Source organism: Cupressus sempervirens, chromosome 2 (genome assembly GCF_028749045.1).
Source record: "Cupressus sempervirens isolate cs-2001-9-10 chromosome 2, ASM2874904v1, whole genome shotgun sequence".
NCBI classification, from domain to species: Eukaryota; Viridiplantae; Streptophyta; class Pinopsida; order Cupressales; family Cupressaceae; genus Cupressus; species Cupressus sempervirens.
In genome coordinates, this window is record NC_143119.1 from 416,393,923 (window position 1) to 416,538,101 (window position 144,179).

At 34.4% G+C, this 144,179-nt stretch overlaps 1 protein-coding gene across 1 annotated transcript; it reads left to right on the plus strand.

The window, feature by feature from the left end:
- Positions 1-35,521: 35,521 nt before the first annotated feature.
- LOC149572871 (proteasome subunit beta type-3) lies at positions 35,522-73,010 on the plus strand. The gene is made up of 7 exons (XM_089813942.1): positions 35,522-35,643; positions 36,195-36,376; positions 36,657-36,764; positions 44,677-44,766; positions 50,303-50,387; positions 50,478-50,572; positions 72,702-73,010. The coding sequence occupies exons 1-7, from the start codon at positions 35,638-35,640 to the stop codon at positions 72,748-72,750; spliced, it is 615 nt and encodes a 204-aa protein (XP_089670068.1). The 5' UTR covers positions 35,522-35,637; the 3' UTR covers positions 72,751-73,010.
- Positions 73,011-144,179: the final 71,169 nt, after the last annotated feature.

Here is a 144,179-nt window from a genome sequence, read left to right on the forward strand (position 1 = left end):
TCTTGTTAAAAATTTAGTCAACTACACTAGCTTTAAGAATGAAGAAGAAGAAGAAAAGAAAAATAAATCAAAGGAAGAGGAGAAAAAGAGAAAAGAAGAGGAAGATAAGAAGAAGAAAGAAGTAGAAGATAAGAAGAAGAAAGAAGTAGAAGATAAGAAGAGAAAGAAGGGAGAAAAAGAAAGATGAGAAGATGAGAAGAGGAAGAAACTTGAAGAGGATGAGCAAAGAGAGAGAGAGAGAGAGAGAGAGAGAGAGAGAGAGAGAGAGAGAGAGAGAGAGAGAGAGAGAGAGAGAGAGAGAGAGGAAAATAGAAGGGAAGAAGAAAACAAAGGGAGGAATAGAAGAAGAAGGAGGAAGAGGAGAAAAGGAGAAAGAAGAAGAAGAAAAAAAAAAAGAGAAGAAAGGAAAGATGTCTTTAGTAACAACTCTAGAGAACTTATCTGATGATGATGATGATGATCAACAAAGTTTGATATCATCTTTAAGTAAGTTATTTGAAAGAAATAAAAAGGTGAAGATTTTAGAAAGAACCTCAAGCAAGATATTAGATAAATTACAAGAAGTTATATCTGTTAGAATAATAGATACCAATCTATAGTAGATAGAAGTCAAGCTGATAAATACATTTGATAATGAACTTAATCAGTTAGTAGAGGTAGTAGCCAATCAAGCACAGATGAAACATGATGCACAATTATTTGGCACTGTGTGTACTAACGTGAGAAATGACTTGCAATCACTTGATGCTTGCATCAAGGAGCTAAGAAGATGTCTAGAGGAAGGAAGGAAATTGTATGGAAAATGTACTTTGTCTTGCAATTACATTAAGGATAGAAATGATGAGTTTAATATTTGGACAACTAGACTGTAGCAATCAAACACAAACATTGAAGATCTTGAAGTAGAAATTGCATAAGTACATGATGATATCAAAATCATTGAACTGAAAAAAGAGAGAGTGATAAAGAGATTCTCTTTGCTAGAAGACCATATGACACTAAAGATTAGTAATGTACATAAACAACTTGAGGAATGTCTTGCAACCAAGACATCATATGAGAAATTTTTATATATAGACTTGAATGTAGTAGAGGTAGCATCCTATGGCCTATGTGCATTGCTCAACATATCAAAGGTAGTAAAGGACACTTGGCAGAAAGAATTTGAGAGCTTGAGGAAAATATTTGCAAATTGCATATCTAGAGTCTCAAATTTGGTATGAAGCAAAGGTAATACAATTTTGACTTGTACATAAGTTTTGGCACCTTTTTCATTGATGTCAAAGGGAGAGAGAAAGATAAGGAAAATTGTGTAAAAGTTGTATAGATATGTATGATTGTATGAAAGGGGGATTAGTCAAATGGGGAGTTATATAATGTAACACAGAGATATGAGCAAATATGGTTAAAATGTAATGATCCACAAGTTTTGAACTTTGAAAAAAAAATTAAGGCCAAATTTTGCAAATGTTTGATGTTGTAAGTTTTTGGGACTTAGCCAATTTTCCCACATGTTGTCATTAATAACAAAGGGGGAGACTATTGGAAATTTGGCTAAGGTAGACATTAAATGTTGTCATTAGTGGCAACATATCTTCAGTATGAAGAAGGATAATCTTGAAGATTAAGTTAGAAAATTGCCTAAGTAATGTACAAATTATTTGGTAGAACAGATGGAGTTTTGGTTGGCAAGCTTCACAGAAGTCATATTGGCATGTGCACACTGAAAGAAAAGTAGTATAAACTATGATGATGGCATATGCTAGAGTGCAGGTCAGTACAAATAGTACAAACAAAGTTATGAGCAGATTATTAGTTACAACAATATATAAGCAAAACAAAGCATAATAGAGAAATGGGTATTTTGGTTTAAAGGAAAGCTTGGGAATGCAAACTTTTTAGAATTAATAATTTTTTTGAATATATTGCATGTTTGGGAAGTGGGTTCATCTTGCATAATTTTTGTATTTTTATATAACAACTCCTAATAGGGTTGAAGCTTCTAATACGACCTAGTCATCTAATAAGGACCAAGACACTATACAAATGTAATAGACTCCTAACAGGGTCAATATCTGTAACCAGATACTTTTGATTACTGGATCATCTTTTTGGTACCATCTGCACTGAAGTTTTCCCTTGGCCAAGGTTTCCCTAGTTAACAAAATATATTGTTATGGGTTCTCTTATTGCATGGGTATGTTTATTGTTCAACATAATTAGTTTACTTTCATATGAAAGCTATAAGGTTAGTAATAATATTCCAATTTTGGGCTTAAGTTTATAAAATATTGATTCACCCCTCCCCAACACACCCCCACCCCCCTCTCACAATATTTCCTATTTCTAACAACCCCCATCATGGTTTTGATCCAAGTTGGGTTTCTACATAACCAAAATATCTTAGTTAAATGTGTGAATGATTTTATGCGGTGGATATCTTGTCTGATTCTTTAAGTTGATTACCAATTAGAGGTTTAAAAGGTGAAAATTTTGTTTATTTGGTTGATTATAGATTCACCCCCCACTTAGTAATCTAATCGATGACCAATACTATCTCATATTAGGTGCTCTTTAAGGGTTCTTAAGTCATAATAGATCATCCTAAGGAAGTTTATATCATAATAGGTCTTATTATGTCAAAAAAAGGAACCTAATATGTCATAATGTGCAATACTAAGTGGCCTAATGTCAAAATAGGTCTCATTATGCCATAATAGGGCCTATAAAGGGGTCCTAATGGTTTGCGCTCCATAATAAGGAATCTTGTATGATTTTTAATTGTAATAGGTCACTCTAAGAGGTTTTATGTACTCATAGGGAATCTTGTGTTAGATAACTGAGTGGAGAGGGAGGGGGGTGGAGGTGTGTTGAATTAGTTATGTTTGGTTATCCTACAGTCCATTCAAATAATTGAAGTACCAAACAAACTTCATAATCATCATCATAAATCACTCAATGAACACATTTAACTCATTCAATCACTTTAATCCAAAATATTTATTCATTGTTCTCATTATAACCAACTAAAAGTAATAAAACTTAGTTATTATCAACCATAAACCTAGTTATTACTATGTTGTATTAAAATGAAAATAACATGAAAATTAACTTGCAACATATCAATATCAACACATTTGACACCAAGATTTTTAATGTGGAAACCGTGTTAAGGGAAAAAAACACCTAAGACCAACAACCCAAAAAAATCACTCATTTAAAGTGAGCTCTGTTAGGATCCAACCTTGTTAAATGTTACAAAAACATTATAATGTGACCTTGTTAGACAATTTTAACCAAAATGTCATCTAGACCTTATCACTCCTTGATCCTATCTAAAGAGTGGCATTCTCTAAAGGGACATTACCATATAGGATCTTATAGACTTATTAGGTCCACTCAGCTTATGAGATTTTTTGCTACAATATCTATAAAGTAATAGTATAATTTGATCTATTTAGGTATAACAATACATTTCTTGTTTAGATCTTTTTTTTGCTTGATCTCTTTTCTAAACCCTATTGATGCAATACAAATCTGGATGTACCCCAAAATGAGGTGATCCAGAATCCAACAAACAAACACAATGGAAAATGAACAAGAGGAATGAGATTAAGGTCCAGAGAGACAATAATTCATATATTTGAATCAAGAAGTTTACATCCAACATGCCCGACTGTATGGCCTTCCAGGTTACGACCATTACAAAGAAGAATACATCTTTCAAAGAAGAAAAAATCTTTAGACTCAAATGTGAAATTATAACGCCAAGGTACTCCATGCTAAAACTCCTCGTCCAACAATTATAAGACTCTACCCAAGACCCCTTTAAATATTTGCACAACCAAAAGTCAACCTATTACAAATATCAACTAGATAAACCCTTACATTAAATACATAGCTAAGCCACAAGTCGACTCATAACAAATATTAAATACCTGTCACAAAATTAAATGCAAAGGTTGGCTCCAACTAGAAACTACAAATAGACAATCAGTCAATGAAGGACCAAAGAAAATACCAACACTCAAAAACCAAAAGAACTCAACAACACTTAGTAATCAAAGGAACTCAGAAACACTTGACAACCAAAGGAACTCAACAACACTTGGCAACCATTCTGACTTGGAAACTAAAGGATAACCCAGTAGTAAATGAAAAGTTGGCACTAACAAGGAACTCGACATCATCCAAGAACCCAACACCAACAAGGAACTTGACATCAACAAGGAACTCAGCACCAACTATAACTTGGTCAAAATTATCAATTTGGCAAACACATGAACTAGCTCAAGTGTTCCACTTAGCCATCATAGCCACTTGGTAGCTACTATAACTCAATAAGAAATGTTACGTAGCAACCACTAACTAAAAATAGAAGGAAAGTTAAGAAACCAAGGATGCCCCTACATCATTCTACCAAGATAAATATAAAAGAGTTTAGATGATTCTACATCAAACTCCCTTGGAAAATAGAAAAATGTTTCCCACATTTTGATCCTAAAAGAAAGCTCTGCACTCAGCTTCATCTTCACAAAAGGCTTCCAATCCATTAAAGAAAAGAGATCAAATCTAAAAATCAATCATCTATGCTTTATCCATCCAAAAATTAAAATCTTATCCAACCAATCAACATACTCACTCACCAATAATCTCTACAACTTATCATCACAAACATCTATAATAACATCCTTATATATGAAAACTAGATCAGCAACAATATCCAAATCACAAACTCGATCAGCAACAACATATGAACTCAAATCCATAACAACAACAACATATAAATCCATAACACATAAATCTTCCATGAAATCAATAGTAAATGAATCCATATCAGGAACATGTAACAATAACCCCACATCCTCCATACTCATAACAATATATATACTCATTCTTCCAACAACATGTAGATCAACAACATCACCAAAATCCACATCAATAGCAACATTCATATCCTTCAGCTTCTCAACAAGAGATAATTTTAGATCCATATTAGCAACAACAACATCATGTAAATCCACCTCAATAACATCTCAAAAACCCTTAACCACATCATGAACAGGTAAATCCATCTTTGTATCATGACCAACATTCAGATCAATAACATCCATAACGGAAGGAACATGTAACTCTAGATCAACATATAAATCCTCAAGCACATCTATATCAACATTAACATCATCCTGAATAATAGCAACATCTAATTCCTTACCAACAAAAGTGAAACCCTCCTCTTCAGCAATCTCATCATGCACAACAAGATGCCCTGCAATTTTCATGTTAGGTCTATCCATCTGCTCATGAAAACCAAAAGTTACTTCATCAACTTCAACAAAATCATAATGCATTTCCATTATCTGTCTTCTTCTCTTCATAACCTCTTTAGCCATCCAAACAACCTTCTTTCTAATCTTCAAATGCCAACTCAAATCAGACTCTTCTAGATCATCAATACTTTCATGTAATTCATCCCAAAAAGAATCATATACACTACTCTCAACATTAACAAGATGTCTTCCTTCATCTTGTGCTAACTCAATAGCTTCTATTTCAGCTGTAATTTTCCTCAACATGTTGAATAACTCTAGATCAACATCTCTCCTTCCATGAACCATCTTTCATATAACAAGGAACACAATCAAATGGCAAGCCCTCTCCAAGTCCAAGCCAAATCTGTGGATTTTCTACCCTACACCATATTTACCAACAAGCTAGGACTTCCAAAATTGAACTCTTCCCAGATAAAATTCACCAAACCAAGGTCCTAGTACAAATTGCCTCACACTTTGACGATCTACTTGCACACTCAGGAACATTGAGCTCTGATACCATATGATCTAGTACAAATCTAGATGTACACCAAAATGAGGTGATCCAAAATCTATCAAACAAACATAATAGAAAATGAATAAGAGGAACAAGATTCAAATCTAGAGAGATAATAATTCATATATTCTAATCAATAAGTTTACATCCAACATGCCCAGTTGTATGGTCTTCTCGGTTACAACCATTATAAAGGAGAATACATCTTTCAAAGAAGAAAAAATCTCCAAATTCAAATGCTAAATTATAACTCCAAGCTACTCCACACTAAGACTCCTCATCCAAAAATCATACCTAAGACTCTACCCAAGACCCCTTTAAATACTTGCACATCCACGAGTCAACCTATTACAAATACCAACTAAATAAAACCTTACATTAAATGCATAGCTAAGCTACAAGTTCTGAGAGGAATGATTGTGAACCATAAAAATCGCACTCTGACTATCTGAAAATAAAACATAATCATCTTGTTGCCAATGTAAATTGTTGAATAAGCATTGCAACCAAATCATCTCTCTAGCCCCTTCGGAAAGAGCCAAGTATTCGGCTTCAGCAGAAGAAAGTGCAACACAATGTTGCAGTCTTGAGGCCCAACTAATGGCAGCCCCGGAAAATGTGAAAGCATAACCAGTAGTAGACCTGCACTTTTCTCGATCTTCGGCAAGATCTGAGTCACTAAATCCTTGCAGCTGAGTATGATTTCTACCAAAACACAATGCATAATCAGAAGTACCCTTGAGATACCACAATATCCATTTCACTGCTTCCCAATGAGGTTTCTCGGGATTGCTCATGTATCTACTAACTACTCCCACCGCATGAGCAATGTCGAGATGTGTAGAAACCATAGTGTACATTAAGCTACCAACCGCTGATTTATAAGGAACATTAATCATAAAATCCTTCTCATCTTGTGTTTTGGGACACAATTCAGAACTAAGGCAGAAATGAGGAGCAAGAGGAATAGGAACGTGTTTAGCTTCAGCCATGCCAAACCGTTCTACAACTTTTTCAATGTATGATTTTTGTGACAAAGTCAACATCTTTTTCTGTCTATCTCTTGTAATAGTCATCCCAAGAATCTTTTTGGCTGCCCCTAAATCTTTCATGGCAAATCGAGAAGCTAACTCTTTCTTATCTTTATTTTTTAAGTTTTCACTTTTCTATCTCTTTTTTTATCTCTTTTCAAAGTTTTGCTTAAATTTTTATGGTATTCCTTTCATTGTCTATCTCTTATCATAATATAAGGCAATTTTTTCGCTACAAGGAGGAACTAAGCCGAAGTAAGAATCGTAAAAAAAAAACCTATTAAAACAATAACGAGAATACCAGCTAAAATACTTATCAACCAAAGAGGGATCCTTCCGCCCATTTTTATTATTTCCTTTCACATTTTAAAAAAGTATTCATGAGGCATAAATAATAATACATAGAAATACAACTCTAACTTAGAAACCAAAGAATAACTTGGCAACAACTGCAAAGTTGACACCAACAAGGAGCTCGACATCATCCAAGAACTTGACAGTAATAAGGAACTCGGCATCAACAAGGAACTTGACACCAATTGTAACTCGATTAGAACTATTGATTTAACAAATGCATGAACTTAGTCAAGTCTTCCACTTAGCTACCATAGCCACTCAGTAGCTACTATAACTCAGTAAGTAATGTTACTCGGCAACCACTGACTGAAAATAGTAGGAAAGTTAAGAAACCAAGGATGCCCCTGCATCACCAATCCTCTTATTTCCATTCTCTCAACTGGTTGAATCACTCATATTTCTTCTTTTCAACTCCACTTGGTTCACCTAGCTCAACCCTCTTCTTTTAGCTTCAACAACTTCTCACAATCACCACCTTAACAATAACAATCAACATCAACCAACAACCAAAAATTGTATTGGACATATCCTTAAATATTCATCTTTGTCCTTCCAGATTCTTCCAATTATTGACTTTTTATCGCAATCATCAATCTCAAATTCATTGTACTTAGCCACATAGAAAATAAAACTTTCATAGAACTTTGTGCCCATCCTTATCATTAGTTAATCTCCATCATCAGATCCTTATTGAATTTTTATAGTTGTTGATCTTGTAATAACTTTGACTTGTTCCTTTGAACATCTTGAACATTTTATATTTGTATCAAAATTCAACCTTAGATTCTATTTCTTGTCAACTTGTCCTTCTAGCTATTACTCATTGAATATAACTTTTCACTCAAGTAATATAGCACTTGGTTAATACTAGAATCACTTGCGTAATATTGAATTTCCAACTTAACTTTTCCAACTACTTGGTGAACACTATATTCACTCGATGAATATTGTCTTCCTTCTTTAACCTTGTAATTCAGTTAAGCTTAAGTAGCTCAATGTATTACAATATTAGATGATTGTAAAACAATCAAACCAACATGATATTATAATTCTCCAACTCATTCAAGTTCCCATCGTATACCATACTTATCAACTTTGTCTTCAACATACTTTTTTCAAATCCTCTTTATTATTCAACTTGATATATCACTTTACTAAATCAGCTATGTCTAGCCAACTAAGACTTGAGATCAATAACAACATAACAAATGATAAGACTCTTTTACATACATTTATAGCATTATCAATTACATTATTAGTTGGGCTAACAATCTCCCCCTTTGGCATTGATGGCGACACATAACATATGATTCTACATTACAAAAATATTACATAAGGTAATCAAATGTGTACATTGTAAACAATACAACTTTTTTAGTTCTTTATCTTCCCTAAAAAGATTCTCTATAACTCAGTATGTATCCTCAATAGGTACAATCTTCATTAATATTTTTCCCTATAGGATATGATCTCTATCTTAATTTAACTTCATCCTCCTTTACAATTTCTCTCCCATTTATAGATTACTAATACTCTCCTCCTTTGTGTGCTTGTAATATTCTCCCCCTTTGATATGCTTCTCCTTCTTTGGTATACTTCTCTTTTTTTGCTTATACTAACAAATTTCTCCCCCCTTTTAACAACAATGCTTAAGTTCACTATAAATTTCAATGTGAAACTTATAAAACCTTGTAATTGTCCTTGTGTTGTACATGTACAAATTTCACCAATTTCATTACAATCATCTTCACAACTTCAGGAAACTCCTAAAGAGTGAACTCTTGCATCAACTTCACAAATATTTTACAATTTATCTACAAATTGATGCAACATGCATCTTTGCCTAATCAATTGTAGATAGGGGCAGGACCCCCAGTTTACCTCTTAGATACTCAAAAGTATCCTTAGGAAATAAATTAGCAAATATTTATGCAATTTTATCTTTATACTTTAATTATTCAAGCCTAAATTATTTTTCTTGTACCTTCTTCCTCAAATAATGATACTTGAATAATGTGTTCTTTGTTTTTACATGCATCACCATATTTTTTGAAATATTTATTGCACTGCTATTACCATGATAAATAGTAATAGCCTTGGTTATCTCTTCTTGCATACCTTCCAATAGTTTCTTAATCCATATTATATTTGAAGAATTAATTATAGTAGTAGCATATTCAACTTCAGCAATAGATTGTGAAATACATCTTTATTTCTTGCTTGCTCCACCACTTGTGCTTTTTCTATCATCCACCTTACTAGCCCAATCAACATCTGTGTATACTTTAAACTCATTGTCTTGTTTATACCATAAGACATAATCTTTAGTTCATTTTAGATATATGAATATCCACTTTATAGTAGTCATGTGTGTCTCTTTGGATTAGATGAAAACTTTGCAACTATACTAATAACATGTGCAATATATGGCCTACAATCCACAACATATTATAACTTACCAATCATAGATTTGTATTGTGTCTCATTTACCTCTCCAACATCTTCTTTTGATAATTTCACTCTAGTCACCATAGGTGTACCGACTGGCTTAGACTCATCCGTCCCAAAAAAATCAAGATTTCTTTCGCATACTTAGACTAAGTCACTTATAATCATTTCCTTATTTGATGAACTTGTAATCCAATGAGAATTTTGATCTCACCTAACATTGATATTTCAAATTTTGTACTCATTTGATTCACAAATGTCTTACATAATATGCCCTTTCCTCCAAATAGAATGACATCTACAAATATTTCATAAATCAATACCATATCATTAGATTCACATTTTAAATATAGATTGTTGTTCTTAGTTGTTATAGAAAATCCAATCTTAATCAAATAAGAATATAAACTTTTATACCATTCTCTCGGTGCTCATTTCAATCCATATAATACCTTGTTCAGTTTACAAACCATGTTCCTTTGATCAGGTTCAATGAAATCTTAAGGTTGTTAAACATATACTTCATTTTCAAATATTCCACTTTCAAATGTAGATTTGGCATCCATTTGATAAAATTTGAACTTCATGTAGGTAGCATAAGCCAACAATGTTCTTACTCCTTCCAGTCATTCCATGGGTGCAAATGTCTCTCCATAATCTATTCCTTCTTCTTGTGCAAAACCTTTGCAAACCAATCTATCCCTGTTTCTAACCACTTCTCCATTTTCATTCATCTTGTTCCTAAAAATCCATTTTGCCCCTATCACATTCTTATCAAAAAATCTTGATACTAATTTCCAAGTATTTTTCTTCTCAATCTTCTCAATCTCTTCACTCGTAGCATTTATCCAATCCTCAATATATAAAGAAACCTTATCTATTATTGGTTCAAAATAAGTAATGAAACAAGCATTATCTATTAACTTGCTTTGTGTTTGTACTCCAACACTTTTGTCAGCAATACTTTAAAAGAGGAATGATTAATTCTTACATATTTTTCCTATACAGGTTTAGTTCTCTGATTTTTAGTGATTTCTCCACTCGGTAGGGTTTTAGCTTCTTACTTAGGGTATATTGTTTGATGTTCAAGTAAAATATTCTATAACTTGGGTGATATTGTCTTGTGGTGCTTGGTGGATCTCTATTGTAACTCAGGTAGTGTATTAGGTGCCTCTTTATACACATACATAAACTTGTTGTAATCTCCAGGTTCCTTCTTTCTTTCCACATCATTCTTCTTTGCAAAATCATCTAATCTTATATTTGCAATTTCAATCATCTTATTAGTAGCCTTTCTCAAACACTTATAAGCTTTTCTCTTAAATGAATAACCAAGGAATGTACCTTAATCTCCTTTAAAATAAAAAATTTCATTCATTAAATGGTGATCTGACTAGCTCGAGCCTATCAAATAATGGGGAGCTCAAGGGCTAAACAAAAGATGAGAAGAAATAATACGAGGGTAGGTTCAAGCAGGAGAACTCAAGACAAAATATGAGCAATAAAGAATATGAAGGTTGCATCATTGTGAATATAACACCTTCTTCCAAAGATTTTGAAATAACTTACATTTAGTGTATGATCATACCAAAGTTCATAGGGTGTCTCATTTGTTCCTATCTTCAATTGAACTTGGTTGAGATTATAAACAATAGTATTTTTTGCTTCTCTCCAGAATATCTGAGCAACCTCTTTTTCAATCATCAATTTTCTTGCACAATCTACAATTGTCTTGTTTATTTTCTCAACAATTCATTTTATTGTGGTGTCCTTAGTGTAGATAATTGTCTCATAATACCATCCTCAACACAAAAGTTAGTGAATTCAACAAACTTGAACTCACCACCTCTATCATATCTTAAGCATTTCAAAGATTTGACAGATTCTTTTTCAAATCTAGCTTTATACCATTTGAATATATCAAAAGCAAAAGCATGTGATTTCACCTTCATGAACATAACAATCATCAATCTAGAATAATCATCAATAAACAATATAAAATATTTGAAACAAAGTTGGGGAATTTGTTTTTAATTATTGAAAGATGTAAATAGAGTTTTGGGGAATTTGTTTTTAATTATTGGAGAGATTGGAAATGGGTGAATCTTGTGAATATTAATCAAGATCTTTGGCTTATTCAAAATTCTCTCAACTTTATCTATATTAATACAAATTCTAATGATTCTCTTGTTTGGGGACTTTGTCCTAGTGGTAAATACAAAGTTGATTCGATCTTCATGGCCAAAGATGTTGAAAGACCTCCTCTTTGGGTGAGAATATGCATGACAGATCTTGTTCCCAAAATTGAAATATTAATTTGGATTTCTATTTAGAAAAAATTCTTACTATTTGTAATTTGAATAAGAGGGGTTTTCACTTTGTCAATATGTGTACTCTTTGTAAGAGAGATAATGAAAAATCAATCATCTCTTTATCCATTGTATCTATAGCCAAGAGGTATGGAAAATTGTTCTAGATTATTAGTCACTCTCCTAGGTCCATGCAGAGAACCTGGATGATTTCTTTAAAAGTCAGAAATGTCCAATCAAAGGCCCGAAAGTGAAAAATCTTTGGAATTTCTATCTTCCCCATTTTTGTTGGGGCATCTGGAAAGAGAGAAATAGTTAGATATTCAGGTAAAAAGATACTCCTTCATGGATGGTTAGTATTAAGATTATTAGGGTAGTTAAGGAGAACTTTATTTTCCATACTGGTGGAAATGGGGACTTTAATTTCTTTGGACTAACAATAAAATAGCTTGCACAAGTGCTAATTATTATTAAATGTATCTAAACATCACTACTATTGAAGTCCCCCTTTCCACCAATATGGGAAATAAAGTTCTCCAGAGGTCAATGCTTTTTATAAGTTCACATTTAATTATTCGATGATGGGAGAGGCATACCAATGATTTAAGATTATCAACAAAATAGAAAAGGAACCCCTCTAGGAATTTTGTGCTATCACAAACAAACAACTAATTTTTTTTAAGAATCTCAATTTTTTTCTACTCCTTATGAAGACATATATTCTAGACACATCAAGAATCATCAAAGTAGTATGTGTACCATGTAGTTGTTGGTCAAAATTTGAGGTCTAGTAAACATTATTACTTTTAAAAAAAATATTTCCTCCAACTTTTAAAACTAGAGAAATGCTTCTAAAATGGGCACAAGCAAAAAAATATTGATGGATTAAAGAAGAATATTTCAATCAAACGAATGCAAAAAAATAATAGGGATTGAAGTTCAAATTATCCCTAACAAAATTCACCAAAAAGCCATGCCAAATAACATGGCTCACAAATGAAGGAGCTCCTCAAAAAAATTTAAAAAGTTGATATTCCACATAGTTATAGGGAAACAAATAGGGTGGCAGACTAGATTATCAAGGTGGGTGTCAGCTTAGGTAAGTAGATGACATGTGAGGATAACATAAGCATCCGATCAGAGCTCACATAGTTAATTAATTTTGATGTCACTAATGCATTTGTGGGAAGGATTTTTTTATTGTTTTATTTTAATTTGAAAGTTCTATGGTAATTTTGAGGGGAAATATCAAATTTTGAGGTGGTACCTTTACATGAATTCTATCTTAATTTTGAAACAAATTTTTGGTCTCGCTGAGGGATTTTTATGGTCTAAAAATATTATTTCTTTTTTTGAATGACATTTCCTATGGTTTTTTTAGTCATCTATTCAATAACAATTTGAACTAGTTATTTATGATGGGGGGTGATATGAAGAAATAGGAGTTGTCGAGCTGCAACTTTTGGAAGAAAAAGAAATCAAGGTACCTTGAGAAACTCCATGGATATAAGCCACATGTTATAGAGGAGTTATTTAGGAGCTAGGTTGGCAATAAAATTTGTTTGTATAGGGATACTATTACAATCAATGAGGATTTTTTAGCTGGTATAGTAGGGTTTCTTAATACTAGTATAAAATTTAACAAGGAAAGTAAGATTTCAAATATTTTGGTAAAGAAATTTCCTAAGACACCAGAGGAGGAGAAGAATTAGTTAAAGTGGGGGTTTTCTTGACCTAGAGTAGATTAAGGACTTATGGCAAGAAGTTTTATCCTATGTTTGGGAGTACATTATTTTGGATGGTTAATCTAAAAGGGTGCATAATTATCATTTTGTCTTTCTTAACCATTGTTTGATATAAGAAAGAGATATCTTTTTGCTACTATCGTAAGAATTCCCTTTTACAAGAGCTTTAGGCTCACCACAGAAGAGAAGGTTGGCATGTTCATCATGAAGGTGTAATTTTGTTAATTGCATAATATTGTAGGTATAGAGCTCTGGAGGTGTTGGTGTCTTCAATAAAGAATAAATTAAAATCCCTTAAAGATTCAATGGAGAAGAGCTATGCTAAGAATGGAAAGGTGGGCTCTGGAGATGGAAAAAAGGAATGGAAGCTCGAGGCCTGGAGATGGAGTCTGATAAGGAGTCCAAAACTAAGGATGAGTAGGTGAAGGCCTTTAAGAAAAGGATAAATTTGGTTACTGGCATGGGAAAGAAGAAGGTCAAGAAACGAGAAAAAGAAATTGATTCAAAGAATTACTCAAAAGCTAGGGAAGATAAAGAGAAGGATCATAATGGCATCCAGGGTCAAGAAACTAATAATGGGGGGTGTACCTCTAATAATGAGGGCTATTCTAGTAGCCAAGGTGATACTTTTGCTAAATTTATGAAAAAAAATTGGTGAGGCTTCAAAGGTGATATATGATAGAAAGGATGATATTGCTAAAACTCATAAAACTGAGAAAAAGAAAAGGAAAGGGAATGAGGGAAAAAAACCACAAGGAGCCTAAAAGCCATTGTAAAAATGTTAAGTGTCCAACTAAAAATATTAGCAAAATAGAGGAGGAAGAGACCACATAAAATAAAGGGGACCATATGAAGGAGATTGTTATGGGGAAGGATTCAAGGAAGAACAAAGCCCTGCATGATGACAAGGTAAAAGAGTCACAGGGGACTCTGGTTGGCCAATTTGAAAAACATATGAAAAACCCACCAAATGAGAACTAAATTGTTGGCGAGTTAGATGAAGGTGTGCATGTGGTTGAGGAAAAGGTTTGTTTTCATTACCAGATGGCACAACAATGGAAAAAATTAATATAGAGCATGACCTAGAGCAAGGAAAATATGTAATTAATGAACTTGGTGAAATGGTTGCGGAGGGACATGAGGGAAACCTCAAATTTCTTTATAAAACTAAAATGTGGGCTGATATTTCTCTCATGGTTGATACCTAGATGTATAATTAGGTGAACTCTTTTAAAAGAATTATCAAGGATCTGTAGGCAAGTCTAAACAAGGAGAAAAATAAAAGGATGGAGTTGGAGGCACACTAGGAAAAATACTAGATTATAAGGCTAGACTTTGACAACTTGTTAAAAATAGTGAGAAAAATATGATTATGGCAACCTCCAATCTTTGTCCTATTGATGCTAGTCTGGGAAATAGAAGTGTAGAGGAAATTGTGTCCCCTATTATTGTCTCTTTAAGTGGAGGACCAAGAAAGTGTACCAGGCTGAGTACAAAGAAGGCAATTGAGGTGGCTATGAGCTTGACTATGAAGGAATAAATTGAAGAAGTGACCAGCCTTGGGAAGTGTAATTGCTAAATATGGGCCTCTGATTCAACCACACACTTCAATATAGTCTCTATTTGTCACATTCACCTAAGAATGAACATGAGATTATTCATCTTGAATGGCTAAACAAGGTGATTTGTTGCCTTCTATCTAGATGGGGTTTTTAATGTGCTCTCAGAATTGAGAGTTCAGTAATCATAGACCAATTCTAGATTGAAGGATTTGAATACATACAATGTAAGATTAAGCTAGAATGATTGCAATTAAGCTATGAATACATATAGTGTAAAATTAAGCTAATCCTTGGAATGAGAGGCATAATTGTTGAAATTACAATAGGAAAGGTAAACTTCTGAGAGAGGGGGGTTGTATCAGTAGTTTAAACTTTAACTCGTAAAACATTCACCACACATCCATCTCATACATTCAATGAGTAAACTGAAATGCCATGTAAAGCATATACATCTAAATCATGTAAACAAGTAAGCATTCACACATATATGACACCAGATATGATTACCCAGAAACCCTCCAATGAGAAGGTAAAAATGGGGCAGGGATGATACCCACAAATCTTCATTGCTGCAGTAATAAAGTGTATCTAATGAAGGTTACAATGTTTTTCATGAAACATGATCTACCCTATGAAAGGTTTGCCCTGTTAAAGGCTTACAAAAACTATTAGATCTCACCCTACTAAAGGATTTCAACATCCTATTAGAAGTGTGCCTTGTTAAAGGACTTTAACTCACAATTAAGTAAGCACATTGCTAGAGGATTTCAATACAGCTTGTTAGGACTACTCTGTTAAGAGATTTAACTAATTCACCTATTAGAATGACTCAACATTGATCCTGCGATTAAAACTCTATTTCTTGATGAAAAATCACCTCTAAATTGATGTATTCTTGATCCTTCTTGATTAGATGTCTCTCTGTTGTATACTATTCCCTTCCTCTATTCTCCTTTAACTAATTATGCAATGCAATTTCACTTCACAATTCCTTAGCCACCATGAATTCTTTGTTTGTGCATGCAAAACTTCTATCTTCACTCCGTCCACACACATATAAAGTTTAGGGTTTGTCCTCCTTAAGAAGACTTAGGTGACTTAGGGTTAGGTATGAATCAACAGTTGTGATTCATCCATTTTGATGCTTAAACCTTCCCTTAACCTGATTGGATGCATGTAATTCATAGGGATTTCAACTTAAGATTCATCCTTATCACAAAATATCATAATTCAATCTTTAAATCAGCTCAAAAATGGTTCGACATATGAAGTCTATGATGCTCAAAATATACTAATTTTTATATTGTGACTCAACATTTAAATGACTCGACTTCTAAATCACTCGGCATACACTGTCTACTTGGCACTTGAGTGACTTAGCACATGAGTGACTCGATACTCACTGTGGACTTGACATACACTATCTTATACATGTTGTGCTCAGAATGTACTACTTATTCAGCATGAACTAAGTAAATGACTTAAGTGTATAGACACTCATTTGTCAAAACCAATCTAAGATCAACAATCTCCCCCTTTGACATGAGTGTCAAAAACTCTTTGTCATGCATTAATATCCTTAATATTACGAGCATAACATATCTCTTATTCGACTTCTATAAAAAAATTCAAAATATCAAAATTTTGCAACAACTTATACCTCAAAATTGATATCTCCCCATGAGTTGATAGGTATGGTTCTATACTAAAAAATTATGTAATCCTGTTGAGTAGATATGCTTCAATTGATACTCTTCATTACATGTTGTCTGTGTTGTTCTTTGCTTGCTTTGTTTCTCTCCTTTTTACTATCTCCCCCTTTTTCTTAAGCTCACTTTCTCTTTTTATCTCGCCCCTTTTGACACTTATGTCAATGGGTTATACATTGATTGTGTGTTTGTCCAAGAAATATTTATGGACCTCTAGTAGAATCTTGAGAGCTGCATCCCAATTTTCACATGCTACATCCAAAGACTTAATTTGGATGGCCAGCTCAATAGCAAGGTGGACTAGGTTGTCTAATGTAGAAAGATTGGGGTCTTTCTTCATAAGAGTTTCTGTGTAGCCTAACTCCTTGCGCAAAATCTCCATGTGAGGAATCAGAGTGTTTTGTGTGTTGATCAATTTGGCTCTTATGTTGGCTTCTTCTACAGATAATGTTGCTAACTGTCTCTGTGTATGCAATAAAGCTCTTAAATGTTTTTCACTTTGAGCTGGAGTCATGGGCAATTTAGCTTCTGATGACTGCATGTTACTCTCCAAGCTTAGGATGTGATTCATTATCTCTTGTGTGAAGAGTGTGGGGTTGCACAATTTTGTGTACAGTGAGAAAATTTCTCAAGTACCTTCTTCACACTTTCTATCTTAGTTGCCAATGCAACTTGTGTAAGTGTTATGCCACCTAATATTTTCTCATTAGCTTTGCTTTGAAATTTCTTTTTGGACTATTCTAATAATTTTGCATTTGTATCAAGGTCAAGATCACTTACCTTTTCCACTATATTTGTTAATTGTTCAATGAGTGGCTTTGTCTCATCTGGAGTAGGCAGACTGAATGCATCTAGAAAGAGGTCCATGATATCCAACAATGCTTGCTTCTTCCTATGCTCCCTTCTAAGTAGTTCTTGATGCTTCTTTCTAGCTAGGGCTTCTTGTAGTATACCCATCTGCTCAATTGTCATTGTGTCATAATCATACTTTGGTAACACAATCTGTTCATCTAGGCTTACACCTCCATATTATATTACCTCTTCTACCTTTGATGTACTTGGACTCAGTACTAAAATTTGCAATGGTGTTGCATCTATGCTCGGCTTCTGAAGAGTGTGATTGGAAGGAGTGCTAGATTCTGGTAAAGTTACCAGAATAGTTGCTTGCTCCTTCAGCTTGGGTGTGAGCTCGATCTCTTTAGGCTTGTCCTTAGCTTCCAAAATTCCTTGAATTGCACCTTGTACTTGTGTTGGAGGTGCAGATGAAACTATCTGACTTGTTTGACTTTGTGTATCAGTAGTGGCTTGAATTTCCACTTTATTTGCTTCAACTGTATCAACCTTTTTTGAGGTAATGTATGGTATTTTGTCTAAAGGTTGTACATTAGTGACTTGAGGGGTGATGGTAGGTGGTTCTTGTGTATTTACCTCTTCCCTTGTAGTGTCAGTCACTATTTTTTGTATTTCATTTACACTCACTAATACATGATTATCACACAATTTTTCCTGTAGTGTAGATTGATCAAGTATCTTTTTCAAATCTTCCTTTGTTAGGGGGTTGATGTTCTAAGTAGTGAGATCAAAAACACTCTTTACTATTACTGTTTTAGTATTTACACTTGTTGTTTGTTGAGAGCTGACATCTGGCAGTTGTGTATCTTGTACACTTTGTTCTTTTTGTTGCTCCATTTCATTTGTTGCCTTGTCATCTATATTCATTTATGTTTCTCCCTTAGTTGTCCCTTCATTATTGTCATCTTATTCACCATCTTTAACCTCAATAGACTCGTGTTCACCTGCTTTCACTATAGCTAATCCATATTGGACCTTGCACATTTGTGTGGACTTCTTCACAACATCTTCAATGTTTTTTTGCAATAGGCTGAAGGCTCTATATTTTGGAACAAATCTAACTACATATTTCTTCATAGCCTTAGCAATTTGTGCCTTACTGAATTTAGGCATAACTTATGCAAGTGATGTCTCCCTTATTTTCCTTTCTAAGTTCAAACAATAATGTCATTTTTGCTCAACTCTTTCATATAAACTTTTAGGCATTGAGATGGCAATTTCTAGTGGGGCTTTCTTAAAATTTTCCATCATGGCATATATTTCCTCCACTTGATTCTTCTCAAAATTTTCAAAGTTATCAAAATCAATATGAGAAAATCTTGACAATTCTGCATTATTACTAATATTCTCACATAGGCTGTCTAAATCTGAAGCTGGATTGTGACTCATCACTTGGAATTGGCTATTGTCATCTGATTTCATTCTTTCCTCATCAGATTCAGTTGAGAAATATATTTTCTCCTTGGTCTTTTCTTTTCTTCTTCTTCCTACTCTGTAGGTTGAATCTTTTATTTTACCTTTTGTGCAGTGACACATGCACTGGCCCTTGTGGTAGGGGTTGTAGGTTTGGGCTAGCTTGGTTTAGCAGTCTTCTTGGTTATTATCAATGGTTGAGCCTTAGCCTTTCTCTTCTTTTGATCAATAGGAGTAGGTGCTTCCTCGACTTCTTCTCCCTCGACACCTTCTATAATTTCTATCTCTTCCTCTTGTTGATCTTCTCCCATTCCCTATGTTAATGCAAGTGGTGCTTGGGTCTGGGTGTCTTCTTCCTCTTCATCCTCTTCCTGCTCGGCACCTTCACCAAATTTTGCTTTCAACTTCTTCACCAACTTTTCCTTCCTCTTTATGATAAGGGCAACCTTTAGTTCCATAGTGATCTTAGATTTGGCCATTTAATAATTACCAAATGCTTTGGCATCTTTTTCTATATCTTTAACAAGTAATGTAGTTATTGCTACAAAGGCCTCATCTACATGTATTTCATATCCTAATGGCCTTAGCCACCTTACCCTTGGAGTTTCTACTTGAACAAAAGTATAATCAACATCAACTAGGAAACAAACATCAACATAATGCTTTTCCAATAATGACACTATAATCCTCAATCTTTTCTTCATAGATTGCTTAAAGTCCTCAAAGTAACTGGTTATTACAGATTCAAAATTTTCACCCAATTGTTCAATGAACTCACCTATTTGTACCGCCACTGACTTGTTTTTTTTCCATGCCATAGTGCCAAATATGGGAAATGTGTTTTGAACATAAAAGAAAATACATATCAAGATAGAACCAAATTTGTACAGAGCACTCTTTATTTTTCTTACTGCTCCTAGGTTTTCAATCAATTGTTGTAGTAGTAGCTTAGCAAGATCATATGTATGATCCCTCTTGACATTCTTGTAACCCACATCTACTGCAATACAGGGCACACTATTCAATCTGCTTGATTGGTAAAACTTGTGTGCAATTACCCTTACTACAAACTCTATCAATGGATTTGCGATGCTGTCAATAGTCATTCCTCTCTTATTCCACATAGCTCCTATGTTCTTCTCAATAACCTCCTTTGAATTGCTCCTTGAAGTCTTAGATCAATCTAGGGTTGAATACCTTGTTACCCTAAGGATTATTCTTTTGGTGATTTTAATTGGCCCATTGTCTAACCAAAGTGGACTATCATGAATTTTGCTCAATACAATCCTAATCCATTTGGTTTTGGAAACTTTTAGGAAATCTAGGGCATGAGTTAACCCTTTCTTCTCTACAATTTTGAATTATTCCCTTAATACACCATTTTCACATAGCCTATCATATGCTTGTCTAATCTCCATGTCTCCAATACTCCCAATCTTACAGTTGTAACATTTTCTAACATCTTGAACCATTAAATCTTTCAATGGTATCATGGATAATGCACTAGAGGGGTCTTGTTTATATGCAATATCAAGTATGGCTTTAAAAATTGGTTGTTTGACCTCATTACTAACTAGGTGAACATTCAAAACCTCCTTACCCTCTACACCCTTTGAACTAGATGCCATTATGCGAAACTAGGGTTTATGAAAATAGAAACAATGTAACTCAACACATGATAAATACCTTTCAAGATCTGATGAAATGGTTTCAAATTATTGTTCAAATCTTCTGCAAATGCTTGTGATGAGGTTCCTGATCGCCTTTAGCTCTCCTTGCTCTTTCTCAATTTTGAAATGATATAAAATGATCTAAAAATCTATCAAATAACCTTTTGAAACACTACAATTAATGTTGAGTGCTTACACAGCTGTGAGCTCAACGTCAACCAATTTCAAGCTTACTCGGCATCCACTAGTCTTTTCAATCATTCGGCAATCATTACGAACTTGGCATCAACTAGCTAGTCTGTCAGCTCAACATCCTCTAGCATTTCACTTGACAATCATAGGGAACTTTTCATGCTTGGTAATAACATGAAAAACTTAAAAAAAATTCTTTGATTCCTAATAACATCTTGCATCTTTATTCATGCTTATGTAGACTTTTCAGTACTAAATTCTTTTGGAATTGATGTATGACATAACTTATGAATATCAATCCCACATACCTCTTGATTGCTTAGTTTGATGAGGTGTGATCACTTGACCCATTGGGTGAAGTGATCCCTTCTCCACTTGATGTGCATCAATCCTCCTTTTTCTTCCATGGCTTGTTCATTTTATTTTTGACATTTTCAATATTTGCCTTGCCTTTTCCTTTAATATTATTGAAATCACAACTTGGTTCCTTTGACTTTGTTGGATAATAACGACTGATGTGACCAACCTTCAAACACCTAAAACATGTGGTTTGACTCAACCACCTTTTGTAGTCACTTCTAAAGTGTGTCCTAATACAATTCTTAGGAACATGTCCATACTCTTGACGATAACAATAGTTATATCTTGTATTATAATCCTAGTTGTAAGAGTTGCCATTGTTCTTTACATTTTCTTATCTATCTGATGAACTCATGGGTTTGGGTTTGCACTTAAAAGCTCTATGCCCATACTTTTGATAATTATAACAATATCCTTCAAATCTTTGTGTGTGCATGGTCATAGTTATGCATTCATATGCCTAATGACCTTGTTTGTTGCACTTATGGTAGTGAGCCATGCTCTTATGCTTGACATTATGATTTACATCTTGCTCCTACACATATTAGCAGTAGCAATATGTCCTTTCTTACTACAATTATGACAAGAAAGTTTAGAGTTCTTACCTTTGTTGCTTCTTTCTTCAGCACTTTTGGATGATTCTCCTTCTTTAGTGCTTGTGTATCCCAATCCAAATGTATCATTACTGGATCTAGGTGATCTCAATAATTTCTCAAAGTAATTGATGGCTTCACTTGGTTTATTAAAACTTTCAACAAATTCCTTTTCCCTTTTTAGGTCATTTTTCAATTGCTCATTCTGCAACTTCAATGTTGTTATCTTAATGTCCTTGAAATTCAATTCATAGTTGGCATTCATCATTTGACTTAGAGTGTCCAATTGTATGTTGGAAATCTTGGCTAGCTCTGATGATTTCTCTTCTAGTCTATTGGTTAAAACTCTTTTATCTTCTTCAATTGTGGCTTTGTCTTCCATAGTTTTCTTTTTCTATTCAATCACCTCACATAGTAGTATGGCTTGTGATTCTTGCTCTAACTTGAGATTTATGATTTCCTCAGCTTGGGCTCTATTCTTTTCCATTAGATCTACAACTACTACATCAAATTCATTGGAGTCTCCATTACAAAATAGCTTAGTAGTGTCCTTTTCTTTGTATTGTGTATCATTCTCCTCAATGGCAATTTCCTTCCTTATCTTCAAAAAATTCTTTATGTCTTCTCTTGCTTCATTTAGTTGATGTAGAATGAGTTGTATTTTAATTCTCTAATTCTCAATGATCTTTCCCAACTTGTAGACTTCCATTTCCAAGATCTTTCCTCAAAGCTGCAAAGCTTCTCTTTTAGAGAACAAGGCTACGATACCAATTGTTGGAATTACAATAGGAAAGGTAAACTTCTGAGGGGGTGGGGGGTGAATCAGTAGTTTAAATTTTAACTCATAAAACATTCACCACACATCCATCTCATATATTCAATAAGAAAACTAAAAATATCATGTAAAGAATATACATCTAAATCATGTAAACAAGTAAGAATTCACACATATATGACACCAGATATGATTACCCAGAAACTCTCCAATGAGAAGGTAAAACTGGGGTGGCGATGACACCCACAAATCTTCACTACTACAGTAATAAAGTGTATCCAATGAAGGTTACAATGTTTTATCATGAAACATGATCTACCCTGTGAAAGGTCTACCCTATTAAAGGCTTACAAAGACTATTAGGTCTCACCCTACTAAAGCATTTCAACACCTTGTTAGAAGTGTGCCTTGTTAAAGGACTTTAACTCATAATTAAGTAAGCACCTTGTTAAAGGATTTCAATACAACTATTAGGACTACTCTGTTAAGAGATTTAATTGATTCACCTATTAGAATGACTCAAAATTGATCCTGTAGTTAGCACTCTGTTGCTTGATGACAGATCACCTCTAAACTAATGTATTCTTGATCCTTCTTGATCAGATGTGTCTCTACTGTATACTATTTCCTTCCTCTGCTCTCCTTTAACTGATTATGTAATGCAATTTCACTTCACGATTCCTTAGCCACCATGAATGCTCTATTTGCACATGCAAAACTTCTCTCTTCACTCCTTCCACACACATATGAAGTTTAGGGTTTGTCCTCCTTAAGAAGACTTACGTGACTTAAGGTTAGGTATGAATCAACAGCTTTGATTCACCCATTTTTCCACTTAAACCTTCCCTTTACCTGATTGGATGCATGTAATTTATAGGGATTTCAACTTAAGATTCATCCTTATCACAAAATATTGTAATTCAATCTTTAAGTCGACTCAAAAATGGTTTGCATAGTAGTTTGTGTCATTACAAACAACTATGTCAAAATTGGGTTACTTGATATCTGAAGTCTCTGATGCTCGACATATACTAATTTCTATACTATGACTTGGCATTTGAATGACTCGGCTTCTGAATCACTCAGCATACACTGTACGCTCGGCACATGAGTGACTCATCACTTACTATGGACTCTACATGCACTATCTTATACATGTTGGGCTTGACATGTACTACTTATTTAGCATGAACTAAGTAAATGACTTAAGTGTATAGACACTCACTTGTCAAAACCAATCTGAGATCAACAATAAGGTCTCTTTTATGGAATCCCAGAGCTAATCGACGGGTGAGATTGAATCAGATGAATGGTTCATATTAGAGGAGAGTTGAGTTTAATTGGAAAATTTCCATAATTGAAGGAGTTAACTAATTGCTTTTGGAGTGAATGATGCAATTAACTATCTTATTTCCTTTGCTAATTTCAATTGATTCATAATTTAGAATTTAGAATTGGAGAAAACATTTTAAGATAATATTTGATTTAATAAATCAAATATTACCTCATAATTGAATAATTAAATTTAATAATTAGGATGAGAGTATTTAATTCCTCATGTCAAGTGTATTAGCTAAAGGGGCTAAATTTATTTAATTAAAGTGCTAGGACTTATAATTAAATTAATTCAATTAGAGGGTTTGTTTAGCCAATTTACATTGATGTTTAGGAATTAAATAAGATATGTGATTATTGCAATTTTAGGATTTCTTTGCAATTTGATACTCAGGTAAAGTAGAGACAAGTGGTTAGAAATGCCTAGTAAAGTAGGTTTTTATTGATCAAGAAATTGATGTTGTTAGACTAATGCACCAAAATTGGTTCAGAATGGAAAGGTGTCAAGTTTAGGTTATTACATTTTCCCCTCTTCGAATTGATGTGCAAGTAGCACACTGATTCAAAGACTAATCAAAAGTCAGAAGCATAGAACGAGAACTGAGATTGGTTCTGAGATTGAGGCTCAACCCTTAGAGTCCATCTTAGAATGCCTAGATACCTATCCATTAAGAAGATGATAAGATCAATTATAATAAATAGGATTGTCCCTAGAATGAGGATTAATCCTCGGGAGTATGAATAGAAAATCCAGATACCTATTCATTAAAAGGTGACTGAGATAAAGCTTAGGATTATCTCTTGAATGAAGCTTAATCCTCCAAAGTCCATATATAACACCTAGATAACGGTCTATAAAAGAGATGATGAAACCTATCATAAGTCATAGGATTGTTCCCAGAACAAGGCTTAACCGTTAGGAGTCCAAGTAGAATGCCCATATACCTGTCCATCAAGCTATGATAAGGATTGTCATAAGTTTGATCAACTCATTAATAAATGAGATAGATGGAATATGATGCCATATATAGGGAACAATGATGAGGACATTGAGTTCAGAACATATTTGAAGCAAGATTTGATTCATCCAATGATGTAATCATATTGCCCCCTTGGGAGCAAAATCGAAAGATGACAGATCATAACAGTGATGTAAAGTAGTAGATTTGAAGACAGAGATGTGATCAGAGATTCAAAAGAATGTAGAACATATTAGAAGAGCATGTGAAGATTTTGAGTTAATTCAGAGTGATTTTGAGGTTCATTTGACCAAGTTTGACCTTGATTAACCAGAGTTGAATTTTGATGAAAAAGTTGAAAATGTTGATAAGATTCTAGTATAAATATTGCATCAAAAAGATGGACTACACGAACATTCAATCACATTGGTCCCAAAATTTTGGAATCCATTTTTTAGCTATTTAGGAGTGTTAGGGTTTGATTTCAATCCCAAAAATAAGTTCAAAGCAATCAAATTTGTCAAGGGAGTGATTTTTATGTCAATCAAAGCATTTTTCAAAATTAGGTCAAACCCTATATTAGGCCCCAAAAGGCCATTTTCAATTGGTTTGCACTTTTGTCTTTTGTGAGAAAGATCTTTGAGGTATCATGGTGGTCCTCATTCAATAGCATAGATTTGAGCGCTCTCAATGTCATAAGCTATTGACAGACAATGGAGAGCCAGTAAGTGATTGAAAAACCACTTTGTTGATTCAAATTTAACGTTTATTGATGAAAAATTTCTCATTTTTTAGGTATTTTAGGAATGAGTCCATTGGGTTCTTATCTATCAAGCTAATTTTATCATTCCAAAGTCAATTTTGTGTATCTTTTGTCTATCGAGTGTCTTAAAATAGGGAATTATAGTACATATGTAGATGAGTGTTTTGACATTTTCAATGTTTGAGATAACATTTTGATTGATTGAGTATTGATTACGCTTTGTTTTTTGACTAGTTGTAGGTTGATTTCCCATATGACTCATTCTAATCTCACTACCCATCCATCAAAGGTTTAGTGAGATAGTTAGGTGTTGCCAAGGTAGCACGGTTGGATGCATTGGGATTAGCACACCTCCATAGGGTACCCAATATTCAGGTGAATCATGGATTATTGACAGCATTGGTAGAGCATTTCCACTTGGAGATGAACACATTATAACTTTTATAGGATGAGATGACTATCACGCCAGAGGATATCTACAAGATTCTTTGGATCCCATTTCATAGCCCTCGACTAGTGTATGATACTTAGCCAAGACTGGGGATATTAGCATTATGGGAGATCTTCTAGGATGACACCATTTTTGGCAGAGCTTTCCCATGGGATGAGTTGATTCATCGACATGGCTCAAGGCACAAATTGGTAATGATACTAACATTATTCATTGGGTATTTCTTGATGCTAGATAGGGGTTATAGAGACTGCTTGGTCAGCTAATATAATTTGGATGGAGTTAGTGCATGTTGATGCATATATTTAATGAGATGAATGAGATCGCCTATAAAGAGGCGAAGATTATGGTAGTAGGGATCTTTGTTCTTCAGGTGTAGGCATGGGAGCACTTGTCTATCATGCGATTGATCTGTGAGGATCTTTGATAGCCTTAGGAGCCTTACCTTTGTAGATACCAAGGAGACATGAAACAACCTGCACTGGGTAAGATAGATCATTGGAGGGCCCAAATCGATAATCTGATATATGTTAGATGGAGGCCATGGAGAGAGATGAAGGCATGGGATGATGCCTGAGCATAGCTTGGGACATGTTTTCATCACGACCATTGATTGGACGATCTATCCAGACTATCAAGAGATTCTCTTTGACTTGGGTGTGGCAAAAGTACAAGAGGTCACAAGACATATCTTAGGAGTACTATGCATACACCCACTTCACCGAGGAGGTGAAGAAGGATTGGTTATCAAGATTGGACCCAAAGTTGTCTATGATAGATGTTTAAGGACTCTTGATAGTCAAGTGAGACTACTTACCAGTGGTGGCAGATGGAGGGATGACATCACAATTCCATGAGTATTTCGCTAGTCATATGCTCCCACAGTTTACAGATCTGGTGGCACTAGTACCACCAATAGATGGACAATAGCCACAGGTACCTCCTTAGTAGCAGGCACAACAATAGGTACTACGATAGAGAGTGACTTAGATTCCTATTCCTCCTCAACAAATGAGGATAGATTTGAGCGCAGGTACCAACAGGTAAGGATTGTGACAACCTCAAGGAGAGATGGGTACCTTGGGTTCAATTGGTGGAGAATCTTAGAGGCCTGCAGTGGATCCAGTGCAACAAGGGAAGTAGGACAAGTAGGGTGAGCATATGAGTGGGGGAGATGAGAAAATGCAGGAACAACCTCCATAGGGTCCTATAGTGGGAGATATGTTATCATAGATACACGATGTTCTTTGTTAGTCTAAGGAGAGAGTATAAATTGCTTAGTAGTAGCTAGGAGAGCTATAGATCTAGGTGGCGATACAAGATGCACGATTATCATCGCGAGACTATGAGATCCAAGAGTTGAGAGAGCAGCTTGAGCATCAATAAGATGAGGCTCACCACTAGACTACCTAGACAACATATTACTTTGCATTGTACGTTGGGGTTGTTCCTGATGTGGTAGAGAAAGTGCCCCAATTTTATGAGTATGCACATGCATCTCAAGGTGTGACCCCTCGTACAAGAGAAAATACACCTACTCCTCCTCCTTTTGGTGATGAGGGGGGAGGACATGGTTAGCTTACTCTTTTCTCACTAGATTTTGATGTATGTCATGCATTTTAGATGTATTAACATCTTATTTTGTATCATTTTGAGACATTGTTACTCATAGTGCTCGAGTAGCATACATTTTATATCACCCCCCATTTTTTGACTTCAAGATATATATATAAAAGAGAGCTCATTTTGATATTTGTGCATGTGCCATGCTTTTTGTTTATGATGTTCATACATGAGACGTATCCTAGATGGATTTCGATCATTCAAATGTTATGATATATGGATGTAGAGCGTATATGATATAAGATGTATATGCATATGTATATGTATGTAAATGTGATTGATTAGACATAAATATATTATGTTTATGAGATGAGATGTAGATGCCATGATTCTATTATGTAAAAGGGTAAATGGATGTTATGATAATGCAAAATGAATATGTACTAAGATCTGATGTAGGTTTCACTTTTATTGTTCATGATAGGTGCTCCATCAAATTCTTGAAGATTGACTGTGGGATCAAATGCTTGTGCAATTGAGATGAAAACATGATACACATAAGAAACCTTCTACCTCTCAAGTTGATGAATGCAATCAAATGAGTTATTGAGATAATGCCAAAATGTACGTCTAAAATGAAATGCAACCCTATGCTAGATGTAATCCCTAGGACTTGGTTATTGAACCTGTAAGATATAGTTTGCATCACAGAGCATTTTGTAAAGGCCACCATATTGTAAAACCCTCACTGACATTACAATCACGAGAATATGAATATGACACGAGTCATAGATTTGTCAAAATGAGATGTAAGCACTAAGGTACAAGAAGCTAGAATGACCAGAACATCTTTTCTTATTAATTTAGCAAGTGAACATAAGCATTAGAGCATAAACACTAGGATGACCGGAATGTTTATTGTGTACAAGCATACCAAACATGCGAGAGATCCTTTTCATGCTAAGTAATCAGTAAGCATTCCATCTGCAACGACCCTTACAATCTCATAGAGTTGTTCTTGCTCTAGATTTTGATACTAATTTGGATTTCAACTCATAGATCATGCTTTATATGATTCATTATATGAATCAAAGTCAAATGTCCTAAATCCTATATTTGAAATCTTTCATCAATCTTAACATTAGCACTTTCAATCATCTTCCTCAATCTCCTATTATAACATCTATATGCTTTTCTCTTTGTTAATATCGAAGGAATTTACTTGCATCACTTCTAGGATCAAACTTTCCTATATCATCATCTCTTCTAATATAATACTTGCTACCAATTTTTTTGAAATATATTAGTGATGGTACATGATCAAACCAAAGTTCATATGAAGTTTTACCTATACCATGCCTCATATGTACTCTTTTTAATGTATAAGCTACTATGGTAAATGATTCTCTCTAATGAACATGAGGTACCTTATTCTCAAGCATCATAGTCCTTGTAGTATCAAGTATTGTTCTATTTCTTCTTTTTGCTACCCTATTCTATTGTGGAGTTCAGGAGAAGATGTATATGTAAAAATTCCATGCTTTTCACAATATCCATTGAATATATCTGATATAAATTCTCCACCTATATCATACCTTGTATATTTTATCTTCAAACTTGATTGATTCTCTACTTTTGCTTTATAAATGTTGAACTTATCAAAGGCTTAGATTTTTTTGGAAATAATAGGTGTTGAGAGTGGGGCTAGGAGCAGGAGGTGGGGGGGGGGGGGGGGCGGGGGTGGTTGGGAGGTTGAATAAGTACGGTAATAATTCACCTATCCTAACTTGAAACCTTAAACTTTCTTAACAATAAACCATATATTAGAACTGTAAAGTAAAATGCAATGACATAAATAACACACTGATTTTTGGTCTCACAAAAACCCTTGGTCAGAGGAAATAACTACAACGAGGATGCAACCCACAACTTTTCACTACATTAAAAAATATTGCCCTGTTAGGAGCTAAAATTGTCACTTTCTAAGTGACTCACCTTGTTAGGAGTGACTAATACTTTGTTAGAAGTATTTAAAGTCCACATATGAGATCATACCATAGTACCCCAACAGTTACATGAAACTGCAACATAGTTTATAAATGAAGTTAAAACATGTGGGCTTGATGAAATCATGCATATAAGATTGAAATTGTTGAAATGTCATTGTTTACAACATTGATTCCAAAATACCTATTCTTCCGATATATGTCGTAGCAAGAATTAAAAAATACATATTTAATTTTCTTCTAGACAATTCATTAAAACTCTTCAATCTTCATTCAATTATATTAAAAATAAATAAATTATTATTTCTAAAAATAGTACTTTTCAATTTCCACATTTTTCCATCATCCAAGAATATGTAACACAACACATGTAACCAAAACTTTATTGATACAAATGGGAGTGTATATAGACAAAAATGGAGCGTATGCAATTCTCCCCTACAATTAGCTTTGTTTAGCTTTGTTAGTTCCTATCATGGCAAGAATACTTATGCAGACATGTTAGTGTTAATATGACATTAACTTGACCAATCAAATCAAAGAATTTAAAAGTTTATATGCAACTTACAATGTGTATATCTATTTTTTATTTTTCCTTATTTTATAAATGACATTTTGTACTCATTCTATTGGTTCATACTATTTTGGATAGGGAGAAAAATCAAATTTTCTTAACAAAAATTCACATATTTATTATAACAACAATGATGTCATGCATTAATGATAGTTTTGTCTTTTTCACAATTGTGACAAATTGGTTAGAGTTTCCAAAAAGTAATTATTTTATCTTCCACCTCACTACCTAAGACATAAATGCATGTCTAATCAACAATAATAACTAAATCATTTTTCTTACAAAGATTGTACATATATCAATCTATTATTTTTAACATCTTGTAAGTTTAAGTTTATTTAAAATCTTACTTAAAAACTAATTATCATATCATTTAAAAATACATTTATTTAATTTTTTCTTCACAATAATTTAAAATTATTTTATTCTAATTTTAAAATTAATTTTTTATTCTAAATTATTATTAAATTAACAAATAACAAAAAAATATTTTTAAGAAAATAATTATTTGATAAATTTTTACAAATTTTTTAAATAAATTTTGTAACATAAAAATTTAAATTTAGTTTTCAATGTTTTATATTTTATATTTGAAATATATTTATTAGTTTACATTATCCCTTACTTTTGTCAATCGTAAAATGCTAACTTTTTTCACACTATGTTTAACTAGCTATTTTTTCCAATCTTGTTTTAAATCTTTTTTACATTTTAAAATTTGTAAAACTAATATTGTTCTTCAAACTTACTAACTCTTTTGTTGGTTTGGATCAAGTAGTCAACAAATTATTTTTTAAAATTTAATATTTGAATTTATATTGGAAAAGGTAGAAACCAATACTTCATTGATTTAACTCAATTTTATAATTGTTATTTAAATATTTCTTAAAATAACATAATGCTTTTTTTTGTTTAAAGTTCTCTTTCAACTATCTCTATTTAGTATCCTTATAATAACATGTCATTCTTTTTTTCAAAAATCTCTTCATATCCTTCGTATCCTTCATTTTTATCTATAAATCTCTATTATCATTATCTCTCTTTTCAATCAGTTTTCATATATATAAATCTCTATTTTCCTTCTTTTCTAACTATTATGATGAATATCTCTTTTAACTCTCTCTTCATATATTTTACTCTCTAATTTCCTTCTTTCCTAACTAATGGCAGGAATAAATCTCTATTTTCCTTTTTTTTCTAACTATTATGACGAATATATCTCTTTTAACTCTCTCTTCATATATTTTACTCTCTAATTTCCTTCTTTCCTAACTAATGGTAGGAATAAATCTCTATTTTCCTTCTTTTCTAACTATTATGACTTATTAGCCAATAGGCTTTCTTTGTGAGATTATTCGTAATAAAAAATTGTCTCACACCCTTAAACCACTACTAATTCTGATTATTATGACTTATTAGCCAATAGGCTTTCTTTGTGAGATTATTCGTAATCAAAAATTGTCTCACACCATTAAACTACTACTAATTCTGATTATCTCATGTCGTTAAATCGTTGCTAATTCTGATTATCACACACCATTAAACCGCTGCTAATAAATGATTTAGTATCAGAAAATGGTTTTTGTATACTGATGAATGATTTGATTTCATTTTGGATTCCCTAGTCAGATGACCCATTGTACTTCATTGGCTGTGTAGTACTATTGCACCTCACAATAATCTGGAGAATGTGAATTAAGTGGGTGGAAAACTTTGGATGGGTATAGGTCAAATTGTGGTGTTTACAAAATTTTCTTTCAAATTGTTAGCATATTACTTTTGTGCCCTGTAATAGAGGAATGAGAATAGATATACAAAGACTAGCAATTTTCAAAATAATTTCTTGAATTGGTTTGCACAATTGTTCTTGTGCATATTTTTTTTCAGCAGAATACATAAGATAAGTAGATTTTTTATTTTTATGTATCAATTGATTGCTTTTCAATAGATATACAGAGACTAGCAATGTTCAAAATATTATCTTGAATTGGTTTGCACAATTATTCTGTGCCATTTATATAGGAGGGAAAATAAGAAAGCAATAATGACTTTCTTATGTTAATTATTTTAGTTTTTCAAATTAAGTATAAGTAAAATAAAGGAATCTTTCTTTATATTTTTACGATAGCAAATTCATGCTCTCCAAAAAAAATAGTATGTTTATTAATTTAATTATTTCATAAGACAATTTAAAATCACATTGTAATCTATAGATGATTTTATTACCACTATTAAACTATTTTCTAATATCACATGTTTGTATTAAATTGCCTTATCAAATAATTAAATTAATAAACATATATATATATATATATATATATATATATATATATATATATATATATATATATATATATATATATATATATATATATATATTTAAAGAATATAAATTTGTTATAGTAAAAATATAAAGAAAGTTTCCTTTATTTTACTTATAGTTAGTTTGAAAAACTAAAATAATTAACATGAAAAAGTCATTATCGCTTTCGTATTTTCCCTCCTATATATAAATGGAGGTGGAAGTTTATTCTTTCTTTCCTATTTTAGCTCCTATTAAAATGGAGATGATAGGCATTGAAAAAATATAGAAGTGAAGGTATGTTTATTTTAATGTATTTTAATGTACAAAATAATATTTATTTAAGATTTTAAAAATAGAAATTTTCACCCTCCAATCATGGAATTTAAATTTAAGGAGTATTGTGTTGTATGTTTTTTTTTGAAATGGACAATTCAAGAAGTAAATGTTCTCATCAATTTAATTTGTGTGGGTTAACTTTCATTAAAAAATCCTAGCGAAAATAATATACAATTACAAGAAAAATAACTACCATTTAAGAATATAAATTTTGTTACTGGTTGTCTTCTTTGAATTTAACATTTTATTTTATTTTTTTGGTGTTGATTGATAACCAACAACCTATCCAGGTAATAAATATCTAAAGTAGTGTCTATCAATCGGAAGGGGTATCCTCAAACTGAAATCCAAAATCTTGCAAATTGTGCTTCTTTGAGTTTTAAACTTTTTGAACAATTGAAAGTGACAAGTGTTTGTGCATGTGATGTTAAAGATTTTGAGATCACCAAAGGGGAAGAAACTTTGGATAAACTTGATACATCTCAACTATTTTAGCTATTGCAGTTACCTAAGGGAGATTCATGTTGGTGAGTATTATAGAGAAGGAATTGCAGCATCAATTTGTTGTACATTTCAAGACTATCTTAATCATCAATTGAACATGATTCACTTGTGTGGCACTCAACTATTGTTTATCAGTCTACCCTCTTTGAGAACTCTTGAAAAATAGAGGTTTTTGAAACTTTTCCTACTCTTATAATGAGCAAATCAGTCTTATGTTTTGAAAAAATCAAACCTATCTATGCATCACAATAAAATGCAAAAAAACTATGGCATGATTTTAATATAGTTGTAACATTGCAAACGATATTTAGACAAGAAGGTGATGATCCAATTCAAGTACAAATCTTCCAAGCACTACAAAACAAGCATAATGCAAAACCAATGCTACATGATTGAGAATTGTTAATGACTCACACAAACAACAACCTCACACCAAATGAATATATTGATTTTGACAAAGCATGACAAAGCAACACTAATTCTTTGCTAGAAATGTAAAAGTATCACCACAACAACAAAATGTTAAAAGAACTAAATGTCCCAATTGCACTTTGTATTGCGATAAATTCACATCATAGGTTTGAGTAATCTGTTGATGATGACCGACTACCCAGAGAGGTTTTATTATGTAAACTTCAATGTGTTATGCTTACAACAAACCTTTGGATCACAACTAGTCTTGTTAATGTATCTCTTGGGGAGGTAAAAGATATAGTGTATCCAATAGGCTCTAAACCTCATTTGTTGCCTTCATATGTTAAAGTAGAGTTCAATAGCTAGACTGGTCCACCTTGGGATCTTAGAAACCCAAAAACCATTCCAATCCAACCCATATCTTGAGAAAATCATGCACAACTATTGCTCACCACAGTCTGGTCTATCACTGTACACAAATCACAAGGCCTTACCCTAGATAGAGCTACAATTTATATATGCAAAATTGAAAGACAAGGCCTCTCCTTCACAAGAATCTCCAAAGTCAAATCCATCCAAGGACTTAATATAGAGTCTTCCTTCTATTTTGAACACTTTTGTAAGATGCAAAAAAACCCATACAATATTATTAGAAAGAAAGAAGAAGCGGATTTGCACTAGATCTCGCATAGCAACCACATTTATGAAGCCACTTCTACAAAAAAGATAATGTTCGACATTCTAATACTATTCCCATTTCATTTATTAATTTCTTTTTTTGCTTTCTAAGTAAGCCATTACTCTTTTTGGTAGATTGACATTTGTTGAATTCAAAAAAGTGTTCACAAAAAAAAAAAAAAAAAAAAAAAAAAACAGATAAACTCAAGTATGTCCAGTGACCTTTTTGATGCTTTTAAAATTGACACCTAGTTCTAAACTTTACACCATTTACTCATATGCACTTCCTCTTATCAATTAATATCATTTCCTTTTACTTGCAAATTTTTCTTGTTGACCATGACTAGGACATAAATTATGTTTTTATTTATACACAATAGAATATATTTCAAAAATTGTACTGTTCAAACCAACTTTTCAATTGGAATGTCGTATATTAAGTAAAGTTTTAAGTTGTACGAATCTTTGAATCTCCAAAAAGGATATTAGTGTGTCTATGACTCAATTCTATGTAACAAATAAATTATATGTTATCAATTTTAAATCTTTCCTTTAATTTTACATCTCTTTTATTTTGATTCTAGAGAAAACCTATTAGCATACCCCTATTAGCATACGCCTTGCACCTCTTTCTAATTTTAACTCTCTTCGGAACTTTGAGGTAATGCGTCTCTTTTACCTAGGCAAATGGCAAGACATCCACAGTACGTTTCACTGCTTTTGAAAATTAGAAAAAAATAAACATTTAATTAAAAGTCTTTAAAAGTAGTACCTTCACGATGCCTTGCAAAGAGGGCAAACAAATTTCCGGCTGAATTTCTTTACAGAGGTCGATTGATAGAAGAGAGAAAGACAAAAGGAAGCAGGATTCAGATAATCTCGAGAGACTTTGCATTTGACAGATATGTCGGTACGCTCGCTTGCGTTCGAATAACTTTACTGATCCAACTGTTTTTGGATTTCATCTTACTAAGGATTTTTGTCTTTGATTTCAATGGATTGTTGGAAAGGATGAAGTTATCTTGTATTGTATCATTCAGGAATTTTGGCTGCCCTTTGTAGACTTTTATGGAGCTATTGATTTGTTTACGTTTAGGGTTTTTTAATTTTGTTTCATAATTTTAGAATTTTCTAGTTAAAAATGGGATAGATGTAGTCGATTGATGTCAACTTGCAAGCGATTTAGTTGTTTTATTTGAATTGCAGATTGAAAAGAATTAAATACTGTCAACTTTATCTATTGTATTGGATGGTAATGGGCTTGTAGGGATATTAATACGCCGAACAGGGATTCAGGAGTTTTGGTGGTATTTGTTATATACGTTGGGTAGGGGTTTTGGTGTTGAGGTTAAGAATCTTCTGGGGTTTTGAAGTTATGAATGTTTGAATATCTATTTCATTTTTCGTCTTTAAAGTTGCTTGGATTCGTTGAGAATTTGCCCACTTATTATGATGCTGCAGATATTTGAATACAATGGAAGTGCTTTGGTCGCTATGGTCGGGAAAGATTGTTTTGCCATTGCCAGTGATCGTCGTCTAGGTGTTCAATTGCAAACTATAGCGACTGATTTTCAGCGCATTTTTAAGATTCATGATACTCTTTATGTTGGTCTCTCTGGGTTGGCCACAGATGCACAGACATTGTAAGGTTATTTTCAAGTTTATTATCAACTTTTAATATTTGCTATGTAAAGATGTACACTCAACTCTGATCAATTGAAAGTAAATACGAGATACAATCTTTTGAAGAAGTACAGTAACTCTTAATTTCGATATTCAATATTCGTGCATGATTCTGTAAACTTCTATATCATATAGAAAATCATTGTTGTTGGTTCGTCACCACTCGAGAGCTCCTTTATGGCATTAGCAATGAATTATAAATGGATTATGTGACTTTCTCTTGAATTTTTTTTTGCAAAGGCACCAGAGACTTGCTTTTCGGCATAAGCTTTATCAGCTTCGAGAGGAGAGAAATATGCAACCGCAGACATTTGCAAATCTTGTTTCTGCAGTGCTATATGAAAAGAGGTATGTGGGAACTGGGTTCTCTAAGTATCTTGATTTTCATTTAATTGATTCCTAGGACTTAATCATCCGTATCCACTGCCATCGTCATTGGGAAGTCGTTCAGAATTTTCTATTTTACAAGGAAACAGAAACACAATCAGAAACAGAATGGAAAATGGAAACTGGAAAAGTCCAATTTTTGAGGATCCCCTTTAAATGAAATTCTACAGAATGTAAGTGCAAAATAAAGCAATAACAACATTTTGTTAAAAATAGGCTAGATTTTCAACTCTTGGGCAGAAACGGATAAAAAAACACTCCAGAAACAGGGTTTCTTCATGTTTTTCTTGCAGCTTAGAGAATTTAACCTCATTTCTGGGGCCTTCCACATTTATCGCTGTAACCTATTCCTGTTTTATATGAAAGATAAAATAATTTACAGTGTCTACAAATTCTGAGACTTATATTGAGACAGTGCTCGTGATTGAAACTGTCTTCCCAAATGAAAATGGAAAAGGGAGGACCCTGGCTGCAAGGAAGATGTAAGGAGTAAGAAGCATTATATATTTATAAACTTCTGAGTGAACTGCAGTACATTACTGAACTCAATGAAGGATTCTTTGTTGTCCCGCAGGGCTACTGCTTTATTTTCTTCTACCTAACGACTACTGTGCGATTTCAAAACTCAAATATCAAATGCCAGTTGTTTTTTCATAGTATGGTGTGCTGGTTTTTTGGATACCTGATAGGATTCAATGCGATAATGGATGTTTCTGTGTTGCCCTAATAGGATCACTGATCACTCTTGAAGTGGCCATTCTAAATTCTGACATTTGACTTGTACTTCCTGTCAGGACTTTTTCATTCCTTACATGATTTTGAAGAGTCGTTATCCTTGTTTAATATCCCCTTTTGGGACCAACTTATACTTTCCCCTAATTCACAAATCCAAAACAAACAGGGCACAAAATATAGTTAGATACATAACCCTAACCTAAAATAAGTAAGCCTGTCTTGGAACCTGCAACCAAATTAGATTATAATATTATAATCATAATACATGTAATACGTCCATTTTCAGGTTTAAGTGTCTTATTCCCTTTCTGAATCTCTATTCACAAGAAAATCTAGCAATCAAACAACAGAAAATATAACAAATATATGAATATTTATACAGGGAAGCAATTAATAACCTTCAGCCTGACCCTCATAAACTTTGAACACACAACTGGAAATCCCTGACAAACTGTGAATACACAACTGGAAATAGTTTTAATGACAGCAGGGAGGTGCAATATAACCACAGGAGATGACTCTCGTAGGTGTGGTGTAATAAAGAGATGCAAATAGTAGCTATCTCATTAAACATAGCAAATCCCTTAATAAAAAAGCAAACACACTAATGCAAACCCTTCATAATAACATTGGTTAATAAAATTAGTGAGGGGCATAATTAGAAGCTGTTTTACAAAGAGGTGAGAATATTGAACAATGTGATGAGAAGGGACGCATGGAAGGCACATGTCTGTTCTGACCCGAGGAGGATATAAATTGCATAAGAACTGACTCCATGACAACAATTATGGGCAACAGAAGTCAGTATATGTTTAGATAGGACTCAGGAGGATCAATCCACCAGCAGAAGTAATCTTATAGCAGAGATAATCGATCATCATCAGCAGAACGGAACACAAAAACAAGTCTTGTTGTTCAGCAAAGGATGCAGCAGAAGTATATATAAGCAGCAGAGATCTTCATCAAACAGCAATATTATCTACAACAGACCAAGTTGCAGTAATACGTTAAGACACTGTGATACGAAGGAATAATAATGCATATTTGATTAGATGTTAATTTCAATGTGTCTTGCAGACTTTATAACAGACATATGCAATATAAACATATATCTCTGGCAATGTTACACACCTACAATAATCCACCGTTTTATGGAAGGAAAGGAAGTGCAAAGAGGAGAAATGATGAGCCTCACTATGTACACCACCTTATGAGATTGGTTAAGGACTTTATAAGACCAAGGGGATGGAGATGACGCTCTTGGGTTTAGGGTCAGGTTAAGGGCACCCTATGGCACCCTATTGCAATCTTCCCTCCAATTCTATATGGGTTGGTTATTGAGGTAACTAGGGGATCCTCAATCATTAGTAAGAATGATAGCATGGTCAAGGGGAACGATGTACATGCTTTGCTATGTAGATTATGATTGTATGAGGTTAAGGCAGACAATATTTCTGCAATTGTACCTAGGGCTAGGGATAAGTAGGGCACCTCCTCATGTTCTTATCTCAATGAGATACCCAAACATAAGAGGAGAGAAGGATAGTGTGATGGAGGGGAATGATTTACAGGCTCTGCTAGGTACGCCACCTCGTGAATATAGTTACAACCACATGAGGCCAAGTTGGATAGAGTTTCTGCTATACATGGGATAATTAGGGCACCTCATTATGTCTTGACTATTTTGACCCTCATTATGGTTAAGCCCATAAGAATTATATGCTATAATTATGTCTTGCTCAACCCAAAAATGGATGTGTATGATGTGAATTTTATTTCACTACAGCATACAAAATCAAATACTTAGCATTGCAAGATGAAGCACCAAATTTCCAACTCTCTTTCTTGAATAAGCATGGATTGTGTGATCAAATGAGACAACCTCAAGGTTCCTTCTTATTGTGGACTTTAACTTGGTTATAATGATGTGATATGTTGGTAATCGAAAGGGACTTAGCCTATTCATTCGATGAAGATCAACTTGATTTGTACTTCTTCAATCTCTTTCAACCAAACAACTTGCAAAGGATAAGGGTTTAGGGAATCAAACTCTAAGAATGTAAGACAATGTTGGTGATGGGGTGAGCCTCTAGCCAATTCTCACTTCATCGTGTCAACTAGTCATAGGAGGGTGCTAGCTTCTCAGGATGTGGGAATGATGTTCACATTGTCAATATTCAGCCATATACCAATAGAAGTTAAACACTTGCAGTTTAGGCCTAGTCTTACCTTACATTATTAGTTACAATCAACAAGTACCAAAAGGTATGGTTACTAGCTCCACCATTAATCAACGTTCAACAATATCTTCCATCCATCTACCTCTACTTAACTTAAAATGAAATCTAATATAAATGATGAATTGAAGAAACTACGCAACACTTAAAGTAACACAACTAATCCACCATGAAGACCATTAATGAATCAGCAATTACTTTGATAGAATCATGGAAATAATTTCAGCAAAGCTCCTCCTACTTTTCTCTCTAATCTCATCTCCTTTGTAATGAATGTCCTAATCTCATCCCATACAAATGAGAGGTGTTCAGTTATAATGAAGTGCCAAGATCAATTCAAGATCCAGGGCCAAGATTGCCACACTATCATTTAATTATATGAAGGAACCACCCTGTGTACAATTCTTTTGAGAGTCAACGAGAAAATTGTACACTCGGCATAATATGATTGAGTGTGCTTGAACACATTTAACTAGAAGTTTCTGATTATTGGGCACCACCTCAGCATCCTTATTTTGAAGGCTTGATCAATTCTTCGGTGATGAGATAATATCTCTTGATATTCAACTTTATCAAGCCTTCGATTATGATGGCACATCCCAAATCGCTGCTCTAATTTTCTCCATCTTTATTCTTGGAAATTTCCTCATTGCCACGATTTGAACTTTGTTGTTCTTGCAAACTTGAAACTTAAACTTCTTGAAGTGATGAACTCTTCATGCACTTGGATCCTTCAAAAGGAAGTTGGATTTTCTGAGGAAATTCAAGTTGATGATGATTATTATTTTTCTGTCACTTGTATCCTTGCTTTCTTGGACTCCATCTTGATCTTGCCTCGAATTTTCATTTTCAACTTTGAGTTTCTTCTTTCTTGTCCTTGAGCACCTTCTCGCTTGAAGTTTTGAACTTGATTTTGTAGCATCCATTTGTTTTTTGAACATCTCCTTGCTTCATATTTACCTTGCAAAAACAAAGAAGAAATTGCATTAAGCTCATGAAACGATGAGAATAAACGAAATGAAGAAAATCTGGAAGCTTGCGTGAAATGAAATTGCATCTATTTGCTTCAAATTAATCATCTCTTCTACCAAAACAAGGAGGTATAATGCATTCTGATCATGGATTTTCTCTAGTTCAAGACCAATTTTTTTTGTTCTTTTCTGCAAATCCTAAGTTCTAATTTTGATATAGAAAAGCCTCAATTCCTGATTTGAAAAGAATTTTCTTCAAAATCTTGGGATTTAAAGGAGTTTGATTCTTGTATCATTGTCCAGATTTCACCACCTTTTAGTTTATCCCCAAAAATTATTTTGTAAGTCCCAAATTGCTGTCAAAGGAGAGATCGTTGCCCTTTGGAGGAGATAAATCTGCCTCTTGTAAGCCAATTTGCTGCTAAAGAAGAGATAAATTTTGTTCGCAATTGATGAGAAGATGAATCTCCTCCATTTCCCTTATATAGGCGCTTCAGGAAAAGATGAAGAGGCATGTCTATTTGGGCCGACCTGCTTCCACTCTGGTCATAAAAATCATTTTAGTTTAAACAATTAATCTCCCATAAGGCCAAGTTGATAAAAAGGCATGTTTATAGACCATTATGCAATCCCTTTTAATCCCTAGCGATTTCACCTTGATCCTTGAGTAAATCTCAGCGGATTGGTGGTTTCTTAGATTTAAAATCTCAACTGGGGGCAAATTCTGCCCCTTAGTTGGGATTCAATCAGTATTACTAGTCAGACTCAAATTGACATTACCTTTATTCCTTGCTTATGATCAAAATTAATTGATTTGCAATCTGTACTTGAGCATTTAGAAGCCCCTTTTTTAATCTGATTTTGTTCTTATATGCGTTGAAATTTCCACAAATATATTTGCCATTTCGCTTTGGATTTTTATTTTCTCCAAGTTTGGGTGATTGGGGTGGAAATCAGACACAGGTTGGGATTTTTGCCTGGATATTAGGGCGGAATTCTGACCTTTCTTGAGATTAGGAATCCCAAGAGGCGGTTGGATTATGACCCCCTCTTAGGATTTTCCTTTCACATTTTCCATTTCACAAATCCATCATGATCTGCTCTAGTCTCCCAGCAATCTGATTTTTACGAAGCTTAGATCTGATTTATGTTGTTGAAGTTGAAAATCTTGATTGTTGGGGCCTTAAACTTGTTTTTCAACTCCAACACCTCACCATCCAGGCAAAGAAATTGACTATTCATCCTTACTTCCTATGAAAGTCTCCATTTTAGAGGAGTGGGATTTGCACCCAAGTTAGGATTTTGGTTGACTCCATCACAAAAATCTCCGGTATGTTGGGATTAAGATTCCCAAGAGGAGGGTGGATTCTACCCCTCCCTTGAGATTAAACATTTGTCTTTTGGATTATATGTTTGCAATTTGTCCTCCAACTCCTACACTTCATCCTTCATGGATTCAACTTTATTTCCAAATGTTAATGAAATAATGCAGGGCGGAAATTTAGTGGGTGTTGGGTTTAGGATTCCCAAGAGTAAGGCGGTTTTCACCCTTCCCTTGGGACTGCGTTTGACTTAGCAAATTCTCCTGTCAGGATATTTCAGATAGGTTTCAACTTCATAGGAATCATAATAAAGATTCCAGATTTTGGGAGTTTCTAAGAAATTCCAGTCTTAATTTTTTTCAGGATTTAACACACCTTCAACAATGTTACCTTCCACAATCTTCTGTGACTTTTCGAAGGTGTAATTGAAATTGGAACAAGTATTTTTTGAAAGGTTCTAACTCATTTCATCACAAATCCCTTGTTTTCAATTCCATATCCTTGATTAGTTTAGCCCAACTCTTGGTCACACCCTCACACCCTGGACAAACTCAACTACTTAGTAGGCCAAAGTTGCCCAAACTCATCTCTTCAACTTGGAGACCTGGAAATTGCCACCAAGACCATCTACAACCAATAAGAGCACTACTTCCACTGCTAAAGCAAAAAGAGGGTGGTCTCCATTTGCAATGTGGCAATGATGTGTAAATCTCACAACAGGTGTATTACATACATTATGATTATATTATTATTATCTAATTGATTGCAGGTTCCAAGACAAGCTTATTTCATCTTATTTTTAGGTTAGAGTTATATCTCTAACTATAATTTGTTTATTGTCTCATTTGGATTTGTGAATTTAGGGCAAACTGTAAGGAAAACTAGGAAAAGGACATTACACATGGTGAAGTGGGAAACTTGATGAAGAGGTGCGACTCTCCCTCACATGCAAGGTATAAACGGGAGAATATTTCATTTGAGGAGTACATCCAAGGGAGATAAATTTGGGAATAATATATTACTCTCAAGGAAAAATCGAAACATAGTAACTCAATTAATGAAAGGTGGTGATCCTTTATTCCTTATACCAATAAAGCACAAAGGATAATTCATTCCAAGCCTGGAAGGGTGACTTATCAATCATCACTCATGGCTCCGTTGAAACAAATCCTTCATTCATCCATCAATCGTTAATCCCTCAAGAAATCAAGCAATCAATCAATCAGCAAGATCAAGCAAAAGATCATCAAATCACGTCAATCACAACTTCATCTTGGGACTACAAAAACAAATACTTCAGCAATTAAGCACCTCTCTATCAAATCAGCATTCATTCAATCATCACTCAAAATGTATCAGACCAGAGTTTATTACATCATCAGACATGAATAATCTAATCAACAATCACTTAAATCATCACTCAGTAATACCTCAAATGATACAATCAAGGAATTGGATTAGATACAGCAGGCGTTATGTGTTTTAGCAATTATTAAGATATGTATGATGAAGATGCTGTCTAACTTATAATATCTTATCAATTTGGTATAGTTAATGATGTGAAATACTAACCAACTTAGATTCTTTATCTGTTTATCAAATTTTCTTATTCTCCTACAAAAAAATCATGTATATGTTAGCAAGGAAATACAAGGGGGGAGGGCAGATACGGGTTCCCCTTTTATATAGACCACCCCATGTTGGATGGACGTGTTCTTGCCACTCATGGGCCAAGGGGCATTGTATCACGCCATTGGGCTTAGTTGTGGCGAAAGTTCCAGAGCAGCCTATTGTTCTTTCCTTTCCAATGTCTACAATGGTTGCTTGTAGAAGTGAACTAAAGGTTGGAATTCATCGTATATGGCTTAATAAGGAGACATGAGTAGTGAGGGCAGAGATGGGTTCCCTTTGTAAGTAGACCACACCATGTTGGGTGGACGTGTTCTTGCCACTTGTGCGCCTAGGAGTGTTGTATCATGCCCTTGGGATTAGTTGCGGCAAATGTTCTAGGGCACCCTATCATGCTCTCCTATTCAAACCCTACCATGGTTGGTTATTGTAAATAAAACTATAAATTATTTCCACATATGAAATGTTAGTAATTTAGTTGTTTATTTACTTTAAGTTTCAACAGCTATCATATGTTTAATTATAGAGAACATTTTGTATACAATGTTTGTTGTGAAATTGTTACTTTGGGTAAAAATCAGTAGGGGATACCATTACACTTTTAACATGATAGTTTTTTTTATATTGCATGGGATGATATTGCAGTTACATCCAATCATTTCTCACCTAACAGAGAACTACTACGTACACTTGTGTGCCTATGCACCCAATTATGTGTGCATGGAAATATAGGTTTTGGTACTCTGGATCTTAATACCAAAGCTAAATTTATGTTGTTGACATGGTTATCGGAAAATGTTATAGGATATTTTATGAATATGGGCTATGTATCTTATGTGAAAAAGTGGCTTAAATGCCGTGCCATATTGCTTTTTTATATTTGCCCATAACAGATTGGTTGAGATTGTATTGCAAGTGAATTAAAATATTTCCAGTGAGTTACTCATTTTGGAAAGCTAATTCTGGTTGCTTTTCTTAGGTTTGGTCCATACTTTTGTCAACCAGTGATTGCTGGATTAGGGGATGACAACAAACCATTTATCTGCACAATGGATTCTATTGGAGCCAAGTACGTATTCTTTTTCTTGTATAAAGTTCATTTAACTATTATGGAAGCTGTATTTTGCACCTTATTCATGCATAATAAAATTAACTTTTGAATAATGTTATATTTTAAAAGGTTGCACGAGCAAGATCATATGTTGGAATGTAATATATTATATTATTGCTCTGCATGCACAAGTGTTAATGGTGACCTCCTAACATCCAGCTTTCACTGTCACCAAATAGAGAACTTGTAACATTTTGGGGTCAGGACATACTTTATGAAAAATAAACCCAGTGTTGCTATGTTTGGGGACATGGTGGGGATCAAAGCTCAATTTTTGATGCAGCGAAGGCTTATTAGGTCAAGATTGATTGGATTTCTTTGTACAGTATTTTTTAGAGTTGGTATTTTTATCACTTGAAAGAGATATATAAGAAATCTGAGATAGAAAAATATTTTTTTACCTAGGTCAAGGCTCATTTGACTAAAATTCAATGGGGCAGTATTCCTTGTATTTTCTGGAAGTGTAGTTTGATTTGTTCTTTCTTTTTATAGAGGATGTCCTGAAAGAGGCATGTATAGAAAGCGAGCTAAATACTTACTATAACATTGAACCATGTTATAGTCATTCATTAGTAAAAATATGTTTTTTACTAGGTCAAGGCTCATTTGATTAAATTGAATGGGGCAGTATAACTTTAATTTTCTGGAAGTGTGGTTTGATTTGTTCTTTCTGCTTATAGGGGATGTCCTTAAAGAGGCGTGTATAGAAAGCTGAGCTAAATACTTACTATAACATTGAATCATGTTATAGTCATTCATTAGATCCTTTAAAAATATGATCTTCTTTGTTGATTAATCCCACTTCAAAGTTTTCATCCAAGCCAGAGCAATAAACATGGATATTTGTATATGAAGCGGACATGAAAAGGATATTAGTGATTATTTGTTGAAATTAAGTAAAGATGCCATGAGTTTACAAGTAAGATTCACCAAAGCTTCTTATAGTTAACACCTCTTGGTATGCAATATAGTAATATACCATTATTTTTAACCATTGATCCTGAGAATTGTTTTAACCATCCTTAAAATTCCTTCCCCCCTTATTGTTGACAATGCACTCTACTTAGTTGTCAGAGACCAGGCCCAGATGCTGAGAATCAGAAGAGGATTCACCACATACTATTTCAGAAGCAGTCATCAAATTCCCCTAATAAAATCACAGAAGCTTCGAACTCTACCAAACAGAGCCAAATGCACACCCATATAAGCAGAAAGCCCAAAGATATGCCATCTTTCCTTGCAATGCCTAGACATAAACCTACAAGTGGCAATTTTTAGCAAATACTTCCATCCCCTTGTGCACGATCAAAGACTATATAATCCTCACCATATGGACAACCTTAATTGTACATTATTATTGCCCTTATTTCCATTTAAAACATTTAAAGAGTGCGGTCTGCTTTGATGATTGAATACACCTAAGATGAATCAATATGTAAAGACTGTTTGATTCTTGTGAAGTTTAAGCCCTGCAACAATGCAACTTTTGCATATATATACAAATTTTAACTTCCACTCTGATATTTCTTCTAAATATAGCTTTGAGTTGCCGACTAGGTCAATAGTCTTTGTTGAATGCATTGACAACAATCTAAGACTCCTTTAGTTCCTCTTTTCTAAAACCTGCTGTATGTAGTTCTAATGCCTAATAATTCCCATCCCAAGAATTGCGAGCCTTCTAACATGAAATCACACCAGGAGTTTCTTAAAACATACTCCCCACACACTGGACTAGGATGATGCAGCGTTAAGGCTAATCAATAGAAAATCATCAATAAATGTTTTCTTTCATATAGGTTCATTATGAGGACTTTGGAACTATGGACGCACACCACCTTCACACAATGCATGATAAGACTTTGAAGTGCAATTTTCATACTCAAAGATTTAAAAACATTCCCGCACCTTATTCCAACTCTTACAAATCATGATACAAACACTAAGGTCAGAGAGTCTAAACATTTCTACAAACACTTACAGAAATTGACTGAAATTTATGCTTGCTGGTCCAACAAAATAGTCACAAACAGTCATTAATAACTTTTACTAAATTCAACATAAAGCCAATCACTTCAGTGGGATTTTAGATAATCTAATTGCAGACATCATTTTCAATTTTCTGGAAGATCCAACAGTTAAATTGAAAGTTATGGCCATTCTACAAAAACTGGAAATGATTACGGACTGCAACTAGGACAGTAGTCTCTCTTTTTGTTCACACAAGGTTCAAAAAGGCAATATTATATTGCTGTCTTCACTTATTTGGGACCCCAATACCATGAAAAACGTTCCACAATTACATGCACAAGATGACCACTGCAAGAAGTTAAATTTTGGAAGACTTTTGTCCTCACTGCTTTTGTTACCATAATCACAAGATTATGACAGCCATCATCAATGGAACAAAGGACTGGTTTTTTAGACTTATCCACGTAAAACATTGATGATTTATTTTTCCTGGATTCTATTTAAATCTGATTCAACACTTCAACTCGTCCAACAAACCCACCATACCTACATGCAAATAAAAAACTCTCTTCTCTTGACTGATACATAGAGATATTAGTCACTTAAATCAATAAAATCCTTATGAGACCTCCATTTCTTTTGCACTTCTGAGACAAGAAATTATACATGAAAACATATATCTTATCCAAAAATTAGCTCAATCTACCACAGGAATAAAGAGTTCTACATTTTTTTGGATCTCAGGTTACCCTAGGTAAATTGTTTTGACCTTTTTTCACAAAAACAATGATATCTCCATCAAAACTCAATGGAATATCATGAAACCAGTTGCATATGAAAGTAGATTCAAAGATCTTTTAATCCCAATCACCGAGAAATGATGCTAATGAAGGAGATTGTTCAAAAATGAGTTAGAACAGACTGCAAAATACTCAGAAAAATAGGAAAACAAAGAAAAATTGCATTGAAACTCCAACTCCAAAAAGTCCGTACAAATGAAGTCCAAAAGGCTTATTTAAGTCCATAATGATTTTCGTAACAGATCCATGTTCATGAGGGGACTGTTTCACTTCTTTTTTGATATTTTCCCCTCTTTTGGCAAAAATGTTGATTTTTACAACTTTGCCAATTTGAGCAACTTTTGCATTTTAAAGCTTAAGACTCGCAATTTTGCAAAATGATTGGAAATGGTTTAAAATGATTTAAAATGGTCCAAAATGATCTTACAAACCTTTATTTAACTAAAACTATGCAAGATTCCTCCAAAAATCACTTTTTGCCTATATGAGGCTAATCAGCATGTATAGTGCCATGCACCATAGGACTCCCTTCAGATGTGTTATAGGGGCCCACCATCTTAATTCCTCTTACTTATTTCTCATCTGCTATCTCTTGAATGGGTGATAAGTGATATTTACTGCATTATCAAATCCCATTCAAATCTTTCATTCCTATTGTAAACACACCAATCAAAGAGGATAAAATTTATCCATCATGAAGTTGTTTACTTTTGGTTATAGTCCACTTCAGAGTTATCTGAGTACAAGTACAACTACTCCAAATACCTCTTCCCATCCTATTATTGGTACTGGTTGGAGGAAAATATTCACAAGCAACTGCTCTTGTTGACAATCACAGATCCATTAGGTTCCACCCCCATGATCATACCACTTGACTGTTGAATTAGGACTCAAAAATAGAGATAAAATAAGAAAATTTCATTAATGTCCATGAATAACCAAAAAAGATAACAGGGACTGAAAGGTTTGGCAAGTATGATAACAAAAGACTAGGGGAATAAGGGGCCTTGGATGGAATGCATAAAACGAATAAGCAAGAAAAGCCAGAAATTAGGAAAACCCAAAAAGAGGAACATCCAAACTAGCATAAATAGAGGGGTGTCATAGGGAATGGGAGAATCTGCAAATCAGCAGAAACAGATGAAGGCTGCCTAGGCGGGGAACAAAATCTTCTAGTGTCAGTGTTGAGGGATGTGAATAGAGGAGCTAACAATATCATCATCAATTACTATAGGAGTACCAATGCAGAGTCTGAAAATGCTTGTTGGGGAAAGCTCAGGGCTAAGGGAGCCAGGTTCAACAATCCTAGGAGTTACTAGATTCTGCATAAAACCCATCTTAACATTCAAACTGAACAAGTGTTGGGAGTAGTAGAAGACTTGCAATGTGAGCTTGCTGCTAAGATCTGTGAAAGGAGGATGTGAGAGGGTCCAGCACGTCGAGCAATAATGGGAGATAGAGCCATGACCACTAGAGTGAGAACCAGGGTGCTGAGGAGCCTTAGCTGTAATGGACTGCAAGGATGACTACCTGCACATAAATTAATAGGATCCAGAGGGTGCTGAATGCTTTTTGATGAGGTGAAAGTAGGTATAATCAGTTGGTCAGGCATCTTTGGTTAGTGTAGTGGAAGACCTGGTTAGAGAATCACAAAATCTTTGTATCAACAATGTACCTACCATGGATTCCAGAGGAGGATGAGATCTACACGAGGAGACAATCAACCCTGGGTGCTAGGAGTGATTCCTCATAGGTCATCTCAGCTAGTTGTGGAAACATCTTGTTGCTACCAAGAATCTCTTGTAAAAAAAATTTGTGCAGGTTATTCAACAGAAGACATTTCCAACTATTTTTTGTTAAATTGTACTATGCTTGACTTAGAATACAAGGCTAGTAGTTTCTTTCTTCAATATAGTTTTTTTGATATTTCCTATTTAATGAGTTCGATTGGATTTCTTTGGACTTAATGGGCTATGCCCTTTTGGACGCACTCTTGCAGGCTGTTACCTTGTCCAATGCCTAGAATTTTGAACCATAAAATAGTTAATTGGAAAGAAACATCCTTGTGGATTTCTACAGTGGGTTTTATACACCAAATTGGTGTTTTGCTTGTCCTGCTAAGTAACAAGGAACGCTTGTCTTTTACCATTTACTTGAGTCTTGTAAACTTCTTTTGGCTATCAACTGGGATGTGGTATAAATTAATAGTTTGGATTTGAGAAAGGTATAGGGAGTAATAAAAGGTTTTGGTATTAGAAAAGAATCCTAAATGGTGTTTATATTGTGGCTTCAATATCTTCATCTTATAGCTTTGGGTTGATGACATAATTCTTATTAAATCACAATAAATTCGCGTGTGCCATCTTTTATGCTCAAGGTAATATTGTTTTTAATTTTAATTAGACTTTATCTGTGAACTTGACATGTCATTTTCAAAACCTCTATCATTTACCCTGAGCAGTATTATCACCAATTTTAATTTTCAAAATGGATGATATTATCTGACTATTTTTGCTTCTCTTTCTTTAGTGATTTTACTATGGCTAGCTTGTTTTGATTAACATGCATTTGGGGAGGGAAGTATTGCATTCTCAAGTAACCAAGTTGGAAATGACCTGTGTGTCTTACAATTATTTTATGATAAAGTATGTTGGTTTCAATATTTGTTGCTACATATTTTATGCATTTTTGAATTTTTCTGATCTTATTGATGATATTGTTTACAGGGAACTAGCAAAGGATTTTGTTGTTGCTGGTACTGCTGCAGAGTCACTCTATGGTGCATGCGAGTCTATGTACAAGCCTGACATGGTTTGTATTTTAATAAAAATACTTAGTTGAAATATATGCCAAAAGATTGAGCTTTTCCCAAGATTATTGAGACTTTATGTTTAATATTAGGAACCGGAGGAGTTATTTGAGACAGTTTCACAGGCTTTATTGTCATCGGTGGACCGTGATTGTTTAAGTGGCTGGGGAGGTCATGTTTACATTGTGTAAGTATTAAGTATTGGGTTGTTTTCTATGATGCAAATCTTTCAAGTTGTTAACTTGGCATGTCAAAGTTTCATTTGTAGTTCTTATACATCTCCTATAACTATTTTCAAGTACAGTATATATTTGCACCTCTCACCTGTTCCTCCACTGTTGCACCCCTACTGCATCCAAACTTTGGTCTGCTATGATTCTCAGCCACTTTTTGAATAGGCCCCTTATGACATCGGGGAGTGCACTGAGCCATTCTAGTTGATTGCACAGTCACAGTGATGAACAGGACAAGAACAATTTAGGAGGAGATGGCTTGCAGTTTCCTCATCTTTCAAACACAATGAGGAACAAAATGGATGTGCTATATCAATCGACTTGAGATAGCTGTCTGTCATATTTTTTTGTGTAATGGTGTCCATGTGAAGGTGCCTTACTTGATATTTATTCCAGCATAGAGCTGAAGGTCATAATTATTAATCAGTCAATATCCTCAGCCAGCGTCTTACATGCAGCCAAAACAACTGCATTCTACATTGCTTCTGTCAACGAGAGAGCAAGGGTCTTTTTTTTCATGCTCACCCAAGAATGTTACCTTGGTTCCAAGACTAAAGATACGTTCTGTTGATGACTTTTTGCCATCAACTGATCAAACATAATGTAAGTCTGCATAGCCAACTAGTTGAAAATCATCAAGAAACACCATATCATATTCCAAAATCTAGCGTGCTTCGCAATGCTAGGAAATCTCTCAAGAATATTAGATTATTTTTGGTATCTCATTATATTGAGCTAGTTCTAGTTAATTCTCATTTAGTCTTTCTTTTTTTCCTCCCTTAGTTAAGTTTATTTTTAGAATACACTTGTAATTAGTGTCTGTAAATTCTATTCAAAAGTTCATTGTTAATGCAATAATCAATTCGTTTATTCTGAACATTCAGTCTAACAATTTCATGGTATGGGAGCGGGTGCCTGATAATGCCAAAAACAAGGTCCGCTGGCAAAGGTGGCAGTATCCAGCGCTGGGAAAAAACATAAAATCTTGGTTCAAAGTTCAGGTTGTGGAAAAAATTATAGGGTAGCCGTTTCAAAATTTTTCCTCACGTTTAAGAACACAAAGTACCGAAAAAAACTAAATTCTAAAAAATTTCAGATCCAAAGGGGCTACAATTTTTTGATTAAAATGTTTGCACATCTTTTGAAACCCCATCGACTTGCTTTGGTACAATGAAATTGTTAAGAGACTGAATGAACGGATTAAATGGATGGATTATTGCATTAACAACTAATTCTTAAATCGAGTTACAAATGCTAATTATAGCGTAGTATAAAAATAGACTTAATTGAGAAAAAAGAAAAAAGAAAGATTAAATGGCCATTAACTAGAACTAGCTAAATATAGTGAGAGACTAAAACTAATCTAATACCCTCCCTTAATGGTCATTCTATGAACTACACTACAAAAGACAATACACAACTTGTAGTCGCAAAAACTTCAGAATATTCTGCTGACATATTTTTAGATTGCACTATGATTAGCGTTTGTGAACATATTTAAGAGTTCATTGCTAATGCAATAATCAATTCGTTTATTCTGTTCATTCAATCTTTAACAATTTCAAAGAAAGTGTACACCCAATGTTGACTATTGGATTATAATGTCGCCAATTTTTATGGTGACATTAATTTAATTAACTTTTATTAAGTTGTCATAAATAAAGCAAATGATCAAATAATGACATAGTATTAATTAATTTAATAAAATAATATATTACTATAAGGTCATTATTAAACATATTTTATTATTTCAAAGTTGGCCCAACTAGTAGATGCTTCCTTGAGGTCCTTGTAAAGGGGATCTAGGTGGTGTTTTGCATATACTTGAAATTTTTTAGAGACAAAAATCTTCATGAGTTTGATAGGAGAGCTGGACAATAACTTGGTCCCTTGTGATACTTCTAGAGAAAGTAAGAAATTTCAAAAGTTTTCTGGTTATGTTGTATTAATGCAATGTAACACCAATGCTAGGGTATGTTGGGACGAGTTTTTGGGATGGGGCGAAAATGGGCCTCAGTTTTGGGAAGGCGAGGGGACGACCAAGGGGTGGCACCAAGGTGAGGACGGGGCAGGGAGGGACGTTGTACAGTATACATATAGAACTTGAATTGCTTGTTATGAAATGATGTTTCAGTAGAACATACCAAATTAAAATACTTGAGCATAGCAAAATTGCAATATGAACTAGAACCATTGAACATAGTAACATAGTACATACCCAATAGTAACATTAAAAAAATCGAAATTCAACTAGAAATTCAAGTACCCATCCCAATAGTGGCATGGTTGCGAAATGACGGAGGTGGGGGTACTTGGCTACTCAAGTACCCGGTGCAGGGACGTCTTGGGGACATGTACTTCAAGGTTTGGGAAAGGGTTGCAAGTCCTTGTGTTACATTGTATTAATGAGTCACATAATTGCTTCAAAACCTTTTAGTGCACAAGTCTAGTTTTGTTGCTAGAGGTGTGTCTCAAAAAGAAGGCATAGATTATGAGGAAACCTTTGCACTTGTATTTCGCTATTCTTCTATTAGAACGACAATAGCTATTGTAGCAGTGACAGGCTAGAAACTTCATCAAATGGATGTTAAAACAATGTTTATAAATGAAGTTTACATTGAGCAACTTGAAGGATTTGTAATTCATGATAAAGAGTCACACTATCAAGCTGAAAAAGGCCTTATATGGTCTCAAGCAACTCCCTCGAGCTTGGTATGAAATAACTGATAAGTATTTTCTAAGTTTGGGTTTTGAACAGAATGATTCTAATCCGAATGTACGTTCAAATAATTGGCAACAAAATGCTGACACTTGTGCTCCATTTTGATAATTTATTTCTTATTGGTGATGATGATCCAATTGTTAAGTGTAAGAGTGAACTTACTTCATAATTGAAATGGATGATCTTAGATTGCATAACAATTTTCTAGAATTCAATTGTCTAAGAATTTTTAACATCAACGTTTTGGATCGCAGAGAGTGATCCATCATCAGGGTTAAGAGAAAAGGAAAACAAGTTGCAGACTAGAGCCCACTGAGGAAATAAAAGAAGTGGGTGAGAAAGGGAGAATGGAAAATGAGAGATAAAAAACAAGTTACCTGGACTGACAAAGATAAAGAGAGTGAATGCAAAAAAAATAAAATAAAAAAAAACATAGAAAGGGAAGAACAACAAAGCTAGTAAAAAAACTTGAAAACCAAAAATCGAGAACAAAAAACGAGAAGAAAAAGAAAACTATATAACAGAATAAATATGAAGGAATATATTATATTCATTTTAGGTATAAAAAGCATACAAATAAAAATCTTTATAAAAAATGATACAAATATATATATATATATATATATATATATATATATATATATATATATATATATATATATATATATATATATATATAAAGTAAGAAATCAACCAATAAAACAAAAAAAACAAAAAAAGGAAAATAAAAGGCAAACTATACAATATAATATATACTAAATATAATATAAAAGATGTGTATATATTATATTTATTATATGTATTATTAACATATAAAAAAAAACAAGAGAGAGATTAGAGAGAGGTTAATTAAAAAGAGAGGTTAATTAACCTTGCCAAAAAACACAAAAAGAATAAGTTAATTAACCTTTTAAAAATACGTAAAGGAAAGAGGTTATTTGTCTTGAGCTATGATAGTCAGAGAAAAAATCAAATAAAATGCTTAGTCGGTATTTGGTATCATGGAATGTAATACTTGCAACACATACAAAATGTGGAGGGGTAAAGAAAGCAGAGTAAATGTTTTGCATAATGGCTGACCAAGACATCAATTTGTTTGACCAAATGCCTTGAGGCCTATATTCCATAACCTCTTTGCAACGTCATGTGAGTATGGAACATACGAGAATTATTTGATCAAAATCCTTGATGGAGGATCTCGCCTCAAAGAAAGATTGTGAAAGCTCTATGGTTTGTGCGCATTGCGGTGCAATATATAGCTTAAAGTTTGAATGCCATCACCAGGGCTTCGACCAACCTATATGTTAAAGATGCAAATATTGGAGAGCATAACGAAATTACTTAGTGGAGTGCATAGAGATGAAAAATTGTTAATGATAACCCCAAATTAAATGACGAGATAAGGAATTGCTTGCAGTATTTGTGTAAGGTGAATTTTGAAGGAGCATGATATGTGCTATCTGTTTGACAAAATGTCACAACAAATATATTATATCCTATAATGTTTATACCATTATTTTAATCTTGCAACAACCCAATTTAAAAATGTCAACTTGTGTTTGGGTATTGCCATTGCAGACATTGCAAAAGCATCCATCATTGAGTGATATGAATTGCGCCAACTTGTGAAGCCATTATAAAGATGTATACCCATATGAATCATTGATAGCGTTTCTAGATTGGTCTCAAAACATCTTACTATAATGGAGTTTAGTTATGATATAAAGGGGCATGCTACTGAGTTGCGAGAATTTGGGCGTGAAAGATCTCTTGACAATGACTTCAAATATCTCAATGTGCTTCAAATACAAATTTTGTGGGTCATTGCTAAAGTTGGATTCTACCAACTGAGCTCCACTAAAGAGTGATAGTATTCTTCATTCATTGCCTTGTCCTCTTACTCACGGGCTTCTCCATATTGAGTTGTGTAGGAAAATATGTGGATTGGATAGCCCACTACCATAATATCCAGCTCACCAATGTTATTGGAAAAATGGTGTTTCGTTTGCCAACTTAGTATATACGCAAGGTTCTTCCTTAGCAAGCTACTTGGGAGCCATAAGTTGATGGGCACCAAATGAGAGTATTGATAGCATATGAACTGTTTGACTGAGAAACTTAAGTAGTAATATGGCAGCGCACAATAATTGCCTTACAAAATGTGTCAAAGTGTTGTTATACGGTATGATCGCTTGCTATACAGAGGTCACATTTTATGAAATGTTTTAGAAACTCTTAAATATGTAGTGCAATTGAAGATATGCATTCAAAATGTGGAATCATCAACAAAGCAAATTGAAGAGTTTTAGTTAGATGTTTCGGTTGGTGGACAAACGTGCAAAATGTGAAGCTATAATACGAGGCACATGAATTGTTTTACATAATGCCTCAGAGGACATTGGTGAACTGTTTAACCAAATACCTCCAAGGTATTGCCTCCAATCCATGTTGTGCATAGTATGAAAGAAACAACGTTGCAACTGAATCATTTTTCCAAAATACCCTAAGGAGATATCAACATACTTAGCATGATTATGGAATACATGGACGAAATCAAGGTGACAAAGCTTTTATTGAAATTCCAAGCACACACTTCCATAATCTACAGATTTGTTTGATGAAAATTCTATAGGCATATGGAATCATTAGAAATACATTCACCTTATTGTCAAGCTACCATAATGATGGAGACACTAGAATGGTTATCTCATGAGATGTAACTATTCCATAGATCGTGGAAGCATCATGGTTATTACTTGCTCCAGTATAATTCTTGTGAAGAATCAATACATTATGTATGTAAAGATCTTATGTTATAAGCACAAGGCTTGATAATTGTTTGACAAAATGCCTGATAGAGTGTTGTCAAAGAGCAAAGCATATTTGTTAAATAACCCTATTCAAAATAACTTTAGTGATCGTTGAATGCAATCATTGGCGGGTGGGCTGACATGTATGTGACATACAAAATTCCAGAGATGCCGCCACCTCAAAGAAGAGAAAGAAATTGGTTTCTTTTTGATAAAATTTGACATGGTTTCCATAGTATTATATTCATCTGTAGATGCACTGGAGTGAAAGTTGAACAAGCCGTAGATAGATAGGCCAATGAGAGGAACACATGAAGTGTTTGTGAATATTCCTGATATCAAGTTCGATGCCATATGATGAAAATGTTTGATCTCAAAAGCTTTTTCTTTACAAGAGTGGCTCATGATTGTAATTTGGGGAATTTTTAAGGGAAGCATGACTATATGGTTGACAACTCTAATAAAATTTATGGATGATCTTGATATTTTATTATACATCTTCACTTCCTGGAATTTTAGAATGCAAAATGTCAACTCAGAAACCACAACAAGAATGGCTCTCATAGACATGCATATACAAAACATATGGAAGAATCAACTTGGCACATGCTACTTGACCAAGCACTTCAATTACATGTTGCCTCAGGGAGGGCACCCACATGAATATACATGCTAAATGTGGGCTCACAAAAACAATACACCAAAATGATTTAGTAGTGCCTTGAAAAGAATGACATTTGAGGGAACACAATAAAATGAATTTAAAATTTGTCAAAATAATTTCAAAGAATCTCTTGAAACCTTTGAATTAATGCAATCCATTAAGAAGATATTTGTCAATTAGAATAATTAAAAATGTCTCCTTGAGGAATCTAACAATTCGAGCATGGAATCGATGATTGAAGGATATGCATAAATTGGTCTATTGAACAATTGATACACACAAATTGCAAACGTTGAAGGGATATCTAATGGGGGTGATCGCAAATGTGAGAAATCACTTCTTGTTTGGGAGTGTATCAAGGTCATTGGTGATTAGGTTAGGTTGAGCTTTTAGAAATACGTAACTTTCATGAGATGTGTATAGCCCATCTCTGTGAAGGGTTGACCTATTTTTGCTATTGCTGTGAGGCGTAGTGGATATGATAAATCGTATGCAGATAAATATGTGTAGTCACATTTACAAATAAATGAGCCAAATTCAACAAAGAAACATGGGGGATACGTTGGACCATGCTTGAAAGTATTGGATATGATAGGGCTGAAAATATATGCTTTAAGCCGCATAAAGATATTGACTAATTCAGTTGAAGTTCCTTCAAAGAATATTTAAGCATGTTCAATTCAAATGACTACCTCTCAATTTGAAAGATCGAGATATCAAACTATGTACTAGAGTGGATAGATGATGAAAGTTCAGATGAAGAAATGATTTAACATAACTTGAGTTTTGTTTTTCATCAAAGTCAGAAGTACAAAATTGTTATGCTTGAAAGTGGTGACTTTGGTCACTTTTAGTCAAGGTTAAAAAGTCGACCATTTTTGCACAAAATCTTGAGGTTAATTAACCTTCTCAAAACATGTAAAACTGAGTTAGTTATTAACCCTAGGAATGAGGGTAGTTATTTTTTGTAATCCTATAAATACAAGGCATTGTTATTGTAAATGTGGGGAACATTTTGAATGGGAAACTCTGTAGAATTTGGTAGAGAATTTATGTTCATATTTTGTACTTGAATGTTATTGAACTCACGTTTTCAAAAGAATAACCAATAATGCATTTGATTCGTATGTCTTAGATGTGTTTTGCAGCTATTGTTATCAATCTCTCGTATGTTAAATTAATAATTCCTTAAAGAACACTTTTGATATACTTGAAGGATGAAATACAATCATAACCTGGTATCTTGGTGTGGATATGTTTAAGTAGCATGTTTCTTTGTAGGTTATAATGTGTTTTCTTCTTTCGTCACTGTTGCATATAAAACTCACATTGTGTCAAACCCCTTTGTGATATGTTATCCTTTGGGAATCTCTTATAGTATTCGTATGTATATTGTTGGGTTTCCTTTTGTTTATCTTGCCTTAGTTATATGCTTTATCCTTTTGTACTTTTAGGTGAAAAGTACACAAAAATCCCAAATAACCCTATCATATAAGATAGCTACCCCTTTCAAACAGAGAGGAAGGTTACAATCAAAAGTGACCTGATTGCAACCTATCCAACTGTTGGCACAGTTGTTACTGTTCAGAGGGCAGATAAGGTGAGCTTAAGAGACAATTTTACAATGACACATCTATATAAATGTATGTATGTTTGTATGTATGTATATACTTAATACAGATAAGAAATATATATAAAAAGGAAAAAGGACAAGTACAAGAAAGCTAAATAAGATATAAATAAAACATGTGCAAACAATATATAATAAATATAGGTACAATTAACTAAATATAAGATATAAAATAAAGAAATAAAGAAATAATCAATATATACATGCCAATATATATAGGTAAGTAAATAAGTATATATACAAATGCATGTATATATATATATATATATATATGTAAACAAATGATATATGTGAGTGTGTGTGTGTGTGTGTATATAAAAAAAAACGACAAATACATGAATGTTAGATAAGATACAAAAAAAACAAATGCAAACAATATATAAATAAATAAATCTAATGGGTACAATGTATATAATATTTATATAATAAATTAATAAATAAATATATATGTATGTATATATGTATATATAAAAGTAAATAAGCATATATATGAATGTGTGTCTCACACACATAAATAAAAATAAAAACACATCTACAACCACAGGCACACGTCCATAATTGTGAGTGTGTATGTGAAAAAACAAGCCAAAAGAAAGAGCTCGGAAGAGAACACAAAACCACTAAACAAAAACAAACAACTTATGTCATTTGTTTAGCCAAAAAGGACCTGATTAAGTAGAAAAACCGAAAAGAGAAAGAACCTTAGAGTGAGATATGATATTATTTCCTATGGCTTGAGGTAAAAACTGAAAAGAGAAAGAACCTGTGAGTGAGATATGGTATTATATCCTATGGCTTGAGGTATGGCAAGATCCAAATGTTATTATTTTAAGTCAAGGTAAGTATGCTATAGATATATTGAAAAGATTTGGTATGTTGGATTGTAAATCCGTGATCACTCCTATAGAAGCAAATCAAAAAAACATTACACGATGCAGCTGTTTCAGATTTGGTTGATCCTACCAAGTATAGACAACTAATCGGTTCTTTAATGTATTTAGTTAACATAAGGCCTTATGTTATTTTGTAAATACATTGAGTCAATTTATGTGTGAGCAAAGGCACATTCAACTTGTTGCAGCTAAACATATTCTGAGATGTGTTCGTGGTCCAGTGGGATATGGATTAGAATCTTCATCAAGTGTTGGACTAACTGTAAAATGCTTATTTGATTTAGATTTGGCAGGTTGTGTGCCTGACAGATAGGTACTGCAGGTGGTTGTTTCAGCTTGGGTTCAACTATGATTTCTTCGTGCAATAGGAAGCAGACTTGTGTGTTTCAAAGTACTGCTGAAGCAGAGAATGTTGCAGCATGCATGGCTGCAAAAGAAGCTGCGTGGCTTCACAAGTTACTTGGTGGTTTATTTGGTCAACTTACTGATTCTACTATGATTATGTGGGATAGTCAGAGTTGTGTAAAGCTTTTAGTCAATCCTGTTTTTTATGACAGATCTAAACATGTAGGAATTAAATATCATTATCTTAAGGATATGGTTCGAAGGAAGGCTATTGAGCTGTATATTTCTACTGAAGAGGAAACTGCAGACATTCTCACCAAGGCTCTTCCTAGGGTGAAGTTTTGCTACTTCCAGGATAAGCTTGGCATTGTGGAGAATGATGTTCTTATAAAGAAAGAATCTCAGGTCCAGTGATACATTTCATAATGAGTTCTTCTTTGTGAGAGAAGTTTGAGGCGAGATCCATTGTTCCATCCTTTCTGAGTAGGCATAATGGAAGCACATTCTTCTCTCGGAGTAGTCTGAAGTTTAAGCCCTCGTTCCATCTGCTGCAATTAGGCATGGTGGATACACCCTCTGCGATTAGGCATGGTGGAAGTAGTGCAAGCCCTCATTTTCACCCTCTGGCATGTAGGCATGGTGAATCTACCCTTTGCAAGTAGGCATGGTGGAATTCACGTGTGTGGCTACTTATTTTATCACCATTTCTCACCCTCTAGGAGTAGCTATGGTGAATATTTTTTTTATGAGATAAAATTTGTTTATTGTTACGATGAGATAACAATTAGTTTATTGTTATGATGAGATAACAATTAGTTTATTGTTATGATGAGATAACAATTGCTTACTATTATGCTGAGATATCATTTCTAGTAAGTCTATGATGTGATTTGTATTGACATTGTTGATTGTAGTCACGTGCTCCTGCCATAAGAAGGTACTCTTGAAGATCTCTCTCTTGCTAATAGGGAGTGTTGACTTCTGGTGTAGCTATGGGACAGATCTTATCATCCCTCAGTTCTGAAATTTTTGCGTCTTCCTGTTCAATTGGTTCTATTCTGTTGCTGTTTGATCCTATATCATTGTCTGCGTCATTCCAATGCTTACTGTCCAATAAGCTGAGTTGGCATTCTTCCTCAGAGACTTTGTGGACTTCTTGACACCATTATCTTGTATTGTGGCATGTCTATGATATTTCTCTTCTTGTTGACGATGGCTTTATATATATTCGGTTTGCATATTTATTTGTCTATTGTGGCAGCCAGCTCGTTATTGATCTAGTCAGCTGGGCCTCCATATTTCCTTTAACGCTAAATAACATTATAATGAAAGACCATGTACGATCGTGGAAGTCAAACAGTCTCTTGTGGGAGTTTCAGTTCTGACGATATCTTTCCCGTCTAAATGTTTTGAATATATATATATATATATATATATAAAATTCTGTTCAACATTAGTTGTTGATGTTATGTCTGAAGAAGTGTGTGGTTATCAGTGATAACAAGCTATAGTTTCTTGATAATCATTATGGTCGCAGCATTCTTTGTTATCATGCTGTAATGGGTTTTGATTGCGGTAAGTCCGATTATTTTTAGTGATATTCTGCATAAGTATAACATTGTTTTTCACTTTGTTATAAGTATGTTGAAGTAATATGTTATCATAAAAACTGAGTATTGAGAAGCTGATACATTGTATTTGATTGTTTTGAGAATTTTAATGGAAGGATCGATTTTGGTGGGCTGGGTTGTTTCCCTCGCCGAGGAGGGTTTTTTCCAGGATATCTGAATTGTGTTGTATGTTTATATTGCATTTATATTTCTGTATCTTCTTCTGGTTGGAAAAACAATAACAGAAAATACCTTGTAAAGAGTCTAAATTGCCCCCCTAAATATGCTCCATCACTTGAGCAACCCATCCACCTTTTCCTAGATGCTCTCCTTATGTTGCAACAACTGCTTGGAGTTGGGTAAAAATTTAAAACTGATTTTTCAGAATAAAAATCCCTTTAACTGCTTCAAATGGTTTCATAAAGATCTACAACTGTTATCCAATACATTTATTGATCTTTGAAGACACTTCACACATATGAGTCTTAAAACCTAATCTCTTCACTGCATTTTAGAGTGGTACGTTGTGTTTTTCTCATGGCATTCTTAGTTTAGTCACTGTCATTTCTTACCCTGTGTTTCGGACTTAGCTCCTTGCCTGGCAAAGAAGTCTACACACAAGCTTTATGAAGTTTACTATTTTACAATGATTATGACCCTTGACATGGTTTTCACTGAAGTCTATACTAATTCAACATCATCATGACACACCTGAAGCCTATTGCAGGCCTTCATGACATACAAACCTTTACAATTCTCATTGAATGTTTTCTATTTATTTACCATAACACTGTCTCTCTACACCCATACATAACTATCATCTGAGATTCTGCGTTTATTTTTCTTACAATGATTGTATGAGTGCCAAACTTCGGCCTTTTGTGGGGGCATCATGGATGAGATACAGATGCCTTGCACCTTGTATGTTGCAGCAATGGTGCTTTGTTCCAGTTTGTCTTTGACTGTCATGTACTGGATACTCATTATCTTTGCATGTTCTATCTGCTGCCCACTTTTAAACTATGATATCCCTATCCAACATAAGATTTAATAATAAATGATAAGATAATTAAAATAGAAAAATAAATAAATAATTGTAACCACAAACTATCATTAAGAATATAAGTGATGCTTTAACCATATGAGGAAGCACGGTAAATATACAATATATAATAATTAGTGCTATCAATGATAAATGCAGCTCGGTTCAATATAAAAGACTAAATGAGGGGTTGTCAATTGACAATAATCAAGAATGACAATAAATACAATTAAGTTATGTAAATTGCTAAATGAGCAGTCTTGACAAGCATTTATGGAGGAAAAAGAATATAGAAAATGACGCTGAACATGTACTCAAAAAAGGAATGATCTTCTTATCTAACTAAAATTAATACCACCAATAATAACATAGTGATCAAATTATAGACTAGCATATTAGCTGTAATCACAATTATAAAGATAGCATCCCAATTATATAAGTAGGATACGATTAACATTAATATTAATATAGTAGTTAAGGGAAGAGTTGAATTCATTATTAGAGTTACTAAAGTCAAGAGGTGCGATCTGTTTGAAGAGTTGTAAGTCTCAATGTTAAAAAACATGTATGCAAAGCTATGCTCCACGGGGACGCGTCCCCTGCCTCTGTACCCTAGTACCCGTACCGGGTACGAAACGGGGACGCGGGTACGGATTTTGGCCGTACCCTGTGACGTCCCTTTTTTGAAGAATTCAGAAACGTCCCCGAAACGGCCAATTTTTTTGGGCAGGAAACTTGGGGACGGCCAGCAGTATCGGGGACAGTTTTGCCGTCCCCTATCCGTCCCCGAAACTGCTGACCGTCCCCTTTTTTCCAGTCAATCTGGTAAAGGCAAACCATCCCCAAAAAAACATTTTTTCCTAATTTTTGTTGTTCGTGTGGCCTCTAGTCATCTTAAAGACATAATAACAATATGCAACCCATATTTGGTCCATTAAAACACTAACTCTTCTACTCATTTTTCGATTTAACATACTTGCTAAGAGGAAGGAAAAAAACATAAGAGCAGTAGCAGCAATGAGCAAAGATTGTGTTTAGTGAGGCAAGACTGCGTTCGGTATTTACTATTTACCAACTATTTTAGTTGGACTTCTCTTTATTTCATTCTGATTTCAGCATGATACTTGAAGCCTTTAGGCATTTTAATTTTTGCTATATATGTATGTGATATTGTTATAATGGAAGCACTTAGTATTTGCCATTTGATAATATTCCATGTATTTATCTTCTAAAATGTCTATGGTGAATGGTTTATCAATGTTATGATATACATATTTGAATTTTGTCTCTATATTAAAAAAAATCCCCTATGTTTTTAATCGCCGTCCCCTGATGTCCCGTCCCCTAAATTTTGGCTTCGACCCGTACCCGTACCGGAAACACGTCCCCGTCCCCTAAAACGTCCCCGTCCCGGAAACTCCGTGGAACATAGATGCAAAGTGATTCGATCAACTCGGGAAGTCATATAAAAATCATTATGCTTAGCAATCGAATGCATGGGGGGGGTGGGGGAGAATAGAATCTAAGAAATGAAAGACAACTACCTTATATGACATATAAAATATCATTCATAGATATCAAGCGGGCAATCTGAATGTAAAGGATGAAAATAACAGAGAGCATTACAAGCAATAATCTGATGAAACATTACAGTCAGCACTGATTTTAGATGTAAGCAGTGTATAAATGAATGGGAAACATTGATTAAAGAATGGTGTTTTTATAAATGGGGACCTTAATAATAAATCAGAATGTCACAACGATCCATATAAAATAATAGGTATTATATATAGTATGAATTTATGTCTTCATTAAGCTCAAGTCTCAGATATGCCAATAACCAAGTAGCATATATTGTTTTGATTTGAATAATGAAAATAAATAAGAAATTAGCAACAATCATATAAACTAAGTTATTCATATGTGATATAATTAATTATACACTAATATTTAATTATATATTTTTATTTCAAAATAGAGTATAAACTAAGTACATATCAAAAAAGGATCATCTCAGATTGAGAGAGTTTATACCATATTACCATCAGCCTGTGGGTACCACCAATCTACCAGACTACGCAAAGAATTACATAACATCAATACAGTTTATAAACAAGACAATCAAACTTAATACCAAGCTCCTGTAATATTATTGCTAACTTCAGCCTTGTCTGTTTCAAAGGCTCCAATAAGAGGTTCCACAAGAAGGCCTGATGTGACAGGGCTCCCAGGAGGGAGTGTTCTTGGCTCTGTCATCTTCAATCTTCTTGTTTTCCTGTTGATCGTCAATGCCTTTATCTTTGACGAATTGTTTGAGAGAGGCAAGTTCTTCTGGATTCAGCATCTCATTGTAAGTGTCGAAGTAGAAGGCAGATTGGACATCCTGTTTGTAGGTCAGCATTGCACCTTCACGGATGAGGACCATAAATCTGTCTTTAGGTATGTCAAGCACAAGAGAAACTTGTGACATTATGTAAAAATGGGTGAGTTTAATGTTAAATTCAGTAAGACTCCTGCATCGTTGAAAGAAATTGTCATTTCTCCTCTTCTAAAGATACCATAAGATCTCATTAGAAAGAGAAAACCGAAATTTGTTTTGTTTTCGGTAAAAAGTATCCACAAGACCAGTAAGGGCATCATGCTAAGAAATGTCAGGTTTGGAATTCCAAACAACAAGTTGACCCCAAAAAATAGACCAACCCGAAGTTTGTTTTTCTTTCAGTCAAAAATATCCACAAGACCAGTAAGGGCATCACGCTAAGAAACGCCAGGTTTGGAATTCCAAACAACAAGTTGACCCCAAAAAATAAACCATGTCATTTAAGCACAAGAGCAATAAAAAAAAGATGCTGAAAAGAATCACTACAACTACACCGAAAAAGAAACAGGTTCAATACCAATAGAGGAGAGAATGGAGCCTATAACAAGTTTTTAAGGAGCATCCATCTGAAGCTAAGTCACAAGATTCGCTGAATTTCATCCATGAAGTTTGAATTTTAGCGAATTTCTACCCTTTCCGAACTTCTTCCAAATTTTATGATATTTAATACAATATTATTATTTATAATAAGATTATTTTATTTTAAAATGATATTAAGTTATTTATTTTAATTATTTAGTAATGTCAAACTATTTTAACAATTTTGTGGATATATTACTTGTATTTAAAAATAGATAAATATGTCAATTTTTTTTCGAAATTTTACCCTCGCTGAATTTCATTCAAATTATGATCGACAAACTCGAATTTGAATTCGAACCTTGTTCCTAGATCTGAGGCATATTTTTTTAGGTTCAACATGTGAATGCCAGTAATAACAAAAGTAAAAAAAGCCATCTAGAGTTTGGCCAATCCAGATTCTAGTTTTGATTTGATCTTGTTAAGAATAGTATCGTTTTTCTTCAGAATGTTATAAATCATTTTAGTAGAAATTGATTGGAAGAGTTAACCAATCTTCCACTTGAGCTGTTGCAAAAAAGTATTACAGTTCTAAATTTGTCATGTCCCCTCTCTAGCTTTCTCTAGCAGTGACATGAGAGTTAGCCTATTATGGAGTCTCGTAGGTTGGCAGTGGTGATTAGGGACTCAGTCAGGGTTTTCAGTGTTTGGACTTGGTATTTCAGGCAGTAGTAGAGCAATTGAGAGCAGTTCCTTGATTTTAGGACGTAGTTCCTTGATTTTAGGAGGAGATTCCTACCTTTTAGGAGGTTGTGACGTTTTCTAGAGTTGAGGTTCTATGGGATCACCCCTGATCTCAATTTCAGGATATTTGGGTGTGTTCCCTATTTTTTAGGAGTATCCCTAGATTTGAGGGTGAGACTGCTAGTTGGCCTAGGTTGTCCAACATCAGTCACAAGCAGGTGACAAACTCAGTTTCATGTTTTGGAGGTGTTTGGGTTGTTCCCTGGCTACTTGGGAAATATTTTAATATATTTAAATTCTCTTAGGTTAGTATTTTAATAATTTAAATAAGGCCAAGTGTTTAGCCATTTTGGAGTAATAAGGAGTTTTCTAGCTCCATTTGGTTCAATTTGCCGATGTGTGATAGTTCGTTGGAAAGAGCTCAATCTTTACTATTTGATTATCACTTGCCAGGACTTATTTGATGCTTAGAGCTATTTGTCATTAATAAAGTAATGATTTCTCTCTATTTGGACGCCTTTATTGGAGAAATAATGTTATATTATAAAGTTCAAATGAAATCCACTTTAGGGTTCTTTTAGGGTTCGATTTGCCTTGGAGAGGGGATATGAGGAGATGGTAACCTAAAGGTGAGTATCTTATATCATTTTGTCAACCCATTTTGGACGCTGTTGCTGTGGAAGAGCATTCCTCACCTAGGACACAAACCCTAGTGTTGAGAGCAGATTTGTTGGGACGTAGCCCTCAACAAGATCAGATTTGATGTTTTTATGCATATAGTTTGATCAAGGTAGAGGATCGATTTCTAGTATTGCAGTCACACTTTGTAGGCAGTGGAATTTTAGGGAAGGTGGTCACTTTGGTTCAGCATGGCGTTTCTTTATAGCAGCTTACGTGAGGAATTCTGGGGTGTTTATTTGCAGCAAGTTGGAGTTGTTTTATTGCGGCAGCTTGGGTTTTATCATTTGAATTTGTTTGACTTTAGTTGGTTCCCATCGTCAACTGGCGTCAACCTAGTTTGAAGTACGTCTGTATTGGTACTATTCTGAAATAAATCAGACTCCATTGGTACGGTTTTAAAATCATTTTCAGATTAGTATGTATTGCTGCATATGATTTCTATCACGTCTATTTTATCAGTTACTATTATTTATTCATTGTAATACCTATATTCTGAAAAATACAAAAAGAACAACATTTTTCTGCAACTTCTGTCTAGCTCTATAAGATCAAAGAAAAATCTACAGGGAAATATAATTTATATAGTTAAACATTATAGCAGCAGCAGAGCAAATATCCATTTGGGATATTTCAAAATCTTCCCAGGGAACCAATGACCACCAACTTTTCAGATTAAAGTATATGTCTTTTCTATGATGGAGGAACTTTTTCTTGATTTCATTCCAAGAATCAAACTGGTTATCAATAAGGATGTCTCTAACAAGGGCAATACCCAGTTCAACCCATTTTTTTGTAGAACAGGATTGTGCAAGGGCAAGAGGTTTATCATTAAGGGACACACCCTACCAAAGGGAACAGTCAAGGACAGAAAAGGTAGGGGGTCCTCCAATAGCATTTTTGGAGCAAATGAACTTCCTCACCTGAGACAAGGCTTTCCAAATAGAAAGAAACACCTTAGATCCAAACACTTTTAAATCACCAAGAACAATATCATAAATTGGGTTATCGTTTCATTTCCTGCCTTCACAAATAACAGCTCTCATAATATCATTTTTGATAAGGATTTTTCTAGGGCTCATCACTACTCAAAGCATTGAAGATCCACTTGGATGCCAAAGCTATACCATGGGGCTTAAGATCTTTTAGACCAAGACCGCCATCTTGGTTTGGGATGCAACACCAATCCCATCTGACAGTCTTTTTTTGCCTCCCAAACCATCGGGCTACAGAAAATCACTAAGAATTCTGTTTAGACGATTAAATTGATAATTAAAAAAGAGCCAAGCAGGGTAGTATAGAGTGTGAGAGGAGAGCACCTGTTGAACAACCTGAAATCTTCCAGCCGGAGATAAGAAGTGGGTTTGCAATTTCAAATGCTTGTTATTAATTTTTGCTAATAACCATTGCCACATTTCTTTAGTGGAGGGATGAACAAAAAATCGGATACCCAGATATCCGATGATGTAATTAGGTCGAGCCCAGGGCCAGCCCTTGTCTTTAATCCAATCTGGGCCCACATTAGAGCCCACATTACACCAGCCAAGAATAGTGGATTTGTGAGGGGCAATTTTTCCTCCTGATGCCGTGTAGAAGAATTGCAATCTGTTCTGAGTATTATCAAAGTTCCTCTCGTAGAGTTCAACAAATAGAGTGGTGCAGCAAATTGCATTTTAATTAGATCCTCTTGATTAGGCAAAGTAAGACCCTTTAGTGGTGGGCCAAGGTCCGAGGCTCTTAGAATATAGTGTAGAGCATCTGCAGTAATTGCAAATAAAGCAGGGGCAATAGGGCATCCCTGCCTTATTGATTGTTGGAGCATGATTGAATCAGACAATTCACCATTGACTTCAATGACTGTGGAGGAGTCCTTAAAAAGGATTGAGATCCATTTACTCAAGTACTAAGGGAATCCAAAAGCTTTCATCATACCTATGACCAAAGGCCATTCAATGCTGTCATAGGCTTTTTCAAAATCCAGTAAAATAAATCATAGATTCTCCAAGATGTATCTCTCTGATAAATCCAGTTTGTGTAACAACAACAATTTATTAAGATAGGTGTTAATTTCCTTGCCAAAACTTTAGCAATGATTTTGTCTGATAGGTTTAGAAGGGTAATAGGACTCCAATTTTTAACCAGTCTCTTACAACTCCTCTCTTAATGTTCTCCCCCAAAGATTCTCTATCAAAGACATCATCATATAGTTCCAACAAATCCTGTCCAATCCAATCCAGGTTCTGCTTATAGCATTCAACTGGGATTCCATCTAGTCCTGGTGATTCCCCTTCACATCCTTGATGGCATCTTCAATTTCTTTTATGGTTAAATTTGAATCAAGGGCTTTGGCATCATCCATTGAGATCTTCTTGGGAATGAGTTGCAGGTGTTTATTGAGAACATCTCTGTTTAGAGTGTGATCTTCTGGGGAGATCCTCATAAAAGTTGAAGAAAGCGTTCATAATGCCCTCTTGGGTAGAAGATATTCCACTATAGTCCTGAATTTCATCAATCCTTTCTCTCTTCTGTTTGGCTCTGATTAGGTTGAAGGAATATTTAGAGCCCCCATCACCTTCATTAGGGCAGTTCATTTTTTCTCTAATTTTTTTGTCCTTAAATTTTGTATATTTGAGATTTCCTGAGATCTGCTTTAGTCTTGATCAACATTTCTTCCAAATTCTTGTCTGATCCTTTAGTTTGAAGAAGCTTTTCAATATCATTCAAAATGGACTGAAGGGTGTATTTTTCTTTAGCTCTATGAATAGTATTTTTTTACCCACTATTTGGAACATGCTGTGTGAGACCTCAATGAGGTGGTCCCATTTTTCTCTAGGTCTGCATTTATGATTACAGAATTTGGATAGGGTAGTAGCACACCTAATGGACTCCAAGGTGTTAGAGTCACTAAGAAGAGAAACATTAAGCTTAAATGTGTTCTTATTTCTACCTCTGGTCAAAGGGGGGTCCCAATCTACAAAAATTAAAAATGCAGAGATAGGAGAATGATCAGAAATACTAGCAGGGGAGGACCTTAATGGCGAAGGAGGGAAGGCAAAAGTAGAGGCATCCGCATACATCCCATCTAATCTGTGGTTTTCTCTGTGTTTCCTAGCTTGATTGTTACACCAGGTGAACCAAATATCCTTGGTCTCATCTTTCTTGCATTCCAAAGGTTCAAAGAGATAATATTTTCTTTAAAACTTGGACCAAAAGAAGTATTCATTACCCTTCCAAGAATGAGTATAACCACTACATTTGTCTTTTTTGTGTTCCACCACGTTGAAATCACTAATAATTAGCCATTGGGCTGGGGGAAGATTACCATATAGTATAGAGCCAATCTCATAATCTGGCCCTATCTCTATAAACATTTGGGGCATATATGTTGCATACTCCAACCAGCCTGTTTTTGATATTGAGAGTTACCATAGATATCTTTGATAGAGTCACCTTTAGGCATCCAAGGGTATGCCCTATACATGTCTTCGCCCACATTCCGAAGTCCGTTTTGAGGCTCTCTCCTGTGTGCTATGATTTTTAAGGAAGACAACAAATAAGCCTTTTTGGATCATATGACTGAATCTAACATGAATGCCAAGTTTTCTGCCCCATACATTATTCATCCAGTCATCAAGGAACTTCCTAGCAAGAAGAAACTTATTATCCATACGCTCAAAGAAAATGGCAATGTTTTTTACTATAGATTGCTCGTTTCTAATGGTCCTTACCATATTATCGTTGGGAGAAAGCAACAATGTCTTAACATAGGGAGGAGGAGCCTTCCCTCTTTTCCTCCTCCAGAGTCTAAAGCTTGGAACTTGCACTCATTTCCCACTCCACAGTCATTGGTTCCACACTTGGAGTTCTGTAGATTCTACCATTAAAGATTGCAGTGGAAGGGCAAACAGGAATAGAGTTCTCTGCAAGAACTGTTTTGTAAGATGGTTTCTCTCCAGAAGCGTGTCCTCCTTCGACAGATTGTTTCATAGACACAGAATTAACATTAGGGCCAGATTTTTCCATAATCTCCAGTTTATATCCATCCTCATTAATTGCCATAAAGATCATACTCAAGCGGAATCCAAAAGGGTCGAACCCAGAGTGGCATTAAATACAACGATTTACTGCACACACATCCAAAACCAGAAGCAAATTGGGTCGACAAGATGATAGCAAAGGCAAACAAAGCAAAACTACACAGAAAAATGAAATAAAAGACCACCAAGCAGCATAAAGGACACAGAGTCTGGGTAAGCACCAGCAAGGATTGGATGAGGGTTCTGAGGAAGCAATGTGGCGTCCTCAAATTCTCCCACTTGCAGAGTGCTCACCAAAAACCCTCGTGGATTTGATCTAATATTATTATTATTTTGAAATGAACCCATTTTATATATTTGGAAACAAGCCAATGATTGAAATATGAATATATATTCAAGATACATAAATTAAATATTTATAATTGTATACGGAAATTATTCCAATTCTGTTACTATTTGATTTATAGAAGGGAAGTCTGATGTTATCAAGAAGGGGCTTGTATAAATCCAAGCAAATAGAGATCTTATCCCAAGAGAGGGTGGGGTCAGCATTCCTAAGCCTTCGATATAGACTTGGACCTGTAAAGTTCAGGGAATCCCTTGGTGGTGTCCAGGCAACTTGGATAACACCCACTCCTTCCTTTGTTGAGCTGAAATAGTAATAAGGCTGGATATGAACTTAAATCTAATGAGATAAATGACTATCCTATCATAAACATTACAATCCAAATCCTAATTGAGAAATTTAGAATAAATTAACATTGGTCCCAATGGGTACATTACATAAACTGCCATAATGATGGTCTTTTAGCTTTTCTTTTATGAAAAACCTGCAACTCGTCAAATTCACACCATTGTCTCCTCCATTCATGTTCATCTGCCTCTCAATTATGTAGGGATTGACATAGGTTTGGTGAATGTCGTGTATAGTGATCTCTGAGGAGTCAACAGGTGCCACTGTTATGAATAAAATGAGAGTAACACAACATTTTTGCCTTTTGGTTTGTTCTCATCTTCATATATTGTGATCCTTCCCAACTAAAAATTATGTTGCTTCATTTTACTTTCATTATGACTGTCATCAGATAGTTATTTCTTCAATGGCATTTCACTTGTATTATCATGAATTAGTGTTTGAATAGACAGTCTTAAAGACCATTGAAAAATATTCATAGGGCTGTTGAAACATTTTATAGGGCGAAATGTTGTCTTTTTTCTCCTTATTTTTTTCTCTAGTGTTTTGTATTTTTAGTGTGTTTAGCAAATTTTCTTGTCAAACTCTTACCAAAATCTTGGCTAGTTTGACTTGTCAGTCAACTCACAAGTAACTTCAGATGTAAAATACTTGACTTGTGAGTACGTGCTGAGTTTGTCAACTATGGTAGAAATGAGAGGTGGACAAATTAACGACATGAGCATTTTGAAGTTATCCTTTGAAGTTTAAGATAAATTTTTCATCATGAACTGTCCCTAAATTTATTAATTTTAGATAAAATGGTATGCAATATACATTTGAGGCCGAAATACCTCATTTATTTCCTGCATTTGTTATCATCTATTGCATCCTTAAGAACTTTACAGAAATTAATAGGTGATTTAGTGATAAGTAAGTAAGTAAGTGGGTTTTATAGTCCACGACACTATGCCATAGTTTTTGGGTTTACATATGGTGACAGTGATATGGGACTACCTCGTACTCTTTTTCGAGAGGCGCTTGGCACATGACAGTTGTGATAAAACTTGGTCCATTTCTGATATTTTCAGAACCTCATTCTTCTTGGCTTTAGTCAGTATACTTTCTTATCAGCTTCAGGAGGCGTACAATACTCTTCTAAATATTTGTTAATGTCTATTCCACTACCGATTTCAGCAGATGTCTGCACACAAAAGGGTTAATTTTATCTTTGTGGCAGAGCAATTGCATACTGGGGCCCATTGGTTGCTAATTTCTTGTGATATGATCAGAAAAATTGGACAGAAGGAGATGCTAACTTTCTTCAACATTGCAGGTCACCAGATCAAGTGATTGTACGAACTTTGAAGGGACGCATGGACTGAAGTAACTTAGATGCTACATGTAACAAAGGCTTTTCATGTGGGATAATTATATGCACTTTGTATGTTTCATTCCATTTATGAGATGATTGAGAGCAGCAATTTTTCCTTTTTGTTTTCATCATCTTGAAGCTTGTGACCCAAGACCACCAGAGTCCACAATCTCAAATGGTATTTGAAGCCTACTTGGATTGAAATTTTTATTCATGTTATCAATTTCTTGACACTTATATAACAAATGTCAACGTGCTTTGGAGCCATCATTTCATGGGCTGTTATCTCTTACCCTTATTATTTTGTTCCATTCTGTGTGTTATTGCGGGCTTCTGCCTTTGAATCTTAATGGTTGATTTTATTAGTCCCGCCTATCGGTATCTAATGTTTTCGATTGAATGCCTCTCCCATAAAACTTAGAAAAATACCTACTATTAATATTTCTAATTTAGATTTTTCTTTAACATTTTTTATTTTTTAAATGAGTTTCAATCATAAATTATATTAACATGATAAATTATTTTAAAAAAAATTAAAAAATATAATTATATTTTCTAATTATTTTTTATAGGTAATGGGTCAAAGTTCAGAATAATTAATAATATTTATTAAAATTAATTATTATTTTTTGTTAAAATGAATTAGACTTAACCTAAAACTTCGCATAAGTTGTCATTAGACTCTTGCTTATATTTGCTAAGTCTTTTAAAACTAATTAAATAAAGAATGACTTTTACCTTTTTATTACTTTCTTAATTAATTTAACTAGTTTAATATGTGCTATGAATTTTTAAAATTATTTTCTAATTTCAATATGTATTCTCTGTTAATTTTGAAACATGTTTTAGCTTAAAATCTTTAGATTTTATCATTGTCTGAAAGGGGGACTAAGCTCTTGAGAGCTCTTGTTTCTTTATTTGTAGGGTTTAAAGGCTATATTATATCTCTTGCTTCTTGCTTAGAAACTTACTTCTTTTTAAAGCTTCTGCTTTTTATGAGGTAATTTTGTACACAAAAACTCTCTTAAGACAGCGACTACACTAACGTTCTTTGGTTGAGTGGTTTCTTTGTCTGTTTGAACATGGATTCATTCTATATTCACTGGAAGCATGTGCTTGTTCTTTTGACTTGTAGTTCCCTTTTATCGTAGCTTCTCTCTGGAAGTCTCTCTGAAAAATCATAGCCACTATGAGGAGTTATTACCATTAGCACCTTTTGGGTTGAGTCCCTTTATGCTAGAGGTTTATAGTGTTAGTTTTACTAATTGTTTTCAATTCGGTGGTCGTGCTTGCTTGCCTTAGTACTAAGATACATGAATTGGGAAACAATGTCCGCAATTATTACAAATATAATTAATTTTATGATTGGTCAACGAGGCTCAACTGATCTAGTCCATGGGCATAGAATTCAGTTTTCACTTACTAATGAATGAAAAAGGCGGTTGTCTAGTGGATGTTTTAAATTAGGGTTTTCTTGTAACACGGTCTTTAATGCTCAAGCCATGTTCACTGATCAAGCTGTTGGTTAGGATTTTTCTCCTATTGTTTAACTTGTGTTAAACAACCGAGACAAAGATCAAATTCTGTGGGCTATTGCATTTTGGTTTCTTCATGTTTGAATGTTGCTATGGTTGGTCACTTCATCGTAAATTGCAATGGACGCAATACGTTAAGATATGTCACGAGTCAAACGGTAAAATTGACAATGTAGAGCACTTAGATAATCTACCATACGTCAACATATAGCATTACATAATCTAATCTCAAGTTTGTTTTTTTTATTTAAAGAGGGGTAAACGTTTTGACCTGGAGTTATGAACTAGTGAGGCCACAAATGGGGAACCTCATCCCCATGAGATTTGAACCTTGATGGCAAGGATAACAACACAACAACTTAACCATCACAACATGTCACTATTGGCAACCTCAAGTTTGTTGAGTACAATTATGAGATGACATTAATCTGAGATAAGATAATATTAATGTCCGACAAGAAACCACATGGGTCTATGAGACTAGGAGCTTACAACCAAGAAGATAGTAACAAACAAAACACTAAACAATACTCATAAAAAAAAGAGCTCATATTTCAAGGTCAAGACAACATGATAGCAAGATGCAATGATGTAGAGGTATACCTTTTAAACATTTGTTTTGGGATTACCTATCAAGAGGCTTCAACAATGTGTTCTTACACATCAAGAATTTTCTACCAACTTAATCATCTAGGATGAAATATAAACTCTCCAATGAACCATTAATAACTTCCACAAATGAAGCGATAAAACTAATTCCTTTTTTAAGAGAGTATAGATATCAGTGAAACACTTTCTTTCAAAGTTATAGCTGAAATTGATAACTAGAATAAAAGTTATTACTCTTCTTCTAAAATTGGTTACATAAAAATTAGGTTAAGACTTGTATGGACTAAAATGATCATAACTTCTTCAAATCACAATGAAATTCGACCATACCAAAACCAAAAGAAAGCTAATTCAAATATATATTCGAAAATATAAATTGCAAATTTGTATATATTCATATGTGCTCATACCAACACAAACAATAGTCAGATTTCAAAAAAAAAAAACTTAGAAATTTATCGTAGAAGTCACAATAATAAACTTATCTTTATTTCACCTCTTCTTTCAACTTCTTCAAACATTGCATTATAAAAATAACGTCCAATACATGACATTTTAATGCCTTTTCGATTCTAACTTATTGTCTACCTTCTAATGACCCTTGACCTTCCTCTTTACATTAACTTTATATATTGTCAACTTTTTATGCCAATATTTTATTACATATTTGAAAACTTTTGCATTTTTCCATAAATGATCTTTCTACTTTATAAAACCCCTATTAACATATCAAAATAGACTATATATGACATTTTATGACATTTTACCCTTCCATGGGTTTATTTACATAATTTGACCAGACTAGACAACTTTGAAAATCTATTGTAAATGGTTTTATTTAGCCTTACATATCGAATCAAATAGATTCAAAATACATTTAAACAATAGTCTTTCATTCTCATGGATCCTTTTATTTTTCCTTTTTGATAGATGCTCTTGCATCATGCATAGAATTAGTGTCTCCAAATTACGGTAAATAGTCCAATAGAAGTATGGAACTCTATGCTTGAGGTCAAGTACATCGAAATACAAAAGACAACGATGCGAAAAAAACTAGTACATAAATCTAATTAGTCCACCACTAGGAGGTGGGCATCACATCCCCCCCATAGAACTGGACTACCTCTCGGAAGTCCCAAGGGAAGAACATTGTCATGACTTAATTAGGCGAAAATTTCATCTCTCTGCAAAGTTAATATTGCTCTGGATTATTCTCCTTTTTTAATTAGCTATCTAGATTATAAAGTTTCCAAAGATATTCAACTCTTTAGCTAAGGGAAAGCATGAGGTAAAAATCATATTAAAAAAATTAAAGAGAGACCATTTCGTTAATATTTAATCCTCTCAAATATTTTTTTCTTGTTTGTATAAAAATGCTTCATTGTGGTAAGAGAGTTTTATGAGATTTATTTCTATCTTTTTTTAAGGAAATATATCTTTAAGTGGAATAAAATGTCAATATAATAATTAAATATTGAGAGTTGGTAAAAGTATATACTTTTGAAGTGTAAAATAGATTTTATTTCATTAAATATAAAAATTGATTGTTTATAGAAAGAAAAGTCATTTTGATCATGTAATTTAATTGTAGTTTCTTCTTGGGATGATCAATTAAATTAAGATTTATCTAAAAGAGGGAAAAACGAATTGTATCTTATGAGAATTTGAGAATTCTGCCCTAGTAAATGATTATACACTCATGGCAGATTTTATATGATGGTAATTTCAGAAATCTAGAAGATCCTTTAAGCTTAGAGTATATAGATATCAAAATGTCAACTTACCAAGATTTATTATTCAAGAGATGCTCTTGATGTTATCTCATGGGATACTTAACTACATATTAGTACCACCACGTTGAAATATATGTAATGAGTTTAGTTTCTTTTACTAATGTCTTGATTTTATCCATTCTACCATTTCTTTATCAATCAAACTCGTGTTTGCTATAAGATTTGCAAATTGTACCTGATTTTCTCTCTCATCCTCATGACAAGTTTTTAGGCTATTCCATTCTAATAAGTACTTTTCATAACCAAGTAGATAACATTACACAACTTGTAAACATATTGGAAAGTGGAGGAATGACTTTGTTCTATTGGGCTTACACATGGCAATGCAAATGTGTATCTTACCAAGGGGAACACTAAATATTTTTTCAAACTCCCATTTTAGTTTGCTAAATAGCCATTATTGAATAATATCATTTAAATTCAAATGTAATCTTAATAAGGTGCATCTTGATCCTTTAGCCTTAAATAAGGCTAGTTTTGATTTGAAATTGACATCGCTATCTATTGATAAGTAGGCAACATTTTCCATAACAAGTGAAATTGTGATATTGCTATTAGGACTCAACTTATTGACCCATGTTTCATGAATACTGGTTTGGATGAAAATATCTCTTGTGAGAATGAATGGAACACTTAGGCACACAATGGATCTAGGTGATGCTCACATAGGTGAAGCATTGAGACTTCTTGGAAGGTCACACATCTCGATACTACTCCAGCTTGAATGTGCTTAACTACAAAGTTTCCTCCATGGCTAAACCTACAATGCTTGCAATCACATGCGCAAAACCTTCATCAAGTGTTGTGCCTCGTGAACCCTTCATTGAGAGTCCCTTAAGCTCATTAATTGACAAGTAGGAGATATTGTCCAGAACAAGTCATATTGTGATTTTGCCATCATGATTCAATTGTGTAGTTTTTGAGTCAAACTCATTGACCCATGTTTCACAACTAGTGCTTCACACTAACACATCTCTCATGAGAATGAATGAAATACTCAACACTTTATTGGATCTAGGTGATGTTCACAGAGGTTAAGCACTGAGATTTCTTGGGAGGTCACCCATCCCAATCATACTACAACTCGAGGGTAGCACTTAACTATGGAGTTTCATCCATGGTTAGAATCACTCTGTCTATAACCCTATTGGCAAAACCTTCACCAATTTTTGTGTCTTGTGAACCATTCATTAGAAGTTCAATAGGTTCATCAACTGATAAGTAGGAGATATTTTCCATCATACGTCAAATTGTGATATTTTTCAATAAATGCTAAGTGTATCATTTATTCTCACTAGAGATGGGTTCATGTGAACAACTACTTATGAAACATAAACCAATAAGTTTGACTCAAAAACCACAAAATTGAATCCTAATAACAATATTAAAATGTTCTTTATTTTGAATTGAAATTTAGAACCTAGTTTTATTCAATCTCTATTATTCAACAAAATTATATTAGCGTCCTAGATATTCTTATTCAACAATCATCATTTTATTCTAAAATAGATAAAATGACTTAGAAAATTTCCTATCATTGTCATTGAAGATGAAATTCTTTAATATTTTATGTATTGACAAGAAGATTCCTTCCTTAAGGAAAACACTATTTAGTGTTGAATTTTGCACTTAAATTTGCAAAATAATTTGAGGATCTTGTTGAAAAAGAAAAGAAAAGATTATAGATAAAAAAACCATAGAGAAAAGCTATGAAATAAATAATACATTAATCATCGATTGTCTTGTAAATTGCAAAGCTTGTATCATTTATATAGGTTTTCCACCATTGAGAGGAAACTATGGTGAATATGCAACCAGGATTTGACCTACGTTAACATCCAAGAGTGTTATACACATGCATAATACATGAAAACAAGATGTGGTTAAACATGACATGAGAGTAGATTTAATGAATGACACACGGGTTGGAACTAAAGAAAACCAACAACCCCCTAATTCTAACTAAGAAAGGAATGAGGAAAGGGAACTTTTCCCCCCTCTCTCAAAATAAACACCAATAAAGAAAGAAAACTATTGTACTACAATTTCTTTTATCCCAAGGAGATCTTTGAGAGAGTGATGTAGAAGAGAAGATAGATCCCTCCATAATGTGTAGTCAATGACATATGCTTGAAATTGCATGGTATATGTAGAAATTGGTCCATGATCTTCGAACAATATTCTTCCCTTTAGGAAGAAACAAAACTGAAGATGTATGAAAGAAGTCCCCCTAATCCTAAAAGGAATATGTAGGAAAAAATCTCAATATGTATTATGCCTCTAAAAATTGCTCCATGGTCTCCATGTAGATCTTGAAACAACTAGAATCTTTTAGAAACTGATGTAGAACATAATCAAATGACTCATGTATCTCCTTTGAAGACAAATAGATCCCCATCAAAATGTTATGCAAATGTATCCAAACTCATATCAATATGTGAAGAATGACCATGTAAAGATGGAAGAGAAGGGTCAAAAGGTCCCCTTACCACAATTGAAGAATAATCAACTCCATCAAAGACAAGATGTGTGAAATCAATACTTTCATCTAGATATCAAATGAGGGATTCTGCAAATAAAAATGATATCCCAGACATAAGTTGATCCCAATGAACTGAATTCAGAAGACATAAATGATCCTATTGCAAAGAATTTTATAAAGCTTTTAATGAAGAAACTCTAATTAGTAAATAAACAAAAGAAGCACTAGGGTTATCAATAAACTAATCATCTAAGAAGGATGTGTCCACACAAAATGAGGCAATACAAATCTTAATATCGCCCATAGAAGCATGGTTATCCAAGGAATCATCAGTTTTAGATGAAGAATTAATGTCTCCATACAATTTTTGGATGATGGTCCAAGCAATGAAAGGGCACTTTGTGTTCTCTATATGATGTAAAATTCCCTCATACATAGTAATGCATATTAACCCATAGACAATGTCATTACTATTCAACCATGCAATTTTTTGTTCATAATCACTTGGCTTATAAACATGTCCAAGGAGATAGGACACTATATCTTGCTCAAGGCAATGATTCTCTATCCCCCTTTTCCAAGATATAATTTTCTAAGGTTATCTTGACAACAAAATAATGAAAATAAATACTAAGTATCATTGATCTCCCCCAAAAAGGAACTTTATCTCAGTTCATGATTATAAAGTGAAATACACTAATAACCCTCAATCTAATGAAAAATAACATTAAAAAATAAATATGGTCTACAATACCTGCAAATTGAATTAATTCTTTTTTTTTTTTTTGGTCTCTCTAGGCCCTGTTAACATGTATAATTTTGTAGCTAAATCTAAGTATCTTGCTAGAAAAATAGGAAAATCTATAGATAAAAAAAGAGAAAATAGAGCTATAGAATAAATAATCTATTAATCTTGGCCATCCTATAAATTACAAAGCTTGTACCATTTATACAAGTTTTCCATTGTTGAGAGGAAACTATAGTGAATATTTAACCAGGAATTAACATAAGTTGACATTGAGGAATGTTAAATGCATGGACAATAGGCAAAAATAATGATTCATGAATCAACCATTATAACTAAAGCAAAAAATTGGTTAAACTTGACATGCAAATTGGAATTAACGAATGACATGTGGGTTGGAATTAACAAACACCAAAGTTTCATAGTAATAATAATTTAGAACAAAAATAAGGCAAATCTACTACCATTGATGACTAGCAAGCTATTAGTAATGGTTTTGATTGTAGTCTTATGTTAAAAATCATCGTAGATAAGATATCCATAGTTAAAAATAATTGTATAAATATATAAAATATATCAAATAATAAATTGGACATTTTTCAAATAAATCAATTTTATTTTGAATAAGTTGGAAGTAATGAAACAATTCGAATAAGATACTACAAACTCAAAGACCATAAATAAGACAAATTGACTATCAATGATGACATGCAAATAATATGTTATTATTTTGATTGTAGTCTTGTGTCTAAAATCATCATATATAAGATATCAATAAAATAATTTTATAATTATATTAAAATAATAGATATAAAATTGTACATCTTTCAAATAACTTGAATATGTTTCGAATAAGTTGTAATTAAAAAAAAATTCAATTAATGCAAAGTTGTAATAGATATAAAATTGTACATCTTTCAAATAACTTGAATATGTTCCAAATAAGTTGTAATTAAAAAGAATTCAATTAATGCAAACTATATTTTAAATTGTGTTACAAATATATTGATACATCTTAATTAAAATATGCACAATAAACTCATTTTATAATTATATTAAAATAATAGATATAAAATTGTACATCTTTCAAATAACTTGAGTATGTTCTGAATAAGTTGCAATTAAAAAAATAATTCAATTAATGCGAACTGTAATTTGAATTGTGTTTCAAAATATATTGATACATCTCAATTAAAATATGTACTTTTAAATTATATGTGAAAAACTATTTGAAAATAAATGAACTCATTTTAAATAAACCAAACTTATTTGGAGCATATGATTATCTGTCCAAATTATATCTAATTATTGGTTGGTCTATTAGATTCACCTATAACTGTGCTACGTGAAGAGCACCAAAATGTTTGAAGCATTGGTTGACTCAAGGAACGATCTCTATGATATCAAAGGCAAGTTATTTGCTTTATTCACAATATGTTTTTGCCAAATTTGTGTCGTAGGGGGGAAAAGTATTTCAAAGATATTATTAATTCATCAAAATCAAGATTTGATATTAATTACTATAACATGATAAACCTTTAAATTAAGAACATTAATAATTATGTAGAAGATCACTATTATCATGCAAATTTGTTAACAAATCTAATTGTATTTAATTCATTTTCTATATAGTTCATGGGATAATAATACCTATAAGTTTATATGTATAGGAAAAAAAAACAAGGGCTTCACTACAATGTCGTTTTACTAAATATTGGCAAGGAAGGAATGAAATGATGTTGTCTACATGTTATGTTTAAAAGTTCATGTTAAAATCATACACGGTTTGACCAAAGAGAACACTTCCATCAGAATCAGATTGTCTCAGTCCAACCTTATCAAGTTGGAACTTAGACACTTCCTTTAGATTTTTGCAACTATTATAGTGTCTCAACTCTTGTCATAAGAGGCCTAAGTTTTGTTTAGAGCTAAGGCATGCAGTGCAAGGGTAGTTTAAGTGCATAATTTTGAAGTTGGAACTTGAGATAAGGTAGTGCAATGCAAGGGTGGTTTAAGTGCATAATTTTCAAGTTGGAACTTGAGCTAAGGTAGTGCAATGCAATGGTGGTCTAAGTGCATACTTTTCAAGTTGGAACTTAGACATTTCCTTTACATTTTTGTAACTATTCCAATTTCTCAACTCCTTTTGTCATAAGAAGCCTAGGCTTTGTTTAGAGCTAAGTGATATAGTGCAAAGGTGGTTTCTTTAGTATCTCCTTTCATAGCATACTGGCCCTCCAATCTAGTGTGTATTACATGAAATAATTTATGTTTATCATTTGTATAGGGCCTAGCCTAATCTACCAAGTTTTTCTCAATGCTAGTGTTATCTCTTCATTTTCATGAGTATTCGAGTTTGAGGGATTAACTTACCATTTTGTTTCTTATGGGCTAATTATTGTAGATAGAGGGTCTTCCAATGTAGATGCTTACTTAATGGAGGTTCTTGTCTTCTCCAAAATTTTGTATATTCCTGTTTAGTCTTCGTTTAGCTTAGATTGGACATTTTTTGGGCTTAGTTTCATATATTTATTATTTATAGTAAGTATAAGGTTGATAGACATTACCCCTGTCTAATTTTGGTAAGGTATTCGTATGGATAAAAAATGCACTGGTTGAATTTTTAGTTTACACAACTTGTCAAAATAATGAGTATTTAATGAGATATTAATATTTTAATGACCTTTAATGATGCTTATTTTTAAGTTATATTATAAAGTTATAAATTGAATTTATAATGAAGTGGGAGCCATGTGAGTAATACCTAGTTAATACTTATTTATTTAAAAATGTGTTTTACTAATGGTATTTGAGAAAGTCAATTCATTATTTTAAAAGTTATCAAAATCATTAAAGGAACCTTACTAATGAAGATTTGTGGAAAAATATTATAAAAGAGCCTTGGTGAGAAATCAAAAGACATTCTATTGTACATTTTTTCATTTGTGAATTTAATGAGGACTTGTGCCTAGAGTTTCATATATTGAGAGTTGGAAGAATTGAGAATTTTTCTAAGTGTTTTACACTTAGAATTGGTAAAAGTATCCAATGAATAATGCTTGTGATGGTCTTATTTATAGATCATTATTGTTTTTGAATCTGTGATAAGATTTTGGTGTGGGTATCAACTTATATTTCCAAAGTTTGTTGTAGGAATGTGGTGTGGTCTTATATTACAAATTGTAGCTAATAAGGAGGCAACATCTAGGAAATTTGGCAGAAACATGTCTTAGAATTGAGAAAGCTTTAATGTTTGTTGGTTGCAATATCAAATAGATGACCAACATTGATTGGAGATGGCCAATTCTACTCTGTATGTGTCAACACTTCTTGATCCAACATCCATGTTAAATAAAACACAAGTCCCAAGAGGCCTTGATCACTAATCAAAAAGCTCAAGCTAATGGATTAGTTTGAGTTTTAATATTTTGCAATTAATATTTATTTCAAATCTTCTTTTACAATCATTGCAAACTATTGCAAATATATGGAATGCCATAAAAAATGCAATATTTATGCATAGCTAGCAAGGTGATTTAAATTTCATGCATTTTTATATGTTTGGAATAGTAAAATCATTTAAATGCAAGCAAAGAAAAACACACACATTCATCAAATCAGAATTTAGGCATTGCATGCCAATCATTTGACATAATGTTAAATGGTCAAAATTGAGTTTGTGGTTAGGATCATCAAGGGTTCTTACTTTGGTATTAGAGTGGTTTTTTGCCATCATATGGGGGAGACCTCTTACATTCAAGACAAAGGATTCATATGAATCATGAGAAAAACAAAATCTACACAGAGTCTAATGCTAGAGCTCTTGTATGCCTTAAGAAACTATAATAATGCCTCCTAAAATTATGATAAAAAAAATGTTTGCGCTTCTACAACATTTGGAGATTCTAGATCCTTTATTTACAAAGAAGGAATAGGAAACACTTATTCAAGTAACTACAAAGTTTCTTGTTTTTTATGGAAAAATTTCCTTGCTTAAGCATTTAATGATGGAGTTGTTAGAAGGGAAAGTGCAGAGGATGTTGTTGGCATTACCTTGGGTGTTGACGCACGAGAAGAGAGTGAAAAATATGAGAATTGCCTAGAAACTAAAAGATTTATTAGTTCTTAATTTTGTAGCAAAAGTCATAATTATTTTCATTACCATGATGTAACAACCATTTTAGTTAAGGAATATGCTTTTTTATTTTTTCTCCATATGAAGGTACTCAAGATTTGGATACTAAAAATGAGATTAGTAATGTAGATTCATGTTATCACGAGTCTAGTTTTTCAAATCATTTTTTAGGAAAAAGTTAGAAAGTTGAGTTAGTGATATTGAATTCCATGATTGTGGCTTGGATGGACATGTAGTTACATTGGGAGTGAGTGTGTATAAAGATATTGTTATATCAACAACTTTTACTTTGCCACTCAAGTCATCCTTTAAGGCACATAGAAACAATATCTTAATTGTTGATGTGTGCAATTATTGTTACATACATGATGTTGCTTATCTTGAGGTGTAATGTGGATACAATCTCGTATCACATGCAAATTATGGGCCAAAGAGCTTGCAAGGAAGTTATAGATCTTAAAGACATCAATTGGTTACATAATTGAAGGTGAGTAATAGTCATATTGATAGAACTATTTAACGCTATGATGTTGTGCATCATATGTTTTCCATATTTGGTTAGGGTAATCCTGTGTTTGGAAAGCACAACGCTAGTAGCCTTTCCCTTAGAGAGAACCATTCATTTCTAGAAGTTGTTGGAATAATAGACCATACTTATAGTTATTAGCTGATAGATACTACCTGATCGAGTGGGGTTTCACTTGTTACGATGCATTGGTGGGAAGGAAGAGAAGGAAGATGAGCTCACTCATGAGATTTTGGCAACTTTGAAGTTATAAGAGAGTATTAAGTTGACTCTTCAAGAATTAGAGGCAGTTAGATGAGGTTACTGTGAAGTTGAGCTAAGCATATACTTTACCAACTACAAATATAATTCAACTTCCTGCAATATTGGTGATGGCTTGATATTCACTACTTGTAGTGAGGATGTGGTGACATCCATTGCTGATATTGGGGTAGTAGTTTGAGATGGAATAATTACTTTTGTTGAGAGAAACAAACAACCATTTATTGTGATAGGTTTACCTGATTTTAATACTATTTTAGTTGATGCAAGCTAGGTTATTTCTAGCTCTTGTGTGGCTATCATGGATCCTCTAAAAAGTTGTGTTAGTTTATGACATTACTATATTATCTTCATAGGATATTCATAGAGAATCATTTAGCTGGGAGTATGGATCTCATGTTGATTTGTTTCCCTCCTATAGAAGAAAATTAGTTACTTCATCTCATGCAATTGATGGTGGTAGTCAACTGGTTGTTTTACAAAATCAAAGAGATTAGATGAGAGTTAAATGGGAACAAGTTGATTTTTCATCAAATTAATTCTACAAATTTTATTTATTTATTGAGTATTTTCTTAAGAGTCTGGAATTTTAGGAGGGAACCTTCAGAGTCATCGAGGTTACTTTCATATGAGGTTCTTGTGACATTCGACATTTAGTGCGAGCGATTGTAGAACCTTGACTATAATGTGTCCTCATACATATTTCATAGTTGGGTTTGTAGAGAGGGTCCCAAGAGACCTTTCCCAATCAACTATCTAGGGTCATTAATGTGGAGCCACATTCTGAGTCTAAAATTGTTAGCGATGATTCTTTAATAGATATCAATCCTTTTATTGTAACTATACAATGAGGAGTTCTCATCATATTTCTTTTGATCCAAATGTAGAGGATTTGGTGACGTACTAATATGGATTGTCTGTAGGATTATACTATCCCTAACAGGATGTGTATACACCATCTTTAGGTGCTATAGTTAGTAGCTCAAGCTAGTATGATACTACTTGTAGAGTCAATATATCCATGGAATTTTAGTGGAGGATGGATATTGTGGTTGTGACATAGGCACTCTTGGGAGTCCTTATCTACATAACCTAGGTGGATTTCACACCCATGGATGATTAGTAGAGTGTAGAGGGAGATTTTGTGTAATAGATACTTTCAAATAGCCTTACCTCCTTACAATGAATGGATATAGGTTTTATTTTTACTTGGATCTAGGTGGTGGGGGTTATCACTATAGGTTGAATGGATCCCATTGGGTAGGCTTCACCATCTATAACATGGTGGTTTTGGGATCAATGTGCTATGGATCCTATGTGTGCATTAGGATTACAATATGGGTTCATTGGAGAGCATTGTAGTGTGTACATGGTGTGGGTTATAGTCAGATTGACTTTTGATCCTCAAGTACATGTTTTATTTAAGATGTATAGTTAAACTGTGTAGAGATTGGACAAACAGATTATTGTTCATATCTATGTAGTTGTGACTATTTTGGTGATTCAATAGTGGTGTAGCACTTACTCACATAAATAAATTAATGAATAAACAATCCAATTGAAAAAAGTTAGGAGCTAACTAATTTGAACTTGTAAACAAAGTCTCACTACCAAAGTAGAAAGATACATAAAAGAACTTATGTAACCAAGACTTAATATCCTAGGAAAAATGCACATTCAAATATCCACAATAGACAAAGATAAATTCTACTAGTAATACATGTTTCCTACACAATAATGTAAAAGTAAGCAAAATATTTTTATTTCCTTTACTTCTCTTTCACACTCACAAACTAACAACCTTAAAAATCTTCTCACATATCTCCTCTTTCTCGCTCACAAAAGAGATATTTTTTCCAAAGAACACATACTTATAAACAAGGTAGATCATTAGAATTAAAAAAGGTCATTTATTCCAAAAGGAAATTAAAATTATATTACAAGCCATCCATTTCAACAAAAAATACAATAAGGTCATATGCTAAGAGTATCTAAACCAAAACATAGGTCACACATAATGTAAACCTATATGGATGATAATTATACTAAACATGATACCCAAACTAGTAACATGAAGTATGATGCACTGTTTGTGTGTGTGTGTGTGTGTGAGAGAGAGAGAGAGAGAGAGAGAGAGAGAGAGAGAGAGAGAGAGAGAGAGAGAGAGAGAGGACCACAAACATGTTACAAGTAGCTCAATAATAGACTCATAATTACAAAATTTTTTTCCATAGTTATATCAAATGTTGAGCATTATAATTTTTGAATAATCACATAAATTTTAGGTTGTTTCTAGACATCCACATGCTATGGTGAGCTCCAATCTCCACATCAAAATCTAACTCAAAAAAATTTTAGTCTCAAAAAAATCTCAATTGTATCACTTGACAACACCATTTTTGGATTACCAATAAGTATTTTTGAATCACTGGGAAACACCACAACTAAGATCAAAACCTAAATACAATACAAATCACATTGAAATATCTTCAAAATTTATTTCTAGAGAGAAAAATGTCTGGAAAAAAAAATCTAAATAATTTTCACCTTCATTTATGATGTTGGAGAATCCTTGGGTAATTGGAGATCTTGTATCACCAAAAAAATGTCCTTTCAATTGATCTATTTATTGTTCATTTCATAATTTTCTTGTTGTTTTATCTTGTGATCAATCTAGTTGCTCATTTTCTTATGTGATCCTTGTTAGTACTAAGGTATTAGATTAGTAGAAGGGGGGGTGTGAATTTTTAATTAAAAAAACTCTCCAACCTTCAAATATTTATCTCAAGAAAAACTTAATACCAACACATAAAATCATTAAACATATAAGAACATTCATAAATTGACAAAAAGATTTTGATATCGCAGAAACCCAACTTGGGTGAAAACTACAATGTGTATTAGTACCCACAAATTGTACACTCTTTTGAAGTAAACCCTATGAGGATCTTAATCTTGTTAGAGTTACAAAGATACTGTTAGGTGCCACCTTATTAGGGGATTTACCTCTAGCCATGTTAGGAGATTTACCCTTTTAGGAGTAGCCTAGTTAAATGAATTCAAACACTAATTAAAGTACCACCCTATTAAAGGATTTACTACAAAGAACCCAAATAAGGATCCACCCAGTTAAGAGATTTTGACCACTCTAATTAGGCAATAACATAAAGAGTGATCTATAGAATATCATTACCTTTTCTTGATTAGATCCACTAAAGCTCAAACACTCTTTACAACACACTCAAAACTTCTCTGGAATGATTACACCTTGTATTCTTCACTATCTTTATAAAATATGATAAATAATTAAAAAAAACATTCAACCTTTACCAATATGTATTGGAATTTCACGTCTCCACCTTAGTCAATTGCTAAAATTTGAAATTGGTGTGTATCTCAAATATATTGCTTAAATCCAACTGCCATAACATAAATATTAAACCATAAAACATGTTTACAAGATCACACCAACTAATTCATATAACATTGTTCAAAGAGGTCAAATATATTTTGACCAAAGTCTTGCTTCCTCTAGAATCTTCTCCATCATTATCATCACCATCATCACCATCAAACAATGTGATGCTAGATCATCACCTCTAGTTCTACATTCACATCACTAGATGATGGTTGACCTAACTAAATCCATCACAACCTTAACATCGATCATCAATACCCGATCGCCAATTTTATGTTAGCCCCAATTGATAATGTAATTGGTAATGTTATGAATGTATATAAAAGAGTCATATTAATTTTAATATTATCATTGATTTCAATGTCTTAGTTGGCTAGACATTATGCTAACTTAGTAGAGTGCTATATCAAGTTGATTGATGAAGAGGATTTGAAGAAAGTATGTTGAAGACATAGTATTCAATGGGAACCTGAATGAACGATAATGTAATGTTGGTTTAATAATTTCATAATCATGAAATATTGTAATGTATTGAGCTATACATGATATATCTAGTAACAAGGTTAAAAAAGGTCAGCAATATTCACCAAGTGACTACAAGGTTTACTAAGCACTTGCCAAAGAGTGAAAGTTCAGTATTGCCTAAGCAAGTTCAATATTGACCGAGTGTTATATTACCTAAGAGAAATGTTATGTTCAACAAGTAACATTAAGAAGATCAAGTTTAAAAAGATGAGATCTGAGGCTGAATTTTGATGAAATAAAAAATGTTTGAGAAGTTCAAAGGCACGAGTCAAAGTTTGTAACAAGATCAACGACTCAAAAAATAAAAGGAATGTTGATATCTAATTAAAAAGAGTATTGTTAAGAAGGATATATTTGAAGAAGACTATGTTTCAATCATTGTTTTTTCACTGATGTCAAACCTACTATTTGTTGGTAAGACAATTCCTTATAAGATTCAAGTATTATCACTTAGTTGATTGATGAGGTGGATTTGATCAATAAGATGTAACAAAAGAACCTAGAGGAAATGTTGAGTTATGATTATGTAATTAAGTACAAGCATCAGTTAAGATAGTGAGAACATGATGTATTGATGATCTACTTAAGGTTACAAAATGGTTGGCTACACTTAGAAAGTTTAGAAGAATAAGTTAAATAAAGTTTGTCTACCAAGCTTGACCGAGTGGATAGTAGGTGCCGAGCAAAGTTAGTGCAAGCCAAGCAAAAAGTTAGGTAGAGCCAAGTGAAAGAAAATTCCAGTGGATGCCAAGTAAGACAGTTGATGCTGAGTGAATTTTAGTTGATGTTGAGAACCAATAAAATCAAGTTGATGCCAAGTGATTTTATAGTTGATGCTAAGTGATGTAGTATGTGCTAAGCATCAGAAGATTGATAATGCGAACTTGTTGCATTATGACAAAGATCAAAGATTTGACAAATATAAGTCGACAAGTTTGTTTTCTTGGAACTTGTGAACTAGGAGGAAGATAAGATTGATGAGTTGGTCGTAGAAAATCTAATATAAACCATTTTTAGGTGAATTCAAATGGATTTTAAGAGAAGTTTCTAGAAAAGACAAGATATGGGGTAGATACATTGTATCCTACTTAATCCATCCAAAACTCTAATTGACGATGGATAATGAGCGGGAAAATGTTCTAATTTCCTTTATATAGGAATGCTTGGTCATGAAGAAAAAGAGTTAGAGAGGTTGGTGTCATGTGCGAGAACCTAAGGAGGAGAAGGAATTAAGGGGTTTTCTTCATCAAGTAATCCAAGAGAAGTTTTTGCAATGGCATACCGAGAAACAAGGCTTAAGGAGATGAATTCTTGAAGGGTGAACAAGCTATCAGAGCTGCAAAGTATGAAAGCCAAGGAGAATTGAGAACTGAACAAAGATCTGTAATCTACAAGTGAAGTTGTAAGTTGTATCAAATCAAAGCTCTACTGTTACTCTCTAACAATTGTATCAATCTAGGGTAAATCCTTTGGATTAAGGTTGACCTAATAGTCATTGGAAAATTCTTTAACAGGGTGGCATTCCAAGTGAATGGCCTAAAGTCCTCTAACAAGGCTCACTTTTAACAGGGTGATTGAAATCCCTTAATTGGGTCACACTTAACAGTGTGTATTCTAACCTTTAATAGGGTTAACCTTTCACAGGGCATCACTTTAGAAGAGTGAAAAGAAGTACCATGTTACTGGTGGTTTTTTCCAAATTGGGTTTCCACATTAAATCATTGTGTCAAATGTGTTGATGAATGTGTTGTGTTTCATGCTTTACATTTCTGCAATTTCATTAGATAGTAACCTGTAAGTTTTAAGTATTCACATATTCATTTGGATGCATGCATGAATATGAATGTTTTATGGGTTCACTAAGATAAGAAAAGTCTTATTTGTACATTTGGACCTTGAATAACTGATTCACCCCCCTCTCAGTTATTCTAAAAGATTTCCAACAATTGGTATTAGAGCCATCTTCTTAAGAGGACTAGTTTAAGGTACTGTAAGCACAAAGATCAAGATGTCTAAAAGAGAAATACCCAAGCTCAACAGAGATAAATTTTTTGCATGGAAAAGTTTGATGAAGCTACACCTCAGAGGACTTGGAGATCATGTACAATCTACCATTACAGTGGAACATGTTGATCCAACAGGAGCCTTAACTATTGAAGATATGAAGAAGAAAAAGGAACACAATCGGGCAATGTTGGAGATTGCCTCTGCTCTAACCTATGCTAAATTTGATGATATCAAAGACTGCAACACTACAAAGAAGATGTGGGATGCCCTAACCACCATCTATGGAGGAGACAAAAATGTTCAAAGAGCCAAGTTTGAAAATCTTAGAGGTAAGTTTGATGACATGAGAATGGAAGAAGGTAAGAATATTGCTCAATATGTTGCTAGGATAAAAAAGTTGCAAGTGCAATAAGAGGAGCTACTGGTCATATAGATGATGGTACTATGTTAAGCAAAGTCTTGAGAACATTACTGCCTGTGTATGCTATTAAAGTTTTTGCAATCCAAAAGTTGAGATGTATTCTAGGAAATGATCTAATCCTCAAAGGTCTGGTAGGTAGACTCACTACTTTTGAGCTATCTAACTTTGAAAACTACAAGTCAGAGAGTCTTGAATCTACTTTCAAAGCTAAGTTGTTATTGAAGGATTCTAAGGAGGTAAAGTAGAAGAAGAAGAAAAGAAAGATAAAATATGCATCTAGTGATAGTAATATAGATGAGGAAGACATTGAACAATTGGAAGCACTACTGGCAAGGAGATTTCATAGAGGTAAAGGAAAGTTCAAAGGTAAGTTACCCATCATTTGTTTCAATTGCAATGAAGTTGGCTATATTGCTGCAAGATGTACATAGAAGAACTACATAGAAGGAAACAAGTACAAGAATAGTAGAGAAGATGACAAAAAAGATTACAAAGACAAAGGCAAGAATTCATGCTACATTGTTGATGAACATGACTCTGATGAACATGATGATGAAGTGGTTTATGTTTCAATGAAGGACAAATCTAATGAAGATGAGGCAACTGCACTTGTGACTTGTGTGAACAAGAATGATAGATGGATCATTGACAGTGGATGCTCACATCACATGATTGGAGACAAAAGTAAGTTCATTACCTTAACTTGTTATGATGGAAATAGTGTAAGATTTGGTAATGATGCACCATATTTGATAAAAGGAAAAGGGTCTATCAAACTCACAAATAATATTTCATGTGACAATGATTACTATGTTGAAGGATTAAATTATAACTTGTTAAGTGTGTCACAATTGAATAATTTGGGATGCAAGGTTGAATTTGAAAACAAAACTGCCAAGATATATGACACAAATGGGAAGCTGATTGGAAAAGGCGATCAAACTAGAAGTAATCTGTTCTATCTGGATATAGAGGATGCTACTTGTCTTATTGCAAAAATTGATGATGTATGGCTTTGGCACAAAAGATTATGTCATGTTAATTTTGCTAATTTGGTTAGTATCAGTAACATGAAAAGAGTTAGAGGTTTTCCTAAGTTGAAGAAACCTGATAATATATTATGCAAAAAATGTTAGCTAGGCGAAATGTCAAAATCAAGCTTTAAGATTAAAGCTTATATGTCTAAGGAAATACTAGAGGTTGTTTATATTGACTTGTGTGGACCTATTGAAGTGCAAAGCAACAAAGAAGTTAATTACATAATGCTATTTTTTGATGATTATTCTAGGATGATGACAGTCATGTTTCTAAAGCAAAAATATGATGCTTTTCAAATGTTTAAGTGGTACTTGGCAAGAGTTGAAAAAGAAATAGGCAAGAGTCTGAAATGCTTGAGATCAGACAAAGGAAGAGAATTCACTTCAAATGAGTTTGAGATGTTTTGTAATGAGAGAGGAATCAAAAGACATACATTTGCACCTAGGACCCCTCCACAAAATGGAATTGCTGAAAGAAGAAACAAGTCTATAATGGATTGTGCTAGAACACTTATGATGGAGAAGAATGTTGCTCTAAAATATTGGAGAGAAGCTGTAAGTACTGCTGTATATACCTTGAATCGTATGCAAGTCAAAAAAGGTACTCATTCAACACCTTTTGAAATATGGTATGGATATCCACCTAATGTGAAATACTTTAAGGTATTTGGAAGTAAGTGTTATATTCTTAAAGAGATTAGGAATGTAAAGTTTAATGCAATAAGTGAAGAAGTTATATTCTTTGGATACTCCACAAGAAGCAAAGCCTATAAGTGTTTAAATACTAACACTAAAAAAATTGTGGAAAGTGCAAATGTGAATTTTGATGTATTTATAGAAGTGCATGAGGCTGAACCTATGAAAGAACAAGAAGAATACAAATCATTTGTATACTTCTATGAAGAAATGCTTGTTGAAGAAGATGCTACAAATTAGGTTACAAACCAACAACAAGTCTCAGTAACTACTGAGTCACATCCTGTGAATACCTAGTTGCATTTAGGAACTGAGTTGCATTCAGATGTCAAGTTAGAGAATGAAGAAAATGCACATTCTAATTCTAAGATTAGTATACATGAAAGAGATGTTTAGATACCTAACAAAGATGCACATAGTGACTCTGAAGCTGAAAGACAAAATGTAGAAACAAGAGCTAAGCCAAGATTGTCTAAATATGTCAAAAGATATCATCCTATTGATCAAATCATTGAAAACAAAGATGCTAGGCCGATGACAAGAAATAATTGAGAAGTGAATCGTGTTTGTTAAGCATGAAGGAGCTCAAAAAAATGAAAGATGCATTGGAAGATGATGACTCATACAAGGCCATGGAAGAAGAGATTCAACATATAGAGAAGAAAAAAACATGGAGTCCAGTTCCTATACCAGAAGATAAGAATGTGATTGGCACCAAGTGGGTATTTAGAAACAAGCTAGATGAGAATGGTGAAGTGACAAAAAACTAAGCAAGATTAGTTTGGAAAGGATATACACAAGAAGAAGGAATTGACTATGGTGAGACATTTCTCCTTGTTGCATGAATGGAAGGAGTAAGAACTCTACTTGATTATGCTACATACAAAGATTTCAAAGTTTATCAGATGAATGTTAAATCTGCATTTCTAAATGGAATATTAGAAGAAGTATACATTGAACAACCAGAAAGATTCGTTGATGATAAAAATAAGAACATGGTATGTAAACTGTACAAAGCCCTATATGGATTGAAGCAAGTACCAAGAGCGTGGTATGAGAGACTTCATCCTTATCTTGTGAAGATTAGATTTGAAAGGACTAATGATAACAACAATCTGTACATAAAGGCAAAAAAAGACAAAAGTATTTTTCTATCTGAAATATTTGCTGATGATATCATATTTGGAGGACAAGATGCTTTGTGTAAGGACTTTGCAAATTAGATGAAGCAAGAATTTGAAATGTTTATGTTTGGAGAGATCAAATTCTTTGTGGGATTGCAAGTATATCAGATGAAGTATGGTATATACATCACTCAGTCAAAGTATGTCAAAGAGATATTGAAGAACTCTAACTATATATGTGACTCAATCTAAGCATGTTAAATAAATCTTTATTTTTTTGGGATGGATGAGTCTAAGCCTGTCGGTACACCTATGGTGACTAGAGTAAAATTAACAAACAAAAACACTACTGGAGAGGTAAACGAGATACAATAAAGATATATGATTGGTAAGTTACAATATGTTGTGCATAGTAGACTAGATATTGAACATTATATATTTATAGTTGCAAGCTTTTCAACTAATCCAAAGGGGATAGACACACATGACTTCTATGAAGAGGATATTTAGATATCTAGAGGAACCAAAGATTATGACTTATGGAATAAACAAGATGTCTACACAAGTACTGACTGGGATGGTAATGTCGATGATAGAAAAAGTACAAGTGGTGGAGCTTTCTTTTTAGGAGAAAGATTGATAACATAGATAAGAAAGAAGTAAAGTTATATTTCAAAATCTGCTGATGAAGCTAAATATATTGCTACTACAATCAAATTCTTCAAATATTGTATTGATTAAACAACTATCAAAAGGTATGCAAGAAGAGATAACCGAGCCTATTACTATTTATTTTGATAACACTAGTGTAATAAATATTTTAAAAAATCTATTGATGCATGCACTAATAAAATAAATATCAATCAAGTATCATTATTTGAGCGAGAAAGTACAAGAGAAACAAGTGAGGCTTGAATATGTGAAGTCTAAAGAGAAGTTTGTAGACATATTTACTAAGCCATTTTCTAAGGATGCTTTTGAGTATCTAAGAGGTAAATTGGGGTCTCACTCCTATCCAAAATTCACTAGTTGAAGATGCATGTTGCATCAATTGATGGATGAAATGTAATATCTTTGTAGAGTTAATACGAAGTTCACTCTTTACGGGTTTCCTAAACTTCTGAAGATGACTGTGATGAAAGTAATGTAATTTGTACATGCAAGGTACAAGGACAACTACAAGGTTTAATAATTTTCATATTGAATTTTATAATGACCTTTGGCATTTTTGTCAAAGGGGGAGAAGTGCACTAAAGAGGAAGAAGAATATCAAATGGGAAGAACATCCAAAGAACAAACAGGAGGAGATCATAAGTAATAAGTAAGAGGGAGAGAAATAGTTAATGAAAGATGATGTTGAACCAAGAAAAAGATCATATCCCAAGGGGGATATATGTTGATGAAGAATTGTTGCTACTGAAGATACATACCAAGTTATAGAGAACTTGTTGATCAAGACAAAAAGATGAAAAGCTGTATTGTTGTCAATGCATACATTTGATTATCTTATGTCATGTTTTGTAATGTAAAATCATATGCGATGTGTTTCCATCAATATCAAAGGGGGAGTCTATTTGCCCCAATTGATAATATAATTGGTAATACTATGGATGTGTGTAAAAGAGTCATATTACTTGTTATGTTGTCACTGATGTCAAGTTTTAGTTGGGAGCACTATGCTAACTTAGTAGTGTGATATATCATTTGATTGATGAAGATGATTTGAAGAAAGTATGTTGAAGACCGAGTTGATAAGTATAGTATGCAATGGACACTTGAAGGAGTTGGACAGTGATAATGTAATGCTGGTTTGGTTGTTTTACAATCATGTGATATTGTAATGTATTGATCTACACAAGCTTTAATTGAGTGACAAGGTTAAAGAGGGAAGACAATATTCATCGAGTGACTATAGTGTTCATCAAGTAGTTAACAAAGTAAGTTAAAAATTCATTTTTTCTCAAAAAAGTCTAGTATTAACTAAGAGCTATATTACCTAAGTGACATGTTATGTTCATTGGATAAAAGCTGGAAGAACAAAAGTATAAAGATAAAATCTAAGGCCAAATTTTGATGGAAATATAGAATGTTTGAGATGTTCAAAGGCACAAGTCAAAGTTTGTTGCAAGATCAATGAATGGGAAAATTCAATAAGATTAGATGATGAAGATTGAAAAAGGATAAGGATGAGTTCAAAGTTCTATGAAAGTTGTGTTTTCCACATGGTTAAGTACATTGAATCTAAGATCGATGATTGTGATTAAGTGCTAATAAATGGAAGAATTTGGAAGCACAAAGATGACTATTTAAGGAGATGTTCAAGACAATATTTGGTTACTGATGATTATGAGAAGTATTGATGCAAAAAGGAAGTAGTTGATCTAGTCAAATCGAGTAGAGTTGAAGGAAGAAGAAAGAGGAATGAATCAACCAGGCAAGAGAACAAAGAAAATAGGTCAGAGTGGAAGATCAGTAGGAGACAAAATATAGGAGATCATAACCATAAATTCAAATGTAGTACTACACCTAAACAAATCATTTTACACTGTTACTTTCTAATCATTGTAGAAAAAAATCTCATAAACCAAGCAAACCTAACAAGTCTATAAAATCCTATATGGTAACATTGATTAGTGATGTATGTAAGTCCTTTACAATAGGTCACTCTTTAGAAAAGACTAAGGAGTGATAATGTCTAGATGATCTTTTGGTTAAAATCCTCTAAAAAGGTCACATTAACAATGTGTTTCTAACCTTTAATGAGGTTGGCTCCTAACAAAGTCACTTCAAGAGAGTGAAATTTTTGGGTTGCTACTTCCAGGTGGTTTTCCCTTAGTAGGGTTTCCATGTTAAAAATATTTGTGTCTAATGTGTTAATGTTTTTATGTTAATTTTAATGTCATTTTCATTTTACTGCATCTCGATAAAACTTGAGTTTATGGTTGCTAATAACTAAGTTTTATTACCATCAATCGATTTTTTTTAAAAAGTGAATGAATAATATATAGTAAAGTACTTGAATGAAATAAATGCAAAGTTGAATGAATATATCAAGTGATTTCTTATGATGATTATGATTTTTTTTGATACTACAATTATTTAAAGGGGTTATCGGATAATTATCTAACAAAGATTACCCAATGAAGAGAAATATCATGAAAAGGAGAGATAATATATAAATAAGAGGAGGGCATCAAAGTGTAGCTGAACTAAAGAAAATAGAACTATAGAGAACATGACAATGAAGTCAATGAGCTAAAAAATTGTATTGTTGTCCATGAATACATTTGATTATCTTATGTAATGTTTTGTAATGAAAAATCATATGTTATGTGTTTCTATCAATGCCAAGGGGGGAGATTGTTAACCCCAACTGATAATGTAATTGATGATGCTATGAATGTATGTAAAAGAATCATACTAGTTGTTATGTTGTCATTGATGTTAAAGTCTTAGTTGGCTAGAGATTATGGTAACTTAGTAGAGTGCTATATCAAGTTGATTGATGAGAGGATTTGAAAAAAGTATATTGAAGACATAGTTGATAAATATGCTATTCAATGGGAACTTGAATGAGTTGGACAATGATAATGTAATGTTGGTTTGACTATTTCACATCATGAAATATTAAAATGTATTGAGCTATACAAGCTATCCCATGTGACAAGGTTAAAGAAGGTAGACAATATTTGTCAAGTGACTGCAATGTTCATCGAGTAATTGGAAAAGTAAAGTTGAAGTTCAGTATTGCCTGAGAAAGTTTAATATTGACCAAGTATTATATTAACTGAGTGAAATGTTATGTTCACCAAGTAATAGTAAGAATAACTATTGGACTAACTGCCAACATTCCCCTTTGATATTTGTGACATGGCTTAATCATGTCTTGTGTTCTATAAGTTTAGTGGTTTTATCAGGCATTGATAGGTCAATAATTTGTTGCAACGAAAACTTTAGCTTTTAATAAGTGGTATTAGAGCTTGGTCACATGTTTGAATCTCCTTAGGTAATGTTAAGGGGTGATTGTTGGAATAACTTCCAATGTTTCCCTTTGAAATTCATGACATGTCTTAACCACCTTTTGTGCTCTATAAGTCTAGTAGTTGTATTAGGCACTAACATGTTGATCTTTTGGTGCAACAAACAACCTAGCTTGTAATAAGAATATTTTTTTTAAAAGATGAAATATGAGGCAAACTTTTGATGAAATAAAGAATGTCTGAGAAGTTCAAAGACATGATTCAAATTTTATTACAAGATCAATGAATGAGAAAATGAAAGGAAGGTCTAATGATGAAGATTGAAGAAGGTTAAGATTGGACACAAAGTTCTATTTTCTGAGTGTCTAGATTATTCAAGATTGATGATCATAATTAAGCGACAATAATTGGAAGAATCTAGAAACACAAAAATGACTATTTAAGGAGGAGTTGAGAATTTTTTTTGGTTTCTTATTGAGTTTCTAGGTAGAAGTTGTTTGAATTCTAAGGAGAAGATCAAAGTGTGAAGTTTTTGAAGTTGAAAGTAGAGCTAGGTGACTGAGCATAGTTGAAAAGAGAAAGAGTGAAGGAGTGAATCAACTAGTCAAGAGAATAGAGAAAAGAGATTAGAGGATAATAGCAGTCATATCATGGACTTTCAAAGAAATTCATAATTATCTCTTAATATCCACAACCATTGAAACTCACTTCAAAAATTTTTGCATCATGTTTATGCAAAGCAACATATTAGGAACACTAGGTCAATAGTTGATATCAATGTTAACAAAATAACCGATCATTATGCAATCAAATCTATATCATGACACTACTATTATCACCATACATCACAATATAATTTATGAAAACAAATCCTTTATTAGGAATATAGGTTTGGTTAACTTTTGGATATGCTAGTTATGTATTTTATTAATGTCAAGTTTTGTCATTGATGACAATATATGTTTATGATTTCATGACAAATAGAGATTCTATATTTTATAGAGGATTATTGGCACAAAAAAGTTGACACAAAACATGTTAAGCTATGCGAGCTTAGCATTATGTTCACAGATGAGTATATATTGAACATCTATGCTTTCTTAAGCTTATGTTAAGTATTAATTGAGTTACTAATCATTTGGTGAAGACTGGTAGCAAATCCATGTACATGAGATATTGATAGAGGCAATTATTGGTAAATTGGTTATATCATATTGGTGAGATAGAATTCATGTTAGTAATTTTGGGTCATGGATAAATACATATTTGTGATGCTATGCTTGTGTTATTAAAGTTTAGAGATAATTCTAGAAAGGTCATTGAAGTAAAACATGCGATATGTTTTATTGGTAGTTGACTATATTGGTATGACATGTTGATCTTTATTTTATAAATTGTTAATTGTATTATAACATGTGGGATCCTAAATGTAATAATTGTAATGATGTTTAAGAAGGAATGTATTCCTTGATGTGGTATTATGTAATTATTTTTACATTAGGGAAGCTCTAGTTGGCCAACCTAATTAGTTATTTAGAAAGGGTATAAAGGGAAGCTATTTTCCTTGGTTAGAATCATCATTTATATAATGTATATAGTTAGTTGATGCCAACTTGAAGGGTGAATAATCAAACCAAAGTAAAGATTGGTTTAGTATACAATGTGAGATTTAAAGGAAATGTATTATTAATTAAGTTGTAGATTGGTTAGTTCAATATTTTGGATATGTTATCTTGAATAATTAATCTTCACTGTTGCTGAAGAAGTTTAGATAGTGGGTCTAGTTGTTTCGCTATTTACCTCTAAAAGGGTTAGAACCTTCTAACAAGGGTTCAAGGTAACTTAATAGGGTTATTTTATTTAATTGATATTTTTGTACTAAATGCACTATAATTGGATCCTAACAAGGTCACATTCTTTCACAAGAAACTTCTATATTAGTACACCATCTCATGGGTTGAATCCCCACTAGGTTTTTCCCTTTGATCGAGGGTTTTCCTTGTCAAAAAATCACTATGTCACTATGTATGGTTTATATCTTCTTATGCTTCATTATTTTAGTTATTAGAGTTGGATTTAATAAGTTTGGATTTAATATTAATTTATCACAACTAATTTTCTCCCTAGTTATGTGTAAAATTTACATCTTAACAATTGGTGTCAGAGCACCAAGTCCTTTTTGAGAAGAAATATTAGTAGCTTGAAGAGACTTATGACATAGAAGAAGGAGAGTCCAAAATTTGATACATAGAACTTTGATAGTTGGAAGGATAAGATGCAGACACTTTTGATTTGCATAGGGATTGACTACTAGTTGATTACAAAGGCACAAGTTAATGTAAAGAAGGAGAGAGATCTACTCTCATGTATAGATAAAGAAAATAATATCTTCTTGCGTAATATGATTTCATGAGAAGAAATGACAAATGTACTTCTTGAATAAGGACTTGTTGATGTAAAAGGTCTTAATCTTGATTATGATATTTAGACTAGATTAGAGAGATTATATGAAGGTGACATTCATATAGAGAAATCTAAGTTACAAAATTTTAAATCTAAATTAGAAAGTTCCAGGATGCAAGAATATGAATCTGTTAGGTCATATTTTCAAAGGATCACTAAGATTTCCACATGAATAAAGAGCTCTAGAGGAACTATAACAAAATATGAAGTATATTATAAGATTATGAGGACTTTAACTCATACTTATAATAGTAAGGTAAATTCCATAAAAAAAGTTATCATCTAATGGAAGATTTCAATACAGAGACTTTTATTGGGAAATTGGAAGCTTTTAAGAATACTAGATTAAGAGATTCTTTTCCTAGAGTTGAGACTACTTTCAAAGCTAGTGTACATAATGATATAAAAGAGAAATAACAAAAAGTTTGAGCACTAGTGGAGATTATGCTAGCTATTGGGTAAAGGTTTAAGAAGAAGAAAGGAAGATTGATGTGCTTATTTCATTGATTGATAAAACAGAACCCAAAGATAAGAAATCACTTTTTGTTTGTTGGCATTGCAAATAATTTGGTCATTTTTCTTTTAGATGTATGAAAAGAGAATCGAAACTTAAATCTAGAAAGCCGTATAAGTCAAAAACTCTAAAGGATTATTTTTAGACAAGTGATAATGAGACGTAAGCTAAAGAAATTAATTTCTTTGATAGTGACAATAAATACAAGATAGGATTTATTGATATTAAGGAGAAAATACATATTAAAGAAGAAAAGGCACTTGTATCAGAGGTTGAGAAAAATAAATCTTATTGGATAATAGACATGGACATTCATATCACATAATAAGTAAAAGAGATAAATTTGTTGAGTTAAATAACTATAAAGGTTGTGTAGTCATTGTTGGTAACAATTTTCCTTGTCCTACTAAAGGAAAGGGATCTATTACTCTTGATGGTAAAATTAACACTAAGAATTTATATTTTGTTGATGACTTAAAGCACAACTTGTTGAGTGTTGGGTAGCTTGTTGATAAGGGCTTTCATCTACAATTCATTGAGAAGACATGTACAATCACGGACACACATATAATTTTTTTTGTATAGGTACAATAACTAGAGGTAATGTTTTTAAGTGAATCCTATTGAGATAATTTATTTGGTTGCAAAAGTAGATGATAGTTGGTTATGTCATAAAATATTTGGTTGTATAAATTTTGATAACATAGTAAATTTTACAAAACCATCCCCTTTGCATGCTTCATTTTCCTGAAGGCAGGTCACAAAGCCCACCAGTGCCCCACTGCAGTAAAGAAGTTGCCCACGGAACCAGTTATCTTTGACCAAGCCAAGAAGAAATCTCACCCCTTCGGTAAGGGTAAGATGAAGTTTATCTAGAGGCACAAAATTTCTGTGGTGTAGGGGAGGAAGGCCATCAGCCAGAAGGATAAAGCCTCGAAGGATATCCCTAAGAAGGTCACTCCCAAGGAGCAGGCAAGTGCTACCCCCCTCGAGAAGAGTCCTGCCTCAGAGATGCCTGTATCAGCCTCGAAGGAGGGTCCAAAAATGCAGGCAAGTTGCCACTCCCAAGCCATGGGACCAGAAGAGGAGCTAGCTCCACCTTTGGAAGAAATAGAGCAGCTTATTTCTGTAGTGGAGCAAGCACCTCTCTCAAAAGCTATAGAGTAGCTTAGTTTGGGGTAGGAAGCCCCGAACCGTATTATTCCAGAAGTAAAGGAGAGCCAAGATATACTTTCCCATAAGATCACAGATGCCCAGACCCCTTTACAATTGAAGGGGGGAGAACTTACTATTCCCAAAGGGCTGGAGGCCAAGCTCCATCTTCTCATTAAAAATACGGATCCATACCATATCGCTTAGTGGGAAGGTCAGTTAGAGAGACGATTAGCCTATATGACTAGTGCATGGTAAAGAAGAAAAAGAAGAACTAGAAGAACCAAAACAAAGTCCTCCCTCCTCTATCTCCAACATCTACCAGAAGTAGGGTTAAAGCTGACGTTGGGATAACCCCTAAGGGAGCAGGAAGAAAGAGCTCAAATCAACTTCTACAAGAAGAAACAAAAAGGAACTTGGCAGATGGGAGCCAGAGAAACATCAAGGATTTCTCAGGAAATAAGAAATGAAAGTCATTTCATGGAATATAAGGGGCCTAAATGGGGCTCATAAACAAGATCTAGTCAGAAATATGATTAGAGACCATAGACCTGATTTTCTAATGTTACAGGAGACTAAGATGAAAAGGGACCTAGTTAAGAGGATATCCTTCAATAAAACTTTTAGCTGCGTTGCCTTGGATTCAGAAGGTGCTTTTGGAGGAGTACTAATCCTGTATAGCTCTAGGGCCTTCAAGTTATCTACTCTTTTCAGCACTCACCATGCTCTTCTGTGTGAGGTTTCTCACATCTTTAGTAGTGATTCTTGGCTTATCCTAAACCTGTATGCCCCCAACACCAAGAAGGATAGAAAAAGTTTTTGGATCAAGCTCCTCAACATCCTTTCCAATTGCAATGTTAATAAAGGTATCCTCATGGGGGACTTCAACACGCCTCTCTTTGATGCTGAAAAATGGGGGGGTCTCGCCCTGGATCAAGACAGTAAGAGTGACCTTTCTTTGTTCATTCAAAATCTTGCCTTCTTGGATATGGACCTTCAAGGGGGTAGTTTCACTTGGTCTAACAGGAGAGTTGGGGGAGAAAGCATTCAGGTTCACCTTGATAGAGCCCTAATATCTCCTGAGTGGCTTCTTTCCCATTCATGTAGATTATCCCTCCTCCCTAGGGTGGGTTTCGATCATTCCTCAATTTCTCTCTCTGTTTCCCCTCTATCTAGCAAAAAGGCCTTCCCTTTTTGCTTTGAGAAAATGTGGCTTTCCCATCCAGCGCTGGAAGGAAAAATATCTTCTTGGTGGAACTTTGAGGTTGATGGTACTACTATGTACAGAGTTGCCCAAAAATTGAAAAATGTGAAAAGGAACATTAAATCTTGGAACAAAACTGACTTTGGCCACATTTTCCAAGAGAAAGATGAGAAAATTGATCAACTCAATTCTATCCAGGAAGAAATCTAGCTCTTCGGATACAATGCTAACAACAGGTAGGAGGAAATGGAAATCCTCTTGGATTTGCACAACATCATATCTAATGAAGAGCTTTATTGGAAACAAAGATCTAGAGTTAGCTGGTTGAAAGAAGGAGATCGTAACACCAAATTTTTTCACTTGACCACCCTCAAGCATTGGGCTAATAATAGGATATCTAATATCAAAAAGGGCCAGGTTTTGGTTTCTAACAATGAAGAAATAGTGAAGGAAGTTGTTTACTACTTCTCCTCTCTCCTCACAGCCGATCCCTGCCTCTCTGCATCTGATCAAGAGGATATCTTGGCAGCCATCCCCCCCCTACTGCAAGATCATCATAATTCCATGCTGAAAGCTATCCCCACCGTGGAGGAAATTCACCAGGCCCTCTTTTCCCTCCCAAGGGATAAAGCTCTGGGCCTTAATGGTTTCCCTACCTTTTTCTTTCAGACTTATTGGAATGTGATTAAGAAGGATGTGGTTAAGGCGGTTCAAGAATTCTTTGGGGCTAAGAATCTTCTCAAAGAACTTAATGGTAATTTTCTTGTCCTCATCCCCAAGATTTTGGGAGCTGACTCTTTGGAAAAATTTAGGCCCATTAGCCTCTACAATTCTTTCTACAAGATCATCTCCAAGGTTCTCACTTCAAGACTCCTCAACATTCTTCCCCTGATCATTTCACCCTAGCAAACTGGCTTTGTCCCCGACAAGCAGATCCTTGATTCCATCATTTCGGTTCACGAAGTCATTCACTCTCTTGAGGCGGGCAACAAGGAAGGTTTCCTTCTCAAACTTGACTTGTCTAAAGCTAACGACAGGGTCGACTGGAATTTCCTCTTTGCTATCCTTCGGGCCTTTGGTCTCAGTGCTAAGGTTTGCAAGTTTATCTCTTAGCTAGTGTCTTTTCCCTCTTTGTCTATTCTAGTTAATGGTCACCCCACTCATTTCTTCTCCCCTCCATAGGGTTTAAGGTAGGGTGATCCCATTTCTCCTATCCATTTTTTCATCTTGGCAGAATGCTTGGGCAGAATCATCCAGAAGAAGATCCAAGACAGGGTTTTGAAAGGTCTTAGGCCTTCTTCTGGGCCCTCTACTTTCACCCACTAGCAATTTGTGGATGACACTATCTTGGGGGGTGAAGCCTCTATTCGAGAGGCCAAGACTTTCAAAAGCATTCTGAACTCCTACACCAGGGGCTCAGGACAGGGTATCAATCTAGATAAGAGTTTGATCTTCTTCCTCAATACCCCTTTGGAGAGGTAGAGGAAAATTGCTCGCATTCAAGGATGCGACATAGGGTCCCTTCCAGAAACTTATCTTGGGCTTCCTTTTGGAATGAAACCTTTAGATTCCTTTTGGATCAACATTATAGACAATTTCAACAGGAAACCTGTAGGTTGGAAAGGGGCCACCCTCAATCAAGCTGGCAAATGATCCCTGTAAACTCTACTCTCTAGAACCTCCCTACCTATGCCCTCAGTATTTTTAGGATTTTGGTTAAGTTTGTGAAAATATTGGAGAGAATTTAGAGAGATTTTCTCTGGATAGGGACTGATGACCACAAGAGATACCACCTGGTTGCTTGGGACTTAGTCTGCCAACCCAAAAGCTAGGGTGGTCTTGGTATTAGAAAAATTTCTCACCTCAATCAATCCCTTTTAGCTAAACATCCTTGGCACATCTTCCAAAGCCCAAGTGTTTGAAGGGATATTATGGATGAGAAATATCTGGATAGAATATCTCTTTACTCCATTTTTCAAAGGGCTGAGTGCCGACGGGGTCCCATATTTGGAATGGAATCTTGAAGGTCCTCCCCCTTGCTAAATCTAGGGCAAAATGGAAAGTTGGAATGGGAGACAAAATCCTTTTTTGGTAGGATACCTAGCTATGTTAGGAACCCCTCATTAATCACCCCATATATGGTAGGTGGGCTGATTAGTGTATTGGCAGATATGGTTTGATGGTAAGGAACTATAGAAATGGTAATGAATGGCACAATCTGGTGGAACTTTCACATGACCTCAAGCCTTTAATGTCTTCTCTGAATGCCATCTTCATCAACTAGAATGGCGACTCTTTAGTTTGGGGATATTCTTCAGGGGGGCTTTACTCTGTGGCCATTGGTTATCTATCCCTTATGAGCATAGAGGAGAAACCTATTTGGGCCAAAGCCTGGATCCCTGGGCTTACGCCTAAGATAAACATTTTCTTCTGGATCCTCCTTGAAGATAAAATCCTCACCCAAGATAATTTAGCGAAGAGAGGCCAAATTTTACCTAATAGATGCTACCTCTGCAAGCAAGACTTGGAAACAGTTAATCATATGTTCATCCACTGCCCCTTCTCCTCCAGGGTGTGGAGCAAACTGACAACTAACTTGGACTTCAACTGGTGCCCTCCAGCTTGCATCCAGGATTTCTTTAGTCAGTGGAGAAGCCACCACCAAAGTTTGAATTCTAAATTATTGGGCTCCTAGATCCTCCCACACTTATACTGGGGAATCTGGAAGGAGCACAACAAAAGGATATTCAGAGATAGAGAAGCCCCTGAGGTTATAATTGCCGAGAAAATTGAAAGCCTCATGATAGAGAACTATGCCATAACCAGAGAAGGATACATAAAGGTAGGAGGGAACAATAAAGCTAGGAAAGATGATAGGATCAAAAGAAGACAGGAGGCTATTTGGTCTTTTCCCCCTGAGAACTGGCACAAAGCCAATTTTTATGGGGTGGTTAAGGGGAATCCAGGTCCAACTGGATGCGGAGGTACCATAAGAAATAGTTTGGGAGGTGGTATTGCTTCTATCTCTTCCCCTATTGGCCACCAAACCAATCATCTAGTTGAAGCCAGTGCTGCTAGGTTCACTATTAAGTTGGCCCTGGCCTCAGGGATTGAGCAGCTATGGCTTGAAGGTGACTCCTTAAATATAATAAATTGCATCTTAGGAGTCACTAAACCCTCCTAGACCATTGAAAGCATTATTGAGGATCTTAAATTAGACTTAAGAAAATTTAAAAACTACCACGTCAACCACGTTTATCGTGAAGCAAACACGGTCACTGACTAGTTCGCCAACAAAGCGGTTGCTAGCAACTCAGTGATGACATGGGGAAGCAATAATGATTTTTTGGCGGCAGTGATTGAGCTAATCCAAAAGGAGAAAATCCATGGCACCAACATAACGTCTTTTTAATTATGACAGGATTTACAAAATTGTACTTTAAAAAGGGATTTATTAGGAGTTATGCAGAACCCCCTCCAATCCATAATCATGTGTACGGAAGACACGATTTGAAGGAAGCCAAAAAAAATTCCATAAACATGCGCAAATTTATTTTTGCTCTCAACGCCTTTTGCTATTCTGAACTCGGCATTACTACTAGTGGGTTAAGGTTTGTTGAGCTAAAAATTGCAATGGTGGGAGAAAGGATCAGAAGAGAGCCATGGGGAAAAGCAGAGAGATGGAAAGAGAAGAGGAAGATCTGGAGAAAGCTCCAAAAGAGAGGCATCACCAAATTCATAGAGAAGCTTGATGGATTTGATGCAGGGGTTACTAAAGCTATGGTTGATTCCTAGCAAAATGGCAGGGTCAAAATTGATGGTGTTTCCCACCAAATCTCTAAGGGTCTCATTATAGAGGTGACTGGCTTTTCTCAGGATGGCCTAAACTTCTATAGGGACAAGAAGATGTCCACCAACGCTATCAATGACTTTGTTAAGGATGATAAGGAGAAAAGAAATTTGGTCAAGATTGGCACCTACTACGATATTGATTCCATCAAAAAATTTTGGAGGTATGTTCTCAGGATCATCATTGAATATGTCACTCTTGACCCCAGGTTTGATAGAATTAGGACTCATATTTTTGTTTTGTTAAACCATTTAGACACAAAGTGAAAATTTCTTTTCCATTTTTCATTTTCACCTCCATGGACAAGAATATAGAAGGGTTCAAGAAATGCCCTGTCAAAAATCCTACCCTCCATGAGGGTCTCTTGCTTCTAATTTATGAGTTCTCAAAAACCATAACTAGAGGTAAAACCATTGGGGATTTGGGTAGTGCCTTGGAGGACACTGCCAGTTCTGATTTTAGGGATGAGCTTGTAGTGAAATCAGAGAAAATTGACACCCCAAGCAAAACTATCCCTATTACCCGTGACCCTCGCATCCCTAGCAGGAAAAGCCCCAGATGTCTTTCCCCTATCCCCCCCTCTCCTCATTCAAAAGAGGTGAAAGAGGCTAGTGATGATGATGTGGAGTCTGATACAGAGTCTGAGGAGGAGGACTCGGAGAAGGGGAAGGAAAGTGAGATGGAAGAAGTTAAGGGGAGAGATAATGACAAGGAGATGGTGACCCCTATGGACCCCAAGGTTAACCCCAAGAAAAGAAAAGTGAACCAGGCCCTGCCCCAAGAACATCCTAGCGACCCTGTTGAAGTGCCCCCCAGCCCCACCTCACCCAATTCACCTCAGGAGGTTCCCATTTCACCCTTGGAGGAGATGATTGAAATCATGGTTGAAAAAGGGGGGGAGGTCATTAGAAAGAACAAGAGGAGGGCCTGGATGAACTTCTATGGGGACAAGGTCAGTTTGGGTATTGTTAGAGAACCTGCTAAAATCCAAGTGCTAGAGGACCTTGACAGAAGCACCCACTATGACGAGCTCCTTGACTCGGCTCTTCTAGTTATCTCTGATAATGTGCGAGAAACTGGTTTCAACTTCCTGAACAATGCAAAGAACAGTCTGATTGACAAATTTCATTCCATCAAGTGGCTTTTTTAGGAAATTAAGGCTCTGAAGGATAGGAGCAACTAGCCCAACAACCAAGATACTGACAAGGACCAACACGACAGAGGGAGCAAGGACCAAGTGGGTAGCCAGGAGAAAGACAGAGGGTAGGTCTCTAGAGACCATCAGGATGATAGACTCACCCAACTAGAGCAGAAGGTCCAAAAGTTGGATTCTATCCACCAGATAATCACCAAACAGATAGTAGAGACCCTTCACACCTTGAATGAGAATATTGTCGATCTGGGTGACTATCTGACTATAACTGGCCTTAAAAAGGAAGTGGAGCAGAACACAGAGCAAGGATTCAACTGGGATGAATTTCAGAAAGAGGCTAGCGACCAGGTGAATCAGGGGAACCAGATGAATACTCCTACCAGGATTTAGGAAGAAGCAGCCAGTTAGAATGACAATGATGTTGAAAAAACCCTGCAGGCCATGGACATGGATGGCCACTAGCCTGTTCGCTTGGCTTTGTCCCTAGCCTTTGTTCTTTGATTTCGAGCCTTCTTTTCATTTCGGCCTTTTGAGGAAATTTTTCTGTTTGTTTAGACTATTTTTTCTCACTCTTTTTGCTGTAAAAATTTGGGTTTCAGGATCCCTGTAAAACCTATTTTACCTAATAAAAAACATAGTAAATTTTAGCTGAGTAATTTGAATAGCATAAGGGATCTACCAAATATAGTAACACCCTCTTATATGATGTCCAAGGAATGTGTAATAGATAAAGAAAAGAAGAGTTCATTTCCTAGCAAGACATTTACTACTTCTGAAAAGTTGGAAACTATTCATATAGATTTGTGTAGTCCTAGAAAGACTAAATTTTTTTATGGTGAAATATATTTCATTCTTTTTGTTGATTATTATTTAGAATGATGTGGGTTAAATATCTAAGTGATAAATTTGACCCTTTTGAAAAATTCAAAATAAATATGATATGAGAATCAAATGCCCGAGGTTTGATAGTGGAGGAGAATTTATTTCTAACTAATTTAATAATTTTTGTGAGGAAAATGAAATTCATAGATAGGTATCAATTCCTAATACTCCAAAAAATAATGTTATAGTAGAATGAAGAAATAGAGCTACAAGTGAAGCAACTAGAGTGGCATTTCTTGAGGGTAATATAACACATGTTCATTGGTGAGAAGAAACTACCATTGTAGTATACACTATGAAAAATGTTCAAATTAGACAAGGAACATGTAAGACACCTTTGTTGGAACTACAATTGGAACAATTATTATGTTGTGATTGATGTCAAACCATACTGGTAAGACAATAGCTAACAATGTAGAGTTCCATATCGCTTGATTGATGAAGAGAATATGAAAAGAGAAATAACAAGATGAACTAGTAAAGTGGTTGAGTAAAGAGGCATAAGTATGATGGAACTACAAAGGGTACTCGATCAATTAGTATTTGACAGGATAATATGTTGTTTAAACATTGTATTAAGTGAAGAAGAAAGAAAAGTTGAAGTGTAGAAGAGATGATCGATAGAAGTCAAGAAGTTAAGTAAAACACTAGTTTGACTACGAAACATGTTACTAGGTCAATGGAGAAGTTAAAAATTACCAAGTAGAAGATTAAGGAATTTAAGTATTAGTTGAGTGGTGGTAATACCTAAGAAAGATGAAGGGAAATTGAAGTAATGACTGACATAGTGATGGCAGAGTAAGTCAATACAAGCTGAGTGAGATAGATCAATAGTCACTGAGCTAGCCAATGATGCCTTAGCTGAAGAACATAGTGATAATTGAGTGTCATCACATTAATAGTCTGAGAAAGAATCAAGATTTGAGGCCAACACAATTGAATTTATGGAATAGACAAAATGTGTTAAAAATAAGCATTGATGAGATGACATAATTAATGCATGAATTAAGTTTTTTAAGCGATCTAAGGAAAAGATTCAATGCAAAGTTTCCAGAAGTTTCAAGGAAAGAAGTAGAAGGAAAAAATGATGAAAATATTTAACAAATTTGATCAAAGCCTAAAATCTATGGATATGTTTAAGTGTAAAATGATTAAACCTATCTATTTAAGGAGGCATATGAGATGCTACATGTTAGTTGGCTAGAAAATTTGTTAAGAACAAGAACAAGAGTTGTAGAGGAAAAGTGAGAAATTGGAGAAAGTGAGAATACTTGATGTGTTGCCAACAAGACCAAAGATGGAGAATGTGATGAAGACTAGTAATTAAACCAGAAATGAGCTGAATGGAGATTTGAACATGTAAAGTGAGTTGTGATTTATTAGATCAATCTAGCTATTACTTTCTAACCATTATAACACTAAAATACTTTAATCAAGGTTACCTAATAGTCATGTTGTAATTCCTTTAATCAAGGTGACATTGTGATGAGATATTTTGAACACCTCTAACAAGGCCACTCATAATAGGGTGTTTAAATCCTTTAATAGGGTTACACCTAACAATGTATTTTTTAAACCTTTAATAGGGTTGGCTCTTAACCAAGCTCACTTCAAAAGAGTGAAAAAGTGGTAGCATGTTACTTGGTAGTTTTTCCCAATTGGGTTTCCATGTTAAATCATGGTGTCATACTTGTGTGAATGTTGTTTTCATGTTTCATGCTATTTTTTTTTAATGTTTCTACAATTTGACTAAAATTAAATAGAGAGCTAAGTTTTGATAAAAATAAGTTGAGTTAAAGATGATTTTATTTATGGATCGAATGAATTTATGAGTTTGATTAAGTTGTTAAAAGTTGAATTGGTACATGTGGACCTAAGGATAACTGAGTCACCCCCCTCTCAATTATTCTAACCATTCTAAAAAACTTATGAGATATGGTTTGGTCATACTCTTGTAGTAAAGTACTTCATTTTTTTTGGAAGTAAGTGTTCTATAAAAAAAAAGATGATATAGGGAAGTTTGATCCTAGAAGTGATGGAGGTATCTTTCTTAGTCATTCTACTAAGAGCATGACATATAGATATTGAAATTTGAGATTGAATAATATTGTTGAAAGTGAAAAATATTAGGATTGACGAAAGATTTCAAGTTTAGGAGAGAACACTTGATTATGATTTAGATGACAATTCAAATAAGGCTAGTAGAGATCAGAGACCGATAATAAATTAGACATAGACCAAGAAAAATTCTTTGAATTGGATAATGATATCCATGCAGAGATTGAATAAGAACCTAGAAAACAAAAAACAAAATATAAATACGTTTCAAAGAATCACCTTTAAGATCAGATCATTAATAATGCTAGAAGAGGAGTGTAAACAAGAGAATAGACAAGGAAAGAAATCTATTTTATTTGTGTTAGTGAATATATTTGCGTTCAAGCTAATATCTTCTAATGGACTCTATTACCCACTATTTTTGAAGATATTTGAGTTTTTAACAATTGGGAAGGTTCATTAACTACCTTCCCTCTAAATTATATGAGGTGCAACTCCCCCATTGGATGTTTAATGAATCCCTAAATTAAAACATATATGCCTATTTTTTACCATAAAACATGAAAGAGAACACATCTTGTTCTTGGATGAGAGGTCAATAAATTATAGGAAATAATAATTGAAATAAGAAGATTCAAATTGCTTCAAGCATTTGGCAATTAATTTTTTATTAGAAGATAACAATAATATCATAATTAACTAATTCATTAATAAAAAAAGATCAAGGATTTCAAAGAAAATATTTGAAAAGAAATCTTTGTCAATTCAATCTTTAGATGACACAGATCTATATTAATTCTATAAATCCATTCATATTGTATTGACTCACAACTCAATAACAAAAATCTACCATGTATCAGATATCATTCCAGTTCTATCATTACTATCAAAACATAATGTTTGACATATATTAACACATAGAAAAAACCTCATGTTTTCCTTCCTTAATATTTTAACCTTGAAAAAGGTTGTTTAATCTACCTTAAATAGTTTCAATGTCAAAGGGGGTCTCCTTGAAAACCCAACCTCCTTGATAGTTAAAAAATGAAGTTACAATAATAGAAAAAGAGTTTAAACAAGACACACATCCTTTGAGTTTAAAGGAAAAACATAAACATAAAGAAACCCTTTATACAGGTGGACTGTGAGTTTTATTTATGGCTTGATCCTCATCACTATTTGAGTGATGCGCTAATTTTTGATAACTATATGCACTTATGAATTCTTGAAGTGCATTTGAATTCATGTTCATTAAAATCAACAACCATATTTTCCATATATCCCTGCCCCACTTCATCATGTTGAATTATCATGTGTATTCTGGCAAGTGTTCTAGGTAGAGAGTCACCATGGATTCAATGTGTGCAACCTTTGAGAAGTATGTGGCTATAGGATTAGTTAATTCCTTGGTCTCCTTCAAATATCCTTCAAAGGATTTTACCAAAGGTTTAATATCAAAGTTCCCTTTGTCAAATTGAGCCACACTATTGGTATTTATAATCTGCATGTCCTTGGTGAAGCAAGTGTACATGTGATTAATTTTTGTCTTGATACTTTGAGTATTAGTAATGGAAGATCTGTAGATTGAGAATCTTCAACTCATGTTCCTTTTAATTATGTATAATACACCATGATCCACTTCCTTGAGAGGATTCTCAGTTAAGAATTTCTCTAAACCATATTTTTATACATCTAAGATTTGCATGATTTGCATGACTACAACTAAGCAATTACCTTCTTTTGTTTCCCATGCAGACCTTTGTGTTTGAACTTTGCTTTATAAAGCACCAGCCTCATTAAAAATTGTAGTACATTGTTAAAGGAACTCTTTGCCTTTCTCAATCATGTTGTCTATCCATTCATCCATAGCTATCACTAAATTTTTTCCACTTTGAACTTGACTCAAAAGTATTTTACTATCAGGTGATGTAGAGTCAAAAGTCTGAGGAGTTTGAACTAGTGGTAAAACACCACAATCATATAGGGAGTCAATATATTCAACCATCTTGTTAAATACTTGTTTTAGTTCTCTTTTCTCCTTCACATCCTTCTGTAATTAAACCAACACATGTTGAGAAGATTCACTTAAACAAAACTCCTTGTTCTCTCTGTTCAACACATCTAGACCCACTTTTGTAATTTCAAACTCTTTGACAAATAGACCTGCAGAAGTATCTTTTGGTTTGTATGAGTAAACTTCTACTATAAATTCCTTAGTTTTAGCATCTGTGAACACACAAGCACAATTCTTCATTCTGTTAGGCTTTTGGGCCTTATTAGTGTACTATATCACCATGTCTCTTACAAATACAAAGATTGGTACTAAGCTCCTCTTCTTGCTTATTGAAATTGTAAGCTTTTTGGGTAATGATGGGGAAGGTTTAGTTCCCATCGAGTCTTTTATGGGCGTGTTCAACAAATCTAGAACTTGTGAAATACTATCCAAAGTTCCTAAGCCTATTATTCATTATTTATTAAATCTTCATTCTATTCTTTTTCAACATCAAGGTGTTGGTCTCAAATTGGTTTTGACAATTGAGTGTCAACACCCTTAATCAATTCTCAAATTGATGCCAAGTATAATATAGATGCCGAGCTATAGTATGTGTCGAGCCAGAAACCAACAAGTGTCGAGTGATAAGTGATGTTGAGTCACTATAGGTGCCGAGAAAAGTATAGATGCCAAGAGAGATAGAATTACTATTGGAGCCAAATGAGACAAAATTCCTATATGTGCTGAGCATCAACAAGTAGTAAGTGCCGAGTAACATAGAATCAACATATGAGTTTGTGTCTTCACAAACTTAGATGTAAACTATTTTTGAAGCCAATTTAAGATGAATCTCAAAGGATCTTGAAGATAAGATTAAATCTTTTGCATTTCCTATGTAACCAACATGTAGCCAATTAGAAAAATCAAGAAGGCATGCAACCAATAAGAAAAGTGAAAGAACTAAGTGGAAAATGAAGAACCAATATTGATTGTATATTCATACCTAACCCTAAGTTTTCAAAGCCTTTAAAAGGAGGACAAAACCCCATTGTGTGTGCATCTATGATAAGTGTATGGGTGAATTATAGTGAAGTTTAGAGGGATGTTTAAATAATTAGAAGGAAGAGTAGCATTGTAGAATTTAGTTGGTTACAGTAGAGCATCAAAATTTCAAGGAGAGACATATTAGATCAAGGAAGGATCAAAACAGACAGAGCAAAATGAGGATCTAGAATTAGAAATTAAAGATTGCAAGTTATCAGGTCAAGACTTTATAATACTCTCTAGCCATTGTATTAGGAATGAAAATCCTATGATGATAGGTTGGTTTAATAGCCATGTTGTAAGTTTTGAAGCAAGGTGCTAAATCCTTTAATAGGGTAACATTCCAAGTGAGTGTTTGTAAATCCTTTAACTAGGTCACTTTTAACAAGGTGTAAAGTCTTTAATAGGACATGCCTTTCACAGGGCAAACCATTGGAAGTTGCCAAACTTTGTAACCTTAAATAGTTACATATTGCTATAGTGATACTTTGTGGGTGTCATCCCCACCCCAATTTTACCTTCTCATTTTGGAGGGTTTATGGGTTACCAAAATCTTGTGTCATCTATTTTCATGCATGTCTTTATTTTTCATGTTAAGTAGATATGTTAGATGCATGTGAATGATTTCAGCTAAAATGTTTTAAAAGGTTAAATTTAGTTACTTCTAATTCACCCCCCCCCCCCCCCTCTCTTAGAAGTGAATCTTCCTACTTGTAAATTCTAACAATTGGTATTAGAGCCTAGTTCTCACAAGGAGCTTTACAAGTTGGAGAAAAGATCTACAAATGGAAGTCCAAAAACTTGGGAAGGTCATAGAGAATCAGACAATTGATGTACAACTTGCTCTACACACTTTGGAAGAAGCAAGAGAAGAACTAAGAAAATCTTTAAAGAGAAGAAGAGAGGTTGCCATTGCTGAGAATGAGACACAATACAAGGAGGTTGACACCTCAAAGTTGTTAGCAAATGGAGATTCCAAAGAGTTTGATGCAACAATAGTAGACCTAATGGAGAAGAATAGAGCCCAAGTAGAAGAAATTAGAACACTCAAGATTGAACAAGAATCTCAAGCCATGATGCTTTGTGAAGTGATTGAATAGAAGAAATGAGCCATTGAAGATAAGGCTATGCTAGAAGAAGATAAGAGAAATCTTACCAATAGACTAGATAAAAAGTCAATTGAGCTTGCAAGAATTTTAAACATGTAGCTAGACACCCTAAGCTAGATGATGAATGCACATCATGAATTGAATGTCAAAGACATTGAGATCTCTACATTGAAGATGCAAAATGAACAACCACAAAATGACCTTAAAAGAGAGAAGGAGATTGCAGAAAGCTTCAAAAAACCAAATAAGTCCATCAAGTACTTTGAACAACTATTGAAATCACTAAGAGCCAGAAATGATACTTCAAGACTAGAATACACCATCACTAAACAAGGAGAGTCATCCAAGATTGCAGAAGAAAGGAGTGACAAAGGTAAGAACACTAAACCTACTTGTCATTTTTGTGGTAAAAAGGGACATACCTCTAATGTATGTAGGAGAAAGAATGCCCATCAACATGAAAAACCTAAGAATGTGAGCCACTATCATAAGTGCAACAAGCAAGGACATCAAGAACATAACTGCAGGACTAAGAGTATCAGAACAACAAGATTTGAAGGTCACTGCTACAATTGCAAGAAGTACGGACATACAACTTTTGAGTGCAGATCAAAGCCTATGTGGACACCTAATTAGCCAGCAAAGGGAAGTAACCATAGACATCACTACAATTGGGACTACAACACTAGGTATAGCTATCATTACTGTCAGGAACATGGACACATTCCTAAAAATTGCATAAGAACACATTTCAGTGGAAACTACAACAGATAGTTAAGCCAAACTACATGCTTCAGTTGTTTGAAGACTGGTCATATTAGCAAAAATTGCCCAACAAGGTCAAAGGCACCCAAACCAAGATCAACAAAGGAAAAGAGAAGGTGGATGTTGAACACATCAGAGGAGAAATGAATAAGACATGGAAGAAGAAAGATGGAAGTAAAACATCAAATGAAGGGATCACTCCACCTAAAAGGTCAAGTGGTCACACCTCATCCAACTAAGCACAAGAAGGCATGATGAACTAATTTACAAGGCTTTATCATACATTAGTTCCTAAACAAGAAAGTACTAAAAAGGAAAGATCAACATAAATAGATATGTAAAGTTAAAATTTCAAGATTGCAGAAGTATTGCCAAGTTGCCTTCAGATGCTGAGTAAAATTTCAATACATGCTGAGTTGATTGCCAAAATCAATAGAAGCCAAATGATTAGTTGTAGCTAAGTTGGTAGTGGAAGCTGAGCAAAGAGAAATTTTAGTTGAAGCTGAGTGAGGGATACTTCTATAGATGCTGAGCATTTGGAAAGACAATGGAAGTTGAGTAATGCAGAAATGCTTAAGAAGCTAAGTGGACAACAGTAAATGCACTAAGCATTAAATGCTATGAAAATAGGGTATATTATCGCATTTTGAATCATTTTTCTTCATTGTGAACTAAGAGAAAAGACAAAGAAGAGTATAGAATGACTTCAAAGTAGAGAATCCAACATTTGAGCCAATTTTAACAGTGATTCAACACAATTTCATCGAATTCAAGGTATTTACATTTGTGCCAAGCTATGTGTTGTGGTGTCCACAACACATGTCCCATTCCTCACTAGAAATGGGGACCCCCTTTTTTTTTTGACTCTTGGACTCACAATTCGAGAGTCAGGAGAAGAATTTGAATTTGAAAGTTGAGTCCAAAAATCAAAAAATTGAAAAAACACAAAAAAATAAAAAAAATTGAAAAATCATAAAAAAAAAAAAAATTGAAAAATTGATGAAACACAAAAAAAAATAAAATTGAAAAACCAAAAAAAAAAAAAAAAAAAAATCTCTTAGCGTCGTAGCGCACTCCACCATGCAAGCTACCATGAGTGCATAGCTGCGTGTGCATCATTGCGAGCACGCCATAGTGCGCTCCTCCGTGCATGCCACCCCCACGTGACACAAGTGCATCACATCACACTCAATCATGCACACTGTTGCCAGCGCGTTGCAGGGTGCTCCACCGTGCACATTGCCACAATGTACTCTATTGTGCACCACAGCACGCTCTGCCCCGCGCATCACCGTGTGCGCTGCGCTCTCCTTCGCATGCACATGCAACAGTGCACTCTATTGTAGCTCGCGTGCACGTGTCCGCGCCACCACAGTTCATGTGATTGCATTCACAAGTCAGGTTATTGCTGCTCCAATGCCAACAATTATATATTCAATATATGGGTTTCAAAAGATTGCTTTCTTTGAGCAGAAGGCAACTGGATCCATTGAAGCATAAAATAACATGGCTAGAGAGCTTAAGCACATGAAGGAGATGATGTCTCTTTTATGCAATGAACTTGTGAAAATAAAGTTGAATTCTTCAAGAAACCAAGTTAATCATCCAAGACAACTTTCTACCCAGAACAATTATTCTCAAAATTAGAGTGAAAATTTTAACCTTTACAAGGACATCAACAATGAGAATAATCGTATTATAGGATTGAGTACAAGTAAAAATGGGTATGGGCACAATGATGTTTCAGATCAGCCTCCCCAAATCATGGAGAAACAACCTTTGTAGTTTAGTGCAATGATGTTTGAATCATATGATTTTAATCTACAGGAGGACTAAATGATGAAGATGGTCAAGAGGAGTTTGTGTTCCCATTCAATGAAGAAATTCTTCCAAGTGTCAATGTCGCAATAAGTGTGGATATGCCAAGAAATCTTGAGGGTGCAGGAAAGTTTGAAGTTCCAAAACTCCATGAAGTTGCAAAAGGTGATAGAAATGCAAAAGATCCTGAGGTTGGTGAGATTTTTGAATCACAAAGTCATCAAGAAGAAGATACCAATTCTTCCTACTGTGATATTGATTCCCCATTGGATAAAGATAAGATATCTCCCTCAAAACAAGATTTGTCATTAGAAGAAATGGATAGAGTGTTCAATTTGGTCTCAAGTTTGATCGAGGAAATGTCTATTTGTGGGTACTCTACACATATATCAAACCATGCAATAACTGAGTCATATAGGATACATCCTTTGGGTTCCATTAAGAAGAAAGTTGTCCAGATTTCTTGTTAGCTTTGGAGATTGCAATGGAGGGGAAATATGATTTTGAACAAGCTTCTTTGGGATATGAGGCAGAAAACATCTTGGTTGCTGATAGTAATGAATCTTATAATTTGGAAGGGAGGCTGGTAATTGAGTTTCCTAGTCCAAGGGAGCCTATAACAGAACCTAAAGTGTCTCCATGTGCGCGTGAAGTGGTGTACCATGAGATGAGACCACCAGAAAGAGAAATTACAATGTGTGAGTGTACCCCTATGGTGGGGGACTTGCTGGATCAGGTGATATCTTTCCATTATCCCTCTTAGTTTGATGATTTTCAATTTGAATATGATGCTAAAGGTAAGAAAACTTGTTTGTGGATTAATCATAGCCATAAAGAATTACCACAACTTCTGATTTTGTGTGATTTGTGCCTCGAATTTGAACCAAGATTGTCCAAACTTTATTTTTCTGAGTACAAAGACAAGTCAGGATTTTTGAGAACTAAATGGGGTGGGTCATCACTATTGCACATAATGAGAAATCTACTGACAACTCCCCCACATTCTTATTATTCAAGATTTTTTGTAGATAAGTTTTTGTTTTTGTTTTTGTTTTTCTTAGTCTTTTTAGTCTTTCTAGTTAGGTGTTAGTTTGCCTTGAGTCAAGTCTTTTTGTTTGGGTTTGATTTATGTCTACTTCTTTTCTCTTTAAGTCGGGTCAGTCCCGGGGGTAAGGTGTACTTGAGATTTTTCTCAAGATTTTACTAACCACTCTTTAGTTCTGATTTCAAGAGGAGGTATTTCTTTGTCAAAACATTTGGATGATTGTGTGTTTTATACCAACCAAGCAACAAACATTTCTTGTGGAATTAGGAGACTTTCAGTTTGGAAATCAGAAGCATAGACCAACAAGCTCTCAACACTTTAAAAAATTTAAGATTTGATCATTTTGGGTGTTGTTGAATTCAAGTTGAAGATGATGAGAAATGATCCAAACTCTGACTGGTTCAAGTAGGAGGGGTCTCCTTGAAGGGTTACTAAGATCATTTTTTGGCATGAGAGTTTCCTAAAAGTTCTAAAAGAGGAATGCAAGGGATGTTCATAAGAGATCGAATCCAAGAAACAACACTGATGTTCTGACTACATAGTCTGAGCATAGTCAGGATACATAATTCAATTTTTTTTTTTAAAAAAAAGAAGAAGAAGACGAAAGAAAGAAAGAAAAGACAATGTTAAGTCTGAAGGATTCTAAAGATTTGAAATGGCTAAAGATATGTTGCAAAACAAAGTGTCTTGTACTCAAAAGGACTGTTCATCAAAAGTAACATTTTGAATGACACGAAGCAATTATGCAAAAGGCTAGAAATTAAAAGAACGTGACATCCCGCCAAGAGCCCTCAAACTAATTCTCTCATCTAGTCAAGCAATTGATTGATAAAGAGTCTTCATGGAGATTCCAAATGAATGAGCTGGGAGAAGTGGAAATTTGTTTTGAATTGTGAGAAAACTCTAATTAACTACAGCTTGACACATCAAAAGGAATGAATACACAATGCACACATTGAGCTGAAAGGTTTTGAGTTTTGAGATTTTGATTGAGAAGTCATTCAAAAGATGCTTGGGATGTTCGAAGCTTGGTTGGTGTTTAACACATGTCGGAGGAATGCTTATTGATAAAGAAATGCCTTAGTCATTTCTTCCTTTTTTCGGGGCTATTTGTTGTGGTGTCCACAACACACACCCCATTCCTCACTAGAAATGGGGACCCCCTATTTTTTTTCGACTCCTAGACTCACAATTTGAGAGTCAGGAGAAGAATTTGAATTTGAAAGTTGAGTCCAAAAATCACAAAAAAATCAAAAAATTGAAAAAACACAAAAAAAAAAAAAGAAAAATCACAAAAAAATCAAAAAATTGAAAAAAAAAAAAAAAAAAAAAGAGAAAAATCACAAAAAAATCAAAAAATTGAAAAAAAACCAAAAAAAAAAAAAAAAAAAAAATCTCTTAGCGTTGCAGCGCACTCTGCCACACGAGCCACCGTGGGCACGCAGCTATGTGCGCGCCACTGCAAGCGTGCCTCCACGCATGCCACTGCAGTGCGCCGTGAGCGCATCACAACGCGCTCTGCCATGCGCGTTGCTGCTAGCATGTCGCAGGGCACTCCATTGCACGTGCTACCACAACGTGCGTTGCAGTGCACTCTGCCATGCGCATCCCACCATCATGCACCGCAATGTGCTCTGCCACGCGCATCATCGCATGCTTCGTCGTGTGCCATAGTGCGCTCTGTTGTGTGTGTTGCCGTGTGCTCTGCCACGTGCACCGCCATGCGAATGTGCTGCAGTGTGCTCCACCGTGGCTTGCGCATGCGTCTGCATCGCAGTGTGCTCAATCGTAGCTCGTGTGTGCACGTCCATGCCACAGCGCGCTCTATCGTGGCTCGCGTGCGCTCGTCCGTGCCGCAGCATGCTCTGCCACGGCTCGCACACGTGCGTGTCTCGTATAAGTTGATGTATATTTAATTTCTTATACTTAAGATATATTTTAATAAATGTGAGGAATATTTTGAGATAGGTTTGAGACCTCCCCAAGATAAGGGAAAGATTCTAAGAAATTTCAGAGCTTCAAAAATCCAGACTTAGCCAAATTTCAAGGCTTCAAAAATCCAGACTTAGCCAAATTTCAGGGCTTCAGAATTCTAGACTTAGCTAGATTTCAAGATTTATCTCCAATTTTGTTTGAGTAGCTAGTGTGTCTTTACTATGCATTGTTAACTCTACGGACTAATGTTTGCTTCTTGTGTAGGTAAAAATGGCATCCTCAACTTGTCGAGGTCATAACTTTTGACTCGTGCCTCAGAATTCGGAACCGCTTACACCGTTGGAAAGAAGAACTAAAGATCTAATTTCAAATCCCTAAAACAATGAGCCTTCGACTGCCCAATTTTAGGGATCAACAAAGGTTCTGACTTGAAATTTTGAGAAAAAGATCTCCAAAAAGGTCATTTAAAAATGCCTAAAAAATTTGTGAAAAAATGTGAAAAGTTGCAAACATTTGATCATCTTGGATAATTTGGATCATTTGGTTTCTTGTCGAAAAGGATTGGACAGGTGGAGAGAAGACAAAGGTCAAAGATACAGAGGCTGGACACATAAAGCAAATCAGGTTCCTCATCTTATGCAGCTATTGGGGACAAGATTCAATGCAGGTGCCTTGAGATTTTTGATTGAAGAAGTAGAGGGAGTGCAAGTTTATGAAATTAATTGGCTATAAAGAGGGTGTAAATCATCAGAAAGGGGCATGGAGTGTATACAAAAAGTTATCTAAAACCTCATTTGAGTAAAACTCAAAAACCGTTTTCAAAATTGAGAAATTTGATTTTTTGACGAATTGAGCTCCACAGGTCTGCAGCTCCGCATTTTCATGCAGATCCGCAAATTAGAGGTGCACCAATAGTTGACTACTAGCTCCAAAAATAAAACTTTCCATGCATCAAGAGCGCATTTTGATGGCAAGTTAACTCCAACACACATCAAGTGAAGGGCTAGCTTCTATTTTTGGTGTCTCCATGCACTTATACTTTGACTGATGGCTTCCTCCTACTTTCTCTCTCATGCTTCATTGTTTTTGACATGTAAAGAGCTCATGCATCCAATTAATGTATAAAATATGGATGGAGTCCCTCTAAGCACCAGTTAGATTGTTAGTTTGTATATATTTAGTTTGTTTAAATGTTTTAAAAGCATTTTATTGCATCAAGATATCTCTCACTCTCAACACAAATTGAGGAGACAATTTCTTATAAATACCCATTGTAAAATGTAAAAGGGCCACGGTTATTATGCAATAAAATTATGCTTTTTGGTGCTAGAATTTGGAGTGTAGTTATTCTTGCCTGACTGTCTCATTGTTTTGTAAATTTTATTCATGAGATTGTGATTAAGCCAAAGGTTTACTGTGTTGTTTCTGGTTGTAAGATCTTTTCGTTCTGGTGTTTGCTACAAATATATGAATTTCGTTGACATAACGAGCTTGAGAAGAGAACACTTGATTGTGTCTACATAGCTTTTTGTCTTGCATGAGGGCACTTTTCGTGGCTTTGCAATTTGATGAAGAGTGAAACATCATTCAATTTGTTAAAGATTCTCACCGACGATTGCATCAGTGGATTCTAGGAAGCACTGCTCCTATTTTCATTGGTTTCCTACCGATTTCTTCAAAGGTTTAACTCGCAGCATGTTGTGTTCTATAGCTTATGTCTGTTTAGGAATTTCAATTTCAAGTTATTTGATTTCATGTTATTTTCTTCCAGTTTCATTATTTTCTTTGCTAACCCCCTATTAGGATAGGACCTCATACTAGCTGCATTGTTAAAGTTGCATTCATTGAAAAATAGAAAATACAAAAAAATTATTCTTTTGGTGTGATATTTTGAGACAATGAATAGATTTTACTTGATTCCAAGGTAAAAGAGTTTTTGGAACCAGCAAAGCCTCCTTGTGAACATTCAAATTTATCTTCTATTGAATAGATTTTGGTATGTTGTAACACAAACACTGAACCTTGGAGTGGATCCTTAAAAAGATTTACTTTCAAGAGAGGAATTACACTATGGATTCCTGCTATTGACCTCGTGCAAAATGAACACCCAACACTATGCAGTTTTAAATTTCTTTGTGTTAAAACCCTAGCTAGCAAAAATGGCCTCCAGTTCTAGGAAAAAAAAAGAGAAAGAACCATTTGAGGTCCAACTAGTTTCAAATGAAGTAAAACAACTAGATTTCCAGCCAATTCTAGAGGTGGCATACAAAAATGACCCAACTGGAGCCCTATCTATTATACCCCGTAAAGTGATTATGGTTTAGCATGTTAGAAGATGTTATAAATACATAATTGGAGCCATAGGAGATATGGAGATGAGGGAGGCATATGAGAGACTATGTGAAAATGAGGTTTTGAAAGAGGAAAACCAAATTGTAGAGAAGAAGGGTTTGAAGCATGCCCTAAAATTCCCTACAGTTTTCAAAATTGAATGGATCAGGATAGTGCTCAGCAAAATTCATGATGAAAGCTTATGGTTGGAGGATGGTCCAATAAAAATTACAAAAAGGATTGTACATAGAGTGACAGGGTATCCAACCCTAGATTGACCAAAGACCCTTAGAAGCGATTCTAAGGAAGTAATTGAAAAGAACATAGTAGCTAAATGGAACAAGAGAGGAATGACAATAGACACCATCCAAGACCCTCCTATTGACTTTGCTATTAGGTTTATTGCACAAAAACTCTATCAAAGTAGCAGACTTAATAGTGTACCATGCATTTTAGTGGATGTGGGTTATAAACTAGTGAAGAAGGATCATACTTATGATCTTGCATAACTGCAATTACAAAAAATCAATGAGAACTTAGCAGCAATAAGGAGAACCAAGGGAGCCCAATGAAAGTTTGGTGCAATTTTGATTTTCATATTTTTCTATGTACAAAATGAATTTCCATCCTTTGGTAAAATTAGCTGTAAAACCAATAGGACTATAATAGCTCAAGTTAATGAATATATAGAACAAATGGGAGCTAATTTTGAAACCCTTACGACTAGCTATTTTTAAGACTTCAAGAAGACCATGAAGAAAAGGCTAAGAATACCAATTTCATTGGTAGAACAACATGTAAATGATGTATGATTTCTTTTAGATATTGACTACACCTATATTCAAACTGCTAAACCAAGAGTTAGATGGCTAAGACCTCTTGACTATGAAATAAATATAGATGAGGCATCTGTAGCATAACAACACTATTATTAGAGGAAGTAGAAAAGAGTGTGCCACATTTTGGGACATTCGATGTTGTAAGATCAAAGGTGGACATGGAACTAAAGATAGCTTCTACACTAAAGAAAAAGGACAAACTTGTGAAAAAGCTAAAGGCTAGATTTGGTGAAGGGACTGCTGAAGAAGAAGATGAAGAAGCAGAAGAAGATGAAGAAGAACGAGAACAAGGGCCACCTACATTAACCCAAGGCATGGGTGAGGATGCAAAATAAGAAGAAGGTGCCGAGTAGGAAGCACTAAAACAAGAGACTATGAAGAGAAAAGCATAGAAACAACCCAAGGGGAAGAAAAAACAACAACAAAGCTGAGCCCAACTAAGCCAACTACAAGGGCAAACACTAGGGCAACAACACAAGTACCAAAGGAATAGGGGAAGAAAAAAGCCATAGATCAAGGAGGGCCTACAAAACAAAATAAAAGAAGAAAACATGTTGCACCCCCAGATTTAGATGAAGAAAAGACAGAATTGGACAATAATCAATTCAGAGTGGTAAGTCACACCACCAAATCAAATCTTGAAAATGTTTGTGACAACATTAGGGATAATGCAGATTTAACTTGTTTAAAGACCATTTATTTTAATAAGCTAAGTAGAGAAGAAAAAAACATAGTTGAAGAGTCCATCTACACCGTGATGCCCAAGTTCAAGACTATCCCAATTGAACTTGAAAATTCTATGCTTGAGGAGCTAAGCTCATTAGTTGAAAACAAATGACATTATTGCCTAAAAATGGAAAAGGAAATAAGGGAGTCAACATTGGCTCATGTAATGCAAAACCTTAAAAAAGTTTAAATAAGCAAGGCTAACAAGAAACATGGGAGCAAGTTTGCATCCAAATACAAAGCCTTCCATATTCTACAAAATTAAATTGAAGATGTGCAAAAGTCCACAAAAATGTGGAAATTGATTTATGGGCTAACAACTGTCAAATAAGGATAGGAAGATCCCTCTGAGGGAAGGAATGATGAAGAGGAAGGAGAGGAAAATGAAAAGGAGGAAGAAGGAGAGAAAGAAAAGGAAGAGGTAACTATGGAGGAGAAGACACAGCAAGGTGATGAGGTAAGAGCTGAGGAGCAACAACCAAAACAGAGTGTCCAAGACACCCAATTGCCACTACCAAGTCCTCCACCTACAACACCTACACTTATAGACACTGTAACTATCAAGGATGTTCCTAACACCTTAGGTTAGAATACCAATCCACTAACTACAAAGGATCTCAAAAAGATCCTTCAATCACATTTGTGCACAAATCCTATTTTGGTGAATGTAGAAGAATTGCAGAAAGCTATAGCTAAAATCACCAAGGAGAAGGTGAATACACAAGAACCACCATCACAACCTCCTATAGCTAAAAATTATCAATCAAAAGAGCAAGCAACACAAGACACAACTGTTAAGGTTGATCCCACAGTAATAGCAACAACAACTACTGAGGAGCCATGAAAGGAGCAAACATGACAAGATGTTCCTACAACACAAAGCCAAGGTGCACCTCCTCAAATCATTGTCATTGATCAAGGTAGAAGAGAAGAGGATAAGGGAGAGGAGAAAACCTCCAAAGAAAGAGAGCAAGAGGCAATACCAACACTAGTAAATTTTCCTACCTTAGGGACTCTTACCAAGCAACCGAGCACTAATGTAGTACCATTGCAAATCTTAGCATCAGGCTTGAATCCACCAAGGTAGCAAGAGTACTTCACTATGGAGACCCTATGGGTGGAAGCACAAACCTATGTCACCTTTTGTGATACCAAAAGGTATTTCAGCTAGAACTATTTCAGCCAGAATAGTTTTGGCTGAAACTCTTTTGGCCGTACATATGTGGCATCTTTCTGCACCGATGTGGCATGTACCATTTTGGCTAGAAGTGTTTCGATTGAATTTTTTTTGATCAAAATCCCTGTGACATTATAAAAGTGTCAAAAACTTCGTGCGGCTATCATTTTCTCTGTTTTGGTTCCTAAGTTCTCGGAGAGTAGTTCAGGGGTTTCGACCATAATTGGTTAGTGGTTTTTTTTCCATTTAATTTTCTTTTAATGTGTTTTTTTATTAGTAAATGTTAATCCTACTTAAAGTAGTTTTTTTAAACCTATTTTGTGAGTGAAATATTTATAATTGTTAATTTTTTAACATATCTAAATTATTTAAATTAATTAATTTGTTAGAACTTAAATTATTTTAAATTATTTTAGAATGGTATTTAAATTAATTTGTTAGCAAGAATGTAGTCAAACATGAGGTAAAAATGTAAAAAAAAATTAATTAAAAGTGTAGAAAAACATTAGGTCAAAATATAGAAAAACATTAGGTAAAATTGTCAAAAAAATTAGTTAAAAAATGTAGAAAAATATGAGGTAAAAATGTAGAAAAATCTTAGTCAAGAATGTAGCAAAACTTTAGGGCACATTGTTCAGTTTCTAACATAACCTGATGGATCTAGGTGAAACAATAATCTCTTATGGTGAAATTAATTTTGACATTAAATACACCTTCTAACATAACCCTATATCAACTACAATCATTTAACCTATACCACATTCTAACCATAACATAGGCACTTTACTAACCGAATGAACCACACTTAGATATTCACAGTGTTCATTTTAAAAACTAGTTTGATCTTATAGCATGTAAGATTAATATAACTAATCATGCACAAATTTAGTAGAACAATAAATATTTTGAGGTAAAACTCACTCAATTAAAAAGCATCTATTTTTATTTACAATTTAAATCATAGTAACAATATCCCAATTTTTTTTACTAATATGAGTTAGAGAACAAGAAAGACAATGAGGCCTTTGAATAAAGTCATTTACCTATATACTTATGCTTAATAGTATTATGCTTAAATAATAAAGCATATAACAATATAGACACACACACACACACACACACACACACACACACACACACACACACACACACACACACACACAAAGCATATAACGATACCAAACTATGGAGAATCAACCAACTTCAAGAAAACAAATCAATGAAGAATACAAAATAAGGTAAGATATCTGCCCAATAGACAATGTAATAATCTATAAAATGATCTTTTAAATGTTACCTAACTATAAAAACGTTGAAACAAGAGTGATAAGTGTATAGAGTAATGTCGCTCAAATAAGTCACTCAAAAGAACTCTAAGGATTCCTTTCTAATAAACCACTTACACAAGTCATAATAGAGTGCTTGAGGATTCAATAGTGTAGTCTACATGACATATCACTTACAAAGTGATTAAGGACTTAATATTCTAATCTACTCATGAAATTGAGTCGTAGATTACCACTTATTAGGTAATAATGATTCTTACATTACCAAATGACACATAAGGACCTCTTATAATACATTTGTAAGTATTTTAATCCATATATGTGTTAAGGGGACCTATGGACTCCTAGTAGGTCATTATGTTTGCTATAGGTTCTAATAGGTATTGATATATTTACTAGCACATAATAGATATTGTTAGGTAATAATGAGTCTTGAATTACCAAAAAACACATTAAGATTACTTATGATACATTTTTAGGTACATTATCCATACATGTGTGTCTTAAGGGGACATAGGAGTCCTAATAGGTCATATTATTTTTTTATAGGTTCTAATAAGTCTTAATATGTATTATTAGAATATAATAGGTCTTATTAGTAATGATGATTCTTATATTACCAAATGATACATAAGGACATCTTATGATATATTTCTATGTATTTTTATCCATATATATGTTTGTAGGGCCCATTTGCCGTTGCACCAAAAGTCATGACTGTTAGTGAACATGGAACACCACATAATTAATCACCTGTGGGCAGGGGAGCGTGTTGCATCACCCAACAATCTCCCCCTCGACGCACATACTAGGTGCTTACGCGAGTTGAGAAGGCACCGAGGAGATTTGAACCCATGACCAAGCCAAAACTAGGCTCTGATACCACTTGTAGGGCCCATTTGCCGTTGCACCAAAAGTCATGACTGTTAGTGAACATGGAAAACCACATAATTAACCACCTGTGGGCAGCATGACTGTTAGTGAACATGGAACACCACATAATTAACCACATGTGGGCAGGGGAGCGCATCACATCACCCAACAATCTCCCCCTCGATGCACATACCAGGTGCTTACGCGAGTTGGGAAGGCACCGAGGAGATTTGAACCCATGACCTAGCCAAAACCAGGCTCTGATACCAATTGTAGGGGCTCATTTGCCGTTGCACCAAAAGTCATGACTATTAGTGAACATGGAACACCACATAATTAACCACCTGTGGGCAGGGGAGCGCGTCGCATCACCCAACAATGTTAAGGGGACCTAGGGACTCCTACTAGGTCATTATGTTTGTTATAGGTTCTAATAGGTATTCATATGTTTACTAGCACATAATAGGTATTGTTAGGTAATAATGAGTCTTACATTACCAACGAACACATTAAGATCACTTATGATACATTTTTAGGTACGTCATCCATACATGTGTGTCTTAAGGGGACATAGGAGTCATAATAGGTCATACTATTTTTTTATAGGTTCTAATAAGTCTTAATATGTATTATTAGGATATAATAGGTCTTATTAGGTAATAATGATTCTTACATTAAAAAATGATACATAAGGACCTCTTATGATACATTTCTACATATTTTTATCCATATATATGTTAAGGGGACCTAGTGATGGGGACACAACCCGAGCATAAAATGGACACAACAGGAAAGGGAAAATTGTATTAACTGTGTAAATATGCTATTACATTTAGTACAGAGAAAATAGACTTCAAAACATGCCCTAAGGGCTTACAATAGTATAAATTTGGAGATAATTTCTCCTTTCAGTACCTCCTCTCAAACTCCACTTCGAATTGCCTTTTACAATGCGTAATATGTTCTTAAATAGACCTCGAAGGTTTGAGGATTAGGAGTACATTCTAGAAAGTGCTAGTTGGCATCCATCGACCAAGTAGAAGGCTCTAGAAGCTGCGTTAGAAGTCAACACAAATCTAGAAGAATCCAAAAATGGTAACCGAACTTTTGGGAGGCATAACTTTTGAACCGTAGCTCCGATTGACGAACTGTTTACATTTCTGAAAAGCTCTTGAAGCACTCTATAGCCCTATGGAATAGATTCACTCATCGCCCATTTTTTTGACCTTTTTGAGGTCATTTAATGCCCCTAACCTAACTTTGAAGCATTCTGAGGAGGTCTCCAAAAACCAAAAAATTGCAATAACTTTCAAACCATGGGGCCTTTCGACCTGATTCTTTTTCTGGAATGCTCTAAATTACAATTAAAATATTTTAACCAATTTAAACCTTCTAGTTCACCAAAATGATGTCTCAATTACATACTCCTATTTTTTTGGCATTTACATGTATCCCAAGGTGTTCAAATACTCTATCCTAGAACACTGATAGTGGAATTGTGAGAGTTGAAACTTTTATTTGACCCAAATGGGTATCTAGAAATGAAAACACATGAAATAGAAACTAAGTCTAAGTACATTTTTTTGGTTTACATAGGATTGCCCTTATACCTCTGGATGCTCCTGCATCAGACACCTAGGGTAGATTGAAAAGTGACCCTGTCACTTTATGAATGGTAGAGGAAATCCCAAATGGGAAACCTTAGCTGCTAATCTCCAAGTTGAGTCCTTGATCAGCCATCCTTTCCACTTGACCAAATACTCTTCATACTGCCTATTTCTAGTACTCCTACCCACACGATGATGTAGAATGTCTTCTATCTCCTCCTTCTTAGAAGTAGGAATTGGACATGGCTCTAACATTGGCTCCTCATCTGCACCATCATCATGATACTTTGTTAAGTCCACAATGTTGAAAATAGGAGAAATGTGAATACCATCTGGCAACTCCACCTCATATGCATTTCCTAAGTCACGTTTCTTCAGAATTTTGCAGGGGCCAAATTTCTTCATTTTTAGCTTGTTGTAAGTACTGGCTGGAAATCTTTCTTTTCATAAGTGTACCATGACTAGATCCCCTACTTGGAATTCATTATGTCTTCGCCTTTGATTAGCCCTAGATTTATACTCTAGATTCATCTTGGTAATGTGTGCCTGAACCTCCTCATGTAGACACTTGATATGTTTAGCAAATTCTTCAGCTTCAGCACTTGTCCTCTCCCCTTGCTCTATCTTCCTCAATTCTGGTGCAGTCCTTGGGCTACTTCCATATACAATTTGGAATGGTGATCTACTAGTACTCCTATTTATAGAGTTATTGTAAGCAAACTCTTCTTGTGGTAGAATCAAATCCCATCCATTGGGCTTATCCCCAACTAAACATCTCAACAAATTGCCCAGACTTTTGTTTACCACTTCTGTTTGGCTGTCAGTATGTGGATGATGTGTGGAAATGAATTTCAAGTCTGTTCTCAACTTTTTCCACAATGTTCTCCAAAAATATCCTACAAATTTAGTATCTCTGTCAGAAACTACACTTCTTGGGAGACCATGTAGTTTTACCACCTCTCTAAAAAATAAGTCTGCAATATGGACATCATCATGAGTTTTGTGGCATGGAATGAAATGTGTGATTTTGGAGAACCTATCAACCACCACAAATACTGAGTCATTACCTCTTTGTGTCCTTGGCAATCCAAGAACAAAATCCATGCTTATGTCCTCCCATGGCTTTGATGGAACAGGAAATGGCTGATGTAGTCTAGTATTGTGATTAAATCCCTTGGCTACTTGACAAATATGACAACTCTGTATAAAATTCTTCACATCTTGTGAAATCTGAGGCGAAAAATAATGTTCTCTAAGAATGGAAATGGTCTTATCTCAACCAAAATGTCCTGCCATCCCTCCACTGTGTTTCTCCTTAATCAGATTTTCCTTCATAGAACTCCTTGGAATGCATAATTGACTGCCCTTGAATAACATACCATCCTGAATTAGATAGTCTAACCACTTAATTCTATCTACAGCAACAGGCTCTTTACAAGCTTTCCATGCTTCAACAAAATTAGAATCCTCAGGGTATAGATTCTTGAGTTCATCAAACCCAACTAGTTCAACTTGCATTACTGTAAGCAACAACTGTCTCCTACTTAGTGCATCTGCAACCCTATTAGATTTTCCACTTCTATGCTTCAACACAAATGTATAGCTCTGCAAGAACTCTACCCACTTCATATGCCTCTGATTCAATTTACCTTGGCTATTTAAGTACTATAATGCCTGGTGATTAGTATATAAAACAAATTCCTTTGGCAAAAAATAATGCCTCCATTTCTTTAAAGCTTGAACTATTGCATATAACTCTTGACCATAAACATAATACTTCTTTTCCACATCATTCAAATTTTCACTGAAATATGCAATAGGCTTACCTTCTTGACTCAATACAGCTCCAATAGCACTGCCACTAGCATCACAATCCACCTGGAACACCTTTCTAAAATCTGCAAGTGCCAACAAAGGTTGTTCTGTCACCTTCTTCTTCAGCACTTCAAAACTTCTTGCTGCTGCTATAGTCCATTTGAACTCTTTTCTATCCCCTCTTATTGTGTAAGTTAGGGGTGCACATATGCCACTGAAATTCTTAATGGACTTCTTGTAAAAACTAACCAGACCATGAAATGATCTTACCTTAGTAGCAAACCTTGGAGTAGGCCATTCAAAGATGGTTTTTACCTTATTTGGATCCATTTTGAGACCTTAAGGTGATATAACAAACCCCAAGTAGACTAACTCCCTTTTTGCAAATATACACTTCTTCAAATTAATTAATAGTTTCTCTTCCCTTAACCTTTCAAGTACACTACGAATATGCAATAAATGTTCTTCCAAAGTCTTGCTGAAAATTAAAATATCATCCAAATAGACAATAAATTTTTTTCCCAAGAACTTCTTAAGTACCTCATTCATAAGCTGCATGAAGGTGCTTGGGGTGTTTGTCAATCCAAAGGGCATGACTAACCACTCATAAAGACCCTCCTTGGTCTTGAAGGTATTTTTCCACTCATCTCCTTCTCGAATCTGTATATGATGATAGCCACTCTTGAGATCTATCTTTGTGAAGTACTAAGCTCCACTCAAGCAGTCCATGAGATCATCCATTCTTGGCAAAGGAAACTGATACTTGATGGGTATCCTATTTATAGCTCAAGAGTCTATACACATCCTCCACTCTCTATCCTTCTTTGGTGCCAGTACTGCAGGTACTACACATGGAATCATGCTCTCCTGAATCAAGCCCTTCCTCAATAGCTCCTAAACCTATCTATTTAGCTCCTCAGTTTCAGTAGGAGTCATCCTATGAGCAGCCTTGTTAGGCAAACTAGCTCCTGAAATTAAATCTATGTGATGACTAATTTGCCTTACCGGTGGCAATCCTTCTGGAACATTATCAAAGATGATATCTCCAAACTCACCTAGTAAATCTGAAACTTCAAGTGGTATTTCACTACTACCTTCTTTATCTTTCCTAGGGATCAAAGCATAGCACATACGTTGATGTTTCATGCCATCTAAAAACTTCCTTCCATCAACAAGGCAAATCCTAGCACTACTACATACCTTTTTGTCTTCCTTTTTCATGGGCTTCAGTTTGTGGCAAACTCCATCCTTTGTTAGAGAGTATGTGTTTGAATGACCATCATGTATTGCATGCCTATCAAACTACCACGGTCTACCCAACAATAGATGGCAAACATCCATTGGAATAACATCACAGAGAACTTCATCATGGTAACTCCCAATTTTGAATTTCACTAAACATTGTTCACTTACTAGGACCTTATGATCATCCTTAACCCAAGCAATCCGATAGGGCTGGGGGTGTTTCTCCCTCTCGAGCTTCAGCTTAGAGACCATCTCCTCTGATACCAAGTTATTAGTGCTACCACCATCAATGATCACATCACAACATTTATCCTCACAATTGCATCTGGTACAGAACAAACTCCTCCTTTGTCCTGGTTCAATCTCACCATTTAGTAGGACCCTTTCATTCACTAAAGTCTCTCCTCTTTCTGCATCCTCTGAATGTGATGATTGTGCATCCTCATCCACATGAGAAACCCTAGCTTGACCCTCAGCTCTCTTATTTGTCCTTCCTTGTCATTGAGGGCATTCAAAGGAATGATGACCTTTTTCATTGCAATGGAAATAGGTACCATGAAAGCCTCCTCTTCCTTGTCCATGTCCTCTACCTCTTCCTCTCTAATTTCCAAAGTCTTGATCTCGGGAGCGATTGAAACCCTCATTCCTCTAGTTCTTGCTAGTACCCACATCTTCATTTTTCTTTTGGGTTTCTTTTCAACCTCCAGATGACCTACCACTACCCCTTCCTCCTTGACCATGCCCTCTTTGTCTCCCTTCAAACCTCTTATTTAGCTTCTCTTCAACTTGTAGGGCAAACTGGTATGCCTCTTCAACACTGGTCATTATTACCAGACTTAATTCCTCCTGGACACTAGGTCGCAACCCACTGATATAACGAGAAAACTTCTCCTTATTTTCTTTTGCATGCCCTACTCTAATCAAAAGTCGGTAAAACTCCTTTGTATATTCTTGGACTAATTTTCCTGCTTGCTTTGACCCATGCATCTTCTTAAACAAATCAAGCTCATAATCAACAGGAATGAATTGCTTCTTCAATTTGTTCACCATACGATCCCACTTTGTGATATTCTCCTTTCCTCTTCTATTTCATTCCAATTGAACCTCTTGCCACTAGATTTTGGCATGTCCTTTCAATTTGGCCTTTGCAAACTTAACCCTATCTGGGTCCCTGATATCCTCATACTCAAAGTATTCTTTTAGTTCATTGATCCAATCGATCAACTCATATGGTTTCAAATTTCTTGAAAATACACCCACATCAATTGTAGGTCTTTTCCCAAACTTAGTAATGGCCCTAAAATGCCTTTCCTCTACCTGATTCAAAACTTCCCCATCAAATTCCCCTTCTGGTTCAATTTCTTCTTCGTCATTGTCATCCTCACTTTCGTCGCCTGTAGCAACATTTGTTCCTCTACAGAGCTCCTCTTGCAATGCTTGTACCTTCCTTTGGAGGGCTCTAACCTCCTTAGGATTAATAGCTCTGACCCTTCCACCACGCTCTCTTTGTAGAGGCATCTTCTTAACTAAAACCCACAACCACATTGTCCTGGTGCAAACTACATCATAGTCGGTGCTCTGTCTACACACTTAGGAAAACCTGCTCTGATACCACTTGATGGGGACACAACCCAAGCACATAATAGACACAACAGGAAAGGGAAAATTGTATTAATTGTGTAAATATGCTATTACATTCAGTACAAAGAAAATAGACTTCAAAACATGCCCTAAGGGCTTACAATAGTATAAATCTGGAGATAATTTCTCCTTTCAGTACCTCCTCTCAAACTCCACTCCGAATTGCCTTTTACAATGCTAGAAATGTTCTTAAATAGACCCTAGAGGTTTAAGGATTAGGAGTACATTCTATAAAGTGCTAGTTGGCATCCACCAACCAAGTAGAAGGCTCTAGAATCTGCGTTAGAAGTCGACACAAATCTAGAAGAATCCAGAAATGGTAATTGAACTTTCGGGAGGCATAACTTTTGAACCGTAGCTTCGATTGATGAACTGTTTACATTTTTAGAAAGCTCTCGAAGTGCTTTATAGACCTATGGACCAGCTTCACTCATCCCCCATTTTTTGGCCCTTTTAAAGGTGATTTAATTCCCCTAGCCTGAATTTGAAGCATTCTTAGGAGGTCTCAAAAAATCAAAAAATTGCAATAACTTTCAAACCGTGGTGCCTTTCGACTTGATTCTTTTTCTGGAATGCTCTAAATTACAATTACAATCTTTAGACCAATTTAAACCTTCTAGTTCACCAAAATGATGGATCAATTACATACTCCTATTTTTTTGGTATTTACACGTATCCCAAGGTGTTCAAATACTCTATCCTAGAACATTGATAGTGGAACTGTGGGAGTTGGAACCTTTATTTGACCCAAATGAGAATCCAAAAATGAAAACACATGAAATAGAAACTAAGTCTAAGTACATTTTTTTTGGTTGACACAGGATTGCCCTTATACCTCTAGATGCTCCTGCATCACCTAGGGACTCCTACTAGGTCATTATTTCTGTTATAGGTTCTAGTAGGTATTGATATATTTACTAGCACATAATAGGTATTGTGAGGTAATAATGAGCCTTACATTACTAAACAAAACATTAAGATCACTTATGATTTGTTTTTAGGTATGTTATCCATACATGTGTGTCTTAAGGGGACATAGGAGTCGTAATAGGTCATACTATTTTTTATAGGTTCTAATAAGTCTTAATATGTATTATTAGAATATAATAGATCTTATTAGGTAATGATGATTCTTAAATTACCAAATGACACATAACGACCTCTTATGATACATTTCTAGGTATTTTTATCCATATATATGTTAAGGGGACCTAGGGACTCCTACTAGGTCATTATGTCTGTTATAGGTTCTAATAGGTGTTCATATGTTTACTATCACATAATAGGTATTGTTAGGTAATAATGAGTCTTAAATTACCAAAGAACAAATTAAGATCACTTATGATACATTTTTAGGTACGTTATCCATACATGTGTGTCTTAAGGGGACATAGGAGTTGTAATAGGTCATACTATTTTTTATAGGTTCTAATAAGTCTCAATATGTATTATTAGGATATAATAGGTCTTATTAGGTAATGATGATTCTTACATTACCAAATGACAGATAACGACCTCTTATGATACATTTCTATGTATTTTTATCCATATATATGTTAAGGGGACCTAAGGACTCCTACTAGGTCATTATGTCTGTTGTAGGTTCTAATAGGTATTCATATGTTTACTAGCACATAATAGACCTTACTTACTATCAACCTTAATAAAACTATATCCCATTTACTTTGTTAACATTCTTAACTCTAATTCAAACTACTAAATTAAGTCATGAGTTCTAAATTGTAAACTAACATTTGCTAACTAAACTCATTTACTTATCTAGTAAAAAATATAGTTTTGATTAAGTAATAACTACAATACTAATTAACACACTCCCTAATAACTTATACTTAATCCATGTAGTTTATTTGTTTAAGTTTACTAATTTTTTCATCCCTATGTCGTAACTCTCATCTACACTCCCCATAATCATCAAAGCATTTAAATCAAAATCTAGAATTTAGTCAAGATTTTTTTTAAAATTTTAATTGCATATACATGTGTACACTTAGTTATAATTTAATCAAGATTTTTTTTTAAAAAATCACATATACACATGTACATGTACGAATATTTATTATTCACATTTGCATGAGAACATTACAATGTATATTAGATATGGTCTCTAAGATAATTTGTTTAAAAATAAATACATGTTACATGATTGAATAGCACCATACATTTACTGTTGCGTATTTATATGTACGTGCGTTTCAAATTAAAATTTAATTTTTAATTATTTTAATTTATATACTTGTATGTTTATATTTGTATATATATATGCATGTGCAGATCTCTAGATATTTATCACTCTTGTAGCTTCACATTCATATCCTTGTATTTATATTTATATCTACATTATGGCATCTAGTTCTAGGGATCATGCTCCTGCATCCTTAGGGGATGCTAGTGTCCATGGTTAGGGTTAGAGTATTGAGTCTGGTATAGCATGTAGATCGACCTCCTCCACTTAGGATAGACAATAGTTATTTAGAGATATAGTTGCAAGATTATCTCGTGCTATGCAAGTTTTGGATACCTCTCTTTCATCTTCTATCACCATACCTAATAGGGAGAAGGTCACAACGATGCAAGAGGAGTTATTTCGTATGATTCAGACCAATGAATCATATAACACTTTTGATGATATGAGCATTGAGACATTTTATTCTTCTTTATCTCATAGTTTCACTAGCATTGTGAAGTATAGATAGATTGACACTGAGGTTTCCACCGGCATGGTGAAATCCATGTTTCAATCTTATATAGATCATTGCAAAGTCAAAGGCTACTCTACGATGAAGTGTACTAATCCACTTGTCGCATCATTGATGTATCCTCATTGGTTGGACACTCATCATAGATGGCCATAGAAGGATGAGTTCCCTCTATATTTTTGCAAACAATTGTTTTTATAGAATTTCATTTACACTATGATGTTGACTATACAAATTATCTAGGGCATGTTAGGTAGGGTTAGGGGAGACATTCTAATAGATTTAGACTTGTGGACACTCTTATGCCCATTAACAAATGGGCAATGGTGGGTCCAAACCTTTTGATTATGCCAAGAGGTCCATAGATGGCTACTGCAAGTGAGAGTGTTCCTGATGACACAATCAGGACACATATTTTTTAGAGCATTGCCACCATCACCACATAGGTACATAAGATTCCTTCTGATTGGTATGGTATATATATGCTATGGTATCGAGGTACTGCTCCCACTGCTACATCATTTAGTGCACCTGTTAATGATGATTATGGAGTTGTAGACATACCTTCTCCAGTAGACATTTTTGCAATCTTAGAGGTGGATGCATTGCATCGTTTGGGATCATATTTAGCATATGATATTTTAGATGCATATTGAGCATTATCTACACTCACAAGGATTCCACTTCATGACATGAGCTCTCAAATTAGTCATATTTTGTCACGTACAACAGTCCTAGAGGATTCATAGAGGTAGGAGGACATTCCTACACCTTCTACTGCTTCTGCTGCTACATAGGCCTAGGCTACAACAATAGCCCCAGCTACTCAGGACCCTATAGCACCCCCCTTACTTAGGATGTTAGTGCTAGACAACTTGGTCTATTTACCTACATGCTTTCAGATTAGGGTTGCACTATTGACTTGGACGTTGATACTATTTTTTCATTGCATGATTTACATATCAGTCAGATCGGTAGAGCATTACATGATGCTACGGTAAATATCTCTATATGTTTAAATTTATTTTTATTATGGTAAATAATATGTCTATATGTTTAAATTTATATATATGTGGTGTTTGTGTATGTGTTATAGGCTTTAGTGATAGTATGTTATGTTTTGCTGATCTGCAAACACCGACAGACACTACACGTTGTGAGTCTTAGGTATGTTACAATTTAAATATATATATTTGATTTATATACATGTAGATCTTGATATAATTTGTCTGTACACATATTTAAATTGTCCAAGTTATCATTTAAAACAGGGTTCAGATGCAACTGATAGACCCTTTTGGGGATAGGGCCCAAGATCAGGAGGGAGGATGTAGCTAATTATCATATGTGGCCTTTTATTTTATTACACACATGTTATGTCCAAATACATGTTTATATGGATAGTTTGATTTTTTATATGTTATTTCTAGATACATACATTTTATATGGACACTTTGATGTTTTATATGTTATTTTTAGATACATGTTTATATGGACACTTTGATGTTTTATTTGTTATTTCTAGATACATGTTTATATCATGGACACTTTGATGTTTTATATGTTATTTCCAGATACATGTTTATATGGAGATTTTGATATTTTATATATGTTATTTCCAGACATTTGATACATGATCTATTTTTATACATTTGATATGGGTACATTATTCTCCATATATATGTACATGTATGTTATTGATCTTTTAATGTACACATGTGTATCTTATTGATCTTTTAATGTCTTAATCTTTTATGTTTATGTATGTGTTATGAACATGTTTCTGTATATGTTATTCATCTTAATGCCTTAATCTAAGTGTGAATAACTATACAATTTTAATGGTCCATGTACATAAGAATATAACATATACATGTACATAAGAACATATAAAGACTATGATCACCTAGAAAGAATGCATGAACTACAACATTTAATTAATAAAAGTTAATATACATACGTATGTTTTCAATATTCATTTTTATGTACATGTTACTATTTTTAATGCCTTAATTTAAGTTTAATTAACTATACTTAATGATAGATCACAATAATTGTGGAACCTAGTAGCAAACGGATGAATGGGTGCTCTTTCAAAATTTGAATTAGCTAGATCGCTTGTAGGTGGGAAACTGGTCGGGGAGAATCTGGCTAGTGGTACTGACCCTAGGGGAATGACAGAGGATGCTGAGAAGTTTACAGGGTCAGAATCTTTGGTTGAGGTGGACAATGTAAAGTCCTTGGGCGATACTGAACTTTTGTCTGGGGTCCGTGTCCCACCTTTGGGATCCCAGTCTGCTTCTCATGTGTCAAGATAGGATCTTGAGAAGGAAAAAGAAAATGTTGTCTCTTTCAAGGAAAAGACATTTGGAGGACAGAAACAAGGGGCCTCAGAAGGAAAATCCTGGTCATCCCTGTTTGGCAAGAAACCAACTAGAAAGTCTCTCTTCTCGTAGATGATTGTGAAGACCTACTAGGAGAAAGGTGAGTTTCAAGTTTTTATCCCAGACCCTTTAGTTGATTTTTTTGTGTCTTCCATGGATTTCACTTTAGTGGGTAAATTTTTAGGCACTAGACCTGATCTTGAAACTCTTAGAAAGATGGTGAAAAGGAAATGGGTTATTAGAGGATATGTAGATGTTGACCCCATGTTGAATGGATTCTTTTCATTTATCTTCAACTATAAAGAAGACATGGATATAGTTCTTTGTGGAGGGCCGTGGTCTTTTGGCAAAAGTTCTCTTACCATTAAAAAAAGGGAACCTAATATGGATCTTTCAGACTTATTCTTCTTAACCACTCCCATTTGGGCCAGACTCCCTAGACTCCCTCTTGAATTCTGGCATGAAGATATCTTTAAAGGTATCACTAGTTCCTTTGGTGAACTAGTGGCAATGGATAATGCTATGACTTCTAGATCCAAACTTCATTGTGCCAAACTTTTTGTTAAGGTGGCAGCCTTGAATCACCTCCCAACAAAGGTGGATCTAATCTCCATGTTGGTTAAAAGAACTTTGGAAAGGAAAAAAAACAAGATTCATCACAAGAAAGTTTGGAAAATCAAAGAAGGCCAATTCCAAGAACAAAAAAGCAATGAAAAATTTCAAGCTCAACAGGCTGAGGCAGAAAAAGAGCTCGCTTCTAAGGAAGCCAACTCTGAGAAAGAAGGTCCTGATTTACAATCTGAAACCAGTTTACCTAAAAAAGAATTGGAAAATCAGGCAAATATCTCTAAACAAATTGTTATTTAATAGAGGATAGAAGAACAATGGGGAGATATTGATGAAAAAACTGTGCTTGAGGATGGTGAAATCTTGGCTGGTATTGGAAATTTACCTAAGGAAGGAGATCTTCCTTCTTCTCAATCTAGGGAGATTCAGATGCAAACCCAGGTAGAAAATGACCCTTCTATGGTGGAACCTCCTCCCCTGGATGATGTGAAAGAAAATGGCTCAATTCATAAACCAATCTAAAGGAAAAGGGCTAAAAAAAAGAATAATACCAAGGGGTAGAGACTAGAAGCAACAAAATAGATCAACATATCAAGGTAAAACCTCTTTTTTCTAATCCAAAAAAAGCTGGGAAAAGAACAGATCAAAAAACTAAGGTAAAACTAGATGTTGGATCTCTGGGTAATCCTAGAAGAAGATCTATGAAGAAAACTAGAGAGTTAGAAAGTATTCAGAATATTGCTAATGGTAGGCAGGCAACTATTTTGGATTTTTCTCCTAAAAAATGGATATGAAGATCATAACCTGGATTATTAGGGGGTTGAACAGTACTCATAAACTGGACATTGTTAGGAATTTTGTTAGAGAACAAAAGCCTGATTTTCTCCCGCTTCAAGAGACTAAGATGAATAAAAAGAAAGAAGAACAAATTAAAGCTTTTAAAAACTATTCTTTAAATTCTAGCAGTTCAAAAGGGGCATCAGGGGGAACTTTGATGTTATGGAAGAAGAACTATTTCTCTGGAATTTTTTTTTTTGCTAGTAAACACCTTATGATAGCCAAAATTTCTAGTTCAGACCAGAAGGAAGAGTGGTATATTGTGAATATTTATGCTCCAAACTCAAAGCTTTCAAGGAAAAAGGTCTGGGATTTTGTTTCTAATTTTAAAAGCAAAAACTATTCTGGTCGATGGATCATTATGGGAGATTTTAATGTCCCTCTTTATGACCATGAGAAAATGGGAGGCAATGCTACTCAGTTGGAAGGAATATTGGATCTAAGGGAATTCATAAATAATGAGGGCTTAATGGATTTGGACCTCTATGGTATCTAGTACATGTGGAGCAACAAGAGAGTTGGTAATGAATGTATTCAAGCTAGGCTTGACCATGCTCTTATTTCTCCTGATTGGACTAAAGACTTCATTTGTAAACTGGAGGCTTGTCAAAAAATTAGATGAGATCATTTACCTCTTATATTCACTGCTGAGAAGATTAACCTCAAGAAGAATTTTCCTTTTAGATTTGAGAAGACGTGGATGTAGCACCCTCAGTTTGAAACTAAATTGAAAGAATGGTGGAATATAGAGTTTGAAGGCACTGCCCTCTTTAGAATTACTTCCAAGCTCAAAAATGTCAAAAGGGAAGTCAAAAAATGGAACAAGAACAACTTTGGGAACATTTTTTAGAACAAAATTGCTATTAAGGAGGAAATTCTTAATATATAGAAAAAAATATAGAAGGAAGGTTATACCTCTGATCTCCTCGTTGAAGAGAATGAAAAGCTTGTTCAATACCATGCCATCATCACTAAAGAAGAAATCTTTCGGAGATAGAGATCCCAATTGTTATGGTTGAGAGAAGGAGATAAAAATACTAAGATTTTCCATCTTTCCACTCTGAAGCATAGGGCCAAAACTCACATTTCATATATTAAAATGGGTGATGCGAAAATTGTTGAAGACAAGGCTATCATGAATGAGATGGTGACCTTTTTCTCTTCCCTTATGATGGCTGATTCTAACATTAATGTGGAAAGTCAGGCTGAATTCCTCAAAGTGATTCCTACACTAATTACTAAGGATCAGAATAAAATGTTATGTTCAATTCCTAAGGATGATGAAATTCTCAAGGCTGTTAGCTCTCTAGGAGGAGATAAAGCCCCTGGCCCTGATGGATTCCCCATGTTCTTCTTCCAGAAGCTTCAAAAAGTGGTTGGTAAAGATGTATGTGATGCTATTAAGGAATTCTATGGGGCTAAACAACTACTTAAAGAAATCAACTTCACATTTCTGTGCCTTATTCCTAAGAAAGTTGGGGCTGATTCTCTAGATCAGTTTTGTCCAATCAGCCTTTGTAACTCTTTCTATAAAATTATTTCCAAAGTTCTCACTTCCAAACTTGTTCAGGTGATCCCGTTGATTATTGTTGATCAACAAAATGGTTTTTTCCTTGGTAGACAAATCCTTAACTCTATCATTTTTGCTCATGAGAATATTCATTCCTTGTCTTGTTCTAACAGTCATGGCTTCATTATGAAAGTGGACATTACTAAGGCCTATGATAGAGTGGATTGGTCTTTCCTCTATAATATTTTGCTTGCTTTTGGCTTTGATAATAATGTTGTGGGTCTAATCCGCCAATTGGTTTCTACTGTCTCTATTGTGGTCTTGGTTAATGGTAGCTCCTGTCCTTTCTTTTTTCCTTCTCAAGGGTTGAGACAAGGTGATCCTTTATCCCCCATCCTTTTTGTTATTATGTCTGATTGTTTGGGGAGATTTATTGGGGACTTGGTCCTAAGAGGTTTTCTCAAGGGCTTACAACCTTCTTCTTAACTGTTAACTTTCTCTCATGGACAATTTGTTGATGATACCATCTTCATGGGTAAGGATGAAGTGAAGGAAGCTAGGATTTTAAAGTATGCTATTAACTTATATTTTTTTGCGTCTGGACAAGGGGTTAATTGGAGCAAAAGTGCTGTGTTCTTCATTAACACCCCTATCCACAGACAAGTTAAAATTGCTCAAATCTTGGGATGTTCTATAGGATCTCTCCCATCCTCTTACTTGGGGCTACCCCTAGGTTTGAAGGTCCCTGATGCTTTCTGGGAAGATCTTATTAACAAATTCAGAAAAAAGTTGGCGGGATGGAAAGGAATTCTTTTAAGCCAAGCTAGTAAGTTAACTCTTCTCAAAGCCTACCTCCAAAGCATTCCTACTTATGCATTAAGTCTTTTTAGAATTCCTTTTAAATTTGTGGAGTCAATTGATAAAATTCAAAGAAACTTCTTATAGACTAGCTCAAAGGATAAAAGGAGAATGCCTTTAATTGCTTGGGATCAAGTTTGTAAACCTTGCAATGAAGGGGGATTAGGAATTTAGAAAATCAGTAGTTTGAATAAAGCCCTTCTAGCCAAATAGGGGTGGAGAGTGTACCATGAAAATAAAGAGTAGAGTTCCATTTGGAAACATAAGTATCTCTTCAATGCTTATTCCCTTTCAGATTTCCTCGAATCTCTTGATGTTATTCACTCTTCCTCCATATGGGGAGCTATTCAAGGGACCAAGAAAACTTTAAAAAAAGGATGTTTCTGGAAAGTTGGTAATGAACTTAAAGTGAAATTTTGGGAAGATATCTGGCTTATAGACCACCCTTTGATTGAAGATTTTAATGACAAGGCCTTAATTGATCAATGCAAGCAGAGATTTGGGCTTCTTGTTTTTCATTACTGGCAGAATGATTCATGGGTGAATTTAACTGATGTTAACCATGGATTCAGAAATATCCAATTATTCCTTAATGCTATTTCTCTTTATCCTTATCTGGAGGATGAGATGATCTGTTATGCTGATCCTAGTGGGAAATTTAAAGTCTCTTCTATCTTTGCTCCTAAGGATAAGAGCAATCAACCTCTCTAGTCTCAAGCTTGGATTAAGGGTCTCATTCCCAAAATT

Coding starts and splice junctions, on each gene's coding strand:
- LOC149572871 (XM_089813942.1), top strand. Junction 36,377..36,656: donor GCCACAGATGCACAGACATT/GTAAGGTTATTT, acceptor TTTTTTGCAAAG/GCACCAGAGACTTGCTTTTC. Junction 50,388..50,477: donor CTATGTACAAGCCTGACATG/GTTTGTATTTTA, acceptor GTTTAATATTAG/GAACCGGAGGAGTTATTTGA.